We start from the raw sequence: 144,179 nt of genomic DNA, 5'->3' as shown, positions 1-144,179 counted from the left end.
TTCCCTTTTATTTTTATTTTTTTTTCTTTTTTGCGGTACGCGGGCCTCTCACTGCTGTGGCCTCTCTTGTTGCGGAGCACAGGCTCCGGACACGCAGGCTCAGCGGCCATGGCTCACGGGCCCAGCCGCTCTGTGGCATGTGGGATCTTCCCGGACCGGGGCACGAACCCGTGTCCCCTGCATCGGCAGACAGACTATCAACCACTGCGCCACCAGGGAAGCCCTCTTTCATTCTCTTTTTAAAACAAATTGTATATCCCCAGAACACTGTGCCAACAACACCAACTTGGAGCTCTAACCTAGACGCTATAAAATGCAATCGTTCTGTGTCCTGGAAGAGAGGGTGGGGGTTTGCCAAACAGTCTGTTCTGTGGAGGGACACAGTGGAAGGCACAGACCTTGCTCCCAGATGTGGTTGGTAGAAGGAAGATACTACTATTGCCTTATGAGAGAAAGCCCTGGATCAAAGTGGAGATAAGAATCAAGATTTCAGATGCAAAGATTAGAGACAGTAATAAGACACGAAGACAGGAACAGTAATAATGATTAGGGAGGTAGGCAGAACTCTAAGATGGTATCCAAGGTGTTCACTCTTGCAGTGTACACAACTGTATAATTTTTTAAACTCACTATGATGAAATGTACTTGCATGATTAACCTATATTATAGCACAATGTTAACCTTAAGAGATAGATTATGAGATTATTAAGAGATTATGCAGGTGAGTCCGACTTAATCATATAGCCCTTTAAAATCGTAGCTTTTTATTCCACTGGCTGCAGAAGAGAAGTCAGTTTGAAAACAGGTAAAGGGTTAGGAGTGTTGTTGCTGGCTTGAAGATGAAGGGGACCACCATATGGCATGAGCTGTTGAGTGACCTCTAGGAGCTGAGAGCAGCATCCAGTTCGCAGGAAGTATGGAAACGGACAGTACAGTCCTGTAAGTTGCAAGGGACTGTATTCTGCTAAAAAGAATGAGTTTGGATGTACATTTTTCCATATAGCCTGCTAATGAGAATTCAGTCTGGCTGACTCCTTGATTTTATTTTTTATTTTTTATTTTTTTTTTATGTCCCTGCCACTCTCTCACTTCGTCACAGCCCACCCTTCCCCCTCCCCATATCCTCAAGTCCATGCTCGAGTAAGTCTGTGTTTTATTCCCGTCCTACCACTAATCTCTTCATGACATTTTTTTCCCTTAGAGTCCATATATATGTGTTAGCATACGGTATTTGTTTTTCTCCTTCTGACTTACTTCACTCTGTATGACAGACTCCAGGTCCATCCACCTCATTATAAATAACTCAGTTTCATTTCTTTTTATGGCTGAGTAACATTCCATTGTATATATGTGCCACATCTTCTTTATCCATTCATCTGTTGATGGACACTTATGTTGCTTCCATGTCCTGGCTATTGTAAATAGAGCTGCAATGAACATTTTGGTACATGAGTCTTTCTGAATTATGGTTTTCTCAGGGTATATGCCCAGTAGTGGGATTGCTGGGTCATATGGTAGTTCTATTTGTAGTTTTTTAAGGAACCTCCATACTGTTCTCCATAGCGGCTGTATCAATTTACATTCCCACCAGCAGTGCAAGAGGGTTCCCTTTTCTCCACACCCTCTCCAGCATTTATTGTTTCTAGAGTTTTTGATGATGGCCAATCTCATTGTAGTTTTGATTTGCATTTCTCTAATGATTAATGAGGTTGAGCATTCTTTCATGTGTTTGTTAGCAATCTGTATATCTTCTTTGGAGAAATGTCTATTTAGTTCTTCTGCCCATTTTTGGATTGGGTTGTTTGTTTTTTTGTTATTGAGCTGCATGAGTTGCTTATAAATTTTGGAAATTAATCCTTTGTCAGTTGCTTCATTTGCAAATATTTTCTCCCATTCTGAGGGTTGTCTTTTGGTCTTGTATATGGTATCCTTTGCTGTGCAAAAGCTTTTAAGTTTCATTAGGTCCCATTTGTTTATTTGTGTTTTTATTTCCATTTCTCTAGGAGATGGGTCAAAAAGGATCTTGCTGTGATTTATGTCGTATAGTGTTCTGCCTATGTTTTCCTCTAAGAGTTTGATACTGTCTGGCCTTACATTTAGGTCTTTAACCCATTTTGAGTTTATTTTTGTGTGTGGTGTTAGGGAGTGTTCTAATTTCATACTTTTACATGTAGCTGTCCAGTTTTCCCAGCACCACTTATTGAAGAGGCTGTCTTTTCTCCACTGTATATCCTTCCCTCCTTTATCAAAGATAAGGTGACCATATGTGTGTGGGTTTATCTCTGGGCTCTCTATCCTGTTCCATTGATCTATATTTCTGTTTTTGTGCCAGTACCATATTGTCTTGATTACTGTAGCCTTGTAGTAGTGACTCCTTGATTTTAATCTCATGATGCCCTGAGTAGAAAACAAACCCACACAGTGCTAGACTTTTGACCTGGCCATGAACTAGCAAATGGGTACTGTCTTAAGGTGGTTAAGTTTGAGGTAAATTTATTCTGCAGGAGCAGAATACTAATGCATATAGATCAGAGAGTAAAATGGCCAACTCTCAAAGCTAGGCATTTGTGTAATTGCAGCAATGTTTATACATGGGTAAGTGTTCAGAGAAAATTCTAATTGTGAGTTTATCCAAGTTTCTTATTGCTTCTTAGACATTTCTATCTGGATATGGAGCCAGAATCTTAGACTCAGTAAGTTTGAAAGCTTTTCTCTCTCTTTTGCTGCCCTTCATTGACTGCTATAATTTGCCTGTGAGAGGCAGAAAAATAGACTCCTCTATAATTTTGTCTACACCTTAATCCCTGGAACTTTTGAACAAGTCATGGTAGAGCCCAAGGGAGAATTAAAGTTGCAAATGTAATGAAGATTGCTAATCAGTTTACCTTAAAATACAGAGATTCTATCCTTGCTTACATCCATTACTTCCATCCCATTGACTGTAACATTATCGGGGTAGGTATTCATAATTTCTTGACTGGGCTATTATTATTATTATTGCTTTTTTGCCATCAGAGATCACTCCATCTGTCAAGTTGATATCAGTGTTATTTTCTAAAGTGTTATTTTCTAAAGATCTGATCAAGGTGTGCCCCGGGGTCACAAACTAACAACAAAAAAACCCCTCGCAATGACTTTCATAATATGTACATTTAATACAGTTTCTTATACAGCCTGGAAAATTATTCAAATATCTGAAAAGCTTTTGGGATATCTAAATGCTCATATCTGTAACTCTTACAGAAAAATATTTTTATGTTGTTCCAAAATGTTTGTTGAAATTCAAACAATGAACCTTAAAAATTAGTCTCATTAAACCCACAGTCTACACCCACTTTGTTTTTTCTACAAATAGAAAAATTCTGTGCACAGCATTAATTGGTATCATGACACCAAATTTTTCCTACCAAATATCACTATTAAATTGGTGAATCATCAGATTTTTAAAGATACTACACTGGTCTTTTGATTTTCACCTCCATATTTTATTGTAATTTGACATTACTAAAATATTCATTCTAAGCTTGTGAAGTTTTCCTGGAGATATGGATAATTTTATTTTTCCACCAGTAGAGAGGTATTAAAGCAACCATGGAACTGAAAGAGCCTTGACCATGTCTTGGCTCTTGGACATCAAATATATAAATGTTCTACAGAGGGTGGTGATGCTGCTCTCTCAGTGGTCTGGAGTATCTCCCAAACCTGACCTCCACCAATATCTTGATACGATTCAAAGTTTTGCTGTATACTCCTGTCTCCTATAAATTATTATGTTTTCATATATTAACCTGGGCTATATTTCTCAAATCTACTGATTGTACATCTAACTGTTTTGGGTAAAGACGAGAGTCATTTCCCCTTCCATTAATTTACTTGAATCATTTGAAATTGCAATATTTGACTATTTTTGACTGATAAAATTTTCTATTTCAGAATGTTAATTTAGTTTACTAACTTGTACTTATGATTGCAGATACCTATATTCGATTCAATTATATCCTAAAGTCTAAGCTCTTTAGTCATTACACTCTTTTTGTGCACTGTTGACTTTTTGAATTGAACATTCTAAATTAATACGAAATTTTGGATTTTCTATAGTGTGTTTCATATTTTCAAATCAACATATAATACCCGGAGACAATATGAAGCAGAGCATGGATATTATCATATATAGGAGAAAATTGAGGTCCCTCACTTAAAGCACTCAGAAATAGATAGAAGATTCTTATCCTTAAAACACTGATTTTTCCCAGACCTCAAATATTCATCATTCTTGAAGTCATGGTACTCAGCTGCCTTATTAATTTCATGCAACTCCAACCATCTCTGCCTAGCACTGTTTGCTCTAACATCACACAAAATCAACAATTTAAATTATTTGAAATGTGTTTCAGGGATTTGGGGAAACTTTGGAGAAATTGAACGGTAGAATGAAAATTAATCTAGGAGAAAATGAATAGCAAAAACTACTTAAATCGTTCGAATAAGTCTCAAAGAAATTGAATTAAACAAAAAATGCACTGAAAATCATTTAGCCAGAAAACAAAAGGCTGTTTTCTCTATGAGGTATGTGCAGATTGCTGGTCACTTATTGCCACTCTGAATCTCACCCACACTTATTTACCTATCGCTGCTGGTGATTTGTCTCTGAACATATAAAACGATCATAGGTAACAAGGAACCACATAAAAGTCAAGCTTTTTTTTTTTTTTTTTTTTTAAGAAAAGAATGAAGCTGCCTTTATTTATTTATTATTATTATTTTTTTTTACCATTACCTTTATTCTCTTCTCACATAATGCCGGACCTCAGAACAGTTTAAAACTAACCAAGTCTCCATCTTTTTTTCTTTTATATTTGCTTTTTATTTTATTCATTTATTTACTGTTTAACATCTTTATTGGAGTATAATTTCTTTACAATGATGTGTCAGTTTCTGCTTTATAACAAAGTGAATCAGTTACACATATCAATATGTTCCCATATCTCTTCCCTCTGCATCTCCCTCTCTCCCACTCTCCCTATCCCACCCCCCTAGGTGGTCACAAAACACCGAGCTGATCTCCCTTTGCTAGGCAGCTGCTTCCGACTAGCTATATATTTTACGTTCAGTGGTGTATATATGTCCATGCCACACTCTCACTTTGTCAAAGCTTATCCTTCCCCCTCCCCGTATCTTGAAGTCCTTTCTCCAGTAGGTCTACATTGTTATTCCCATCTTGCTCCTAGGTTCTTCTGACGATTTTCTGGTTTTTTTTGTTTTTACTTTTTTAGATTCCATATATATGCGTTAGTATACGGTATTTGTTTTTCTTTTTCTGACTTACTTCACTCTGTATGACAGTCTCTAGGTCCAACCACCTCCCTACAAATAACTCAGTTTTGTTCCTTTTTATGGCTGAGTAATATTCCATTGTATATATGTGCCACAAATTCATTATCCATTCATTTGTTGATGGACACTTAGGTTGCTTCCATGTCCTAGCTACTGTAACTAGAGGTGCAATGAACATTTTGGTACATGACTCTTCTCAAATTATGGTTTTCTCTGGGTATATGCCCAGTAGTGATATTGCTGGGTCCTATGGTAGTTCTATTTTTATTTTTTTAAGTAACATCCATAGTGTTCTCCATAGTGGCTGTATCAATTTACATTTCCACCTAGAGTGCAAGAGGGTTCCATTTTCTCCACACCCTCTCCAGCATTTATTCTTTGTAGATTTTGAGATGATGGCCATTCTGACCAGTGTGATATGATATCTCATTGTACTTTTGATTTGCATTTCTCTAATGATTAATGACGTTGAGCATTCTTTCATGTATTTGTTGGCAATCTGTATATCTTCTTTGGAGAAATGTCTAATTAGGTCTTCTGACCATTTTTGGATGGGGTTTTTTGTTTTTTTTGATATTGAACTGGATGAGCTGCTTGTAAATTTTGGAGATTAATCCTTTGTCAGTTGTTTCATTTGCAAATATTTTATCCCATTCTGAGGTTGTCTTTTGGTCTTGTTTATGGTTTGCTTTGCTGTGCAAAAGCTTTTAAGTTTCATTAGGTCCTGTTTATTTTTGTTTTTATTTCCATTTGTCTAGGAGGTGGGTCAAAAAGTATCTTGCTGTGATTTATGTCATAGAGTGTTCTGCCTATGTTTTCCTCTAAGAGTTTGATAGTGTCTGGCTTTACATTTAGGTCTTTAATCCATTTTGAGTTTATTTTTGTGTATGGTGTTAGGGAGTGTTCTAATTTCATACTTTTACATGTAGCTGTCCAGTTTTCCCAGCACCACTTATTGAAGAGACTGTCTTTTCTCCATTGTATATTCTTGCCTTCTTTGTCATAGATTAGGTGACCATATGTGCGTGGGTTTATCTCTGGGCTTTCTATCTTGTTCCATTGATCTACATTTTTTTTGTGTGTGTGCCAGTACCATACTGTCTTACTGATTACTGTAGCTTTGTAGTATAGTCTGAAGTAAGGGAGCCTGATTCCTCAAGCTCCGTTTATCTTTCACAAGATTGCTCTAGCTATTCGGGGTCCTTTGTGTCTGCATACCAACTTTGAATTTTTTTGTTCTAGTTCTGTGACAAATGCCAGTGATAGTTTGATAGGGATTGCATTGAACCTGTAGATTGCTTTGGGTAGGAAAGTCATTTTCACAATGTTGATTCTTCCAATCCTAGAATGTGGTATATCTCTCCATCTATTTGTATCATCTTTAATATCTTTCATCAGTGTCTTATAATTTTTGGCATATAGTTCTTTTGTCTCCTTAGGTAGGTTTATTCCTAGATATTTTATTCTTTTTGTTGCAATGGTAAATGGGACTGTTTTCTTAATTTCACTTTCAGATTTTTCATCATTAGTGTATAGGAATGCAAGAGATTTATGTGCATTCATTTTGTATCCTGCTACTTTACCAGATTCACTGATTAACTCTAGTAGTTTTCTGGTAGCATCTTTAGGATTCTTTATGTATAGTATCATGTCATCTGCAAACAGTGACAGCTTTACCTCATCTTTTCCAATTTGGATTCCTTTTATTTCTTTTTCTTCTCTGATTTCTGTGGCTAAAACTTCCAAATCTATGTTGAATAATACTGATGAGAGTGGGCAACCTTGTCTTATTCCTGATCTTAGTGGGAAATGTTTCAGTTTTTCACCATTGAGGATGATGTTGGCTCTGGGTTTGTCATATATGACCTTTATTATGTTGAGGAAAGTTCCCTCAATGCCTACTTTCTGGAAGGTTTTTATCATAAGTGGTGATGAATTTTGTCAAAAGCTTTCTCTGCATCTATTGAGATGATCATATTGTTCTTCTCCTTCAATTTGTTAATATGGTGTATCACATTGATTGATTTGCGTATATTGAAGAATCCTTGCATTCCTGGGATAAACCCCACTTGATCATGGTGTATGATCCTTTTAATGTGCTGTTGGATTCTGTTTGCTAGTATGTTGTTGAGGATTTTTGCATCTATGTTCATCAATGATATTGGCCTATAGTTTTCTTTCTTTGTGACATCTTTGTCTAATTTTTGTATCAGGGTGATTGTGGCCTCATAGAATGAGTTTGAGAGTGTTCCTCCCTCTGCTATATTTTGGAAGATTTTGAGAAGGATAGGTTTTAGATCTTCCATAAATGTTTGATAGAATTCCCCTGTGAAGCCATCTGGTCCTGGGCTTCTGTCTATTGGAAGATATTTAATCATAGTTTCAATTTCAGTGCTTGTGATTGGTCTGTTCTTATTTTCTATTTCTTCCTAGTTCAGTCTTGGCAGCTTGTGCATTTCTAAGAATTTTGTCCATTTCTTCCAGGTTGTCCATTTTGTTCGCATTGAGTTGCTTGTAGTAATCTCTCATGACCCTTTGTATTTCTGCAGTATCAGTTGTTACTTCCTTTTTCATTTCTAATTCTATTGATTTGAGTCTTCTCCCTTTTTTTCTTGATGAGTCTGGCTAATGGTTTATCAATTTTGTTTATCTTCTCAAAGAACCAGATTTTAGTTTTATTAATCTTTGCTATTTCCTTCATTTATTTTTCACTTATTTCTGATCTGATCTTTATAATTTATTTCCTTCTGATAACTTTGGGGATTTTTGTTCTTCTTTCTCTAATTGCTTTAGGTGTAAGGGTAGGTTGTTCATTTCTTGTTTCTTAAGGTAGGATTGTACTGCTATAAACTTCCCTCTTAGAACTGCTTTTGCTGCATCACATAGGTTTTGGGTCATCATGTTTGCTTTGTCTTTTGTTTCTAGGTATTTTTTGATTTCCTGTTTGATTTCTTCAGTGATCTCTTGGTTACTAAGTAGTGCATTGTTTAGCTTCCATGTGCTTGTATTTTTTGCTTATTTTTTCCTGTAATTGATATTTAGTCTCATAGCATTGTGGTCGGAAAAGATATTTGATATGATTTCAATTTTCTTAAATTTGTCATGGCTTGATTTGTGACACATGATATGATCTATACTGGAGAATGTTTCATGAGCACTTGAGAAGGATGTGTATTCTGTTGTTTTGGGATAGAATGTCCTATAAATATCAATTAAGCCCACCTTGTTTAATGTATCATTTAAAGCTAGTGTTTCCTTATTTATTTTCATTTTGGATGATCTTTCCATTGGTGAAAGTGGGGTGCTAAAGTCCCTTACTATGATTTTGTTACTGTCAGTTTCCCCGTTTATGGCTGTTAATATTTGCCTTATGTATTGAGGTGCTCCTATTTTGGGTGCATAAATATTTACGATTGTTATATCTTCTTCTTGGATTGATCCCTTGATCATTATGTACTGGCCTTCTTTGTCTCCTGTAATAATCTTTATTTTAAAGTCTATGTTGTCTGATATCAGAATTGCTACTTCAGCTTTCTTTTGATTTCCATCTGCATGGAATATATTTTTCCATCCCCTCACTTTCAGTCCATATATGTTCCTAGGACTGAAGTGGATCTCTTGTAGACAGCCTATAGATGGGTCCTGTTTGTGTATCCATTCAGCAAGCCTGTGTCTTTAGGTTGGAGCAGTTAATCCATTCATGTTTAACGTAATTATTGATATGTATGTTCTTATTACTGCTTTCTTAATTTTGGGGGGTTTATTATTGTAGGTCTTTTCCTTCTCTTGCATTTCCTGCCTAGAAAAGTTCTTTAGCATTTGTTGTAAAGTTGGCTTGGTGGTGTGAATTCTCTTAGCTTTTGCTTGCTTGTAAAGATTTTAATTTCTCTGTCAAATCTGAATGAGATCCTTGCTGGGTAGAGTAATCTTTGTTGTAGGTTTTTCTCCTTCATCACTTTATTTTTTTATTTTATTTTTTATTTTTTGCTGTACGCGGGCCTCTCACTGTTGTGGCCTCTCCAGTTGTGGAGCACAGGCTCCGGACGCACAGGCTCAGCGGCCATGGCTCAAGGGCCCAGCCGCTCCGCGGCATGTGGGATCTTCCCAGACCGGGGCACGAACCCGTGTCCCCTGCATTGGCAGGCGGAATCTCAACCACTGCACCACCAGGGAAGCCCTCCTTCATCACTTTAAATATGCCCTGCCACTCTCTTCTGGCTTTCAGAGTTTCTACTGAAAGATCTGCTGTTAACCTCCTGGAGATGTGGAGAGTGACCTGTGCTTGCACACAGGCTTCTTGGTGGTGGCAGCAGCAGCCTTAGCATCTCATGCCTGTCTCTGGTGTATGCGCTGATAGCCACAGCTCACTCCCATCTCCGGAGCTCCTTTCGGCAGTGCTCTTAATCTCCTCTCCTCGTACACCAGGAAACAGAGGCAAGAAAAATCTCTTGCCTCTTCAGCAGCTCCAGACTTTTTCCCTGACTCCCTCCTGGCTAGCTGTGGTGCACTAGCCCCCGTCAGGCTGTGTTCACGCAGTCAAACCCAGTCCTCTCCCTGGTATCTGACCACCGAAGCCCAAGCCTCAGCTCCCAGTCCCCGCCTGCCCTGGCAGGTGAGCAGACAAACCCCTCGGGCTGGTGAGTGCTGGTTAGCCCGGATCCTCTGTGGGAATCTCTCCACTTTGCCCTCTGCACCCTGTTGCTGTGCTCTGCTCCATGGCTCCGAAGCATCCCCACTCCGCCACCCGCAGTCTCCACCTGTGAAGGGGCTTCTAGTGTGTGGGAACCTTTCCTCCTTCACGGATCCCTCCCACTGGTGCAGGTCCCATCCCTATACTTTTATCCCTGTTTTTCCTTTTTTCTTTTGCCCTACTCAGGTATGTGGGAAGTTTCTTGCCTTTTGGGAGGTCTGATGTCTTCTGCCAGCGTTCAGTGGGTGTTGTATAGGAGCAGTTCCACGTGTAGATGTATTTCTGATGTATTTGTAGGGAGGAAGGTGATCTCTGCCTCTTACTCTTCTGCCATCTTGAAGCTCCTCCAAAGCTGCCATTAATTTTTGTTCTTTGGAGTCTTACAGATAAGGGCACTTCAATTCATTAACTCTCACTGACTTGTGTTTGATTATTTTGTATTCCTTAGAATAAAAATTCCTGCCCTGGATTTTAAACATGAATTCTGGGATATTTCTGAAAATGCTACTAGTCATAAAATGTAAATATTATCTCTATATATTATTAAAAATACTTTAAAAGTCACTTTAAAAATGGTTTTTGCAATCTTTGTTGAATATATAGATTTTTTAAAATATTTTGTTTGTATTTGTTTCTCTCCTTTGAGAAAGTAGTAATGGATGAAAGTTAAGTTGGACTTCAAAATATTATTTTTGCAAATATCAAGATGTTTAAAAAATATGTTTTCTCAACCAAATAATAAATCTAAAATAAATTTTACTTATGTTAGTTAGATCTCTAGCCTTAGGGTTGATCTCTATGAACAACATGCAGATTAAAAAAAAATATTCATTCACATTTAATCTTAAAAGGTTATTTAAAAAATCCTGTTTCTCTATCTTTTCTTCTAGTGAATAATTAGAGAATTGTCCACCCTCAAGCATATGTTTGTAAAGATATAGATAAATGTAGAAGTTAATTAATGGTATAAAAATAGAGAATTGCTTATTTTTATTCCTAGGATACTACTAACACAGAATTGCTACAAACAATGGCCACCTGTTTCTGCCACTGTCACTTGTCTCACTCTGAATACTTCCTCTTCCCTCCATTGTTTTAATGAATATTCAAAGTTTTGGATAATTAATCACACAGAACTGTTTTAAACATGTCTTTGTCCCAAGAGGTCTCTCAAATAATTAGCCTCTTTGGAAGTGTTCAAAGATGTAGTACATTATGCCAATATAGTAAAATCTTCCAATTATTTGCTTCTTTTTTGCTCATCCATATTAAGCCAGTCTTTCAATTCTTTATACCCAATTGTTGAATAAAACATTGACAGAAGATGGCACTGTTTTTTCATTGTTTTAAAAAATGTCAGTAAATAATCACTCCACTTTGAAGAAAACAGAAATTTAAAAAACTACCTCAAAGAAAAAGAGACAGTTTTATTAGAAAATGGAGGTGAGATACATGCACAAAGCATAATTTATTTGAAAATTAGAATAGGAAGTAATTTAAAATTAAACATGAAAAACTAAATTTTAAGGTATATGTACTTTCTATTGAAATTGCAAGAAAAGATAATTTTATAACACAGTGTTGGTTACATATGAAAAATATCACATGCCATATGTGATAAAAAGGGACTGGAAGGATACCAATACTTAGTTTGTAGCTCATGTTTGATCTTTACTTTTATAAATCATAAGACCCTAGACAAGTTACTTCTCTCTGAATTAAATAACCTTGTTTTATAAATGAAGGTAATAATACCTATTCTATTTTTGAGGTTAAGTGAAAATATAGTAAGTGTTTAATTGATAGTTATAGTTTTATCATCATATGATATAAACATTATGTAGGACAAAGAAGAAAATCTGCCTTTTATCATTATATTATCAACACATAACACCATGTCTGATATTTAGTATAAGTATGACAAATGTTGCTTTATTGGAAGAAATAATAGGACTTCAATGGATTGCATATTGACTTTAAATGGCTTTCCAGAGAGGGGCTGTTAAAATGATACTCATGTTTTCAGAAGCAATAAGCGTAAGTGTACAAAAACAGGTTTTCTAAGAGGCAGAAAGAAATTTATTTATTTTTTTATAATTGTAGCTCTTAACACTGTTACATATAAATAGATGAGTGTGTCTGAAAATAAAACAAGGAAGAAAATTTTGTCTCTGTGGGATTACCCAAATTTATAGGCAAGACAAGTTACTTGAATAAAATCTACACTGTTTAAACTTCTACATTTAAAATCATCATACATAGAAGTGATGAGCTTACGTTTTATCTTAGAATTTAACTCCAGGCAAACTTAAACCTGAAAAACAAATATTGCAAATGCATGTTTAGAAAGAGTTACATATTTAAATATTCATCCTCATAATCCCCATGCAGTAGAAATTGCTAGTATTTAGTAAACAAAACAGAATAAAGCAAAACAAAATTTAAATTTATCTTCTTGGGTACACAGGTAGCCTATGTTTCCCAGTCTCCTTTGCAGTTAGATTTGGCCACATGACTGACTGTACGTGCACAATGGAATGTGAATCAAAGTCCTATGTGTTATTGTTATGTGATGGTTTTTAGGAATGGATGTGCTCTCTAGTGGGGTACTAAGGGCAGGGAAGTGGTTAAGCTCCACCCAGCCAAGAAGAATATTTTATCTAAACTGACATGTTTAGAATTGCCACTGCAAAACATCTCTCATTCCTTTCACTAGCAAAATGCAAAGGAATAGTTGCTTCTTTCTACATCTACCGGTCTAAATAAATGGCCCTTCTCCATGATTCCAGCTCTCACTAGGCTCTGTTGGCATTATTTCCTCCCTTCACTCCCTTAAGTCTAAGGGTGGTTGACCATAACAACTCCCTAGCTGCTTCTCTAGACCCTGTAGATATCTCTTCTGGTTACTGAATTACATTCTCTTAAACTGAACGCGTTCTAATAGATTTCTGTTTCTTACCAGGGCATGACTCATACATCAGGAGTGTCAAAGAACATAGACAGAGTTCAGTGTTTGGTCTGGTGTTTGTTATTTGACAAGTCTCTAAAAGCAGAATTGAGACAGATTAAAGTGTTTAGTTGACTTAAAATGTTGATATCATTTTGTGTCCATAAAACATAAGGGATCATTGGGTTCTTCTTGAGTGTTACTTTTCTTTATATTAAAATACATGAACATAATCAACATTTTGATGGCCATACACATTTTTTGTAGTGCTTTTAAATATTGGAAATAATCAAAACCACAAATAATCCATTTAGCTTTATTTCAAGTAGTTACTCAACTTTGGGCATCAAACTTTCCCACCACAGTGGTATGTGCATGTGAGAATATGTATGGATGCTTCAACAGAAAGGAGATAAGGAAAACAGCCACAGTGGTTAAACCCAGATGAGATCAATCATTCATCAGAAGAGAATTGAACTGCCTGAGGACTTTGAGAAATATTAGGGATATATAATAATGCTATTCTAATGGGGCAAAACTTTGGAATAAATCTCAGATGATAGGGAAATCTCACCAAAAATCTGAGCAACGCAAGTCTAAACATCAACTAAACTTGATTTATGGGAGATACTTTATTGAAGGAAACATTCATGATGGGTCATTGTCTCCTTGTCCTTATGTCACTATCATGGCTGAAACTCCTGACTGAACCATCTAGAAAAATAACCACAAGCATCTTGGAAGTGCAATGTACAGAGTAAAATCTACACTAAATTTAGTTACCCAGTAGTATAAATATATTAATATAGGTACAGTGACAGATAAACAGAGGCACTACACAAAGACGGTGACAGAGGCATCAGTCATTTTAGGATTATGGCTATGAAGAAAGGAAAGGTGACATGGAATCATAGTTTGTGCTAAAGAAGAGCAAAATCAGGCACTCCTGTCAAACTTCTTTTTTTAATGACGTGGTAATTAACAACCACAAATGCATCTTAGAAAAATCATTTGTTCCATAGATATGTCTTATTCTTTTTAGAAATACCCAGAGGAGATAGTGTTTATTTGTCTGCTTGCCCCGCACTCCCGAAATCACCATTTGATATTTTCTATGGGATCCCCTGCACAATCCACATATCTTAATCATTGCCAAAATTTTTTGAGTTTTTCCTCCCTTCCTGACAGATGCTGAACTGTTATCTCTTTACTCTAATTCCTTATGATAGAGAACAGATCGAAGGTTGCCTCTCAGGGTTGGGAAGCAACTGGAAATTATATTATGAAGGAACTTTTCAGAATAAAGCAAATATTCTGTAACTTGTTTGGGGTTGGTGTTTACATGGGGCACGGAAGTCTACGTTCATTACACTGTATATTTAAGATCTGAGCATTTTTTCAATTGAATTCAATTGAATTCAAAAAATTCAAAAATTATTCAATTGAATTCAAAAAATTCAATAAATGTTTTCAATGTAAAAATCTGAGATTACTTATAAAGAGATTAAGTAAATATTAGTCTCAGTTCTTCGTATATCTGAAGAGATTAAGCTTCAAGACTGAAAGTAGTAGTATATAAAATGAACATTTTCACTTTGGATGGAGAGAACTAAAAAGAGACCTGATAATTTTTAAGGTATTTAAGCTCATTATGTTTTGAAAAATGGTTAGGCAGTCTTTCTGGCCAAGAGCAAGGGGTAAAATTAACAGGTAAGAAACTGTGTTCCATTCTAGGAAGATGTCTAGAGCACCTGAGGCTTTTCATAATAACCATAGGCTGAGGTAGAAAGCATTCTGATCCTGCAAGTTCTAAGCAGAAAAAGATGAATAGTGGCCAGGGACATTTGGAGATATTTTTACAGGTAATGGGATTTGGCTAGAGGACCTGTGAGATTTTTACTCACTTAAAGATCTTAGGATTCTAAAGTTTATATTTCAACATAACAAGTTATATCTTAAATTATTCTAGCACAGCTATTCTTGTATCTGAAGGCTGCACTTACCATACTGTTCATCATACCTCACTGTCTATCACATTTAACACATTTGCTATCACCTTTAAAGCAGTATGTTTATAAATGTGTGTGGTATATGTGTCATTTTATCTTAAGCTTCTTTTAATTTTATGAGTTTATTTCAGTCTGCTCCATGGCTTATTTCCTATTTCAAATTCTGTGCATTATGGATTTTACAAAGGAAATGAGCTAAGACATTTTTTTCTCCTCTACTACCTCAGGCAACATACAAATAAAAACATATTAATAACACTTTGGTCTCTGGTAAAATCATCCTTTAAGAAACCTCCATCAGTAAAATAAAAACTGTTTACCTAGTGAATGAAAACCTCAGTTAATCTTTTGTTGAGGAGGGTATGTCTATGAAGTACAAAAATAATCATATATTTGTCAGCTGATTTTTGTATTTCCTGAACTATAAAATGTTAATGAAAAGAAATGCATAATTACAGAAAATATATGCATAAATAAATTAATAAATATAGAGAGAGTATTGACCTAAGGTTGTCAAATGTTTGTTGTGATAAGTATGGCTATATTAAAAAACTACAGAAAACGACTAAAATCCTAATAGAACCAAATTTTTTTTTTTTTTTTTTTTTTTTTTTTTGCGATATGCGGGTCTCTCACTGTTGTGGCCTCTCCTGCTGCGGAGCACAGGCTCCGGACGCGCAGGCCCAGCAGCCATGGCTCACAGGCCCAGCCACTCCGCGGCATGTGGGATCTTCCCGGACCAGGGCACGAACCCGTGTCCCGTGCATCGGCAGATGGACTCTCAACCACTGAGCCACCAAGAAAGCCCTAACCATCTTTTTATAGAAAACAAAAGGACCTTTAAAGACCCCCAAAATTAAATCAAAGCTAGGGATAACATGCATAATATTTATGGGTATGGTGCAAGCAACTAAGCAGTCAGAGCAGACTTGCCTGTTACTAATTACTGGTTTACACTAAATTCATGATTGGATAAACACAATGTGAAAATGAAAACAAAACAAAATTGTGCATTAAATACATTATATTTCATTTATAAAATCATGACATTGTCCTTATTTTCTTATGTTGTCTTTGATTATAAAAATTTTGTTAAACATGAGGAAGTGTCCTTAGAGAATAAGTTGGGGAATGCTGACTTTCAAAGGTCAGCTGAACCCCTAGGTTAGCATCATAAAAAGGGGGTAGGTGAAATCTGTGTTTTACTGAACCACAAATATTAAAATAAAATATACAAAAAAAAAGCTCTCTCATCCCTGTAGAGGAAGACAGTGATCCTCCAGGACTGTCTTTAAGAATGGATATAAGCTATTGCAACTGCAGAATACATATGCAGTGATCTTATTTCCTTAAGGAGTTTCCAATCTAGGTATAGTGACAAGATGAATATGTCTAAAATAACCAGAAAATTATTTTAAATTGATGCATTTAAGTATATGATATTATTGCCAGATATATCCTAGTAAGAGAACCTATATGAGAGTACTGATTTTACAGAAGAAAACTTAATCTCAAAAAGATTTTCTAATGTAATGGATTTTATTTATATTTTGGGATCTATAAGAATTTTAAATATGCTTGTGAATAAACAGCAATGCCTCTAGCTCTATATAGAGACGTTAGATTCTTAAGTGTGAAAAATGACTAATTTGGGTGAGAAATAGCCCTTTGTATATCCCTACTTCATGCTCCACAAGAAGTTTAGAGCTTCCTATATATACTTAGACAGACCCTTAAATTGACACACTAACTCTGCTCCCAAAATACTTTGTTAGATACTGTAGGTTGATAAATTTTAAGTATCCCATGAAGTGGTACTCAAGAAATTGAAGAAAATATAGATTGTAGTAAAAATAACCTCCAAAGATATCCTGGTCCTAGTCCCTGGAACCTGTGAATGTTGTCTTATGTGGCCAAAGAGAATTTGCAGATGTAATAAAGTTAAGGGTTTTGCAAAGGGGAGATTATCTTGGATTATCCACGTGGGCCCTAAATGTAATCATAAGTGTTCTTATAAGAAGGAGGCAAAGGAATATGTGACCAGAGAAGAGGAGGAAGGCAATGTGAGGTAAAGAGCAGAGATTGGAGTGATGTGGCCACAAGCAAAGGAATGCCAGCTGCCAGCTGCCAGCTAGCAGGGGATGGTTACTCTCCTGGAGCCTCCAGAAAGAATCATCCCTGCTGATATCTTGATTTTGGTCTCTTAAGATTCATTTTGTACTTCTCACATCGAGAACTAAAGAAAATACATTTGCATTGTGTAAGACAATAAGTTTGTGGCAATTTGTTACAATGGCAACAAGAAACTAATAGCTAAAGTGTTTTTGCCTTTCTTACATCTGCTCTGATTTCATTCTTAGATGGTTCTCAGTGCCTTCTAAATTAGCAGCAGGCATCACACTCTGCCTTCATTAGCTCTGTGCTGTGGTTTTACACCTCTTTTTCGCTTTAACATCATTGTCCCATTGCCAAATTACTTATATTAAAAGAGAAGTCATATTTAGTAATCTTCCTGAAACAGATTTATGAAGGTGATTAAACAAATTGATTTATTTTATCTCATTGAAATCTACATAGTTCATATAATTTCTCATGACATAAGTCCTGTTTAACAACACATTTTTTTCTTTCAATTAAATAAATTAATCATAAAATGTCATATAGTGGGGCAATTTACATACTCTTTAGGGTTTAAATGTGAAAAATAGAATATTTTATATATAAATATAATATGTTTACTGTAGATTTTTATTAATGATAAAATTATAGATATAAAATTGAATCATTAAAAATATTCTAAGCTATAACTTATAAGGTTTTTTTTTGTTAATTCCTCTGATCCTATTTGCATAAACTACAGTAAATGAAAGACAAGCTCCCACTCCCCCTCTAAGACAGTTAATGGAGATTTGTAAAGGATTTTTAATTTACTTTATTTTGGTCTCCTTCAACATAATTTTTTTTAACATCTTTATTGGAGTATAATTGCTTTACAATGGTGTGTTAGTTTCTGCTTTATAACAAAGTGAATCAGCTATACATATACATATATCCCCATATCTCCTCCCTCTTGCATCTCCCTCCCACCCTCCCTATCCCACCCTTCTCGGTGGTCACAAAGTACTGAGCTGATCTCCCTGTGCTATGCAGCTGCCTCCCACTATCTATTTTTACATTTGGTAGTGTATATATGTCCATGCTACTCTCTCACTTCATCCCAGCTTACCCTTCCCCCTCCCCATGTCCTCAAGTCCATTCTCTATGTCTGCAACTTTATTCCTTTCCTGTCCCTATGTTCTTCAGATCATTTTTTTTTTTTTTTTTTAGATTCCATATATATGTGTTAGCATACAGTATTGTTTTTTTCTCCTTCTGGCTGACTTCACTCTGTACGACAGACTCTAGGTCAATCCACCTTGATAAAAATAACTCAATTTCATTTCTTTTTATGACTGAATAATAAGCCATTGTATATATGTGGCATATCTTCTTTATCTTTTCATCTGTCGATGGACACTTAGGTTGCTTCCATGTCCTGGCCATTGTAAATAGAGTTGCAATGAACATTGTGGTACATGACTCTTTTTGAATTATGTTTTTCTCAGGGTATATGCCCAGTAGTGATATTGCTGGGTCATATGGTAGTTCTATTTTTAATTTCTTAAGGAACCTCCAGGCTGTTCTCCACAATAGCTGTATCAATTTACATTCCCACCAACAGTACAAGAAGGTTCCCTTTGCTCCACACCTTCTACAGCATTTACTCTTTGTAGATTTTTTGGTGATGGCCATTCTGACTGGTGTGAGGTGATACCTCACTGTAGTTTTGATTTGCATTTCTCTGATAATTAATGATGTTGAGCATCCTTTCATGTGTTTGTTGGCAATCTCTATATCTTCTTTGGAGAAATGTCTATTTAGGTCTTCTGCCCATTTTTGGATGGGGTTGCTTGTTTCTTTTTTTGATATTTGAGTTGCAAGAGCTGCTTGTAGATTTTGGAGATTAATCCTTTGTCAGTTGCTTCATTTCCAAATATTTTCTCCCATTCTGAGGGTTGTCTTTTTGTCTTGTTTATGGTTTGCTTTGCTGTGCAAAAGCTTTTAAGATTCATTAGGTCCCATTTGTTTATTTTTGTTTTTATTTCCATTTCTCTAGGAGGTGGGTCAAAAAGGATCTTGCTGTAATTTATGTCATAGAGTGTTCTGCCTAAGTTTTCCTCTAATAGTTTTATAGTGTCTGGCCTTACATTTAGGTCTTTAATCCATTTTGAGTTTATTTTTGTGTATGGTGTTAGGGAGTGTTCTAATTTAATTCCTTTACATGTAGCTGTCCAATTTTTCCAGCACTACTTATTGAAAAGTCTGTCTTTTCTCCATTGTATATTCTTGCCTCCTTTATCAAAAATAAGATGACCATATGTGCATGGGTTTATCTCTGGGCTTTCTATCCTGTTCCATTGATCTATATTTCTGTTTTTGTGCCAGTATCATACTGTCTTGATTACTGTAGCTTTGTAGTATAGTCTGAAGTCAGGGAGCCTGATTCCTCCAGCTCCGTTTTTCTTTCTTAAGATTGCTTTTGCTATTCGGGGTCTTCTGTGTTTCCATACAAATTGTGAAATTCTTTGTTCTAGTTCTGTGAAAAATGTCATTGGTAGTTTGATAGGGATTACGTTGAATCTGTAGATTGCTTTGAGTAGTATAGTCATTTTCACAATGTTGATTCTTCCAATCCAACAAGGTAAATCTTTACTGGAGCCCCCAAATTTTTATGATTTGTTTTTCAAGAGGTAGAAATGATAACTTAAATGGGTGAATAAGATATGGGAAAACTGGAATCTTAGGAACATGGAGGATATGTCATGAATATAATACCAGTTAAAAATTTTTTGTGGGAAACAAACCAGAATGGTGTTTGCTACTTCTATGGAATGAATTGAATCTCCCTAAAATTCATGTGAAAAAGTCCTATACCCCAATACAACAGAATGCCACTATATTCAGTTATAGGATTTTAAAGAGTTAATTAAGTTAAAAATAAGGTCAGTAGGGTGGGCTCCATTCCAATATGATTGGTTTCCTCATAAGAAGAGAAAATCTGGACACAGAAATGTAGAGAGAAAACCATGGGAAGAAACAGAGAGATGATAGACACAAGCCATCTACAAGCCAAGGTGAAAGCTCTTGGAAGAAATCACACCTTCTGACATCTTGATCTTGGCCTTATAGCCTCAAGAATTGTGATAAAATAAATTTACATTAAACCAGTATCACCCAGTTTGTGGTCCTTTGTTATGACAGCCCTGGCAAACTAATAAAGACTCAGATGATACTAAATACATATTAGAATAGTTAAATTAAAAGTCATTTCTTAGCCATCGATTTAATAGAAAAGTACAAATATTTGGGCATCTTGACTTGTTTAAATAAGGATAATATTAGGAGAATCTACATGAAAATTTTTGAGCTTCAGAAGCACTTTATCCATTATATTTTATATGTCTATGTGATATGTAGTAGGGACATCTGGTTCAAAATTATGTTTTGTTTTGTTTTTTTTTTCCTTTTTGAGTTCCTATAGTTGTTTTCATGTAAATTTGCCACAAATTAGTATTTAATTCTAGCAAAAAGAAAATTTAATGAACATATACTTACTCTTTATTTTGTTTCTATATATTAGCCAAATATTTGGGACATTTTAAAATTAAATTGCTCAATTTATGAGATTGGTGAAACAAGTAAAATTTATGAAGGAAAAATACAGATGTCATTTTTTAAAAAATCTTACCATAATGGTGAATAAGAAAATTGGAAAATATTTTTTTTTATTTTAATAACATTGTTTTGGAAAGTATTTAATCCAAGAATTTTTGAGGTAGTTACCAAATGAAGAACCTTTAAGTATTTGTCATTATTTGTTTGATATTATTGTCATTATGAGAAATTTAATGCACTGTTATATATTTTAAATGAAGGATAAAACTATATGATATGCTAAGATTAAAACAAAATTTTATTATTTGTTTATATTATTGGTAGTTAGGAAAGCTAACTACCACTCCTTAGAGGGCAGGGACTCTCACAGGTCCTCTGTTACCTAAAGAGTCATGGAGACCAGGTGGCCTGGGTTGAGTGCCAACCAGTTAGTCTAGTGGGAGGCCAAGGGGAAGCTAGATGTTGGGAATAGTTGCAAACCGTAACCTCAGGAAACAATAGTTAAAGGAAATGTGAAAAATAATTGTCATTTTGAAGTAATCGATTAAGCAGACCCTTTGGATATCCTTGATCCAGACTTAAAAATATCTTGACTTCAGATAATAGAAAAATTGGAGAGTAGTTTAGAAGAAGGGAAACACAGTATTTTAACACTGGAGGTGTATTTCTGATATAAATTAAAGCCAACAGTGATCCTTCACACTATGTTTATTTCATAAAGATGGTCTTTCCAAAAGAAACACACATAAATTCTTTGTCACTTCAATCCTTTTTTGCAAAAGTGGGTAGATAAAGTGAATAGATCCTTTATTTCTCTATTTCATTGTGGAACACACAGTCATGACAGGTTTATTTATTTTAATCTAAAACATTGTTCATTACTCCCTCTAGTCATAAAACACTTTAAAACCTTATCTGCTGCTAACCTATGTTAATTCACACTGTGTAAATAATACCTAGGATTTTAGGCTCTTGAAAAATAGAAATCCCCTTCTCACTGCCCAGAAAATTGAAAATCTGATTTCCTTCCTCAGACATAATGATGGGTGAGTGCCATGAGAAAGATGAGAGTAACGCTGTTCATGCAGGAATAAATAAGGAAGCAGTTCATGGGCTGGTCTTAATGAAATTTCTGAAGAATTGTACTTTTCATACAGGCTCTATTTCAAGAAGAATATCGCAGTGGGATTTAATAACATCAGAGGTTAGTAATAGAAAGAACATTATAGGAAAATAAAAAAAATAATATCTCCCACTCCATAAAGTGTACCCTTCCCTCTGAAATTACTAGCATATTATATATGAAATTGCAGTAAAAGAGGAAAACACATAAAAATTATGATTATATTTTTGCCTTTAAAAATGAACAGATTTCTTTTTTTTTTTTTTTTTTTTTTTTTTTTTTTGCGGTATGCGGGCCTCTCACTGTTGTGGCCTCTCCCGTTGCGGAGCACAGGCTCCGGACACACAGGCTCAGCGGCCATGGCTCACGGGCTTAGTTGCTCCGCGGCATGTGGGATCTTCCCAGACCAGGGCACGAACCCGTGTCTCCTGCATCGGCAGGCGGATTCTCAACCACTGCGCCACCAGGGAAGCCCCAGATTTCTTTTTATAATATCTTTATTGGAGTATAATTGCTTTACAATGTTGTGTTAGTTCCTGCTGTATAACAAAGTGAATCACAATATGTATACATATATCCCCATATCCCCTCTCTCTTGCATCTCCCTCGCACCCTCCTTATCCCACCCCTCTAGGTGGTCACAAAGCACAGAGCTGATCTCCCTGTGAGATGCAGCTGCTTACCACTAGCTGTCTATTTTACATTTGGTAGTGTATATAAGTAAATGCTACTCTCTCACTTCTTCCCAGCTTACCCTTCACCCTCCCCTTGTCCTCAAGTCCATTCTCTATGTCTGAGTCTTTATTCCTGTCCTGACCCTAAGTTCATCAGAACCTTTTTTTTTAGATTCCATATGCATGTGTTAACATATGGTATTTGTTTTTTACTTTCTGACTTACTTCACTCTGTATGACAGACTATAGGTCCATCCACCTCACTACAAATAACTTAATTTCATTTTTTTTTAAATGGCTGAGTAATATTTCATTGTATAGGGGATTGAAATTAGTGTCCAAATTGAGGGCTCGGATATATGGCATGAGTAGGAATAATTTATCTATGGTAACAGGCAGGGAAATGTGATACAAATGGTAAGACAAATAGTGGTGTGCATGTGTGTGTTTGTGAAGGTGGAAATTCTTGGTGTTTTCTAGTAGTTGCTTGACTTTTTCAGAGAAGTGGGAATCAAGATAATTCACTAAAAATAAAAATGGGGAGCAGACTCGAGAAGAAAGGCGTTAAGTATTGAATAGCTGAGTTGAGTGAAAAAGTGAAGTGGTTAAGCAAAGGTGAGATATTCTAACAGCACCAAGAGCACCTTCAGTTTTCTGGCTGTGGATTTATTGTGAGCTGAATTACCATGGTGGTGTTTTCTTCGCCAGCTTTCCTGGCATATTTGCACGTGCAAAGTAAATACAAAGTGGTTTTCCCAAGCAAATAAAATAAACTAAGGCAAGGAAAGGGGGTCCAGGGAATGGAGTAAGAATATCTAAAGGGTGAGGGACACGAGAAGGTGGTAGGATCAAGATATTGGAGGTCCTAATGGAGTTTCAGAATGACTGAACTCCATGTTCTAGGAGAAATGAGCTAGAATATAGAAATCAGTGGACAGTGAATCGCCATAATTAGGAGCATAGAAGAATTGTAGAATTGGTAATTTTAAAAGAAACACGTACCACTGCTAATAACACAACTAATGGTTTAACAGAGGACTGAGAAGCTGATCTAATTTTGAGATCAAGATAACTCTTGGAGAAAAATCAAGACTCCAGAGTACTAGAAATATTTATTATTGGGACATTGAGATTGTCTTAAATAAAGACAAACTAGGTAATGTCATTAAATGACAGCAGCAGTGAAAAATCATGGTAATGTAGTCTGATAACATGAGATTTAAAGCTGAGCGTGTAGGGAAGCAGGAGGGGAAGTTATTAGAAGGGGATAATGAGGAGTAGTGATGCTTCTATCTCCAGACTCACTGGGAAAAGGGCCATGGACAAAAAAAGTAGCCACCTCTAATAGGACTGCAGGGAAATCAGTATCTTCAGGGGAGAGTCATATTTGTCAGAAGAAAAAAAGGTTAGAGAAGAGATGGAAGATATGCTTATATATATATATGTATATATTTAACATCTTTATTGGAGTATAATTGCTTAAGAATGGTGTGTTAGTTTCTCCTTTATAACAAAGTGAATCCCTCTTACGTCTGCCTCCCACCCTCCCTATTCCACCCCTCTAGGTGGTCACAAAGCATGGAGCTGATCTCCCTGTGATTTTAACTACTTTTTTTTTTTTTTGGGTCTATAGATAACCAGCCTCTTTGTCATTTTATCCCATATTCCACACAAGTTTTAGTATTATAATTTTAAAAATATATGGGTCATATGGTTTTAAATAGTATTGACTATTATGTTGTTTGTCATACATAATAATAAATTATTTTAAACGATTGTTATATAAATAAAGAAATCAGATGTCATATTGTGCTTATAAAATAGAGGAGAAATATAAGTGATAAGAGGGTTAATATAACTTAGCAGGTTTTATTGTATTCAGCTGAATCTTCTGTTCTCTTATTATTATTATTCAAAAGAAACAAGGGTGAATTGATCCAAGACAGCTCATAAACCTGATGTTTTTAGTCCTCTATAATTTTTCAGATCTCTTTCAGGGTAAAACAAATCTACCATGCAGGTAAAATCAAATTGTAGAAGGAAAATATAGTAGACAATAAGCTTCAGAACAGAAACACATAGCTTTAAGTACTACTTTATATTAGTTAGTGCTGCAAAGCAAAGGGATGAACCATTTCTCGAATATGCTTCTTGCTGTTTTGAAACACCCTGGGGTGGATCCAAAGGACATATGGATATCTTGGGAAATGTCTGAGTGCTCTTTACCTACACTACTCTACAGATTGTTTATCACTCAAATATGGTAGATTTGAGTTTGCTGCTCTAACTGGATTGATTTGATAAAAATATAATTTATGCTCTATAATCTTAGATTATTGTGGCCTGACAAATATCTGCTATACTTACCTCTGACTTGCTATGCACAATGGCTCTGTCCTGATTATAGGTTGTATTCTACGTAAATGACTGGTTTTGATTGCATATTAGAAGCTTGTTGATTTTCCGGTTAACCACTGTTTACATTAATTAATGATTTGTTTGCTTTCCTCAGGAAGAGAATGCTAGTAATTCTAGGAACGGGAAATAAAAAAACAACTGAGGGCTTCCCTGGTGGTGCAGTGGTTGAGAGTCTCCCTGCCAATGCAGGGGATACGGGTTCGTGCCCCGGTCCGGGAAGATCCCACATGCCGCGGAGCGGCTGGGCCCGTGAGCCATGGCCGCTGAGCCTGCGCGTCCGGAACCTGTGCTCCGCAATGGGAGAGGCCACAACAGTGAGAGGCTCGCATACAGAAAAAAAAAAAAAAAACAACACTGAATTAGAGAGAGACTTGATTAGAGACAGACTGTTAATTCAAGTGTCATTATCAATTGTTGAGGAATGGATTTGTTATAGAAAATAAATGAAGAAGGAAAACTGACAGATAAAATGAGAGTAAATTTGATTTATTTTTCTCTCTTTTTCTCATATTTTCCTTTAAGCTTACGGTTGTTTTTATTTATTTTCTTCAATATGCAAAGGCTTTGTGCATTAGTAAAGTAGGGTAAAAGAAATATGTTCTTATCTTCTGTAAAAAACAAAGTGCTAAGAAGTGACTGCTCTCCTTAAGGATTTTGTTTACAAGAAACCGCCTGTGTGGAGTATCCAAAGAAATGGGGGCTAGAGGTACCTGTTAGCATACAATGTTTTCACTCTTCTCAAGGAGATGCTAAAATTACAGCTCCCTCAAGTTAATGCTCCTCTAACACTTTTCAAAAAGTATAAGAAAAAATATATAAGCCATGATAGTGAAAAGGACTATAGGAGAAGTAGTAAATTAAAAGAAAATTAATTCACTTTAATATTCTAGCAGTATGCATTTTTTTCTTCCATGTAAAGTATGCTTAGGCAAAGTCATTCATGAATAAAAGACATTTAATAAAGAAACATTTTTTTCTCAGTTGAATGTGAAGGGAATAAACAGTTAAAGGATGGATTTTCTAGGGATGTACCTACTCTGTTGAAAATGCCAGACATAGTCATTTATTACTTCATGTCTCTAACTGGATTTTTTGTTTGTTTACAATTTATCAGCCATTGCAGCAGGTGCTGAATATAAAATAATGAAGAAGACCAGATGTTTTCTTCAAATAACTAAAAACAAACTTTTTAAACACTCCAGGTTTAAAAATTATTAATGTTTATATGGTATTGTTTCTTTACCAAATAAAACGGTTTAATTTAATTTAATTTGAATATAAATCTTCGTAATTCTTGTTTTTGAACTGTATTTTCTATGGTTTGTTTATTAAGTATTCATTATTTAAGTTTGAAATAATTCATCAATTTTGTTTTTGTTATTGATGGTGGTGTTGGCATTAAACAGTGGTAAAGTCCAAGGCATTTGATTTTTTGAAATAAAACAATAAAATAAAGCTTATATGATACCTGAGCAACAAGAAAACTGGTCATTAAAAATTCTGGGAAATATGATTTTGAGAACAATCAAACATTTTGTTTGTCCCATAGTAAGAATTCAACAAGTATCTATGGAGGTAAACAATTATATTAATAAAATCAATAAAAAATCAATAAACATAATAAATTTAATAGATATGAATCCTCTGAAAATCAAAATACAGAAGAGAAAGAATTTAAGTATAGCCAAACTGGACCATTTATTAGAATGAAAATAAAAGAAAAATTAGGTAAATGACAGAACTGAAAGAAAAAAGCCTAAAAGTCTTGTAGAAAATTGTGCACAGCATTATGAATACAAATAAAGATTAATACATAACATATTTTCCATTTTAATGCCAAGGCTCCCAAATTCCTGTTCATCATTATAAGTAAGCTAATAACTATTCCATTTAATCAATCATTAATTTATTCTTTAGCAGTTAATTAATTCTTGCATTATGCTAGATACAAAGAACTAATTAGACATAATCTCTGGCATTGAAGAGGTAGTTATTTCTAAAACACAAAGATAAACATCTAATGTATAAAGAAGACTGAGATAAATTGGGCTAGCATGGTAGATTGCACAAAGAAAGATCCCATATTCTTTCCATCTCTGACTATAGACATTACTTTGTATTGTGATATTGTAGCTCTTTCCATTAAGAGATAAGTTATGCAATTTGTTTTAGCCAATATGACGTTAACAAATATGATTTAAGAAAAGGATTAAGAAACACTTGAACAATGGGACATATCCTGTTTCTGCTTTTGAAACCTTGAGACCACCATGTGAAAAATGCTTGATCTAGCTTGCTGGAGAATCAAAGGCCACTTGGCAGCAAAATAAGGTACCCCAGCCATAAGATTTAACCATCCACCTGCTCGATAAACCTTCAGTTTACATGAGAAAGCCCAATAGAAAGATCAGCTAGGCAGGTCCAGACCATCAACAACTGATCCAAGGAATGTTGAAAAATAAATAGTTTAAGGCAATATATTCTGGATGACTTGTTATATGATGGAAATATAATATTTTGATGAAAACATTCAGATTTTGCTTGTTAAATTTTATAGCATTAAGAAATGAAAGATTCATCTGATACAAAACAATTTCTTTAATTTTAAAATGAGTTTAGATTTATAGAAAAGTTGCAAAAATCGATCACAGTATATGTGTACCCTTCATTAAGCTTACCTTAGCATTAACAACTTACGTATGCATAGTACTATTAAAAAAGCAGAAAATTAGAATGGGTACTATACTGTTAAATATTGTACAGATTTTTTTGCATAATTTTACTAATTTTTCTGTTAATTTTCTTTTTAAATTTCAGGGACAGTATTTCCTTGTCTTTCCTTGTCATGATACTTTTGAAGAGCTCTGGTCAGTAACATGCATCTTAATTTGGGTTTGTCTGATGCTTTTTTCAGGATTATATTGAGATTATGCATTTTTTCAGTAATGTCAAAATATTATCGTGTGACCTACTTTGTGTGTCATCAAGGGGTGTACGATTTGTCTCATTACTTACGGTGTTAACTTGGAATACTTGATGAAGGAGATGTATTCATATTTCTCCACTTATTAAGCTCTAAGTAAAATAAAACATTAAATTTTTAAAACACCAAATTTACATTGTTATTAGAATATGTTTTATATGGGTGAATCTCAGTGAAATAATTAGAGGATCTCTAATTGTCCAACGTTTATTGCAAAAGTTCTACTTTTAATGAAAAAATGTAGTTGAAAAAGCAATACGTACTTTCAAAAGGATATCTGTGGTGATGTCATTCCATGGGATTAAAGCATTTAATATCTTGAGTACATCATTAATTTGCTTATAAAAAAACAGATTTTTCTTGTGAAGAATCAATACACAGTGGTTAAAAGTTAGTAACAATCAAGCTTTATTATTCTGGGACCCAGAATGAAGGAGTAGAGCTTACATGTTACAAAATGCTGTTGAAGCAGAAAAAAAGTAGTAAAAGCACTTGATGATTCTTAAATTGTATGCTTAGACTGGCATCTTGCACTTCTGTTTACAGTCCACTGGCAGAGAAAGTCAAATGGCCAAGCATGATCAAATGAGAAAGGGAAAAGTCTCCTTCCTATAGTAAATCAACACAAGTCATGGCAATGGGAATCATGACAAGGAGGGTGGGCAAGTAAATAAATGAAATAATAGTGCCATCTACACAAGAGTAGGGACACTGAAAGCTGGCTGACAATGTTTGATTTCTAACCTTTTCTTTTACTAGCTGGATGAGCTATAAAAAGACACTTAGCTCCTTCATAATTTATTTTCCTTATCTTCAAAAAGGGAAAACTGAAAGTTCCTATATCATTGAGGATTTTTTGAGGATTAACTGAGTTAAAATAAATAAAGCAAGTAGAATACTTTCTGGAATATTACAGTTCTATATATGTGTTTGTTAAATAAATTACATGGACACACATGTATACACTAAACACACAAACTAACTTCTTTTTGCAGTAATTTCCGACTCTCTCTTAGGGGAACTGTCAGCCTGTCAATTGTATGCATTGAGTTGTAAATAAAATAATTTGTTCTCAGGTTTTATCTGATTTAAGTCCCCATAAAGCCAACCCTGTAGAAATTTCAACAGCTCTAAATTAATTTTAGTTTCCAAGGTGTCATACAGTTACTGCTGTTTATAATAAAGTTGCAAAATTGAATTTTGAAATATTTTCATATTGCTCCATCAAAGTATTATGCCAAATTAAAAAAAAATTTTAGAAACATAAATTTCTATAGAAAGCAAAGCTTGCATCACTCTGTATTGTGCTGTTGACACACAAGAATATTACTCTGGCTAAGACCTCTTTTATGCATATACAATCAATTACCTACACAACATCTCCTTTTGGTCATCTTCCAGCCACCGGACACTAAATGTTACTAAGCTGGAACTCTCAATATTCTTCCCCAAACCTGACCATGATTCAAAGCTTTCTAATTCAGTGACAGATATTATCATCCTTCTAGTTGTGCAAAAGTCAAATAATCCTCGTATCTTAGAAACATGAGAATAATGTTTTACATCTCCCTTTTTCTGTTGTCAGGTTTCTCTTATTTCTAGGCCCTACCATTTTTCTCCTTCACTATATCTTAAGTCTATCCACTCTCCTCAGTTGTCTGTTAGCCCCCGTCACTTTGTTGCCCACTTAGGTGATTGCAATATTTAATGACTGGTATTCCCATACCTCCCTTCTCCACCTGATATCCATGTACACAACATACACAAATATTTCAAACACTGAATCCAATGTAATTTTTTAAAATTTATATTTAGTTATCTGTCCAAATTTCAAATTACTATTAGCACAACCAATAAAGACATGACCTACCTCTTCACATTCATTTCCTCTCATGTTCCTTCCAACTCTATCAATGTCAACCACACCAATCTTGTTTACTTCCCTACATGTACCAGGCCAGGTGCTATAGCCACCAAAACTTTGCCTGAAACACTCTTCCCACCCCATTCTCTACTTCTTATCAACCTTAGATCTCAATGTCATCAAACCTCTGTCAGGCATCTTCTAAGACCTACATGATTAGATCAGATACCTTATTATCACCTCTCATGTAATCATTAATTTTCCTTCATAGTACTTGTCAGGGTAGATGATTTTATTTATTTTATTGTTTATTTAATACCTGTTTCTATTACCAATTCTAAGCTCTGTAAGCATAGAAGTTTGGCTTTTATGTTGTTGTTAACCTTTATTTCCCCAGCATCAAGCATAAGGATTATTGAATAATAGGCCCTTGATGAATATAATGAGTTATTAATCAAGAACCAAAATTTCAAGAGTGTTGTTTAATTTAAATTAGAAAATATATCCAAAAAGAATCCGTAAAAATCTATATGTAGGTTGGCCATTAGTAGTGCAATTTATAATTGAGGCTACTTGAATTCATAAAATCATGCATTCAATTCTAGAAGATAATATAAGTGGAGTACGTGAAGAGAATAGGCAGCAACAGGATACCTAGGTCTGTTTAAGCTACCCCATTTATTACTTCTTGCTATATTGATCCAAAGGGACAACCTATTAATAAAGTAGGAAAGAAATTGCTGGAGTTGATAGAGACCCAATCAATCTGCTACTAATGGAGATTAAAATCAGGCATAAAAGGATTGTGGTAAGATTAATCTATACGGAAATTTTGTTCTTTGCCATAAAGTATACCAAACTATTTATCATATATCTTCTTTGGAATCTCTAGATATTTGTGAGACACTTTAGTGTCTTGAAAAAATCTATTTCTTCTATATATTTTATGAAATTAAATAGTACACAGTTATTTTATTATAATGGCTCGTGAGATAGTTAATATGTTCTTGACTTTTAACTGGTTTCCACATCCTCGCCTCTATTCTCAGCTCATTAAAAATTTAATTTTAGGCTTCTCCTCCCAAACAGCTTTTTTCACCTGCAGAAAATCTCATATATTTTGCTATTCCTCTGATTTATTTTGGGGTCATTTATCCTCTACATGTACTGAAAATGTATTTGTTTTACTGTTCATCAAAATATTAGAATTTTATTCTAACAGAAAGTCATATAGATATTTGCCAAGGAAGGTATTGAAAAATATAGAACAATTACTAGAAAAATAGAATAATTACTAGAAGTGTTGACTTGGATTATTTAACATAGGTAATATATTATACCTCTACGTTCTTTAGTAATAGAAATAATAGAAAGTAGTAACAATAAATCACTTTTGGAATGTTATGTATTGCCAAATGTATGTGTCTGGAAAAGCAAATAATATGTTTGCATATACATATAAATATATGGTGATATTTATGTATTTTTTAATCACTATTTAGAGCGTGAAGTTACAGGAAGATATCTTAACAAGGATGACACTGAATACAGTTTTAAGAAAGGATTTCTCCATGAGGGTTTTCTGATGTTAAGCATTTAGGAGGGGTGGCTGAGCAATTTAACCAAGTTGAAAATAATATGCTATAAATAAAACCAACCAAACAAACAAAATTAAAATCCTACAATTATAGATACTATATATATTAAAGTACTATAAGTAAGCTATCTTTGCATGAAGAGATAAACTGCCTCTCATTTCTGTAGAATTGCACTCTAATCTTAGCTAAATGGCTTTGCCATAGCCTACCATTGATCATTCAGAGACCTGCATGTGGAATGTCTCCATGAAGTTCAAACGTAACTCGCAGAACTTTAAAGTATAGAAAACACAATGGTTACAGGCATAAATCCTAGGTTTAAGCCCTCACTCTGCTAGTTATCCCAGTGTAGTTTTAGAGAATTTCACTTCATAGCATTTTTTTCCTCTATAAAAAGAAAAAAAAAATCAGTGTATAACTTACAGAACTATCAAAAAAATAAATTAAAATGACATATATGAATGACCTATGGAAATCATGAGGAGCTTTGTAAATTATAACAAGTGGTTATTGCTTTCCTTTTACTATCATGATTTTGTTCCCTTTATCATTCTAGGGTAAATACAGCATACCTGGCAGATATTATGGTTTGGTTCCAGACCACCACAATAAAGTAAGTATCACAATAAAGTGAATCACACAACTTTTTGTTTTCCAAGTGAATATAAAAGTTATTTTTACACTAAACTGTAGTCTATTAAGTGTGCAAAAGCAATATGTCTGAAAAAACAAAGTACATTAAAATTTTATAAATATTTTAAAGCATAAAATTAAAATATAAAATAAAAATGTTAAAATACTTTATTGCTAGACAGGGAAGGAGGTGGAGGGAGAGGGAGAGAGCGCAGGAGAGGGAGGGAAAAAAAAAAAAACTTTATTGCTAAAAAATACTAACCATCATCTGAACCTTCAGAGATGGGTAATCTCTCTGCTGGTGGAGGGTCTTGCCTCCATGTCCATGGCTGCTGACTGATCAGGGTGGTGGTTGCTGAAACTTGGGGTGGCTGCTGCAATTACTTAAAATAAGACAACAGTGAAGTCTGCCTCATTGAGTGACTCCTCCTTTCAAGGATGATTTCCCTGTAACGTACAATGCTGTTTGGTAGCATGTTACTCACAGTAGAACTTCTTTCAAAATTGGAATCATTTTGTTTATGGTTTCCCTAGTTGTGCAAAAGCATTTAAGTTTAATTAGGTCCCATTTGTTTATTTTTGTTTTTATTTTCATTACTCTAGGAGGTGAATTGAAAAAGATCTTGCTGTGATTTATGTCAAAGAGTGTTTCTGCCTATGTTTTCCTCTAAGAGTTTTATAGCATCCGACCTTCAATTTAGGTCTTTAATCTACTTTGAGTTTATTTTTGTGTATGGTGTTAGGGAGTGTTCTAATTTCATCATTTAAATGGAGCTGTCCAGTTTTCCCAGCACCAGTTATTGAAGAGACTGCCTTTTCTCTATTAAATATTCTTGGTTTCTTTGTCATAGATTAGGTGACAATAGGTGCATGGGTTTATCTCTGGACTTTCTATCCTGATCCATTAATGTATATTTCTGGTTTTGGTTAAGTACCATACTGTTTTGACTACTGTAACTTTGTAGTATAGTCTGAAGCCAGGGAGCCTGATTCCTCCAGGCCCATTTTTCTTTCTCAGGATTGCTTTGGCTATGAGTGATCTTTTATGTCTCCATATAAATTGTAAAGTTTTTTGCTCTAATTTTGTGAAAAATGCTACTGGTAATTTGATAAGGATTGCATTGAATCTGTAAATTGCTTTGGTTAGTAGAGTCATTTCCACAATATTGATTCTTCCAATTGAAGAACATGGTATATCTCTCCTTCTATTTGTGTCTAAAAAGCTCATGCAGCTCAATATAAAAAATAAATAAATAAAAAATGGGTGGAAGATCTAAATTGACATTTCTCCAAAGAAGCTATAGAGATGTGCAAAAAGCACATGAAAAGATACTCAACATCACTAATTATTAGAGAAATGCAAATCAAAACCACAATGAGTTATCTCCTCACAACAGTCAGAATGGCCATCATCAAAAGATCTAAAAACAATAAATGGTGGAGAGGGTGAAGAGAAAAGGGAACCATCCTACACTGCTGGTGGGAATGTAAATGAAATAGTCACTATGGAGAACAGTATGGAAGTTCCTTAAAAAACTAAACTAGAGCTACCATATGATCCAGCAATCCCACTCCTGGGCATATATCTGGAGAAAAACATAATTCAAAAAGATACATACATCCCCATGTTTTTGTGGTACTATTTACAATAGCCAGGATAAAGAAGCAACCTAAATGCCCAATAAGAGAGGAATGGATCAAGAAGATGTGGTACATATATACAATGGAATATTACTCAGCAATAAAAAAGAACAAAATAATGTCATTTGCAGCAACATGGATGGACCTAGAGATTGTCATACTGAGTGAAGTAAGACAGAGGAAGACAAATATCATATGATAATCACATATGTGGAATCTAAATAACAGGATACAAATGAAATTATCTACAACACAGAAATAGAGTTACAGATGTAGAAAATAAACTTATGGTTACCAAAGAGGAACCATGGGGGGAAGGGATAAATTAGGAGATTGGGATTGACATATACACACTACTATGTATAAAATAGATAACTAATAAGGACCTACTGTATAGCACAGGGAACTCTACTCAATATTCTGTAATGGCCTATATGGGAAAAGAATCTAAAAAAAAGTGGATATGTGTATATGTGTAACAGATTCTCTTTTCTGTACAGCAGAAACTACCACAGCATTGCAAATCAACTATACTCCAATAAAAATTTTATAAAAATAAAAGCAAAAAAATTTGGAATCAATGCTCTCAAACACTGTCACTGGTTTATCAACTAAGTATATGTAATATTCTAAAATCCTTTGTTGTGATTTCAACAATCTTCACAGCATCTTCACCAGGAGTAGATTCCCCCTCAGAAACCACTTTTTTGCTCCTCCATAAAAAGCAAGTCCTCATTTATTAAAATTTTATCCTGAGATTGCTGCAACTCAGTCACATCTTCATGCTCCACTTCTCATTCCAGCTCTTTTGCTTTTTCCACCACATCTGCAGTTGCTTCCTCCACTGAAGTCTTTAATCTTTCAAAGTTATACATGATGATTGAAACTGACTTCTTCTGAACCTCTGTTAATATTTGTTTTTGACCTCTTCCCTTGAATCACAAATGTTCTTAATGACATCTAGAATGGTGAATCCATTCCAGAAAGTTTTCAATTTACTTTGCCAAGATCCATCAGAGGAATCACTATCTATGGTACCTATAGCCTTACAAAATGTATTTCTTAAACTATAAGACTTGAAAGTCAGAATTACTCCTTTACCCAGGGGCTGCAGAATGAATGTTGTGTTAGCAGGCATGCAAACAACATTAATCTTATTGCACATCTCCCTCAGAGCTCTTGGGTGGCCAGGTCCATTGTCAATAAGCAGTAATATTTGGAAAGGAATCTTTCTTTTTCAGAGCAGTATGTCTCAACAGTGAGCTTAAAATATTCAGTAAACCACCATCCTGTAACCAGATGTACTGTCATCCTGGCTTTGTTGTTCCATTTATGGAACACAAGGCAGAGTAGATTTAGCATAATTCTTAAGGGCCCTAGGATTTTCAGAATGGTAAATGAGTATTGACTTCAACTTAAAGTGACCAGATGCATAAGCCTCTAGCAAGAGAGTCAGCCTGTCTTTCGAAGCTTTGAAACCAGACATTGACTTCCCTTTATCTATGAAAGCCCTAGGTGGCATCTTCTTCCAATAGAAGGGTATTTCATCCACATTGAAAATCTCTTGTTTAGTTATAGCCACCTTCATTAGTTGTCTTAGCTCCATCTTCTGGATAACTTGCTGCAACTTCTACATCAGCCCTTGCTGCTTCACCTTGTACTTTTCTGTTATGGAGACAACTTCTTTCCTTAAATCTCATGAACCCATCTCTGCTAGCTTCAAACTTTTCTTCGGCAGCTTCGTCACCTCTCTCAGCCTTCATAAAATTGAAGAGAGTTGGGTCCTTGCTTTGGTTTAAGTTTAAGGGAATGTTGTAGCTGGTTTGATCCCCTATCCAGACCACTAAAACTTTCTCCATATTGGCCATAAGGTTGTTTCCCATACTTATCATTTGTGTGTTCACTGGAGTAACACTTTTAATTTCCTTCAATAACTTTTGCTTCCCATTCACAACTTGGCTAACTGATCCAAGATGCCTAGCTTTCAGCCTACTTTGATTTTGAACATGCCTTCCTCACTGTGTATAATCATTTCTAGCTTTTGATGTAAAGTGAGCAACATGCAACTCTTCTTGTCTCTTGAGCACTTAGAGGCCATTGTAGGCTTATTATTTGGCCTAATTTCAATATTGTTGTGTCTCAGGGTGTAAGGAGGTTGGAGGAGATGGAGAGAGACAGGGAATGGCCCAACAGTGGAGCAGTCAGAACACATACAACAATTATTAAGACTGCCATTTTTCATGGGCACAATTTGTGGTTCCCCAAAACATTTCCAATAGTAACATCAAGGTCCAATTACAGATTTCCATACAAAATATAACAATAATAATGAAAAAAATCCAAGTATTCTGAGAATTACCAAAATGTGACATAGAGACACAAAGGGATCAAATGCTGTTGGAAAAATGTCCCTGAAAGACTTACTTGACCCAGTGTGGCCACAAACCCTCAGTTTGTAAAATATGCAATATCTTTGAAGCACAATAAAGTGAAACACAATGAAGCATGGTATTCTTGTAGTTAAATATGTATATACATCCTAATGACTGTGAATCAGCAATACTTATTTTATTACAAATAGTGATTTTACATGACTGGGTATGACTTCTATTTTTAAGACTGGCATCATTAATTTATCTCAAATTATAATAACTAACATCAAGAAGCCTTGTGAAGACTACATGAAGTTACAGAGCAAATGGCACAGTCCCTGGCCCACAGTGAACAGTTCAAAGTCAACTATTTCCCAGATCTTTTCTCCTCATGTTCTTTACTTGAAGAGTTAAACTGGAGTTCTCAGAGGTGAAGAAATTAATTTGCTTAGGGAGCTACTGTTAAGACTGAACCCAAGATTCCCTGGATTTGACAAATTTGATTGATCTTATAATTCTACATTTTGCAAAATAATTAAGAAATTATAGTTTTATATGTAGGACTAAGCTAGAGCAAACAATAAGCAAAAAATTACTCTCATGAGTGCAAATATTAAGTCCATTGTTATAATAATACATTACTAGTCTGAACAGGCTAGAAAATGTATTGCTGTGAATAATCACTGCTTCCTTGGAGAAATATATTGTCCATATTATAAGAATTAATGAATTTGACATATGCATGCTAGTGAATACTAACACCAACTGAATTTTCATGAAAGATATATTTATTACACTGTGGAGCATATAACTGCCTAATTTTTCCCTGCAGAACCGCTAGAGAATAGTCATTTACCAACTCACACTGTGTGAGATATTTTAATTTTTAATGTTACAAATCTATTGCAAATATAATTAGTTTTCACTTTACTTATGGAGATTTTAAGTATTCTTCATAAGATTAGATCACAAAATGGCTATTTTTTACTTGATTCATCATGGGCTTGCAATATGGATCTGAAGCAGTTAAAATTATCTCGGCATTTCAATATGTTAAAAGATTGACAAGCATTATTTTATCTGAGAAATGATAAAGAATAGAATAGCAATGTGACTTCTAATTCATTCCATAAACAAGGCATACATAATTGATGTAGAGATTTCTCTCTCTTAGATCCTTCATATAGATAAGTCACCACTAATTACTGACATGTATTGGCATTTGGTCAGCTTTTCTCTGTTGTGTAATTGCTTCTAAGGCCTCAAAATTGCTTAGATATCTAATATGTGAATGTTTACATATTGTATAATTGGTTACCTTGGCTGACATATCTCCATACTGGTTAAATTTTACAGCAGCTTATCCACTATTTTTAACCTAATCTTCAAGAAAAACAGCTGTTGCTCTATTTACTTTTGAACTGACATTGTTGGTCATTGTTTTTCAACCCTTTCACTCATTTGGTTCCTATATTATCCTCCTTACTCTCTTCTTCGGCAAGTTTATTTCTAAAGACTAGAAGTTATTATACAGAGAAATAAACTAAATCCCTGACATTTATTTATGAACTAATTATCAAATCAATGAAGCAAGATTGATTTTCCTAATTATATGTCGATCAACTAGAATTAGCTTCTTTTGGGTAGACCTGCAGGGGACCGGATTGCATAAGGAAGTGCCATGTGAATTAGTATACAACTTGTGATTAAAAATAGAATACCTTGGTAAAACACACAATTGATAATGTTAATGGGAAAAACCAGTCTGGCTACTCTTTGGAGATGCCTAAATGCAATATCCTAAGATGCTCAGGTATCTGTTCGGATCTCTTATGTCTAAATTTTATTTTCTAAATCTTTGCATCAAATTTAATATGTTTTTACCTTTCTAACTTCCAAAAACACATTATTATATAAACAAATCTTCTTGATAGGTGCTTTCACAAGTTTGGATTCTATATTATATTGCTGTGCAGACCAAAAAGCGTTAAAGCAAGAATACATTAATTTTCAGTTAAATGCATCCATTATGTTTATTTTTTCACAATTATTCAAATATTTGTGGTGTTTACAACAAATGTATAAGTCTTGACAAGGCATGCACTTTAAAGTTTTATTGCTTTGCAGAAGCGACAAAATATTAAATGTGCCTTTACAGTTGATTTTCTTCACACATATGTAATGTCTGATCTTGATATAAAATCCAAATCAAGCTGTACTTTGAACTTTGAATAAGAAGTAATATAAATAAATGTTAAAAGGAAGTTAGGAATGGATATCAAAACTTTAAGATCAATGAGACAGAAAAGGAGTCCTCATTCAGAAAAGCACAGGTAGATAAGGACAGAATGTCCACATGACCACAGGCAAAAAAATATATATATATGTATATGCATATATACACACATTATATATATATATACATATATATATATATATATATACAAAAACAATGATAGTTTTCAAGAGTTGGCTATCACAAAGATAGAGAAGAATAGGAAGTGAATATTTTCTTGATGTAGTGAAATTGTTATTGTGATGGAGAATATATCCAACTTGTCTTGGGACAAGACGTATTTATTACATATTTAATCTTACTATGCTTTGGGAGAGGATGACAGGAAGGATGAAAGTTGGCAACATTCACTAGAAAAAACTACTATGTAAATGCATATTGATTTCAACTACTTAGAATGACAAAGTCTACAGTTTTAGTGCATTACAATTATGATATTTCAATATAATAAACATTCAAATTATCCTCTTTCCTTCCTCATCATGGCCATTGACAGTGCTGCTCCATTACTGCTGCTACCATCTCCTAACTTACTAAGATTTGGAGAGTCCATTCTGAAGTTGAGGTGTGAATGGGTAATTGCATACCTGATGTAATTTGAAGAGTGATAGGAGAAATCCCAATGTTCAAAATAATTTCCTCATAGATTTCAAAAAAAATAAATTTCATTAAATAAATTAATTTGGTTTTTCTCCTTTTGTTATTGTTAAATGCACTTACTTCTGAGAGGATAATTTATAAAACAAATTTATATACAAGATGGATCCTGGTAGAGGATGTCACTTAGAAGGGATGTTCTAAACAAAGGTTTCTGAAGAGCTATGTGGAAGAAGAGGAAACATTGGCTTCCTTATTTGGGTTGATTTTTCTACCTATTCTCCAGAACCAAATAAAATAATGAAACTACTTTTTAAAAATGCTAACCTTGTTATAAAGTAGTCATATAAACAGAAGCATCAAAATCTTGACTACGCTTCAGCAGTACTTCAAGCATTGTGAGGAGTTAAGAAAAGGAAGATATTTTTATTTATTTATTTTTTATTTATTTTTGTGTGTGTGTGTGCTGTACGCGGGCCTCTCACTGCCGTGGCCTCTCCCGCTGCGGAGCACAGGCTCCAAACGCGCAGGCCCAGCGGCCATGGCTCACAGGCCCAGCCGCTCTGCAGCATGTGGGATCTTCCCGGACCAGGGCACGAATCCGTATCCCCTGCATCAGCAGGCGGACTCTCAACCACTGCGCCACCAGGGAAGCCCAGAAGCGATTTTTTAAGAGAAACGTTGCCTCCAGGTGGTTCCCAATTTTGTAAGTTAAAGATGTTCATTAATCAAAACAATAATTCAGACTCAGGATGCATCGAAACAGACTTCCAATGTTAGAACTTTGCCTTTTCTAAATAAATTTGCTAACTTCTACTCCCTTTCGGATCTCTGAGCCAAGTTTGCATTTTTCTCCCCAAGTTTTCATCTTCCACCATGAGAAAATAATATAGAAAGTGTATCTCTAATTCTAAGACATGCCAGAAGCTCATTCATTTCTGCTTTCCTTTGGCCATGAGATTTCCCCACTCACTTTCAGCTATAAATAGCTTTAGAATGCAATCTTTGTAGCTTTAATAGCTCATGGCATTCACAGTCTCTCAAGCTCAAAGCTCTCTTTAAAGTCTTCTTGTTCAAACACTTGAGGATTCTGGATTCAGTCATTCAGTGCTTTCAAGCCTCCTGGGTTTGCTGCCACCTTTTTACCTTGTTTCTTTTTTCTTTAACTGGATTCATTTGAACTTGTTTTGTGTCAATCTTTTGAGTAAAATAAGCACGTGAAATATTTTCAATCTAGTTTGGGAATGCATGAATAAGTTATACATTTCTCATAAAAGACTTCTTTCATTTGCCTGAACACTGGCTTGAGATATCTATATCTGTATGTAATATATTATATATTTTTTAATTTAAGTAAAAATGTTGATTTGATAAAGGGAGCTGAGAGGCCCTTTATACTTCCTTAGAAGATATGCCATTTGTTGAAGATAATTCTGTTAAAAGGAACAATTTAAAGTGATTTCCTTAAAATAGGAAGAACACTCTGACATAAATCACAACAAGATCTTTTTTGATCCACCTCCTAGAGTAATGGAAATAAAAACAAAAATAAACAAATGGGACCTAATGAAACTTAAAAGCTTTTGCACAGCAAAGGAAACCATAAACAAGATGAAAAGACAACCCTCAGAATGGGAGAAAATATTTGCAAATGAAGCAACTGACAAAGGATTAATCTCCAAAATATACAAGCAGCTCATGCAACTCAATAACAAACAACCCAACCCCAAAACGGGCAGAAGACCTAAATAGACATTTCTCCAAAGAAGATATAGATTGCCAACAAACACATGAAAGAATGCTTAACATCATTGATCATGAGAGAAATGCAAATCAAAACTACAATGAGATATCATCTCACACCGGTCAGAATGGCCATCATCAAAAAATCTAGAAACAATAAATGCTGGAGAGGGTGTGGAGAAAAGGGAACCCTCTTGCACTGTTGGTGGGAATGTAAATTGATACAGCCACTATGGAGAACAGTATGGAGGTTCCTTAAAAAACTAAAAATAGAAATACCATATGATCCAGCAATCCCACTACAGGGCATATACCCAGAGAAAACCATAATTCAAAAAGACACATGCACTACAATGTTCATTGCAGCGCTATTTACAATAGTCAGGTCATGGAAGGAACCTAAATGCCCATCAACAGATGAATGGATAAAGAAGAGGTGGTACATATATACAATGGAATATTACTCAGCTATAAAAAGGAACAAAATTGTGTCATTTGTTGAGACATGGATGGATCTAGAGACTGTCATACAGAGGGAAGTAAGTCAGAAAGAGAAAAAGAAATATCATATATTAACGCATCTATGTGGAACCTAGAAAAATGGTACAGACGAATCAGTTTGCAGGGCAGAAATTGAGACACAGATGTAGAGAACAAACATATGGACACCAAGGGGGGAAAGTGGTGGGGGGTGGGGGTGGGGGTGTGATGAATTGGGAGATTGGGATTGACATGTATACACTGATGTGTATAAAATTGATGACTAATAAGAACCTGCTGTATAAAAAAAATTCAGTGTTTTGCATGAAAAAATAGAAAAAAATAAAACAAGAAAGTGATTTCCTTAAATCACTCCAGAGCTTTGATGTCTAATATAGTATCCACTGGCCACATATGGCTAATGGATATTTGAAATATTGCTAATCCTAACCGAGATATGCTCTAGGTATAAAGTATAAAACACATGTTGATTTGAAAGACTTAGTATGAAAAAAAGAATTTAAAATATGTCCTAATAGCATTTACAGTGATTATACATTGAAATAATATTTGGGTATAGTGTATTAAATAAAATATGATGATGCTTAATTTTTAATTTCACCTTTTACTTTTATAATTTAATGTGACTACTAGAAAAATTTAAATATATTGATATGATTTGTACTTACTATTTGCATTATAGTTCTATTAGTACTGGTAGAATAATAAAAGATGGCATTTAGGCAAAATAAATAATTTGGGTTGTGCTTGTGAATATAGTGATAAATGTTTATGTATACATATGAATATTCATACATGTACATTAATATATATTCACATGCAGGCATTTATACATGCTCTTTTTGAAAGAGCACACACTTGCATTATGACTACTAAAACACTTGTTGGAATTTTTATTTATGTGCTTTTTTTTCTTTTTTTTTCGATCTTTTTTTTTTTTTTTTTTTTTTTTTTTGTGGTATGCGGGCCTCTCACTGTTGTGGCCTCTCCCGTTGCGGGGCACAGGCTCCGGATGCGCAGGCTCAGCGGCCATGGCTCACGGGCCCAGCTGCTCCGCGGCATGTGGGATCTTCCCGGACCAGGGCACGAACCCGTATCCCCTGCATCGGCAGGCGGATTCTCAACCACTGCGCCACCAGGGAAGCCCTTTTTTTTCTTTTTACCATGGCATGGTGTTCTAATTATGCTTCGACTATGTGGAACATGTCAGTAGGTGCTTTCAACTTATTTATATTTTTTTACTGAAAAACAAAAATCTAGACTGGTTAATAGGAAGACAAATACATGGGTTAATTTTTTTTTTTTTCTAATTATTTGTTTAGAAAATACTTATCTGAATCACTTCATTGCTTAAAATAAATTAGAATTGCCTCAATAAGATTTAAAATTGTGACTCTTTGCTCTTCTGGGAATATAGTCAGTCAGACATTTAATATGGATTATGCATTTGATAGCATGAGCATGAAAGCTTGTTTGGTCATACAGAGATCATGATCAGACACAAACTATAGAAGTTTGATAATACCCACTTTGAAAACCATTGTCTAAGTCATGGTATTTGTGTGGTTTACATGCTGTTTTACCACAATTTAACATAAAAAAGATAATATTTATTCCCCACGGTTTTATTACTATATTTTTATCAGACATTGTACTAAACAAAATTCTCTATAACATTCTTATCAAAATCTCTGAAATATAATCATACAAGGCAAACCGTTTCTAAATGATTTTTTTAAAGTTCTTAAAACTTTCTAAAGAGTATCATATTTCATTTCTTTTCTTAAGGCCAATAGTTCTAATGTTTCATTCCTACCAATTCCACTCAACTTTTAAGGACTAGGGTTATTATAATTTTAGTGACAGTTTTATGAAAAATGTTGTCAGAAGATCTTCATAATTTAGCGGAGTTTAAAAATGATTCAAGGAAAACTAGACAAAAGTTTAGAAACAGATACTGGTTTTGAATATATTTAATGTAAGTGCAAAGAAGAATCAAGTGAGCTAAGGAAATAAATGTAATCAACATATCCAAGCACTGGGAAAGTCAGAAAACCTGTGTTAATGGAATTATATGCAAGTGGGGAGATAATGAATGAAAAATTTGCTTTGCAATTTTTGAAGCTAGGAACTGCCGTCACCGTTATATTGAAATCTGAAGACAAACATTAGTAGCTCTCCTAAAAAAAGAGACTGAAACATAAAGAATTTCTTGGTATTGCATATAAAGATGAAAGTCAGTGAGAGTTCTAAAAATATAGAAGCCATATTAGTTCTTAGAATTATGAATTTCTTTAATGAACTACTAGAATTTTACTTTTTCAGGGAATGACTATAATTTCACTTCAGATTTCTTACAGCAAGTCATATAATGTATGACCTGTATTTGGTCTTTTGCTTTCCCTTTCATTCCCTATGATCTAATGTTACTCAGCCGCAAAGTAATCTTTGAAAAAGTCAAGTTGTATTATCTCAGTTTCTTAATCAAATCACTTCGATGTATTTCCATTTCACTTAGGATAAGCACCAATATTTGTAACATATGTACAAGTTGCCACATGATCTGACCTCTCCCTCCCTTCTTCACTCATTTTATCCCTTGCTCTTTAGTGCTCACTCTGGTATTTTTATCCACTTGGAATATGTCTGTTTTTTTCCTCTTGCCGAGCCTTTCGATGTGCTATTTCTCCATCCTGGGAAGTTTGTTTTCCCACTTCAAAGATCATTGCCTGTGTGAAAACCAGCCTCCAAGATAGCCCAGGATGACTGTAGCCTCCTGGTATCCTGGCGCCTTTGACGTTCCCTCACATATTGAATAAAGTGAACCGTGTTACAACAAGTTATTGGAATATGGTTGTGTGATCTGATGTTATGTCATAAAAGCACTGCAACTTACACCTGTCTATGTTGGATTTCTCACTATGGGGGAAATCAGCCACTATATCCTGAGGTTGCTCAAGTAGCCATGGAGAGTCCCACGTTTCAAAAAATCGGGACCTCCAGTCATCAACCAACACAACTGGAGTGAGCCATCATGAGGAATAGGTGGCCTAGTGTCAGCCAATATCTCAATGGCAACCTCAAAAGAGATCCCAAATCAGAACCACACAGCTAAGCAACTTCTGAAGTCCTGAACCACAAAAACTGAGATAAAATTTATTCTTTCTCAATCTCTCTCTCTCTCATGCTGCTATTTATATGATTCAGATGTTAAGAATAAGATTATTCAAATATGATAATAAATCAGTAATGTTCCAAATATTTGCATGTTCTTTTTTTTTTTGTATTTGAAGAGAATGACAGTATTTTCTGTCACTGAGGTTTAAATACTATCAGCAATCAGCTGTATTCCTGCAGTCCCTTGGAATAAAACACTGATAAACAACTAGAACCATAAGAGTATTTTGACTATGTGCAACAGGAAGTTTCACTCCACTATGCCATTGGCAGTGATTCTCTGGTCAGCCTCCAACAGAGATGACCTTATTTTACTCTTGCAAAGCTCTCACGTGGAATTTGATGCCAACAGAAGAAACACAGTGTGAAAGAGTGCATGGACATGGGCAAAGGGTGCAGAGGTCAAAGGTAGGGAGCTGCTGGCATAAAGAGAAGAGTAACCAGGTTCAGTGAGTCAGAGAGCTAGGACTTTGTAGAGCACATTAGAGGACAGCCAGGCTCTGTGAAAAACATAAAACAAATTCAAACACAATGAATTCAAATAATTCTGTATTTCAGGTCAACAAACGCTGGTTAATGACAGATGTAATGGGCAGGGATCAGAGAGCTTGTGTGTGAGTCCCCTTTCAACTTCCAATTCAGGTAAATCTGAACAATTTCCTTTACTGATGTGCTTGCGTTTGTATAGAATGGGAATTGCAACCATAGTACTTTCCTCACAGGGTTGTTCTGAGAATTAAAACAATTCATCCATGTAAACTGCTTTGGAGACTTTGGTACATAGAGGTCAATAAATATTAATTATTATTATTTTGTAAAATTAAAATGACAAAGATAAAATAATTATTCATTTCTAATGTTAAATAATGAGAAGTTAATATTGGACTCCACTGAACAAACCTTACTGTATGTTATGTATATTTATGCTCATAGTAAAAATAACACAATGAATATTGTTTTCATTCTACATTAGAGTCATTCTCAGCAAATCATTTTCATTATACTTATGATTTTCCAGTTAGGGAGTTCTTCCAAAAATGTTTAAGTGTGCATAAACATTTGATTGAGCGAGCTTGTACAGACAGACCATTTTTCTTTGCTGGAAATATATTTACATTTGTTAATTTTATCTCTGAATGTACATTGATTCAGGATTTTTAAAAAAATAAGTATATATGGTGTTATAATTTCAGTTTTAATAGTAAAAAAAATCATGGGTTAGCAATGATTCCTCAAGAAAACCAAATTTTGATGTAAAGATAATATATATACTTACCAGCAGTCATACCAGATAAGTCTGGATTGCTTCCTCAGGCTGAATTCAGTGATGATTATAAACATTCCTTTATTTTAATTGGAAAGGAAATCTACACAAACAGAAAAAAAAAATTGTTTGTTAGTAGCTCAGCAGTCAGCATTCAATTATTTTGATTTTTTTTTTTTTTTTTTTTTTTGTAAATGGGCCTAGAATTGAGTGTCTGATTACTAATCATGGACCGTGAATCATGTAACTTTATGACAGAAGATTAATGGTACCTGTTAACTTCCTTCCCCACATAATCCTGCTTTGTTTTGGAACCTATTGAAAGAAAGGAACTTACTGTTTGCCAATTTTAGTATTCTTCCATGTTCAGGTTAGATAATATATATGACTGAAATTGTAAGAAATGAATGTTCTCATATATTGTTAAAATTTGACTGTTTATTTTCCTCCCTTTCTTTCTATGTAGATTTCTTTAGACCACTGAAAATCAATGTTGAATTATAGACAAACGCTTATTTTCTAAAGCTAGAAGTTTACTGTTTAGAGTATAAAAATAACATAAAGTTCTACACCTTAACTAGTTAATAAACATTCATTTGCACAAATGGATATACATTTGTCCAAGGCTTGTAATTCTATAGTACGCTTCAAACACAGACTCACTGAAATAATTTACGTAAATTCCCATTTTTTTCCTTTAAGTTATGAAGGACTATAGGAAGTCAATTTATAATTTTAAAGCTTATAAAGAGTTAGTGAATACACTGAAAAACAAGTTAAACATGTAGCAGCACAAAACTAGCTCACTATCAAATTATTAAACTTAAGTATCTTAAAAGAATATTTCTTTCCCAGAGATATCAAAAGAAACAGACTATTATTTTTCCAGAACTTATACTACTCAACATTGAAACAATCAGAAATGAAAATTGATCAAATAACTATATAACAAAGTGCTCTTCATAAGGTTGTTCCCAGGTACTACAATATCCCCAATGGCTTTCAAGTTATGAATCACTACATCATCATCATCGATTCTTTTTATTTTGTCAGAAATATTGTTACCACTTTATCCTTAAATTTCTAAAACCCTTCAGTGGTGAAACCACAGGTCTAGAGTTTCTTTATTAATCCATTTTCCCAGGAGTGTATCACATATTATAAAGGAGAGAGAGAGGTAGGTAGGTAGGCAGATGGATGGATGGATGGATGGATGGATAGATGATAGATAGATAGATAGATAATAGATAGAGATATAGTTAGATAAATAGGTGTGTGTATAGTAAACAGAGTGGGGGAAATCATTTTGAGTTATCAGGACCTGGCATTTTTCCAAGCTACATATCAGTTTTTATAAGGACTATTCTAAAATTGGTTTTGCTCCAATCTCTTGGAAATAATATTTGAGCGGTCTTATTTGATATATGAAGTGCTCTTTTCCTTTCTTTGCAGGATTTAAACTCCATTTTTTATTTTCTCAAAGCCTTAACCCTACTGAAAACTCATTTTAGATTTTTAGTCTTTTATCTATTGCTTTCCTCATAGTTTCCCAGATATTTGCTTTAAAGCATCTGCTTAAAGGGACAAAGTGGTACAGATCTGGGGTTCACTCATCTGCAGTTTGTTTTCTTTGAAATTCTGGTCTCTTCATTCTTGACTGGTTTGAATAGCTCTAAACACCAATGTTTATCACTCCATTTGGGTGAGACTGCCAAGGGCTCTGAGGCACCACTGTCTATTAAACTTCTACATCTCACGGAGCTTACAGATTGGCAAATTCTTGAAGCAGAAAACTGGCAGAGAACATCAGGCATGTATAAATCAGTAAGTCGTTTTACTCCTTTTCAGCATCATGTCCCATCCTCACAACGTTCATCAGAGCTTCCTTGATTGTTGCTCTTTGATCTTTTCAAAAGCTGATATTTTTTTTATATTACCCAGATTTTATAATTTTTCTCAAAAGGAGGCTTCCTCTGAACCAAGCTACCAAATTATATTCAGTACTAGAAGTCAGACTTATACTTAGATTAAAGATAATTACTGTCCAAAGAAAATAAGCTTCAGAAAGTATCAGGAATAGTTATGAAAAGAAATCATCCTCAATTTTTGCAATCCCCTAGGAAAATGTAGTATCTTCAATAAAAGAGGGAGATACTGTTTTCAGAATAAGTCAGTAAAGGTATGATGCCTCTCAGAGGAAGTAGTTTTAATTAGACATCTCTCAGTTTTCTCCTATGTTCTTTTGGATAAGACTATTTTTTCTTGAGCAGAAATATGTGACATCACATTTTATTTCTATCCACTGGAAATAAATATTTATTTGTCCCATGCTTTCCCACTTTGCATGTTTTTTTGGTTAAACCCTATGATATAAAATCTATTAAATATTAAAAATCATGATATAAATTGTTTCAATAAAATAGTATCATGCTAATAATTTCTACATTTTCATGAAATTAAAACTGAATTTTTTTTCACAGCTATGAGAAAAAGAAAGTCCATATATCAGTGAAGTCACAATGCCCATAAGTTCTGGAAAATGTATTGCTAGTAAAAAAAAGCCAAGCTTTTTGTTTTGCAGTTTATATCTGTCTGGAAAAAAAAATACATTTTCATATCTTTCTCATGTAAAAATTGTCATAAAAATACTAAAGTGGAACTAATTTTATTCTCTTTTTTCTTATTCTTTAAAATCATTTCATTTACAGTGTTATATGACTTGTTACTTTTTTTTTTTTTTTTTTTTTGCTGTACGCGGGCCTCTCACTGTTGTGGCCTCTCCAGTTGCGGAGCACAGGCTCCGGACGCGCAGGCCCAGCGGCCATGACTCACGGGCCCAGCCGCTCCGCGGCATGTGAGATCTTCCCGGACCGGGGCACGAACCTGCGTCCCCTGCATCGGCAGGCAGACTCTCAACCACTGTGCCACCAGGGAAGCCCTGACTTGTTTGGGATTAACAGATGCACACTACTATATATAAAATAGGTAAACAACAAGGACCTACTGTATAGCACAGGGAACTATATTCAATATCTTGTAATAACCTATAATAGAAAAGAATCTGAAAAACTATAGTTTTTATAGGTTATTACAAGATATTGAAACTATATATATATATATAGTTATATAAAAGCATACCTAAAGGTATACATATGAACATATATTCATCCCTAAGGATATTTTTGATGTTTAGTTTTCAAAAATTAGATTGCATTTAAACATTTTTCTTAACATTCTCTAGAATTCAAGTTAGATATGGTCAGAGATTTTATCAGCTTTATTTACCAATCTTTCTCCAGAATCTAGTCTCAACAGCTCTCTTCTAGAGAATTTGAGCAATGATAGAACTTCTGCACTGTCCAATACAATATCACTAGACACATGTGGCTATTCACCACTTGAAAGGTGCTTATGGCAACTGAGAAGCTGAATTTTTATTTTACTTAAAATTGCAATTAAAAAAATAAATTAATTTGAATTTCAAAATTATCAGAAATTCAAAATTTTAATTTCAAAAATTCAAACTTCAAATTTAAAACACCACTGTTTTTTGCAGTGCTAGACAGTGCAGTTCTAGAACGTGTCCAAAAATACTTTATTTTGCCATTTTGTTTACTTTGAAGAGCTTGTTGTACTTACTATCTCCCCAGTCCAAGTGCATAATTTGTATCTGTTATTTATTTGTTTGTTTATTTATTTATCTATTTATTTTTGGCAGTGTTGGGTCTTCGTTTCTGTGTGAGGGCTTTCTCTAGTTGCAGCGAGCAGGGGTCACTCTTCATTGTGGTGCACGGGCCTCTCACTGTTGTGGCCTTCTTGTTGTGGAGCACAAGCTACAGATGTGCAGGCTCAGTAGTTGTGGCTAACGGGCCCATTTGCTCCGTGGCATGTGAGACCTTCCCAGACCAGGGCTCAAACCCCTGTCTTCTGCATTGCAGGCAGATTCTCAACCACTGCGCCACCAGGGAAGCCCTTTGTATCCATTTTTTAAAGACTGTATAGTATTCCATCATCTAATTCTCCCACCATTTTTTTCCCCATTCATTTTGTGCTGGACATTTACTTTGCTTACTTATTTTTGAGACTATGACCAATGTAGTAATAAATATTTGTGCATGTACAGCTTTAAGTACTGAAGCTTTTATTTATATTTATTTTATTATACTTAATTTAAGAACTAGATTCCTATGAGTGAGGTTATAGGGTAAATACATTTTTATTTTAATAATACAAGTACTGTTGCACAGATTATTTTTTAAATAATATTCTTGGAATCTGAATCTGTACTAGGAATAAATTCTAGTGATAGAGGTTCTCATTCAAAAATTTATCTACTTGTCAGGCACACAGTGGTAACTGATCATGATTTTACTTGCATTTCCATGACTGCAAAGAGATTGAACATCTTCACATACAGTCAATATTTTAGACATGTAAATTTGCTCCATATGTGAATGGTCCTTTCACACCCTTTATACATTTCTCTATTGTGTTGCTTACTAACTTCTTGCAAGTATATAAAATGTCTTTGTATGCAAATAATATTATCATATAAATGTCATCTATTTCTAAATAATTTCTCCTGTATCACTGATCCAATTATTTCTATTGCAATAAATATTGAATTGATTATAGTCATTCTAGATATGAAAGTTATATCCCATTAGTAGCCTTCTTTTTAAACATCTTGCAGGTATCTCTCTTCCTATAAAAATTTCAGGTCATTTTTTCAAATAAAAAAATAGTGGTGTGATTCTAATTATATTTCATTATTTTTTAATCTGAATTAGTTATTAATTTCAGAGGATTGATAGTTTTATCATATTAAATTTTTACATGGGAAGACATGTCATATGTTTCTCTTTTTTGATTATTTGTTTTATTCCATTTTTACAAATCAGATCACTCTATTACTACCACTCATTTTTTTGTCTCACATTCATTGTTTGTTCACCCAGCTTAAAATCCATGGCTAATCATTTTAATCGCTCTAATGCATTCAATTTATGTTCTATCCCTGTCTGCTCTGCCATTATCTCATTTCCTTATTCCCCTTGGCATAACCTCCAGCCTGATTACATCCATCTCGCCACTTTCTTTGACACTGTATCATTGCTGTGGCCTGGTACTAGAGGAAAAAGGACATTCATACCGAAGGTTCTCTGTGTAAATTTGATGACCTCCCTGAACAAGACGTTTTTTGATATTCTCAGGCAATCATATAACATATTCTTCTTTTTTTAAACATCTTTATTGGAGTATAATTGCTTTACAATGGTGTGTAAGTTTCTGCTTTATAACAAAGTGAAACAGTTATACATATACACATGTTCCCATCTTTCCTGACTCATTCTTTGAAATCCTGAGTAAAAAGTCTCCCAGTTTACTCAGAGTAAATGAGTACAAAGTCCTTGCAAAAGCCTCCAAGACTGTTTCATTTCTGCACTCGTCTCCTAACATGCTCCTTCTTTACACACTCTGCTCCAGAAAACCAGACCTCTCTGATGTTCTTCAAACACAACACACCATGCATACTTGACTATTCTGTTATGCTTGAGTAATATTCACCAAGATGTATGATTAGTTAACTTCTTCAGCTGTACTAATGCCTTGTGCGCGTTTAAGACTGATCTTTCTATTGAGTTTTGAAAAAGCGCTCCCCACCTGTATTGGGCAGAATTCTAAGATGTTCCCCAGAATTCCCACTCCCTGGTGTACACTGCCTCCATTATCTCTTCACCTTGAATGTGGGCCAGATTTTTTAATATGATGTGATTTCCCTCCTGTGATTAAGTTAGATTAAATAGAAATGGTGAAGGAACTTGGCAGATGTAATTAAATTCTCTACCCAGTTAACATCAAATGAATCAAAGGGAAGATTGCAGTGTATAGAACCAGTCTAATCATGTGAGCTCTTTAAACAGGGTCTAATCTTTCTTTGAAGAGAGAGATTTTAGACCAGAGATGATCTGCTGAGACTGAAGAAGAAAACTTCCATGTTACAGAGAAAGCTATTTGGACCTAAAGTCGTCAATCTTAAAAAAAAAAAAAAAAAAATGCAGAGAACTGAATTAAGCCAATAATTAATAAGCTTGAAAGAGAAACCCAAGCTTCAAATGACACTGCAGCCCAACTGAGGCCTTGGATGTAGTTTTGTGAGACTTGGATCAGAGGACCCAGCTAAGCCATGCTCAAAGTTAATACATTCATGTTATTTTTAGCCACTAAGTTTATGGTAATTTGTTATTTGTCAACAGAAAACTAATACAGTCTCACTTCCAATTCTCTCTAATTTAATCTAATTTATTTTTTCCATAGCTTATCATTTTTTCCATTTTAATTTAATTTTTGAATTCTTGAATAATTGTCCCAACCCCTATATAAACTCTTCAAAGGCAAGAATATTTCTTCTTTTTCTTTTCTATTTTTAAATGTTGGATGGATCGCATAAACCTAGAACAATAACCTGCTTATAGTAGATATTCAGAAAATATTTGATTAATAAATTAATGGTTTTATTTCTTCCAACATGATTTTAGAGTTATATTCATAAGTCATAAATCTTTAAAAAATCATCCCTAAGTATTTTAAAGGTTTTGTTCTTAATGGAAAAGGAATATATTCCTCTATTCTTTTCCTGTTGCTAGAATGTAGAAGTGCTATTGTTTTTAATATATTTATGTTATAGCTTTTTTAGGTAATTCCCCCGTTAATTTTTTTTTTTTTTTTACCAGAACTTTTAGGTTTTATTTTATACATAGTAATTTGTACCTCTTAATCCTCTACCTCTACCTTGCCTTGCCCCACTTCTCTCTCTTCACTGGTAATGACTAGTTTGTTCTCTTTATATTTGAGTCTGTTTCTTTTTTGCTATATTCACTAGTTTGTTTTATTTTTGGATTGCACATATAAGTGATTACATGTAGTATGTCTTTTTCTGACTTATTTCACTAAGCATAATACCCTTCAGTTCCATCCATATTGTTGTAAATGGCAACATTTTCATTCTTTTTTATAGCTGTGTAATATTCCATTGTGTGTGCAAAAGCTTTTAAGTTTAATTAGTTTGTTTATTATCCTCTTTTTTATCCATTCATTATATGATAGACATTTTAGGTTGCTTCCATATCTTGGCTATTGTAAATAATTCCACTATAATCATTAGGTGCATGTATATTTTTGAGTTAGTGTTTTTCTTTTTCCCAGATATATACACAGGAGTAGAATTGCTGGTAGTTCTATTTTTGGCTTTTTGAGGAAACTCCATACTGTTTTCCACAGCAGCAGCAGTTGCACCAATTTACAATCTTTCCATCAATATACACAGGTTCCCTGTTCTCCACGTCCTTGCCCACATTTGTTATTTGTGCTCTTCTTGTTGATAGACATTTTGACAGGTCACTTCTCTGATGATTAAAGATGTTGAACATCTTTACATGTGCTTGTTTGTCACCTGTATGTCTCCTTTGGAAAAATGTGTATTCAGGCTTTCTGCTTATTATTTAATTGAGTTGTTTGTCTTTTTGATATTGAGTTGTGTAAGCTATATATATGTTTTGGATATTAATCTATTATCAGTCATATAATTCACAAATATTTTCTCCCATTCAGTAGATCGTTTTTCCTTTTGTCAATGGTTTCCTTGTCTGTGCAAAAGCTTTTTTTTTTTTTTTTTTTTGTTTGTTTGTTTGTTTGTTTGTTTTGCGGTATGCGGGCCTCTCACTGTTGTGGCCTCTCCCGTTGTGGAGAACAGGCTCCGGACGCACAGGCCCAGCGGCCATGGCTCACGGGCTTAGTTGCTCCGCGGCATGTGGGATCTTCCCGGACCAGGGCACGAACCCGTGTCTCCTGCATCGGCAGGCGGACTCTCAACCACTGCGCCACCAGGGAAGCCCTGTGCAAAAGCTTTTAAGTTTAGTTTATTTATTTGTTTATTTTTGCTTTTATTTCCTTTGCCTTAGGAGACAGATCCAAAAAAATATTGCTACAAATTACCTCAAAGAATGTCCTGCCTATGTTTTCGTCTAGTAATTTTCTGGTTTCCAGTCTTATATTTAGGTCTTTAATCCATTTTGACTTTATGTTTGGATATGGTATGAGAAAATGTTCTAATTTCACTCTTTTACATGTAGTTGTCCACTATTCCAAGCACCACTTATTGAAGAGACTGTCTTTTCTTCATTGTATATTGTTTTCTCCTTTGTAGTAGATTAGTTGATCATAAGTGTTTGGGTTTATTTGTGGGCTCTCTGTTCTGTTCCATTCATCTACATGTCTGATTTTGTGTCAGTATCATTATATTTTGATTACTGTAGCTTTTGTAGTCTAGTCCAAAGTCAGGGAGTGTAATACCTCCAGCTCTGTTATTTCTCAAGATAGTTTTGTCCATTCAGGGTCTTTTGTGTTTAAATATAAATTTTAAAATTATTTTTTTCTAATTAGGTGAAAAATGTTAATGGTACAATATTTTGATAGGGGTTGCATTGAATCTGTAGATTACCTTGAATAGTATTATCATTTTAACAATATTAATTCTTCCAATACATAAACACAGTATATCTTTTCATCTGTTTGTATCATCTTCAATTTCTTTCATAAGTGTCTTAAAGTTGTCTGAGAGTGCAAGTCTTTTACCTCCTTAGGTTGGTTTACTGCAAGGTATTTTATTCTTTTCCATGGGATGATGAATAGGATGGTGTCCTTAATTTCTTTTTCGATAGTTTGATTTAGTGCATTGAAATGCAACAGATTTCTGTACATTAATTTTGTATCCGGCAATGTTACCAAATTCATTGATGAATTCTAGTAGTTATTTGGTGGTGTCTTTAGGATTTTCTATGTATAGTATTATGTCATCTGTAAACAGTGACAGTTTTACTCCTTCCTTTCCAATTTGGATTCCTCTCATTTATTTTTCTTGTCTCATTGCTCTGGTTAGGACTTACAGTTCTATGTTGAATAAAAGTGGCAAGAATGGGCATCCTTGTCTTGTCCCTGATCTTAAAGGAAATGATTTCAGCTTTTCACTCAGTATAATTTTAACTAAATTTTTTTTTCAAAAATAAAGGATGCATGGTTTACATAAAATAGGGAATTCCTTTACTTTTGGTTGGAATTAAATCATCCTGTCAACTGAGAATTCCATTTTTATTTAAACAAGCTACCATTGTTTTTGCATACATGTAGTTAATTTTAAACATGGAGGAAAAGTACTTAACCAGTAAAGTTTGTTTTGACAGCAATCCTTGATATTCACAAAATCTTTAAGAAAAACTGAGAAGAAAATGAAATGCAACTTTGGTCACAAAATAAAAAGGAGTCCACAATTGACTATGTCATAGATAGCAATTGTCATGGTAGAATTTAATGTGTTTATCTGTTTTGAAAATATTTACTACTAAGGAAGACAATCATAGATATTATTCACTTTTGGAGTTGTAACTATGTCACAGAAAAGTAAAAGATTTCAAATCATCCTGAGTTCCAAAAGATTCTTATCCTCAAGTTAAGAAGTAGACATAAAGGCTACCCTGACTCATACAAAGTAATAACTCAAGTGCTTGTTTGTGGGGAAGGAGAGCAAAAATTTTTTTTAAAAAAATCTAAACTAAACAAAAAACATTCATATTGTTTCAAGCCACAAAGTGAGATTCCGTGCAGGTACACAACTAGTGTGAAATAGCTTCATCACTGGCCACATCACCAAGCTGTGGGACCTGGGACAGATTATTTAAACTTTCCAAGTCACACTTTCTTCATGTATTAAATAGGCAAAGTAATAAGTGGAGTCTGGGGCTGTTTAAACTATATGGGCAAAGTACTGATTACCATCATTGCTAGAAATGTTACTTCTTTACTTCTGTCATAGAGAGGAAAGAGCCTCTTTGTCAATGAGAAACTTAAAATTTGTTTCTAGTCAAAAGAAACTCTTCAAATTAAAGCAAAGTTCCACTCTCTAGAACCTAAACGTTGTGGTCCACTGAAGGTAAGACATCCATGGTCAACTGACAGGTCTCAAGTTGGGAGAAAGCCTTCATGTATCTGGGACACAAAGAGATTATACTCTTATCTAGTGTTGAATTTTTGGAGAAAAAGGTGTTTGGAGCCTTTGGATATTGCAAGGGCTAGAGAAGATGCATTGCCTACTTTCAGAAGCAGAGGAAGGAGGAGGAGAGCCAAGGGTCGGCTGTTGTGTTGTCAGGGACTATAGTTTAAGGAATCAATTAGTTGGTATCTGTATGAAATGCCCTGGTATTTAAAGCATGCTAAATTGAGAATAAAGTTTCTTCTCCTTAGCTTAGTAGGGTGTGGTGGTGAGGGAATGTGGGTGGAAAAGTGACATATAAAATGTTTCCCAAGCCTTATATTCTGTTTTGAATATATCAAGCTGTTTCAAAAACAATTGTTCAAATACATGAAGCTATATGTGAATAGTTTGAAAGAAAGATAAAGAAAAGCATACCATTTCAAAGTAGTGTTGCTCTTTCCTCTATAGGATTTTTTTTCTTGGTTTACCTTGTAGGAAGGGTAACATATGGATGGTAGATTTTTGTGTTTTCTTTTGTTTGGGTATGATTTATTTTATTTCTCCTCTCTATTGCAGCCTTTTCTTTGTGTTAATGTAACATAATACATTTTTTTTTTCTTCGACTTCCTTGTGTAAGTAAAATCAAATTAGGTCAAATTTTTTTTTCAAAGTATAACTACCAATCATTTAAACCTACCCTTCTATGAGGTAATGTTATGTTACTATTGTGAACTGAGTCAGGGTATCCACCCAGATAGAAAACTTCAGACTTATAGAGCTGGGAGAGAGCTGGGAGATACTTTTGTCCAATAGTTTTCCAACTCTGGCTACACACTGAAATAACCAACTGAAAGCAAGTCTCTGTATGTACATCTCAGGGTTTGCTTCACGTAATTCTGAGTGAAGATTGAGAACCAGTGATATAATCTTATCTCCTATATGTGACAGTTTGAGAAACAGACTCCCAGAGATTCAAATTTCACTCAGTGTTACCCAATGAGTAAAAAGCGTGTCTGTAACTCAAGCCACATTTTCTGAAATCAGAGTAAAACTCAAATAAATAAAACATGAATATAAGGCTTGACAGTACAGTTCATGCATGAAAAGATTTAATATTACAAGTTGACCTTTGGTTCTTGGCTTTGTTCTCAAATTACCTAATTCAAATATCCTGATTCTATTCATCAAAGAGTTAATTTTTTTTCTAGATCTAGTACTGTGCAAGTTAGTGAGTGTGTGTAATTATGCAGCATATGTAATCTTTGAATCCATTCTTGAGTGTGTTACTTTGTATTTCTTGTAATGCCGCTCATTATTCTATCTCACTTTAATTGTGTTCTTACTTGGATATGTTAAAGATTAATGTTGCATTTAGCCTAAAGCAAGACTTACAGAGATGTGAAGATAAAAGAGAGAGTAGAAGCTATAATAGTTAAAGATTTTGTTTTTTTCCCCTTTGGAGGGACTGTATCCTGAGTATTTTATGCGAAATAATTTAAGTGGTTATCATCAATCTCTTACTGGTGTGTTATTATCCCATATCCTTGCCATATAACTGATATTATAACTCTGTCATCCTGCTTGGAAATATATAGTGAGCTGCTGTGCAATGAGAACCATTATCCAGTTCAATAGGTTGGCTTTAATTGAGCAGGGTGTGCACATAATATTTTCATTGCCTTAGTAGGAAAAAAATACAACTTCCTACTTTATATCACATAAGATGTTAATCTTTTCACAAAGAAATGTGGGTCTAAGTCACAGGACAAGACTTTTTTATATAACTGATTAAAAAGTATTGGGCTTCCCTGGTAGTGCAGTGGTTGAGAGTCCGCCTGCCAATGCAGGGGACACGGGTTCATGCCCCAGTCCAGGAAGATCCACATGCCATGGAGCATCTAGGCCCATGAGACATGGCCTCTGAGCCTGCGTGTCCGGAGCCTGTGCTCCGCAACGGGAGAGGCCACAACAGTGAGAGGCCCATGTACTGAAAAAAAAAAAAAAAAAAAAAAAAAATTATTGACAGGCTTTAGCTACAAATGTAGCTACAATTTGATTAATGCATGCTGTAGTTAAATTAATGGGAGGAGGTCAGATACTGTTTCCATGGGTTAAATGACTTAGGTTGGACTTATAACAATAATAATTATAATGATAGTAAATATTATTATTATACTACTTGTAGTGGTAACAGCAGCAGCAGAAGCAAATATATATTTAGCACTGACAGTGTGCTAGGTACTCTTGTAAATTCTTTATATATATCAATTCATTTAAATGTTCACTATAATCCTGTACAATAAGCACGATTTTTTATGCCCATTGTACAGACTATGAACATGAGGCACAGGAGATTAAGTAATTTAATCATCATCATAGTCTGGTAAATTGAACATTTGGGACTGAAAGAACACACTGTGGCTAAAAATCTTTAGCTGTGTGTGTGTGTGTGTGTGTGTGTGTGTGTACAGTTTACTTGAGATATAATTCACATACCAAACAATTCACTCATTTAAATTGTATAATTCAATGTTTTTTAGTATACTTACAGAATTTTACAAATGTTGTCACAATCAATTGTAGAAAATTTTCATCACCCCAGTAAGAAACTCCACACCCTTTAACAGTCATCTCTCCTTTTTTCCCAAACCTCTGGGCCCTAGGCAACCACTGATGATCTACTTTCTGACTCTGTAACTTAGCTTATTTTGGAATTTCATATAAATATTATAACATAATATGTGGTCTTTTCCAACTGTTTCCTTTTACTTAGCATAATGTTATCAAGACCCATTCATATTGTAGAATGAATTAGTACTTCATTCCTCTTATTGATGAGTAATATTCCATTGTATGGATATACCATATTCTATTTACCCCTCCATCAATAGATGAATATTTGGATTATTTGCACTTTTTGGTTATGATAAATAATGTGGTTATGAATCTTAATGTCATAGCCTTTAAAGCCTTAACAAAGTCGGCTGGTGTTTATATACCATTTAAGTTAAATAGTAGGGTTACTTTTGCTGATTCATATTTTTATGAAAAAATGCAATTCAAAATTATGGATGAGTCTACAATATCCAAACGAGGCACCAAATTTTTTTTATTAGCTTTCTTATCTGCAGAAGAGAGATTCTACTTATTAATCTCATAGTAGAATGGTTCTAACTTTTCAGAAAGATGACTAAGTTTTTTTTTCTCCATAAACTTGTACAGAGTCTAGTGTATATTGGATGCTCAGTGAACCTTTGATAAATAAATACATTGATTTAAGGAAAATACATTTACTAGCAGTGACCTATGCTCATCAAGAATAAATAAATTTGCTTCAGTTTCTTCCTCTTCTGGATGATTGGCCTTTTTTTATTGGGCATTACAGAAGACCCCAAAGACTGCAGTCTAGCTATGGAAACTACTTCCACCACATACAGATAGCATTATCTTTTTAAGATGTCCTTTCTCTGAAGTAAGCAAGTTCCCAAATCTCTGAGGGCATGTATGTGAATTTCTTGTGTCCTTTGGATAACATTTGATCTTTGTCTTCCACTAAGAAGGCTTGTAATGCTTCAGACTGTCCTCTACATGGGAATGGAGACTTTCAACAGATTTAGCAGATAGTCAGTGTTCAGACAGATTATTGGAAACTCCAGCTGATCCTGGAATTTGTCTAAATCCAAATTCCAGTATCCTATGCCTATGAGTGATCCTGGAAATCTGTATGATTGCTGAGAGTTAGTCTTTTACCTGTAACTCACAATTCTGTCCTTATAAGAGAAACATCACCTTGGTTCCTGATGTACATTTTAGTTTTCTGCTACTACTTTAACTTTTTTTTCCTGTAATCCAGACTTCTTGCTTGGACCTATGATAACCTGCTAGATCGTAACAGCTTCATTTCTCCGAAGGGGTTTCTAGGACTTTTTCTCTCCTTCCCACACACTAAATGAACCAGAGAGCCTCTCTTTTCCTGAAGCATGCCCTCTGCTACATTATGCTTGCCTTCACTTCTGGGGTGTCCTTCTGCCATTCCTCCAGACAAGAAAGGATTAGACAAAGTTGGCACGCACCATGCAACTTCTGTTCTCTAGAGGAGCATATTCTACACTTGCATTAACTTCTCTTTAAAGCTGGTCCTACTCATTCCTGAATGAGTTGTTTCTCTTCCATGTTACATGAATGAGGTTCTGCCATGCTTCTCAGCTGAGTCAGTAAAAATGTTTTTATATTTTCCTTCATTTCAAATGAGATGGATGGATGGAAGCCTCAATAATGTTCAAGAGTCTGTTCCAAGATATATTTTATATAAATGGGCATATCCAAAAATTAACTAGTTGGAATTTTAGGCTATTTCACTCTATCACCAATGAGCACGCTTATTTGTTCATAGATTTGACATTTAAAAAAATACAGAATGGCCATCATCAGAAACTCTACAAACAATAAATGCTGGAGAGGGTGTGGAGAAAAGGGAACCCTCTTGCACTGTTGGTGGGAATGTAAATTGATACAGCCACTATGGAGAACAGTATGGAGGTGCCTTATAAAACTAAAACTAGAACTACCATATGACCCAGAAATCCCACTACTGGGCATATACCCTGAGAAAACCATAACTCAAAGAGAGTCACATACCACAATGTTCATTGCAGCTCTATTTACAATAGCCAGAACATGAAAGTGTCCATCGACAGATGAATGGATAAAGAAGATGTGACACATATATACAATGGAATATTACTCAGCCATAAAAAGAAATGAAATTGAGTTATTTGTAGAGAGGTGGATGGACCTAGAGTCTGTCATACAGAGTGAAGTAAGTCAGGAAGAGAAAAACAAATACCGTACGCTCACACGTATATATGGAATCTTAAAAAAAAAAAAAAAAAAAATGTTCTGATGAACCTAGGGCCAGGACAGGAATAAAGACACAAATGTAGACAATGGGCTTGAGGACACGGGGAGGGGGAAGGGTAAGCTGGGACGAAGTGAGAGAGTGGCATGGACATATACACACTACCAAGTGTAAAATAAATAGCTAGCGGGAAGAAGCTACATAGCACAGGGAGGTCAGCTTGGTGATTTATGACCACCTAGAGGAGTGGGATAGGGAGGGTGGGAGGGAGGTGCAAGAGAGAGGGGATATGGGGTTATATGTATACATATAGCTGATTCGCTTTGTTATACAGTAGAAACTAACACAACATTGTAAAACAATTATACTCCAATAAAGATGTTAAAAAAATAGCTGTACATCAAGAAAAATTAGCAGCCTCACCTTGTATTTAATATCACATATTTGACAGCTAAATATTATCTCAAACTTGAGAATCTTATCCTGAGCATTCATCATAATAGTACTGGTAATATCATCAGTAGCTACTTCTGCAAATATAAAAAATTCTATTGAAGTTAAACAAACTTGGTTTCTTTTTAGTTATGTGACTTTCAACTCTCTTGGAGTCTCAGTTTCCTCATCAGAAAGAGAAAAAATAACTTAAAATGGATTAATGTGAGGATTAGAGTGAATTAAAATAAATAATTAGCACAAGTTTTGAAAATAAATTATATCCAATTGACATATTATTATACAAGTATATTTTATTAAAATATAATCATAGCATTGTTTTCTAACAGTGTTACTCAATACAAAGAATGTCAAGTGACAATGATTTACTTAAAAATCTTATCTTACTTAGTATCATTTATTTTAAACAACTCACCACCACTCATTTCCAGACCTCTTCTTGGTTCGAAAGAGCCAAATACAAACAACACTTACTTTGTGCTCTGAAGGTGATGTTCTAGTAGTGTTGTAGTGTTGTAGTTTTCTTAGTTGCTTTATTTTTTCCTGCACTTTTATAAGATATAGAGCCTGTCCTTCTATAATTAGTCAGCAGATGATTAATTAAGAACATATTTGCTCACCCTGTTCAAAGTTCTTTGAGTCACATGCACACATGATAAACTTTGAGTCTCCTTGGTGATACTATTTTAATGTAATCTTCATGAAAAAATAGAGAAAAGGAATTTAGCCAAACAGGCAGGAGTTCTATGGAAAAGAAACTAAAAAGTGTTTCTAAGCACTGACAGATTTCAGCACATATCTCACAGATCTTGTTGTTTTGAAACAGCATGGTGCCAAAATATGCTTTCAAGTTTTGAAAAGCTGTTATGCAGAAATATACTGAACTAATGGTACAGAAGATTTGTATCTCACTGTACACATTTTGTTCTACTTGGCTGTTAAGTGGTGCTGAGACTCCAGGGTTGTATATTTTTCAAATAAATTGAAGCAGCTATTGTGGCAGTGGGATTTGACAGAACAACACATTCATTACTTTGCTGATTCAAGTTGCATTGTTGTGCTAAGCCTATTTTATTTCTTGGACTCTTTCACTGAGTCTGTAAGATTATAAAGTCAATAGAAATAACTAAATAAAGATGATTTAGTGTATTCAAAAGGGCTAAAAACATGAAGTCTCATGTGAAAGTTTTTTTGTTTTTTTTCTTTCAAGGCAGAGATGCCTGTGTTCAAAACTGCATTTGACTAGTCAAAATGCAACTTAGTTCCCTTGGGTTCCTTCCTCCTATATTGTTCTTAGACCTTCAGAACATTTTCTAACCTTCTCTCTTGATTCAGTCTTTATTTTCAAGTATTAGAAATATGAGTTTCTCAGCGTTACTTGTAAAGTAGCAAAACCAAATTCATAAATTCCCCAAAATTTAAGAAGACTTTTTAAAAAATGTTGACTTTTTTTTCTTCAGCACTTTGATATTACAGTTATTTCTCTCTTTGATTCTATATTTTAAAGAGATGTCATCTTAAAATCAGCCATGCAGTGCTCTGATTAGTTTCATGTTGATTCTTTTAAGTACAGTTTAACTTCAGTTCCAGGGTGAATTTTTTCCCATTTCCTTGAGGCCAGTTGTCAGAATTGTGGCAGCTTATGTCATGGCTACAGTGTGGTCATCATGTATTGATAGTTAACTTCTTTCACTTGCTGGGGGTTTCAGTATCTACAAAGTAGCTAAAAGGATATGGCTCAGAATGTTATCTATAGCCCTTGAGGAGAAACTAAAGGTCCTTGACTTTATTCAATAACTAAACAATTATTCTTTTGTCCTGTTTGACTGCTTTTCATTTATTTCTGCATTTTCTCACTCCTCTGATTAAATTTATTCTTTGATTAAAGGTGTTTTTACAGAGAAGAGGCAGGCATAGGACATAGCAGTTGGGGGGGATCCTGGGAAGGGCCCATAGAGTCCTCCATTTCACCATTAGCCTACATATTCTTCCCAGAGAAAGATGAGGAGATGAGAATGGGATGGGGTGTTAAGTGACAAGATCCATCCTGCATTTAAACCTTAGCTCTTCAAAATCTCATGTCATTTGAAATGTAAGGACCTCATTTGACAGTGTTAAAGCATTCACGTCATGGTGTGGGGTATGTGTGTGTGTGTGTGTGTGTGTGTGTGTGTGTTTGTGTTTGCCCATGCTTTCTCTAAAAGTTAACACGGACAAAATTCAATAAAGCTTGGTTAGTGACATTGAATATGTGCTTCTTTTAAGAAAAAATACTCACCTTAATTCCATTAGTCAATAATGTATGTTATGAATATAATATATTAAATAAACTGAAATATTTTTGTTTATGTAACTTGCACAATTAATTGAGCCAAAGCAACAGATGTGAACAAGAATATACCAGCAAAAAAACACAAGTTCTTTCCAGTTATAAAGAGTGTTTAAACAAATCTACGTAGCAGAATGGCTGAGATGTGTGACTCAGTATTCAGGAAAATCACTTCTATTCTAGCTTTGCACCAAGCTGTGTGGTATTAGGACTGTATTTAAACTCTCTAAGGCTCCATCTCCTCATTTCAAAACTGTAATTAATAATAGTAATTATCACATAGGATTAGATGAATGGATAAAGAAGATGTGGTACATAATACAATGGAATATTACTCAGACATAAAAGAACGAAATTGGGTAATTTGTAGAGATGTGGATGGACTTAGAGTCTGTCACACAGAGTGAAGTAAATAAGAAAGAGAAAATCATACATTAATGCATATATGTGGAATCTAGAAAAATGGTACAGATGAACCTATCTGTAGGGCATGAATAGAGACATAGGCGTAGAGAATGGATATGTGGACACAGGGGTGGAAGGGGAGTGTGGGACGAATTGTGAGATTAGGTTTGACATAAATACACTACCATGTATAAAATACATAGCTAGTGGGAACATGCTGTATAGCACAGGGAGCTCAGCTCGGTGCTCCGTGACGACTTAGATGGGTGGGATGGGGGTGGGTGGGAAGTCCAAGAGGGAGGGGATATAGGTATTCATATAGCTGGTTCACTTCATTGTACAGCAGAAACTAACACAACATTGTAAAGCAATTTTACTACAATTAAAAAAAAAAGATTTATAAAGTAAAATATGTAAATAGTTTAGCTTAGTGTTTTATGAATATTATGTAAGCAAACAAGGTCATAAGTTAAATATTTCATAATATTCTTCATATTTAAAATACCAACTGAATTATTAAAAAAATGACTAAAAATTCTTAAGGTCAAAATGTTTATCACACTTTCAATAAAAATAGGTTTAATTAGTTACTAAAATAGGTAAACAAAAAATGCACATGTTAATGAAATTGATTTTGATCCTGATGTTTTAATTTATGTGAAAGAAAAAAACAGCTTTTTAAGAATAATATTAGAACTATTAATTAATACTTTCATCATATTTAACTTGTGTCAGACAATGTTGAAAGTGCTTTATAAGGATTTAATCCTTTAATTTTCTTCACAACTCAGTTGGCTGCTATTATTGCGAGGAAAATGAGAAACAGAATTTGTTCAAGGTCACACATCTGTTCAGCTGCAAAACAGATCTGAATCCAGAAAATCCAATACCAGAGTCTGCCTTCTTAGCAGCTATACTGTCTCTCAGTATAAAGGAAATGAAAGCAACTCCATTTTACCTGAAACTAATATACACATTGTAAATCAACTATATTTCAATTTAAAAAAGAAATACAGACCCTTATTTTTGAAATAAAATAATTTGGATAAAAGTTATATTGATCATGCAAAAATGCATAAGGAAAAACCCAACTATAATAATATCAAATTCTAAGATAAACATAGATAAAATGAACCATGATAATATTTTCTGTAGTTATTTTAAACTGAAACTTTTTAATGAGATTTTGAGAGTAAAACATTAGTGTAACTAAAACTTAATGGGAAATATAAAGTCATTGATGATTAAAACATGTCGAAGAATTTTTTAAATGCAGTGATATTATCCCAAGTAAGAGCAAAAAGCTCCAATTACAAATATAGGCAGTGCAAACTTGGGATGCAATCACTAATTCATTTTTAAAAGGAATATAATGTGTGGCATCATAATTTATATAAATTGTATCCCAAAACTTGTCATCTTGATATATCAATTTACTATATGTGCCACTACATATGTTATTAAATTGTTGAACAACTCTTTGGATTCTGCCCAATACCAACATAAAGGGAGGGCTTTTAAAAATATATGATCAGTATGTTTGTATGGCTATTGAAATAATTAAAAATATAAATTAGAAGTAGACTGTATTATATGGCATTACTAAGACACAGTGGTGCCTACCAATATCTAATGTTATTAAAACTTTAGCTTTGCAAAATTTAAGTTCCTAAAATTGTACAAGGCTAGTAAGTGTTAAGACTTTTTTTTCTCCAAATTATTGACCAGTATAGTGCAAAGAAAGTTTTCTAGTAGACTAGGCAGTGTAAATTGAAGGCATAATGATTAACAATATTGTGTTCATCATTTATCTGCTTTGGTTCTCTGATCAATTTTGTGAATGTCTCCTGACAATTATAGCCACAGGAATCCCTTGTCAACTGTCTTCCACCTAAGGACAAGTTTGGGGAGACACTGGCAGGAAATTACAGAGTAGAGGAAAGAAGATTCCACGGCATTTGCATCTCCCTCCTTCTGGTTTGAGAGACATAGGAGACTCATTTGGGAGCCAAGGGGTCTCCTTTGTAATTCATGAACCCACTGGGCTGGTCCTTCTGTATGAATTAAATCCTGCTGGGTGACTGAATTTTGGGCTGTAATAATTTTGGTTCTACTCCAAGATAAAAGTAAACACTATTATTATACATAGTACAGGCTAAACTCAACTCTTGATTTTAGGTTACTGTAAAATCAGGAAAGCATGAAGATAAAAAGTACAACAGTATTTTCTATGGATAGTTAGTGTTTTATAGACTGAGTAGTAGTGATAAGAGGGAATATGAAATCAAGTGTCCATCATTTTATTTAAAATTACAATTTTAATTTAAGCTCATGATCTAGCCCTATTTACGTCCAAATGGATGAATTTATATTATGCTATTACAGTATTTCCAGTAATGGGATTTTAAAAAGAAATTCAGAAACACACCTGGAGATGCAATTTTCAAAACATTTAAAATCATGTGGTAAATTACAGAAATCTGGACAAAATATGTAGGAATAACAAGTTTTCTAAAGCAATGATTATTTGAATTTTTCTATGTGGTTTAATCATTGAAAAGGAATTATATAAGGCTATAAACTGCATGAACTAAAATAAAAATAAGAATCTTAACAGTCTTTGTTTAAAAATCTGCAAAGAAAAAATATATTAAGTAGAAGTAAAAAAAAAAAAAAAAACCCTAAAATTGAATCCTACCTACTTCAACTAATTTTTAATACATATTCAACTTTAATAATTATTTTACAGGCTTGTGAGAATCAAGTTTAAAAATAAGGAAATTACTTTTTGAAGATGAAATAGTATTTATAGATAAAATAAAGCAAAAAAATAATAATTATAACTTTTATAGAGTGCTGAATGTCAGGTGCTTCCCAAACACCATCTCATTTTATTCTCACAGAAGCCTTATAAGTTCTGTGGTGTTATTCACCACATATGTAAATGAGGAAACGACTGTTTGTAAAAGATAAAAATGTCAAAGAACAACAAGCGGTATAAATACAGGAGAACATCTACCTCAAGAGCACATAAACTAACTTTTATGCTATAGTATCCAAAGTAACTTCCCATGTCATATGTGTTAGGCCGAATTTCTAAACTGCCTCCCAACTAAAGATATTCCACCCTAATCCCTGAAAATGTGTTAACACGATAAGCTATCACCTCAGGCTTATGCTATGTTGCATGGCATCTAGGTGGGCTTACTGTAATCATAGGAACCATTAAAAGAGAGCTTTCTCTGGTCTGTAGCAGAAGAGGAAGTAAGACAGGTTCAAATTGTGAAGAGAATGTGTGTGCCCTTGCTGCTCTGAAGATGGAGAGGGCCAAGTGAGAAGGAATGTAAGTGGCTTCTAGAAGCTGAGAACATTGCCTGAATCAGAGTTATCAAGGAAATCGAAACTTCAGGTTTACAGCCACAAGTAACTGGCTTCTTCCTATAATCTGAATGATCTTGGAAGTGGATTTTTCCCCAGAGCCTCCAGATTATTAATGTTTGGACCACAATGTCAAAGAAGAATACTATTCAGCTAACGAGAGGGTGATAAATTTTACCTCAGTTAGAAATGGTGTACTCTGTTCTCCTTTGCAGTTATCATTTTAGAAAAAGAAAAAGCCAGGACAAAGACTAAAACTGAAAAATGAAGTCAGATAATTACACGGTCGCAGGTAAAGCCACATCAGCTCCTTCGAGCACACATTCCACACATGGAAGGACACATTCCACACATGGAAGGAAAGTGACAGCACAACAACCAAAAATAATGTGTATCCATGCAAGGCCACATGCTAGACCATTAAGAGGACTGGAAGAACTAGATTAACAGTTATGAAGAAGGTGAGAAAGTGGCAAAAAATTGTTTCATCCTGAAATCTATAAAGTAGATCCCTCATCTACCAGAGGTGAGAACACATCTAACTAGGTCTTTAAGCACAGCAAGCTTTAGACAAAAGTGGAAATGAGCTACCACTAAAAGACAATTTAGCAGGAAATTGGACGTTCAACACTCAGCAAACTATGTAATACAACCTCTCATACGACTCGTTCTAGAAATGATAATGATTACATTTATTTTGCATTAGGCACGTTTTTACTATGGGAACTACACAAATAATGAAAAATGTTTATGTGAAGCAGGATTTCAATGAATGCTAAGTCAGATTTCCTGGACTTGTACAGTCAAGACTATTTTAGAACTTTTATTCATTAAATAAGCATACCACTGATAACCTGCACTCTCTTGTTCAACTTGCCCTTGATTGATATGTAAATTCTCTGTAATTCTAATTATTTGCCCAACTGGTGTATACTTGGTGTGTGAGAAGTGACTCAAGCCTCAATATTTAGGGAAGAAAGTCACAAAGTACTGGCAGCTCATGCAGAGTAAAGAAAGCTGACACAGAAAATAACCTGTCTCATTACATTTGAATTGCAAGATTGTCTCTTCCCTGATAATTTCCCTATTTGAAGGATATAGGGAGTGCTTTGATTCAAAAGGTTGTTTCTGAGATGTTACTAATCAAGTGACATAGTGTTACAGTCAAGAAAAGTGAATAAGGTCTAGAAATATTCTGTACAATACTGTACCTGTAGTCAACCCTCATACAGTTCACAGTTTATAAAATTTAAAAAAATTAAAAGGTCATTTTTCCTCTTTCTTAAATTAAAAGTTGTACTCAGGATATTCATTTTAGAACAGGATGAGGATATATCAGGCCTAGAATAAATAATCTCCAGACACCAGGTTAATACTTTCTAAGTTTCTATGAAGTAAATCATCCTTTTATTTGCTATCTTCATTTATCATTAAAACCATGACTTCTGAAAGGGGATGTTGCTACTGTTAATTTGTGCCAGAAACTTGGTGTTTAGAAATGAGAATGCCAATTCCAGAATAGATTTTAATATAAAAGCCACTGGTACAATATAATTATACCCTGCAAAAATATAATTGATATAGTGATTTAATACAAAAGTCTTTAAATAATAAACCCATTAGCTCATTTCTTCACTAGATACATTAAACAGATACAAGAAATGGCCTGAAGAGATGGGAAAATGGAGCATAGCTACAGACAAACCCATAACTACAGGATAACACGATAAGAGCTCACGTGTCGAAGCACATGAAAAAAGCGTCCCTCTCTTCCAGTGTGAACTCTGCTCTGATTCACAGGAATCAGAGCTCATCTTTGAGAAATGCCATTGGTGGTATCATGTTTACATTTTTATTATATTCTTTTTTATGGTCTGAACACTCACTTATAGGAATGAGTCTAATCAGGAAATCTGGTAAGAGATGTGGTAAAACTAGCATTCAATAACATAAACAAGTAAATCAGACAACACTTATGCCATTTAAAAGTATACAAAATTTATCAATGAATTCCCCCGTTAGCTTAGATTTTTAAAAAATATTTAAAAAATAAAACTGCAAATATGGAACGTGTGCTCCTAAACACCCAAGACCCCAGGTCACTGAATTTAGGCATACCTGCTTATCAAAGCTGCCAGCTTGTTCTCATGGAAAATGAAGATGAATGAAGGAGATGACCCTATCGAACCTGTGACACAAGAGACTCTGCTTAACAAATTAGAATTATTTGCTTTCTGACTATCTTCCAAACAGAATGCAATCATCCAGAGGGCAGAGGTCATATTTCCTGTTCAGTGGTGTTACCCCTAACTTCTAACATGATGCTTGGCCCACAGAGTATTTACAAATATACTCCAACTAACTGAACACCATTTAGGAGGATCTGTAGACCAAATCACTACCAAAAAAATTGTTGAGCAGAATATCATATACCTGTTATCAATCCCAGGGGAGGATTCCAACCACATGGAGAATAGCAAAAGATCATCATTATGTCAACCTTCAGAAATAGAAATCCAAACACTTCTGCTCATTGCATCTTGGTATCGGAGTTGGCAAGGAAAACACAACAGAGTCAAGTACTGGATGGAACAACACTTTACTTACTTAGAGACGCTTCAGTGGTTGGTCTGGGTACCAGCACCCAGTGAGTCTCTACTGGCAGGGCAATTCACCTATTCCCAACACTCTCATGCTGTAGCAAAAGGATTGGGTCTCCGTCCACAGAAGACAGATATAGCAGTGGGGTTGGCATGGTGACATAAGACCACACACTTAAGTAGAACAAAAGAATACTCACTGAGCTTGAAACAGTGGAGAATATTCCCACACAAGATGATAGGCCCAGCATAGGCTGTGTGAGCTCTTTATCTCTTGGGAAGGAAGTATTGCAAACCCAAGGTCCATCCTTAGGCAACCAAATGGGTGGTGGAAAGAGTGTGTGTGTGAGACTGCCTTTACCAACAATAACCAAAATAATTTTCAATAATTTATAAACTAGAATTAGGGATGGTGCTAGATACATGGTACTTATTAAATTGTTTTCTTGAGAAGCTAAAATTATTTGGGACAAAAAAATCATGAGAACTAAAGGTTCTTACTCTTAGGTCACATTTTATTATGATTTTCAAAGCATTTACTACTGGAAAGGGCAGCATGATCTTATCCAATGGCCAAAAGAATTCTAGCTGAACAGATCTGTAGAAATATAGAGAGAGGTAGGGGTATTATATATTTGGAATAAGTCAGGATGTTCCGCAATTTTGTTACATTCATCAATTTATCTAGTGCATTTGACTTTGTAGAAACTTAGGACAAAGGAATAAATAAGCTTCTTTATTAGAACACAAGCTATAAAGCTTAAGTACGTCCACCATCTGCTTCAGCGTATTAGAAAACATACTAATAAGAAGCCACTTCCCTATATACCTTATATCTTATTGTGGTGTAGTCCTAAGGAAGATGAGGGACATTTCATGATTTGATACAGGTTTCTACTTTAAATACAAGCATACTTAAAAATTGTTTTTTGTTCTATAACTTCATCTAAAAATTTATTTTCTTTAATAGGCCACTACGTAATTCACAATATCATCTATTTTCTTTCATTTTTCTGAAATTTAGAAACATAAATTTGCACTTTATTTGTTAGTCTTTGGTTTATTCTTAATTTTCTGTGTAGTTAAATACATTCAATGTTCACCAACAGTCACCTTGCTGAAGATTTTCTAATCATCTAGCACAGTTCTCAAAATAGCAGAGGTACAATATTTCCTGAGACTTGGCAAAGATAAGCATATCGTTTCAAATGTTTTAAAACTGTGAATCTTGAAATTGAGTGGTAGAAACAGTTTGTTAAAACTCTGCATGAGCTCTTTATGTGTAGTTATGAAGAAAGATGGAGATATTGTAAAGACAATGTATGTATATCACTTAGTCTTTATTTCTCCGGTTAACAGTTATCAATGCTATGGCACTTGTAATTAAATTCAAAAACCACTAGGAGTCATAATCCCTTTAATTACTAGCTCAAGAAATGGAGTATAAGGGATGAGATCATCTGAATCACCCAGATAAGGCTAGGTAGACAGGAGGCAAAGAGGAAGGCTTTCCACACCTTTCTCATTTTCTGTCCTCATTTAACTTTCCACCTACTCACAAAGCCAGCAAGAATTTTTGAACAAATGATAACCAAACTTAAAAGTTTGCAGTGTATCATATTAGAAGCCAGTTTCTTTGACATTATTTTCTAAATGGTTTTACAAGTTGAAAATAATAAAAGTTGTTTTTCAAACTGTCATTAGAATTAAAATAAAACTATTCATTGAGAAATGCAGGTAAGAACATTGAAGTCATCAGAAATAAGTATTTCTAAAATAAAATTTCTAAAATTTTTTGATATATGTGCTTTCATTCGATTACTTATCATTAAATTTCTTCAGTCCTGAATTATTTAAAGTGCGTACAACATTATATGTTCTACACTGTGAATAAAATAGCCCCTAAAAAACTGCCTTTTTTTGGTGTCAGAATTATTTTCACACAGTCAGCTTCTATAGAATGCTCACATGAAAATCTCATGATAAAATTATGTTTCTATAGCTATCCAAAATGGCTGAAATCCTCCCAAACTGTTTGATCTTAACAAGAGGAAAATAATGTTCCCAATAGGAATGTCTGCATTTTCCCACATAGAAAAGCAAATAGTTGTATTAGAATTTGCTTATCGTTATTTCCACTGCAATGACTTAAACTCAATAGAAACTAGGTTAAAGGGAAAAAAAGGTGTTTTATTGCCTATGTAGCTAAAGTTGAAGGAATAATACTTCTTTCAGGCACAGATGGATTCAGTGTTTCAGGGCTGTTTCTTAGTCATAACCGTTCTCTCTCATGGTTCTTCATGATGATTTGGTTTCTTTCTCAGACAGTCTTTTGCAATGAGATTATTGAGTTCACCTGGTGTATATGATTCTGAGGACTGAGAAATATCAAGTCTCCCCACCTTCTTACTCTCTTCGCACACTCTGATTTACCCAGATTCCTTTATATGCCCGTGGCTGGATCAAGCACCACCGTCTCCAGGAGAATGGAGTTTGTGACCAGTTCTGACAGAGCTGCCTGGTGGATAACCTCACTACAGTCTCCTGACACTGAGTGGAGCTTTTCCTAGAAAGACAAGATTTTAGGTAAATATTAAAGTAATAAGTATTAAAGCATCCAATCACACCCACTACCACACACAGAAAAAATGGTATTCATTTTTCCGTTCAATAGAAATTAATTAAATAATTGGTATGGGTTAGATATGAATATTATAACATACTCAACTCAGGTATCAGGTTTCATGTCTTTATTTAATCTACTTTAAATCATACATTCGATTATTCTTTTTGATAAAATAATCCAAGACTGAAAATTGGAAGGATACAACTTAATAAGAAAGAGGAAAACAAAACTTTCCAGAAAGTTAATGTTTTAACTTAATGTACATTCCAAGATCACCTAGAGTCCAACTCCAATATTAAGTCCTCTGTAACATGCTCTCAGTGAAATGTCACCTCAGTGAAATATCACCTTATGGTTCCACACTGTGTGCAGTCCCATTATTACACTGAGCAATAAGCATAACAATTTTTTCAACTGCAGGTGTATGCCAGGTGTTCTTTGGCAGGAACGCATTGACATTAGAGACTCAGTGCTTAGGATACACCTCATAATTAGTTATAGGTCACCCTTGTAATTTACCTTTAGAAATGGCAAAATAAGAAAAGCACTGTAAAATTCTAGAAATTGGAAAATGAGACTGAATAAAAGTACACATATGCAAGTCAAAGTAATGATCAGTCAAGTTAGAAGTGGAAGGTCCTATGTGGTGTAGGGGTAGAAAAATTTTCCCTTCTTCCTTTCTAGGTTCTTCGGCTGGTCTTATAATTAAATTGACATAAGACCGATTAACAGGAGAAAAACACATTTAATTCAGTAAGTATAGGAGCTCCAAAGAAAATACGAGACTCCCAGGCAGTCAGGTAATTGAGGCTTACATACTATCCTAAGCTAAGAAAAAGGGAAAACTAAACATTTAAATATTTTAACTCACTTTTATTACTTACATTCACTATTAAACTCTATACATTCAGAGCTCCCTGATCTGGTCTCCCAATTCTATTTAATTGAGGTTTCTGTTTATTAATTTTTTACAGTGTATATTTGTAAAATATATATACATACATATTTGTCTTTAAAAATAAGACAGATGGCATTATATATTGTTTCAGCAATTACAAAGGGTCAGGTGATTGAGAGAACTCAGGAAACTCCATAGGGTACACTCATAAAGGCTTTGATGAAGATACACAGTTTACCAAGATAAGTAAGCCCAGCAAAGATCAGAGAAGTTTTCATTTTCCAGAAGCAGATCTCAGAGTCCCTTCTCAGTTACACAGTAGATATCCCATCTTCTGATTGTGAATCATTGAAATAGGTATGAAACACCTTAGTCTCAGATGAGTCAAAGAACAAGTTTACTAAAGAGTCTTTTATCCTCTACTGGTCAACTAGCTAAAATTAGGTGCATACCATTGTCTATAAACATTTAATAAACAATGTAAGCAAGCTAGTACAAAAGGTGAGTTTACACATCATAAACCACAAGCTAATACACTTTATCCCTAATTTTCAAGAGTCAGTACCATGTTTCTGGACATCCCAGTAGAAAAATGTTGAACAACCACAGATCGGCTGCAGGTTAAACAAATTCTTACACAATAGTTTGTTATAAACTTCTATGGACTTCTTTCCACATCATACTGATTTACCTCTTTATAATACCATATTTTCTAATTTCTGTATTTGATGCTTTGACATTTTAGGATCTTGTTGCCTGGAGACATTGCTCTTCCCAGAGTTAATTAATCCATAGTGATGGCAAACCAATTGCAAGCATGCCTTTCATATGCAAACCAATAAATTCAGAGTTCACACCCCCAACTACCTCCTTTGTGGTGCTCACACACTATTCCCTTGCCCTGATCATCTCAGGACCAGGTACCAGGCAACTGGAGACAGAACCCCTATAACCCAGAGTCTGTGGAAATTACTAAAAACTAGACAATTCTAAGCCTGCTTACCCTGTCTCACCCATTCCTTCCCTTAGAAACTGCAATAAAGACTCACGTCCCTACTTTCCCCTCACTCTCTGCCTTTGACTGGTGTTTTCTGTGTGGCCCCATCTCCATGCTCCTCCTTTTAGAATCTGTGAATATAACAGGCTATCTTTTCAAAGGCAGTCATCTCTTGATCTGTTGGTCTTGCCATACCTGAATAATAATAAAAGGCTATGTTTTAAAATACTCTTCTATTTAATAACTGTTTGATTTTTTTTTGGCTGAGTGTAGCATTAATTATTTAGTCAATCCTTTATCAATGGATAATTATATTGATTCAATTCTGTTGTTATTTTTATGAGCACTTCAGTGACAGCTTTCAGTTTTCTTAATATCTGGGGCAAAAAATTCTTAAAGATTTTTTCTTAGAATCATTTTGCACTTCATGTAGATATTGTTTGAAGAATAAGTATAATTTTTAACTATCTGCTGAGATCTATTTATGGGCATAGTGCTAGGATCTACATGGCACATGCTTTCTAGATAAGCAAACAAATAAAAATATTAAGAAAAATATAAAAATAGTGATTATAATAATAACAATCGTTAGCATTTATCAAGAATATATTTCAGTGTCAGGCAATGTATTACTAATAATAGAAAAAAATGTAGACAGTGTTGTCTCTGCGCCAAACACCATCCTAAGTGTTGGACTTTTATTAACCCATTTAATCCTCAACAAAAATATGTAAGGTGGGTGTTATTACTCTCCACATTTTATATATGTGGAAACTTAAGTAGGATTTTCTTAAAATTGCACGGTTTGTAAGGGAAGAATTGGGATTTAATCTTCCTAAGAATCCAGCAAAAAAAAAAGTGTCACTATATCCATTTTTTAAATGAGTAATCTGAGAGTAAGAGAGATTCAATAAATCTCTTAAGATCACATAATTGCTAAGTAAAAGAGGGACTTTGATAACTCAGGTCTGTGGAAATCCAAAACTGCTTTCTGCCAATACTGGCAGGTGTCTCAGGGTTCCAAATTCAGAGTGCATGAAATTTTAGAACTCAAATGGTTACAACTGGTTAGGGAAATAAAGGGAAGCTTGCTAATGTATCCTGTTTAAACTGAACTTTGGTACATGGAAATGACTTTGGTTAAGTCACTATGTGGCTAGCCCTGACAGCCCAGGAGGAGGTATCTCAAGAGCAAAGTTAAAATGTGCATGTCACATCTGAACAGCAATGACGAGCCTGGCTTAAAAGTAGAAATAAATGTAAAAGACTCAGAAGTTCATCGTTTATGACACTTTCTGTTGCAAGAAACAGAACACCCAAACAATAGTGGCTTAAACAATAACATTAATTTTATACATATATATAATATACATATTTCATATATATATGATGTAAGTTTAGGCGAGCAAAAATTTCTAGGGTTGGTTCAGTGGTTCAACATTAGCAAAGATGTAAGAATTTTTCCTGTTTTTCGTCTGTCATCCTTGCTGTGTTAGCATATTCTTCTCAGGGTCAGCTTGTTTAGCAGCCCCAGATGCCTCATAAAAACGCAATCAGTTACTGCCAATGAAGAAGAAAATGGGGTTTTGGTGTGTGTGTGTGTGTGTGTGTGTGTGTGTGTGTGTGTGTGTGTGTGTGTAAGGGAGGACAACTTTTCTAGGAATTCTTGGTTCCCTCCCCCGTCTTTCAAGGGTACAAATCGCGCTTGATTTACAATTCTGAGCAAGCTTTTGGATTCCCAGCTTGAAAGATCTGAAGATGTGTTTGCTAGTCAGGAAAAAATATGAACAGGAAAGGCTACTGGACAGAAAATTGGCAATGAGTGTTCAAATAAGTTAAAGAGGAGCCAAGAGGTAATTTCAATAAGCCTAGTAAAAACAGCTAAGTGTCTGGGCTAGGGTGATATCAGTAAGCTGAAGTAAAATGATAGGGTTATAGGAGTAGGTTAAGCAAGATAATAAAAACTTTTCAATTTGCAGGGAAATGATAATTGGTCCAAAAAAACCAAACAAACAAAAAAGATTTAGGGATCTAAGTTAGTTTCAAGAATACAATCATGAGTAACCAGAATATGTCAGTGCCATTCATTAAAACACAGAAGTCAACATCTGGGTCAGCCCCGTAGAGTTTTACCTCACAACGCGGTCCAAACGTTCATCTGCAGTTTCTACAGCTGCTAAACTCGAATGCAGAAGGCACATCCTAGGCTCTGCTCCAAGTCTTTTCTTGTATATCTGCTTGCTCTGGTCTGGTATCTCCAGCACGTGTGCTTGCCCTTTGATGGGATTGCATGCCAGAATCTAATTTCTTGTTGGATCCAGGATGAAGTTTGTTGTAACTCTGGTGCTCACAATACACTTCACTTTGTCCGGGCTCCCGAAACGGGTGTAGGACTCTTAGCTTGGCTGATGAAGGGCATCTCAAAGGAGATGTTCTTTGAGAAATGATTAAAAAAAAAAAAAGCAGTCTTTTTGGGTTAGAGACTACTGAGGTTGAGATAATTAGGGGACTGAAAATTGTGACAAGCTGGTGAGGTGCTTCAGACTTGTGGTTATAAAGGTCAGAAGGAGTATGAAGCTCATTGTGTAAATTGATACTCCATCAATCTGAGGGCTGAAGACACAGACTTGGGTATGTTTAAACTAGCATCATACAATACACAGAGCATTTAATTTTGAGTCAGACACCCTTTACTATACATTTTTTTTGGTATAGGAAAATTTGGACAATTTTTCTATCTGCTTCATCATATACTAGACTTGCTTTCTTTTATATAATAGGTAAACTTCTGTAACAGGACAACTGTGAAAGCTAAATGCCATAATGGATACAAGAGGGAGGGGATATAGGGATATATGTATACATATAGCTGATTCACTTTGTTATACAGCAGAACATCGTATACATACAAACACAACGTCATATACATACTAACACAACGTCGTCGTAAAACAATATACTCCAATAAAGATGTTAAAAAAATAATAAAATGGAAAAATAAATAAATAAAATAACATAAATGGCATGTGTCTATACTATGTGGATAATGAACATTTAATTCACTTGAAAGAAAACAGTATAGAGAGAAGAAAATTTAAATAGTACAAAATTTTGAATATAAGAGATTCTTTTGCAGAAAATGAAGTTAGAATACAGTTTATCAAAGGTAAGTAAGAAAAAATGCAATTATAGACTAAAGATAATGTACAATATGTTTCCTGCACTAGTTTTGTCATTCAGAAAGACTGTATTTCCAAGCCTCCTTTGGTTAAGACTCACTTTTCAGAAATAGGAACGTGTATCTTACTTCCAGTTTGAGGTAATAAATTGCATGTAGTTAAGCATTCTCCAAACTCTTGTATTTGAATATCAGCAGGGGAACTGTGCAAATATGAGAAAACTACATAGATGAACAGAAGATCTGGAGGAAACTGATGTCAAAAGCCTGCTAGATGGAGAATAATGTTACACAGTTGCAATTTTTTTTAATAGGCTATCATATAAGACAACCAGAAAAGCAGTCTATGTGCCTAATAAGGATGTAACTATACAGGAAGAGGACATAAAATTGGATATTGATATTTTCTGTTGTATAATTTTAACTTCATTTGGCAAAATGTTAATCAGGAAGACATGAATTAAGGCTTTATGAAGTATCTTTGCAAAAAGAATTGAAAGGGAAATGAGATGGTTCAGGTATCAGGAGCCTTTTGGAGCTGGGAAAACCAACTAATTCTGTTCTCCAAGAACTAAGAGCTGGGGTTTCAAAAGGCTCTGAGAATCACACACCCTATAATAATTCTCACTTAATTAAAATGCCTTGGCCCAAAAAGCCAGATTGGACTGTGGCCTTCTTTTTTTTTTCCATGTTCCAAATAATTTACTACGTTTTTTTCAAGCCTTAAGACTTTCAGTTTGAATTAATTTATGGTTTCAAAAAGAGAAATTACAGGAAAATATTCAAAACTTTTCACTGTTCTACATACTAATTTAGAGGTCATGAGGTTTTATTTTTTTATTCTCTAATTAGGCAAGGTACTTTTCTTTCTTGGGCTTTGTTTAGAAAAAACAAAATAGTACTACACTGGTTTATTATATTCTATTTAGAACCATTCTGGACAAAGAAGAAACGGGCTACACAGCTCTGAAAAGAACAAACACAACATTTGGCTTTTAAGAATGCTAAAGGAGGGCTTCCCTGGTGGCGCAGTGGTTGAGAATCTGCCTGCTAACGCAGGGGACGCGGGTTCGAGCCCCGGGCTGGGAAGATCCCACATGCCGCGGAGCAACTGGGCCCGTGAGCCACAACTACTGAGCCTGCGCGTCTGGAGCCTGTGCTCCTGCAACAAGAGAGGCCGCTATAGTGAGAGGCCCGCACACGGCGATGAAGAGTGGCCCCTGCTTGCCACAACTAGAGAAAGCCCTCGCACAGAAATGAAGACCCAACACAATCAAAAATTAATAAATTAATTAATTTAAAAAAAGAATGCTAAAGGAAAGTAAGTCACTTGAAAGTTTAAAACTCTCCTTGTTTTTGAGCCTCTGGTATTATAAAGCAAAAAAACCATTTTCCTTTGTTCATTAAACTTTTTTTTTCCATAGAATAAAATTAGGAAGGTAATAGGTAAAGAAGCAATTCTTGGATCATGTTAAAGTAAGGACAGTTGGCTAATGTCATGATTTAAAGATTATTAATAAGGGATCAAGAAGTTTAAAAAATCAAAAGATAATTAAGCTATTGAATTATATTCAAAAAGAAATGTGACAGATTCCTGCATTTGTTAATGTTTCTGTAAGAGGCTCCATCATAAAATTGATACAATAATTTAAAATTATTTTTAAAATGTAATACGTAGAACACAAAATGAATTTTTAGCAAATTTTAGGAAATTCTTTTGTTATAAAGTACCCAGATTTTATAAACAAATGACCCCTAACTTGCATTTTGTTTCAAGTAACAACTTTATATCATACAAATAAGTTTCAAGTATGAAAAGTGCATTATTGCAATAACACCTCTTTGCGAGTCCAAAATTCTTGGTTTATAATAAAACTGTAAAGATTTTTTTTTTTTAAAGAAAGGAATAAAACCATCAGTGCCATCTATTACAGAAGTCCAACATCTTAAAATGTTGCTCGACAAGTTGCAGAGAAACACGTCTAGAAGCAACATATAGTTGAAGAGAAACTACTTGTATTTTTACCGTTTTACATTCTTACTGTCTGTTGTATTTTCTCCTTCCCAAATAGAAATTCACATCCTCTATACTGTTGCTCTTGAATCAGCCATTCTGCGCAGTCGCCACTTGCATGTTTCCAAAATCCTCTTCATCTGTTCTCTTCAAACTGCCTGTGGTGCCGGAATGAACAGATAACAAGCTTTCTATCTGAAGTGGCGACATCAGTTCTATTATTAATTTTGCTAGGTAGATGGCTTCGTATTCCTGAAGTTGATGGACAAATCTAGCATTAGGATTAATACAAAATCTTCTTTCCTGAACGTAAGCAAATGCATCTCTCCTGGAAATCCCTGCATTCCCATGGACAAGAACTTTTCCTCTACTTTGTAAGCTCCCATCAATAAATTCTTTAGTCATGGGGAAAAAACGTATTGTATTTTCAATTTGATTATCTGCAATATCCAAGACGAAAAATCTAAATAATTGTTGAAATTTGGGTTTAATAAGTTTGCTTCAATGTTTTTTCTTATACATATTATATGAGTTATTCCATGTTTCTGTAGTATAGGTGGCTTGCTTTTCACGGCAGAAGAATATGGGCCTAAAAACAATCTAGGCCAAACTTCCTGCATCCCTCGTCTCAGAGGGTAGGTCCACTCCTCGGTGTCTTCTTTGCACTGTGGGAGCGAGTGGAACTCCAGCTTCACGTCCTCCATGGTCCCGGCCCACGGGCTTTGGGGTGGGGAAGGGGATGGGGGGGATGGGGATGGGGTGGGGTGGGAGTTACCCGCCGACCCGACCCTCGGACTGGCAATGGCGGTGAATGGAAGGAGGGAGCGTAGATCCGAGGACTGATGGGGAGGCAGCGGGCTACAACTAACACACGCAGACTAAAGGGTCCTAGTGACTCCGCGAGGGTTGGGCGGCTGGTTTCCGGCCGCCATGCTGCTGCCGTCTCCCTTACTCCCGAGTCTCCACGCCCCTAAGGCCGTCCTGGACTGTTGCCTTTTTCCTGTTGTAAATAGTATCAATCAACTGTGGGGGAGGTGTTTTACAGTGTTTTATTATGCATCAATAGATAACTAAAAAGAGGGGCCTAGTTCCCAATGTTCAGTTCAGAAGTAGCAAAAAAAATAATGAGATAAGGATAGATTACTGGAAGGCAGAGCTAAGGGCTCTAGAGACCAGTAGGTAAGAGGGTACTCCCTTGTAGGAGACTCAGATGCTTAGCAAGAAACTTCCCCCCACTGCTATGGAATAGGAGACTTCCCGGTGTTTACCTAATGGGATTTCTGAAATACTATAAACCAGAGAATGTTTTGTATCTTCTATTTTTATTTTCTTTGAATTGTACTGCTTATTGTAATTACCTTATCCCTGTTCCACTATTAAAACTTGGGTATGGGAGGTGTTTATTTAGAACATGGATCTCCAGATGAAGAAAAGCCACATTAAGTTGAACTGGATAAAGGAACTTAATTCCCAAAGATCCTGAAATTTTACCTGATGAAATGACTGGGTGGGACTCTGATTTGTATTCCTTTGGAAGGATCTAGGTAGTTTGCAGGTTGAAGAGGATGAACAAAGTGACATTTTAGTTACCAGAATATTCTCACTGTCTCCCTCATGTTTCCCAGCCCCCCCCCCCTTGCAGAACCATTCATGTGACCAGTCCTGGCCAACAGACTGCGACCAGAAATGTCACGTGACACTTAACGGGCTAAAACAGTTACAGGTAAGTGTGCCTCCCCATTCTTTGCTTCCTCTTTGGTGGTAACCATGGAGATCATGTGTTGAAAAGACAGATCCCAAAGGTGAAAGCAGCTTGGATATTGATGTTGCATCAGAATTTTTATGCAAGAAAAAGAACCATTGCTTGTATTTCAGTGTTTATTAATTACTACATAGAAGCTAATTTATCCTTAACACAGGGAGTGGTGGAAACTGAGATCATGTCATGCTATGGAAGACGAAAAAGAAGAAAGATTAAAAACCAAACTGATTGGCTTCATCCAATCAGTTGAAGGTCTTAATAGGAAAAAAACTGACCATCCTAACCAAGAAAGAATTCTGCCATTCGACTGCCTTTGTACTTGAACTGCAACTCTTTCCTGGGTCTCCAGCCTGCCAGCCTATCCTGCTTACTTTGGATTTACCAAGCCTCCACAACTGTATAAGCCAATTCCTTAAAATCTCTCTCTCTCTCCCTCTCTCTCTCTCCCCCACCCCCACCAATGCAATGGTAGCTCTGGTCCATCTCACAGTGGATCCAGAGGATCCCTGATTTCTCCAGTTCTGGAATGCATGATTAGAATAGACATATTCAGTAACTGGCAGATCCCACACTGGCTCCTTGACTTGTGAAGTGAAGGCTATTATATTGGAAAAGGTCAAGCAGAAGCCACTAAAACTGCCTCTACCTAGGAAATTGCATTATTGCATTTCTAGAGGGGTTGCAGAGATGAGTACTCCGTTTAAAGACTTGAAAGATGCAGGGCTGGTTATTCCTAGTACATCCACATTCAATTTGACAATCTGGACTGTGCAAAAGGCATGGATCTTGGAGAATGAGAATGGATTACAATAATAAGCTTAACCAGATAGTTGCTTCAAATTGCAGCTGCTGTACCAGACGTGGTTTCATTACTAGAGCAAATTAACATATCCCCTTGTACCTGGTATGCAGCTCTTAAGATAGAAAATTCATTTTTTTTTCATCTCTGTTAGTAAAGACTACCAGAAGCAGTTTACTGGTAAGGAGACCAATCGACCTTCAGCATCCTACCTCAGGAATTTATCAATCTCCAGTTCTATGACATAACTTAGTTCACAGAGATCTTGATTTTACTTTACCCTTCTATGAGATATCATACTGGTCCACTACATGTATTACATTATGCTGATTGAACCTAGTAAGCAAAAAGTAGCAACTATCCTCGACTAATTGGTTAGTTGTTTGTATGTCAAAAGGGAGGCAATAAAACTGACAAAAAATTCAGGGACCTTATAATTCAGAGGAATTTCTACATGTCCAGTGGTATGTGGACACATCAACATATCCTTCATAAGGTAAAGGATAAATTATTGCATCTGGACCCTCCAACAACCAAAACAGAAGCACAACACTTAGTGGATCTCTTTGGATTTTTGAGATAACATATATATTCCTCATTTGATTGCTATTTTGGCCCATTTACTGAGTGACCTGAAAATGTACTAGTTTTAAGTGGAGCCCAGAACAAGAGAAAGTTCTGCAACAGGTCCAGGGTGCATTGCAAACTGCTCTGCCACTTGAGTCATATAATCCAGTAAATCCAATGGTGCTTGAAGTGTCAGTGGCAAATTGGAGTATCACTTGAAGACTTGTGCAGAATCCTTTAGGTGAATCACAGTGCAGAACTTTAGAATATTAGAGCAAAATACTGCTGTCCTCTGCAGATAACCACTTTCTTTTTGAAAAAGAGCTTTTGACCTGCTACTGGGTCTTGGTAGAGACTGAACTCTAAAACATGGGTCACCAAGTTACATGTGACCTGAGCTACCCATTATGAACTGAATGTTATCTAACCAACCAAGCCATAAAGTTGGGAATGCACAGCAGCACTCCATCATCAAATAGAAGTGGTCTATATGAGATAAGGCTCAATCAGTCCCTAAAGGTTCAAGTAAGTTACATGAAGAAGTGGTCCAAATATTCATGGTCCCCTCTCTTGCCACACTACCTGCTTTCTCTCAGCTTGCACTTATGTCCTCATGGGGAGTTCAGTTGACAGAAGAAGAGAAGAGTAGAGCCTGGTTTACACAATGGTTCTGCACAATATGCAGGCACCACCAGAAAGTGGACAGCTTCAGCACTACAGCCCCTTACTGGGACATCCCTGGAAGACAGTGGTGAAGGAAATCTACCCATCTGGCAGAACTTTGAACAATGCACCTGGCTCTTCACTTTACTTGAAAGGAAAAATGACCAGACAGGTGGTTATATACTGATTCATGGCCTGTGGTCAATGGTTAGGCACCACCCTCATTACCTCTTGTTACTCACTAACAAAGTTTTTCCTTTCTGTCCTTATGACCTTATATTCTACTGGCCTAGAGATCTTACTTCCAAAGGAAAGAATGCTTTCACCTGGAAACACAATATTAATTCCACTGATTCCATTAATTCCATTGAACTGGTCATGGAGACTGTCATCCAGACATTTTGGACTCCTTATGCCTCTTAAATAGGCAAGGAAGAGAGCTACTGTGTTGACCAGGATGACTGATCCTTAATATTCAGAGGAAACTGGACTGATACATCACAACAGAGATAAGGAAGAGTACATCTGGAATACAGGAGCTCCCATAGAGTATCTCTTAATATAACAGAGGCCTGTGATTAAGGTCAATGGAAAGCTACAACTACCCAGCCCAGGCAGGACTACTACTACAGAATAATTTTAAATATAAATGACCATAGTTTTACTGAAAATCTCTTATTCTCTGACTTTATAGTTTCTTATTATTTTCAAACTCTGATGGATCTGATTTATTTGTCCTCCTTCTTTGAAGTATATCTCAAATTGGTGGTAGCAAGTGAATTAATATATTTTCCCTGTGTATAATCACCTTGGAACTTTCTTTGAAGTAAAAAACAAACAAGCAAACCAAAAATAAATTACTGAAATATTAAAAAGAAACTAACTTATCGATAGAGAAAATTTTTAATGGATTATGATGGATTCTTTATTACATTTACTCTTTCATTCAATGACTATTTATTGAGCATCAAACATTGCTATCTATTTTGTATATATTGAAAAATGAAATTCATGCCCTCCTGATGCTACATTATAATGGGAGGTGTGGAGTAGGGAGAGAGACACTCAAACTAACACATAAATTTAATTTTTATACATATATATCTATATATACATATATAGATATAAAATGCTGACCATGTTACTATTTTATTTCGTGTTTTCCTAATTCCATCACTTCCTGTGATCATAAAACCTAAAATTCCATACTCGATAATATAAATCTAGAACCCAGAAAGGAGACACTGGAGGAGACTTCTCATGCTTGCAATTTTGGTGTCTTCTCCTATGACTTTCAATAATAGCACTCTAAATTATTGACATCCTGGCAGCCTTCTGACTGCTTCCCTATTATTGTAATAATACTGTAAATACAAGTGTTCTTTTACTATACATAAGGGTTTAGTAACACCAAATTTCATAAATTAGCATCCACAAACCCCCTCCCCAACTTTCTATAATTCTAGTCCCATACAGTATTTCTCAAAAAAAAAAAATAAGATTTATAAATTTTGAAAATGTGACTATATAGCTCTTGGTGGACTTTCCCTCATTCTATCAAGCTGCCCCATTTGTAAGATAGTAAATATTTTAAAAGAAAAGCAAGTAAGAGTTAGGACTGATGTACCATATGGATACAAGTCATAAATATTTTTGAAGTTAGTCTTTTTAAAATAAATCCTAGTAAAATTCAGTGGTACTTGGACAAATAGTTCTGGTTTAACTTTTACATATAAAATGAAAGTAAATGGATATTATATTTAATAATTGATAATTATGCCAACTGTGACATTTGGCACTGAGGAAAAATTTCCTGGCCCTTTCAGTCTGTCAGCTCACTCTTCCAGGAAACTGGGATCAGCACAGAATAAGAGTTTGATTGAAGGATAACATATATATAAAGATATATAGGGGAAGCACTGAGCAGGCTCAGCCTTCAGACAATGAAACAGATCTGATACCTGTGAACAGAAAGGATTGGATAGAGAAAGAATCAGACTGGGTTGCAGAAGGGACAAAGTCTGGAAGCAAAATTTGCCTGTTAAAGGAGTCCCTTTGGACAGAAAAACCCAGCCATTTGTACCCTGACTGTGCACTGCCATTGGCTGAAAGATGCCTAGAAATAGCAGGGGTCAACACGAAAGCTGAGGTGGGCTCTGAAGAGAGTGATGCTGTGGGTCTCGCAGCTAATTTTATGCAGATGGATGGGAAACTGTTTCCTGTAAGAAGATCCAGGAGCACACTTTCATGGCTACCACAGGCCTAAGGACACCAGGTCAACCAACAACTAAAAATGGTATCTTATGAGATTTTTATATTCTTTGTAAGGAAGAACTTTTGCTCTTGGTATTTCTATTGCTAGTTTATTGGACCTTTACTTTGTTGTTTATAGGTTGACATTATGGCAATGGTGTAGGGACTTTGAGTTTTTGTTTCTGTTGTCAAAGCAAAAATTAATTGGCTTATAGAGCAAACCAAAAAGACACCCTCCCCTCCCGCCCCCAACTTTACAATAACAGACGTAGGGAGAAAGAATATGTCTTGTTTATGACATTTGAAAGAAAGAGGCATGGTGCAGTAAAAGCAACTAACCCCCACCGCAGGAGACTGGAGAGAGCAGGTTATAAAAGGGAAAGTTGCAGAATGATGCTGTATTCACAAAAATCTATGAGCAGAGACGGCAAAGATGCTCATCATCACAAAATCTCAGCTGTCAGATCTCCTCACTCCTCACAGATTAAAGATAAGCTACTGCATTAACATTTATTCTAAATCAGATGTACTGACAGGTCAGAAACGTCTAGCAAATCGAAGACAGAAATAGTAAGTATTATCCCTCTCAGGGCTTTATGCAATTCAATGATTGAGAAATGGATCTTCAGTTAAACCAATAACAATACACGTTGTGCTCTAATTAGAGAGCAATAACGTTAGAGATAAACCTCCATTACACAACTGTAAATTGTACATATCTGTGCTACTGAAAAGATTATTGTGTTAGAGGAATAGGTCTCTAAAGTTTGTGTTAATTTGACCAATACATATCATCATAGGCATTAACATATTTACAAAGGAAGTAAATAATTTACACTGGTTTTTCTAGGGATAAAAATATGCCAAGGAGAATTAGAAAGATTTATGATCTCAGACTAATTAAAATTTTCCAGGGACCATTATTTTAGAGAGGCAAAAGTACAGATGAATAACTCCAAACTATTGCTTCTGTAATGTTTTAAATGAAGATCACTTGTTGGAGAGGAAATAGTGAGAGCCCAGAGATTCTCACTCATCATTTACTTGTCTTTATAATGATAAACAATATTAGAAAATGATTTTATGGAATGTAAATAATAGTGGAATTAATTATATTTATCAATTACTTGACAGATCTCAACTTTAGATCTAGTGTGGAATGCAGATATTTAAATGTCTTGACTCAACAACTGTTTATAATTCACACTGCCCTTTAGGCCATTTCAAAAATCATATTCATGGAACATATGGCCTTTCATAATGCAACTTTTTCTCATCTCCCACTGTTTTTTTCTCTCTCTATATATGTATGTATATATAATATATTATATAAACATACATATATACACATAGATCTATACACATATTTATCTAGATACATCTAGATAAATAGATAGATAGGTAGATCTAGAGAGACAGATAGATTAGATAGTCCTTCATTTTTGTCATTTTTATTTTGTCTTCTTTTTGGCAGATTTAAAAAAAAGAAACCCAATAGTGTGTTTGAAAACACTAGGCTATGAATGAGTCTGTCTTGCTCTAGAGAGAATATTCTTGGGAGGCATCCCGGTAGAGACATTTAATTTTGAATTTAAAATTTTGTGCAGGATTATCTATTTCCATTGTACCCTCACTTCTAAGAAGTAGCCGGCCCTTCACAGTTCCCAACAGAAAAACACGTGTTCACCAGGGCTTCTCCTTCTTGATGGACTATGAACTCCAGTTGTGGTCTCCCAGCCTTGTAAGACTGCTGGAAGCTCCGTCACCTTCTCAACATACAGTTTGCCACTTAAAAAATGGAAACTATCTCAGGGGGAAGACAGAGCTAATTCTAAGATTTTCTTCTTAGCACTTTTCTCCAGTCTAAAATCTTATATCCTCCAGTTTTTATTGTCTCATTAGTACTCTGATGCTTTCAAACAGATGTATATTTCCTTTTGTTCTTGGTGGGAGATTTGCCCTCAAACAACCTAGTCTGCCATAGCTGGAAACAGAAGTCAAGTGTTCAGTAACGTATCTGTAAATTAGTGTCTGTAATTGAGAAGACACTCTCTGGGTTTTGTTAGCTGTGACTTACATAAAAGGCCACACTCCAGAAACAGCTGGTCAACATTTCTGCCATCTTTCCTTCTAACTAATAAACGCTTATAGGTAAAGGTTTAGAGGTTTTATTTTTTCTTAATAATGAATTTTGAAGGGCTATTCACTTTAAAATTGGCCTCTTGTTAATTAGATTATGATTTAAATTACTATTATTTTTAATTATGGAAGTGTTTAAGCTATGTGGATTTTCTATGACGTTATAGAGGTACACTACAAATTGGATGAGTAGGATATAAGCCACATAGCAAGATCTTTATCCTTCACTCTTTAGAATGATCTTTGACAGTTGATTAGATTGTATTTTTATGTACAGTTATAGATTTGGAGAATTCTGGTTGCCTACGGTTGATTTATAATGATAGATGGCCTTACCCCCATAATTTGTCTTATTGCATTGAGGGAACATTTCTTTTAAGGTGTAGACAGAGACCTTAAAAGGACACAGGTGAGACTGTTTTGCAAATGTCATGGTCACTGCTTTTCTACATAGAAGTGAGGTTGTGATTGAGGAGACCTGTAGAACTCACCTACCTCCAATTTGTGCTGATTTCAAATGTTCACACAAATAAAATTTTGCATGTTAAGCTCAATTAGGTTAGGTTTTGACATATTGAATACTATAGTTTTCTAAATAAAAATATAATTTAAGTCTTAAAGATAGGGCTAAAAAGTAGCAGAACTTTGGCTGAACTAAGCTACCTGCATACATGCACGTACCTATGTGTTTATGTATGTGTATATGCATGTGTGTATGCACACACACAACTGCTAGTCTAGTTTACTCAGTGTATTTGCTTTCTAGTACTGCCATAAAAACTACTACCTACTGGTAGCTTAAAACAACAGACATTTAGTCTCAGTTCAGGAGGCTAGAAGCCTGAAATCAAGGTGTCAGCAGAGTTGGCTCCATCTGAGAGCTCTTAGCAAGAACCTTTTCCATGCCCCTCTCCCAGTTTCTGGTGACAGCCAGCATTCTTTGGCATTCCTTGACTTGTAGACGCATTACTCTAATCTCTACCTCCATCTTTACATGACATTCTCCCAGTGTCTCTGTGTCTTCACATGGCTATTCAATAAGGACACCAGTCATATTGAATTAGAGTCTCACTCTACTTCAGTATGACCTCATCTTAACTGATTACATCTGCAATGGCTACATTTCCAAATAAGGGCACATTCTGAGGTACTTGGGGCTAGGGCTTCAACATATTGTTTGGGAGGTGGGACACAATACAACCCATAATAGTCTGTATGGTATCATTGAAAAACTGTTTAAAAATGTTGAGAAAGACAAGTATATTGTCTATGTGCTTGTATGTGCTCCTTATACATATAGTTCTCTATAATTTTAGTTGCATTTGTCTCTCAAATTATATTAGTAATATTATAACAAATTTAATGTTAGGAAATTAGAGTTATAGCCATAGAATAATATACTAAATATCAAACTAAATAAAAGTATTTAATAATATACTAAATTTCATTTCAAAATGTGATTGAATGCTTTACTATTGGATTTTTCAACAACGTAAGACACAAGAAACTATCAATTCAAAACTTGATTTTTATGGGGATATATGTATATGTATACCTGATTCACTTTGATATAAAGCAGAAATTAACACACCATTGTAAAACAATTATACTCCAATAAAGATGTTAAAAAAAGAACAAAACTTGATTTAAAAAGTAGCCACATTTTTTTAAAACTATATTTTACTTTACTCTTTAAAGAGTAATATCTTGATTCATGCTATCACTTTGAATGACTGTATTTCAAAAGGAACTAAGTTATATGGGGCTATTTGTTATTGTTCTTCTGAATGGCTGAAAGAATAGCCCTTTGTTGATATCAGTCCTGTGTTGCCTTATGCTATGGCATCGCATGACTTAAAATTAACACAGTGAAACTTTAGGGTGAAAGAAAGTTTTGTCTTTGGAAATAAAAGCTCAAATGCATAACTCTTTTAGCTTCAAATAGAAATGAATTTACTTCTGTATAAAAGATACATGTTTATAATGTTCATGTGATATATGATTCATTAAAATTTCCAGGCGCTAAATGCTTTAACAGATGGAAATTGCTTTAAAATAAAAATATATGATATTTGATCATAAACAAGTGTAGGACATATTCTTGTATAGAATATAAATATAAGATTGCCCTCCTCAGTGTGGGTAAGCTGCATCCAACTCATTGATAATCCGAATTTTTAAAAAAAGCCTAAGAGAGCCAGAACATTTCTTCTTCTTCTGCCCTTAGACTGGGATTTACAGTATTAACTCCTTTGGTTCTCAGGCTTTCAGACTTGGAGTGAATTATACTACCATTTTTCCTGGGTCTCCAGCTTGCAGACAGCAGACTGGATTTCTCTCTCTCTCTCTCTCTCTCTCTATCTCTCTGCATGTGCATATACATACATATGTCTTCTAGTGAGTGTGTTTCTCTGGAGTACTATGACTAATATACTGTTAAATAATTCTACTGGATAATTCTATAGCTATGAAAAATAATAAAATAGTCCTTTCTGGCTTGATGGTTGATAACATTCACTGAGTGAGGAAAAGCTGGGAGAAGACAAGATTTAGGGTGAAATTGTTAATCTGCTTCTTTGCATATTTAACTCCTGTTCTCAAGATGATGCCACTAAATGTGTAATATTTAAGAAATTATTTTAATAACTCATTAATTCAACATAGATTTATTAAATACCCACATATTCCAAGTAAGAAAAATAAAATAAAAGTTATAACTGTAGCTCTCATAGCCAGGGGTCTAATGGCAGGGAAATAAATCAAAAGAAGAATCACATAGTTATGTATGAAATTAGGCCAGTGATAAGGGCAATGAAGGAAAGCTACACCGAATATGAGAAATTAATAAAAGACAACATCAACAGGAAGTTTTGGGAAAAGCTTTTCTTAATAAAAGTAGGTTAAGATAGCACATAGTATGCAAAGATGGAAGGCTCAAGCATTAATAAAGTCAACTTTTAAGAGAAAGAAGGGGGACTATAATGTAGCATTGTGAAACTCAAATATTTAATCATCCAATTAAGATTGATGAGCCAGAGAACAGGATAGAAGAAGAATGAATGGAAGGCAGTTATGCCATGTCATCTGATAAAGGAGAGTATTTCTAAAGGAGTGGATATCAAAGAAGAGAGTTACTGAATCTGCTATAAGCACAGGTAAGATGAGAAAGGACTTTTCCATTTATTTAGAAACATGCCAATAATAGTGAATGGTTTTATTGAAATGGGGCAAATAAAAGCCAGGATAGAATTTATTAAGAAATTAATAGAAGTAAAAGGATGGCTATAGAACAAAAGCTGATGCCTTTAAATGGTATTTAGAAGGTAAAAATGACTAGATTTTATTATTAGTTTTCTTTGGTGGAGGGGATAAGTAAAAGAAGATTGTCACAGATGACTTTTAGGTTTTTGGCTTGATATTCTCTGAGAGAGGACTAGGTTTTGGGGGGAAATTATGAATCTGGTTTTGACATGTCTGACTCAGCCAACTGTTGATTACTTTAATAAGCCATTGGATAATTTGTTTGATGCTCAGAAAAAGAAGCCTGGCTAATGATATTTTCAGCAATAGTACACAGATGCTAATTGAAACCAAAGACTAGAGAAGAGAAAGATCAGCAAGGGTCAGAAACAAATGGTGTGGAAAAAGACATTTTATTTTAGGCTGAGGAGAGGTATTTAATTGTAGAAAATATTAATATTAAAGAAGAAATGTGATCATTCATAGCTGAGAAGATGTGTGGATGATAATCATAGCATATGTGGATGAGAACCATGGTATAAGTTATTGGCCTTAAATGAGTCAGCTTTTTTTAGTAGATTTGTGTATTTTGTAGTAGACAGATGAGAGAAATATCTTCTTGTATCTTCTTCATTTTCCTGAATTAAGATCTAAATTTATCTTCTGAGACTTAAGTAGAACAGTGAGGGAATGGGAGATTGAGAGAGGGGTGGACTACTTTCTATAAGCTAAGGACCACGGTAGTCACTATGGAGAATTACAAAGGATTAAAACATATGCTCCGTTATTTTCAAGGAATTTAAGAAATATACACTTAAAAAAAAACTTTTAAAGATAAATGTATGCTGATTAAGCAAAGACTTAGACCTGTTTGCTTTGGGTTAAGATAACAGTACAGAATGTGGGACATGAAAGTAGATAAAATTTCATAGGAGAAGAAGAATAAAGGCATTCTTTGCTAGCAAAAATTATAAGCAAATTGATGCAGTAAATAAATATATGGTATTGTTTCCTACTCCAGGATACTATTACAAATTACCATAGACTGGATGGCTTAAAAAATAGAAACTTTATTTGCTACAGTTCAGGAGACTGGGAAGTCCAAGATCAAGGCACTGGCCAGTTTGGTATCTGGTGAGAGACCACTTCTTGATTGGCAGCTGGCAGTCTTCTCATTGTATCCTCTCATGGCTGAGATCAGAAGACTAGAGCAAGCTCTTAAATCTCTTCTGATAAGGCCACTAATCCTGTTCATGAGGACTCCACCCTGATGACCTAATCACCTCCAAAGACCCCAACTTTAAACACCACCACATTGTGGTTTAGGATTATAACATATGAATTTGTGGGGGGATAGAAACATTCCCTCCATAGTATAGTGATAGCAAACATTGTGTATCCTGGATGGAACATGAACTTATTCTGGAGAATAAAAAGAATAAATTTGGATGGCATGTGAATACAAAAGTCTGTAAAACTTGACACTACATTTTACTTCAAATAAAGAATCCATTTTTGATTCTTGAACATAAGGAAATAATGTTTTCAGTACGATGTTTAATGAATATTATCTTAAAACTAATTTGAAAGATATTTTAGAGTTTGGAGGACCAGTCACTGAAGCAAAACCTTGAAGACTGTTACAACAATCAATATGTGAGGTAATGGATGCCTTTACTACAGTGATAGCAGTGAGAAGGGTAGTCTGGGCTTGAACTTGAAAGACATTCTTAAGGACCTAATAAAGTTTTGGAATTCTTTATTGAAATTTTACTGTCTGGGTAATTGTCTTGTTTTCCTGTTGAGTCAGTCCAGAAAAGGATCCAGATTGGGAAGATGACCTTTATTAAGAATGTTATTGAACCATCTATATAACAAAAGTTATTTCTTATTGCTCTAACTGTGGCAATGAGCTTTGTTTTATTTCCTGAATAATCGATGGTGCACAAAACTTGATTCTGATGTATGAGAAATAACATTCAGCATAATTTTGTAGCTGTCTCTTTTAGCACTTCTTTAGCTAAGCAATAGTAAAATGCTTTTTGAAGAGATATCAAATTATTTCTCTGAGAAACAGATAAATAATGATTGTCTTAATCATCTCCTCCTTTCAACTTAGGGTTCTAATTTGTTTATATTCTGTTTATATTCTGCCTCAGACCTTGAGGGCTATAATCAACTTGGTATTAGAAAAAACAAACAAAAATACTCCAACGCATCTGTTTCCAAAAGTTAGTCTGAAAATCATGACTAAATTATATTCTGATCTGTGCTATATTGAGCTGTTTTCTTATCCCTTTTCTTTCAATTTATTGGATTGTGTGTTCTTAGGTTAAGGGCGTAGTTATCCGACATTAAAATACCTGAATTTGCCTAGCATTATTCCTAGCATATATTTCCTGAAAGTCAGACATCTCAGAGTTACTAAATTGAAAAAAAAAGTTCATGATCATCAAAATCATTCAGATATTTCGATGTATTGGAACAAAGTAATGCTGAAACATGATTCTAAACATTGTGCATGATAAGATCATTCATGACCCTGTGGGTGCTGTCAATCTCCCGGCCCACCTTCCTACTGCTCATTTTCAGATCTCTTTGGCTTAGCTAATGAGAGTCTTTGCAATGTGTCACAGGTCCTACTTCCCATGTCTTTACAGGTTTTTTTTCTCAGGAGTGTAGTTTCTCATTTTTTGCCTAGATATATTCCTACTTATTAAAAATACAGTTTGGGGGAGGATATGTATGTGTGAGTTGGGAATATATGAAAAATCTCTGTAGTTTTCTTCAATTATGCTGTGAACCTTAAACTACACTAAAAAATTGTCTAAAGAAAAAAAAATTCCAGGGAATTCCCTGGAGGTCCAATGGTTAGTACTCGGTGCTTTCCCTGCCAAGGGCCGGGGTTCAATCCCTGGTCAGGGTATTAAGATCCCACAAGCTGCACTGCACTGCCAAAAAAATTAAAAAATAAAAAATTCCAGCATGAATGCCATGATGTCCTCTCCCAAAGAAATTGATCTCAAGATTTTTGTGCTCACTATATAACACTACAGTATGTATAACACTGTATGGTAATTACGTGTTTTCTTAAATGAGAGAATCGTTTATTGAATAATTAGAATTTATCACAGTATTTTTCTTTCTTTGGCTTAAACTGAATCAAACTGTCTATCCTTCCCTTTTTCTTTTTTTTTTGTGGTACGTGGGCCTCTCACTATTGTGGCCTCTCCCGCTGCGGAGCACAGGCTCCGGACGCGCAGGCCCAGCGGCCATGGCCCACGGGCCCAGCCGCTCCGCGGCATGTGGGATCCTCCCGGACTGGGGCACGAACCCGTGTCCCCTGCATCGGCAGGCCGACTCTCAACCACTGCCCCACCAAGGAAGCCCTCCTTCCCTTTTTCTGATGCGTTGCCTCAGACATTTAGAAGTCTAAGCTAATTGCAGACATGTCTTCAATAGCAAGAGGAGGGAGGGAAAGCTTTTGAGGTTAAGAGGTAATACTTAACCCTCTTTTTATTCGGGAGATAGTTTTGTAGATCATGTGATAAGTGGAGCTGTGTAGTCTTCCAAGGAAGTGGTGAGAACCCAAGACAAGGCATATATGCTCTGCGTAAGCGTTTGTACCCCATGCAGTAGACTCCTAACTTTGATTAGCATCCCCATGCCTAGTGCTTGGCCAAAAAACAAAAAGCTTTGGAATCTCCTAGGGTTTTGCCAATGATAATATCAGAGATGACCATAATAGAGTGAAGGGTAACAGTTTTTGTCTTTTACCGACACCATATACACCACCTGACTTCAGAGCACACACATTCATTACATAAGACTATGTAGAGCTCAGGTCGTTGCGTTTGGCACAACTTGCTTTGAATTTCAACTCTATCCCTTCTTTGCTGCACGAAATTCCTTCTCAGTATGAACTGTAATAAGAAAATGTTCAACAGGAAAATAAATTGAACTTTAGAATTTTTAGGATTATTATTCTAATTTTTCTTAAAATTCCTATTTGGTAACCCTAAGTTGATTGATAAAGGCCTCAACACACTCTCTTTAATCACCAATTTCTTTGATCCACAGTTTCACAGTTTCTGATTTAAACATTTTTTTTTTATTGAGGTATAGTTAATTTACAATGTTGTGTTAGTTTAACGTTATTTTTTTAATTAGTATAAAACAAAATTTAAGTTATGATTTAAAATCCTGCCATAGGAAATATTATAGAAAAAAGGAAAGATGATTTTTTTTTTTTTTTTTTTTTTTTTTTTTTTTTTTGCGGTACGCGGGCCTCTCACTGTTGTGGCCTCTCCCGTTGCGGAGCACAGGCTCCGGACGCGCAGGCCTAGCGGCCATGGCTCACGGGCTTAGTTGCTCCGCGGCATGTGGGATCTTCCCGGACCAGGGCACGAATCCGTGTCTCCTGCATCGGCAGGCGGATTCTCAACCACTGCGCCACCAGGGAAGCCCGATGATATATTTTAAAATCAGCAAGATGTAGTGTACGTATAGGTGTGCTTGTAGCTACTTGACTTTTAAAAGAGATTGGAAAAGGCGAGGAGTAAGAATATTTTTAATGAGAGGTGTTTGAATAGACTGCAGATATATTTCCTTAGCTTTTCTATCTAGAAAATGGAACAATCAAAATAAGCTCTCACTATTTCAGCCTTCAGAGGCTAAATGATTAATTCAGCCACATTTTCTCTCACATCATGTAGACAAAGAAGTCGATTAAGTGGAACATTAAAAGCTGATGAATCAAAGGGAGTAAAATAGCAATTAGAAAATAATCAGTTAATGAAGTAAAATGACAACGGAAAAGTCTTCAAATGACAGTAATAGAACCAGTGCATTAATGAGAAGTGACATTGAAGAATAGAAATGCCAAATACAACAGCTATGATGACTAAAAATATATTAGATAGATTCATACAGATAATTGAGTTAAAGTGCCTCCTGTGCTTAGGATATTTTTCTGGTGTTGATTTGGTATTGCTACCAAAAAAAAAAAAAAAAAATCTTAAAGTTAGTCTGCTTTAGACATGACCTCCAAGTAAATACTCTCACATTTACAAAGCTATCTTCCAAACACTGTTGAAACTAGATATCTGCAGTTTAAAAAATAGTCATACTTAAATTTTATGAATATGAATACATAAGATGCATATACATAGGCATAAAGAAATGTCTCTTACTTTCTTTCTTACAGGGTTTCCTTGAGTGGAAAAAGTCCTGACTGCCAGCAAATGGCTCAGAATGAGGGACAGAGCTGATGTGTTGCCAGTTTGAAATGAGGAATGCCAGGATGAATTGAAGTGATTTAGTTCCTGATATTTCTCCGTTCCCACAAGACTCTTCTGTGATATGTACAGGTTTTTTAGGACAAAACTCTAGATGAATCATGACCTCAGATAAGTGATTAGCCCCAAAGCTAAGAAAATTCCTGTGACAAAGTAAACAATGCAAACTGCAAATAATACACTTTCATACTTCAAATAACTACATTTATGGTGTGGTACAGACTGTTTTTATAAATAGACTTTTTTAAAAATTTGTATTGGCGTATTCTTGATTTATGAAGTTGTATTAGTTTCAGGTGAACAGCAAAGTGAATCATTTATACATATATGTACTCTTTTTTAGATTCTTTGCTCATATAAGCCATTACAGAGTACTGAGTAGTGCTCCCTGTGCTATACAGCAGGTTCTTATTATCTATTTTACATAGTAGTGTGTATATGTCAGTCCCCAACTCCCAATTTATCCCCCCTTATCCCTTGGTAACCATAATACACTTTTTTAGAGAAGTTCTAGTTTCACAGCAAAACTGAGCAGACATTACAGAATTCCCATAGTCCTTCAGCCCCCACAGATACCCAGATTCCTTCACATTTAGGTCAATGACCATTGTGAGTTAATTTTTGTGAAGAAGGTACAAAATGAATCCATGTCTTGATACACTTTTTTTTTTCTTTGCATGGGGATGTTCAATCTTTCCAGCACCATTTGTTGAACAGATTATTTTTTCTCCAATTTATTCCCTTTGCCCCTTTGTCAAAGATGAGTTGACTAGATTTGTGTGGGACTGTTTCTGGATTTTCTATTTTGTTCCATCCATCTCTTTATATCTTCTTTTGTCAATACCAACCACACTGTCTTGATTACTACAACTTTATCTTAATACTGGAAGTAGAGTAATGCCAGTCAGACTTTGCTCTTCTTCAATATTGTGTTGGCTATTTTGGGTCTTTGTCTCTTCTTATAAATTTTAGAATAGGTTTGTTGTTATTTGAAAAATAACTTTTCTTACCAAACTAAACATATTCTTACCATAAGATCCAGCGATCCCACTCACTGGTATTTACCAAAGGAATTGAAAATTTATGTCTACACAAAACCTGTACATAGATGTTTATGGCAGCTATATTCAAAACTGTCAAAACTTGGAAGCCAGTAAGATGTGCTTCAATAGGTGAATGAATGGATATGTAAACTGTGGTACATCCTGACAATAGAATATTGTTCAGTTCTAAATAAAAATGAGCTATCAAACAATGAAAAGATATGGAGGAAACTTAAATCCATATTACTAAGTGAAATAAGACAATCTGTAAGGGTTGTATATTATATGGTTCCAAGCATGTGACATCCAGAAAAAGGTAAAACTGTGCAGACAGTAAAGAGATCAGTGGCTGTCATGTGTTGCCGGGGGTGGAATAAATAGAACATGGGATTTTCAGGGTAGTGTAAATAACTTCGTATGATACCATAATGATGGGTACATATCATTACACATTTGTCTAAACAGGTAACATGTACAAAAGCAGGAAAAATCCTAAGATAAAATAGGGACTTCGAGTGATTATAACACATCAATGTAAGTTTATCGATTTTAACAATTGTACCACTCTGGCGGGAGAACGTTGACAATGCGGAGGCTATGAATTTGTGGGGACAGGTGATATATGGGAAATATCTGTACCTTTCCTTGAATTTTTCTGTGATACAAAACTGCTCTAAAAATAAAACGATAATAAAAAAATAATAACGCTGTGATTTTGATTGGGATTATGTTGAATCTATATTTTTGTGGTAATGTGTTGGGAGAGGGGGACGTTCTATAGTTCAATGAATAGGTCTCAGTCTTTTATTGAGCCTCTGCTGTTGGGCTGTTAACTTCACAAATGCTTTTTGGCTTTTTCTTTGTTTTCTTTCTTTCACCCCCTTAGGTGGTATAGGCTGGCTAGAAGGATCTAGAGTTGGCTACTTTCCTCCTCCCAGGTCAGTTGGGCTCTGATAAAATCCGAATAAGTTAGGCTCTGGAAAGATAGTTTCTCTGAGGGTAGGCCTCATAAGTAGAATAGAACACTGGCATATTTCAAAGTGTTGGTTTCCCCATCCCCTGCCAGAAGCAAAAGAGACGTTTCTCTGATATTCACCATTATGAGGACCTGATAGAGCTCTTGCAGGTACAAATTCCCGATTACTGAGTCAGTCTGAAGTTCTTTCTCAGGCTTGTCCACATTGAGACCCCATCAATTTATCAATTAAGGTTTCCTATCACACTACTGGTGCCTAAGAGGTTACTGTTTATAAGTTTTTGCTCTGGTAAATTATGATTCTCTGTATAGGTTCATCTGTCTCCAATTTTTGGAGCAGTAGTTTGCCCTTGATTTCATATCTCTGATGGTCTAAAAAGAGATGTTGATGTTTTAGTTTATTCATCTTTTTATTTGTTGTTAGGATTAAGTGTCAACTTCTAAGCTACTTACTTCTGGACTGGAAAACAGAAGTCAAAATTATTATTTTTTAATACTGAAATACTGACAAATCTCTTTGTCCTGGTGCTACATAAACCTCCCCAAGAACATGTTGAATGTACATGTAATATTTTATTGATTCAGGTTATTTCTGGAGAAAAGGTTGAGGTCTAGATTAAGTTATCTGATAGTGTGAATAAAATTTGATCTAATGATTATACTATCAATTTCTCATTAATTAAAAGCCTTTCATCATTAGTTATATAACTATGTCAAGTGCTGACACATAATATCATTACATAGCATGATGAAATTGCCCCATTGCTATGATTCCTGATGATACAAACAATATACCAAGACAAAAATCATCCTATTTTTCCTTCCATGATGTAGAATAGCAACAAGTTGAACTAAAAAGCATGGCTTGTTTCAGTGGAACTGAAAATTAAATGAGTAGCAATGGGACCCAAACTTCATGGGATAAGGTAAGAAAAGAAAGTCAAATTATAGAATTGGCCTTAAGTTGTACAGTGTACAACCTATGAACCAATACATGTCAGCCATGGAAATCATTATCCCTCAGGAATGTCTTCTAGTTTCTTCCCAACATGGATTATACATCTTGATATATTTGGTGCTTTCTCCCTCTTCCTCTTTTTGATAAAATGCTTTTAAACCCTGGTTCATTTAATTTTTTTCATTATTCTTGAGATATGATTGATTATGCATCCTCATTTATCTGCACTTTCATCTGGCTTTGCCCCATTAATATTCCAACAAAAATTGTTCATGAAAAACATTGGTTTTAGAAAACCGTGCTTGGAAATGTTACTAAACATACAAATGGAATGCAAACCCGTGAATTAAAAATATGTGCCAACTAAAATGTAACTATTATTCTTCTTGTTATAATGAACACTTAAATAAAATAATTTATGTCCACATAATATTTAAGTTAATTCTAATGTTGTGGGACCTACTTCTTTCATGAGGATTACATTTCTTTTAATTTGAAAATGTACCTGAGTTGTAGAGGGAGGATTTTCTTCCCCTGTGCCAGGGATGTTGATATCTATTATGGAAAGTGAAATAGTATGGGAAAAGGAGGACCTTTTGTATCATGAATCCCTTAGGTGTTTTTGTACTACTAGAAAATTCTAAATTAGTTCATAATGTATGTTTCAAAGAATAAAGAATGTTTTGAAACAATTTATGGTTGTATAATGCCAATTTAGAAATAAAGAAGTAGAGGGGCTTCCCTGGTTGTGCAGTGGTTAAGAATCTGCCTGCCAATGCAGGGAACACGGGTTCGAGCCCTGCTCCAGGAAGATCCCATATGCTGCAGACCCACTAAGCCCGTGCGCCACAACTACTGAGCCTGCGCTCTAGAGCTCGCAAGCTACAACTGCTGAGCCCATGCACCACAGTTACTGAAGCCTGCACTCCTAAAGCCTGTGCTCCTAAACTAGAGAAGCCACCGCAATGAGAAGCCTGCGCACCGCAATGAAGAGTAGCCCCCGCTAGCCACAGCTAGAGAAAGCCCGCGTGCAGCAATGAAGACCCAATGCAGCCAAAAATAAATAAATAAAATAAATTAATTTTTTTAAAAAGAAGTAGATACCTAAGAAAAGTTATCATTTATTCTTGACCAAATAAAATTATAAACAATCTTTATTTTCTTCTTTAAATATTTTAGTTTTTCCAAAATTTCCAGATGGAAGATTTACCACTAGAATTAGGAGCAAAAACCATTATGTTTAAATATGCTAGGTAGATTTTCTCTGCCATTTGTTCTTATAGCTTTATAATTGGCAGGCAGTTAAATGATCATCAGAGTGTGTCTCTGTATTTCCTTTTCTTACCAGCTCACTCTACAAGTACACAAATCTCACTGTAGTATGTTTCACCTAAAGCATTTAGGATATTATTATTTTATATTATATTACATGAAAAGAAATTTACAGATGGAGAAATGTATAAAATAATTCTGTAAGAGTGGATACACCTAATCAAGTGCATACTTGATGTATCTTTGAAACATAAGTGTAGCAGCTATTATTTGTTTCTTGGTGTGCTTTAAAATCATGGTTTGCTACATAAGCATTTCCAATAATTTAAAGTTACATAAAAAAGTTACCATTATAATTGTCAGAGGCAAAATAATGAAATGGATAAAGTAATATATGGCACCATTTGCACATCTTATGTTGAATTATGATTCACTAAGTTCCAATTTCTTGTTATTTCTACATGTTTTCTGCTCCAACTAAGGTTCTCTGTAAGAGTTTTTTTCTCTGGAATTCGTTTTAAATCATTGACACACACATATGCACAAGCACAAAAGCCTATCTTTGAAACAAAATCTTGCTTATATATCAATGTATAAATCACATAAAAGCAGAACTACTGTGGTTGAAGTATTGAAAAGGGCCCTGAGCCATATTACCACGAATTATGTGTTAAGAGATACCTTCTGGCTGAAATTATTATATTAAAAAAAAAATCTCTGCTGTACAGCAAAATAAATCAGCTATGCGTATACCAGTATCCCTCTTTTTCTTGGATTTCCTTCCCATTTAGATCACCACAGAGCACTGAGTAGAGTTCCCTGTGCAATACAGTAGGTTCTCATTAGTTATCTATTTTATACATAGTAGTGTGTATATGTCAATCACAATCTTCCAATTCATCCCACCCTTCCCTTTACCCTTGGTATCCATATGTTTGTTCTCTGTGTCTGTGTCTCTATTTCTGCTTTACAAATAAGTTCATCTGTATCATTTTTCTAGATTACACGTATAAGCGATATTATACGATATTTGTTTTTCCCTTTCTGACTTACTTCACTCTGTATGACAGTCTCTAGGTCCATCCACTTCTCTACAAATGGCACATTTCATTCCTTTCTATGGCTGAGTAATAGTCCATTGTAAAGCAACTATACTCCAATAAAAATTAATTAAAAAATGAGAACTGATGGACACTTCCCAACATGATAAAATACTTTGGGCCAAAAACTAGCATTTTAGTTAATTGGGCAACACTAGAGGCTTTGCTATGAAAGGCAGGAACAATATAATAATGCTCAGTATTTCTACTGCTATTTAACATTAGGTTGGAGACAGTTGTCAAAGCAATTAACATGACAGTTAAAGGCATAAGAATTGAAAGAAGTAGGGTGGCTTCCCTGGTGGTGCAGTGGTTAAGAATCCACCTGCTAATGCAGGACTCACGGGTTTTAGCCGTCATCCAGGAAGATCTCACATGCCGTAGAGCAACTAAGCCCGTGTGCCACAACTACAGAGCCTGCACTCTAAAGTCCACGAGCCACAACCACTGAGCCCATGTGCCACCACTACTGAAGCCCATGTGCCTAGAGCCTGGGCTCCACAAAAGAGAAGCCACCACAATGTGAAGCTTGCAGAAAACTTTAAACTCTTGTTATTTGAGGAAAACACAAATAAAAAGGATACAAAATTAGACTGATGATATGACTAAACTTCTGCAGTCTCATACAATTTTAACACATGAGGCGTTACTTCTTATGGATGAGCAAAGAAACTGGTTTCTGGAGATGGAATCTATTGCTGGTCAAGATGCTTTGTAGATTGTTAAAGTCACAACAAAGGATTTAGAATATTACATATACTTAGTTGTTACTATATGCTAGAGTTTAAGAGAATTGCCTCAAATAATTTGAAATAATTTGTGAAAGGAAGAGTCAGTCAATGAAGCAAATTTCATGGTTGTCTTATTTTAAGAAATCGCCACCTCCACCCCACCCTCCAGCAACCTCCACCCTGATCAGTCAGCAGCATCAACTTTGAGGCAAGACCCTCCACCAGCAAAAAAAAATTATGATTTGCTGAAGGCTCTGATGATGCTCAGTACTTTTAGCAATAAAGTATTTTTAATTGAGGTATGTACACTGATTTTTTAGGTATAATGCTATTGCACACTTAGTACACTATAAAATAGTGTAAATATAACTTTCATGTGCATTGGGACACCAAAAAAATGTGTGACTCACTTCATTGCAGCATTCCCTTTGTTGTGGCAGTCTGTAACCAAATTTGCATTATCTCCAAGGCATGCTTGTACTATTCTCCCTGTGCATTATTTATTTGCATTTATCAATACTATTATTTTATTAAGAATCTTCATGATTGCTGGCATAAGATTGGTCTACAATTTTGTTGTTTGCTGTCGTTCACTTACTTTTTTCCAGCATTCGGAATTGATTTTATGTTTGCCACATAAAATGAATAAGAAACTTTTACTTTTTCTAAATCATTCAGGAATAATAAAAGTTTTCATGTTTCTATGATGATGACATCACAAAATGTAAGCACTAAAAGGTACCTATAGAGATAATATAGTACGATCCTGTTAAGAAATAAGCATCATAAAAACCAGATGGTTTAGTGTCTTGGCTACTTATTTTCCCCTGATTAATACATGCCTTATTTTCATTTCTGGATTCTAAGTTACTCAAATCAGATTTGTGTTTTCTTCATCTATGTGCTTTCTGGAGGCTAGTCCACCACACACTTTTAGAACAGTGACTATACATGTATTAAATGGAATTAAAAGGAATTTAAGTGAAAAGCATATTTCTTTCACCTCCATACAAACACATAGAAAATTTTCCTTAGAGTTACACCACTTCTATAATTTTTTAAAATTTTTATTAAATAAGATAATTTGGGAATTTATATTCATATTTATAGCTTCTATATATATAATCAAAGGCCACTCAATCTCTGCTATACACCATCTTAGGTTTATCACTTTATCCAGTGATATTAATTTGGCTATCCATCATGGGAAGATAATAGCAAGCCATCCACTTCACCTACTGATCACTGAATAGAAACAATCGAAGGAAGCTCTGTGCATAGCCCCATTCAAAATACTGTATAGAAAAGTATTTCTTTGACAGGAGTACTTCATGATTAAAATAAAAAGTAATATATCCAACCATTCAGCTGAAATCAAATATTTGAAAATTAATGATGCCCAATGACCTTGTCATTGTTCTGTAGCCAGCTCCATTTGATGTTAATCATTTTAAGTATATCACATTTTACTATAAATTGTCAAATGTCAATCATTTTTAAAGGATTCATAAAATTCATTAAAACTCACTAGAAGTTCCAGGAAATATGAGATTAAAATACTAAATATAGTGATGAAAAAGTATGCTTCTAATAATATTTAAGATATTTATATACCTCTATAAGTTAGTACTGTGTTCATATGTTTTGTTTCAAAGTCCTTCTATCAAAATATTGTCTTAAACATAAATTATAATAATAATAATATGAAAAAATACTGTATTCTTATGCTGAATTGGCACTGATATTTTTCGGGTTGTATGAAGCATAGAATAATTGCTTTTTCAGTAAAATGCTCTACCACTGAGCTATACCCCCAGAATAACTGCTTTTGGTTACTTTAAACTATTGATGAATTTGTTTTTAATTCTATTTTAATAAAACAAAATCAACCTAGTATAATTAAAACAATAGCTTTAAAAATAACTAAAATATATATCTCTGTACTATAGGGAAAATTATTTAATATAGAGGAATATATATCTCTATGTAATTTGTGCATTTATATATAATATGTATATATATAATGTTCTGTGTTTCTACGTGTTGCAATGATTTAAAGACATTTAGAAAATGAAGATTAACTTGTGCCATTTAATTTTATTTTCAAAATGATTCATTTAAATTCTAAAAGATAAGCTTTCAAATGTAGTCAATTTGGAGGGTAAATGGTAAAGATATTTCAGTGGAGATCATAGCTTCAAATTAAAGTAATTCTATAATGAGAGGATATAGTGTCAATGAGTATATGTAATTGTGAATAATGTACAATTGGCAAATGAACAACCAACAATGCAGAACTGATATTTGAAAGCTTTTGAAAGCAGATAACTGATAACTTTATTGTTCAAGACCAACAGTGTTCTTACAAATTACCTGAAGTAATTTGCTTTAAAGAGGTAAAACAGAGCTTCACAATGAATATGTATACAATGCATGCAGTTCTTTCTAAAAAAGTAAAGATTTCATCTTTTTTTTTCTGACACTTGTAACCATGAAATTATTACCTCTATTTATAAGGAAATGAGTAAAATACAAATTTTATTTCAAGGTGGCATTGTCCAAATCTTAAGTAGCCAAAGCAATTCGGATTTAAACATTAAAAATTTAATTAGAAAAGTGACATCTGCTAAACATTTTTTTTGTGTGTTAGTGGTTATTAATGATTATTCATAACATTGGTTACTATGTATAACCTAGGCCATTGTGCATATTTAAATTTACCCACTACTTTATTGAAATATCATGGAAACACATTAGTCAGATGGCAATTTCTGCTTTATCTGTAACTGTTACATCCTTTTACACAAATGTTCTATTGTTTATTTCTAATTAGAAGGACATATAACATATTAGGTACCATATGCAATGGCATAATAAGCATTGTGAAATCACTTAAACTTTTTCTGAAAATATTTTATTTTGTGTATATTGTTGCCTAATTTCTGCTAAATCTTATGTGAGATTTACATCAATGTTTATGCTGTTAAGAGATCCTTTAATCCAGCACAGGATGGACTTTTATACTAATATTTTCTTTGTTTTATGTAAATTTAAGCTATAATATTCTATTTTTTTCAGTTTTAATAATTATCATAAATGATTATTATTAATCTGTACCTAAATATTTAGTTTTTAATCATAAAATGTTAAATTTCTCCTAATTTTAAGAAAACAGTAATTTCTGGATATTGCCAAATATATTTTCCTTATGCTTTACATAATCTGTAAAAATCTGTTTTACTCTTTGATTTAATGCATATTTTAGTGTTTCAGCTTCTAAATTCAAAGGGCAAGAGTTTGTTTTCAAGTTCTAAAATCAAACAAATTACTTATCTCTAATTCAAACTTTGCCTCAAACATTCATCTTCAATAGTAACTTCAACTGTGATGATTTTGAGATAGAAGAAAATAGTCAAAGCAAGTCAAAACTTTGCAAAACAAATGAGTGATCTACATAATTTATAACTGTAGAGAAGTAAAGATGTAATAAGAGAAATGTACATATTCATTATATTTCCTGAATATTCATACTGTATAAACATATTTAAAATGAAAACTCACTGTAAATATGGTTTGATACCCATTACATAGGTTTGATAAGGTTTAACATTGACATATGAAATCTAATTCTTATGGAAATGGCAAGAAATATAACTGTGAAGATGAATGATTGCATTTTTTTCTTCACTTTTCTTCAAATTTAATCATTTTGGTTTTTGTTAAGATAAACTTTTCTTATCAAAATATAGGAAAAACACAAACATACATTTTGACAGTTCTTTATGTTACACTGCAAAGGCACTTCTTTACCAATGAATTTTAGTTCTCTAAAAATTCTATATTAAAAACTAGTTCTAATAATATTTTAGCCTGAGTGTAACATATTAAATGAAGTTTGTTTCACAACCATATTCATGTAAACCAATACATTAGTTGGGAGTATTTTTTTATTGTCTACTTTGAGATTGAGTTGTTAATACCTATAGACACATCAGCAGTATTCTATGAGGTAGCTAAAAGAAAAGGTACCATTCAACATTATACTGCTATTAGCAGGTGATACAACCAAAAAATTAATCAAAAGTACAAGGCTTCACCTTTATTTATTTATTATTTATATGTTTAGTTTATTTTTTACTTGTTTGAAAATGAGTGTAAGAGCAATATGTAAGACTGAAAAATGCAGGAGCCTTTAATTTTTATAAATTCCAAAATAAAGAATTATTAATAAGAAAGAAAAAAGTTTGAAAGGTTCTGTCTTCCTTCTTAAAATCAACTGTGTAGAAACAAAGAGAAAGGGACAGATGACCAACACTTAAAACGAATGATGACAAAATCCAGGCAGATCGAAATCTGTTTTAAATTGTAGAATGGCTGCAGAAGCCTGAATCTGTGGTAGCAGTTGCAGTGGTGAGAAAAATAGGTGGAATTGGGAGAACTTAATTGCTTTGTCCTCCTTCATGCCATGCATTAAGAGAATCAATGCCACATCATTAATCTCAAAGCATGCTGAAATAGGTTTTAGCACCACCAGCCTTACAGGAAAATACCTGAACAGCCCCAAAATCCTATAAAAGTAAGGAGTTGGTATGAAGTGAGAGAGTGGTACGGACATATATACACTACCAAATGTAAAATAGATAGCTAGTGAGAGGCAGCCACATAGCACAGGGAGATCAGCTTGGTGCTTTGTGTCTACCTAGAGGGCAGGGATACAGAGGGGGGGAGGGAGATGCAAGAGGGAGGAGATATGGGTATATATGTATATGTATAGCTGATTCACTTTGTAATATAGCAGAAACTAACACATCATTGTAAAGCAATCATACTCCAATAACGATGTTTAAAAAAAAAAAAAGAAAAAAGAAAAGCAAGGAGTTAATGACAACTGACAACCTGTCTGCTGGGGGGGTTCTCTCCAGGGCTGTCTCTATCCAGACTGACACTACCAGACCTCAAGGAATACTATAAAGCTACAGATATCAAAACAGTGTAGTATTGGTAAAATAATGGACAAACAGATCAACTGAATGGAAAAGAGAGCTCACAAATGGACTCACATACGTATAGTCAACTGATCTTTGACAAAGGAGCAAAGGCAATACAATGGAGCAAAGATATTCTCTTCAACAACTGGTGCTGAAATAACTGGACATCCACATGCAAAACAATGAATCTAACAAAAACCTTACATACTTCAAAAATTTAACTAAAAATAGATCATAGATCTAAATATATAATGCAAAATTATAAAAGTCCTAGAAGATAACATAGGAGAAAATCTAGATGATCTTGAGTATGATGATGTCCTTTTAGATACAGCACCAAAGGCATGATTTATTAAAGAAATAATGGATAACTAGGACTTCATTATAATTAAAATCTTCTGCTATGCAAAAGACTGGGAGAAAATATTTGCAAAATACACATATGATAAGGGACTATTACCCAAAATATACAAAGGGCTCTTAAAACCCAACAGTAAGAAAACAAACCATCTACTTAAAAAATAAGTCAAAGACCTTAACAGTTACCACAACAAAGAAGATATACTGATGGCAAATAAGCACATAAAAAGATGCTCCACATCCTATGTCATCAAGGCAATATAAATTAAAACAACACTGAGATGACACTACACATCTATTAGAATGTCCAAAATCTAGAACACTGTTAACACCGAGTACTAGTGAGGATATGGAACAGAAGCTGTCATTCACTGCCGGTGGTAATGCAAAATAGTGAAGCCATTTTGGAAGACAATTTGGTGCTTTCTTCCAAAACTAAATATACTTCTAACAAACCAACTGGCACTCACATTCCCTGGTATTTACCAAAGGAGTTGAAAACTTATGCCCATGCAAAAACCTACATGCAGATTTTACAGCAGCTTTATTCATAATTACCCAAACTTGGAAGATGTCCTTTAGTATTGAATGGGTCAATAAACTGTGGTAGACACAGACAATGGAATATTAATCAGTGTTGAAAAGAAATGGGCTATAAATCCATAAAAATAAATGAAGGAACCTTAAATACATATTACTAAGTGAAAGAAGCCTATCCTAGAAAGCTACATACTATATAATCCAACTAACCTTCTGGAAAGGCAGAACTGCTGCAACAGTAAAAATATCAGTGTTTACAGGACAGGGAATGAATAGGTGGGTAACAGAAGATTCTTGGCACAGTGAAAATACTCATTATTATCATAATATTGGATACATGTCTCTCTACATTTGTTCAAACTCTTAGAATGTACAACATCAAGAGGGAATCCTAAGGTAAATTATGCATTTGGGTGATTATGATGTCTCAGTGTAGGATCATCCTTAATAATAGATGGGCTTTTTTGGCGGGGGATGTAGATAATGAGGGAAGCTATGCAAAAGTCGGGGTAGCTGATACACTGAAAATCTTTGCACTTCCTTTCAATTTTGTTGTGAACCTAAAACTACTCCAAAAATAATCTTTAAAACACCCACAAATATATATTATGTTGCTTTCATAATTAAAACTATGTAAAATTCCTTAAATTTGTGAGGTAAGGCACTCATTTTCTTACAATAAGGTAATTTAATGATACAAGAAAAATCTTTACATTTCTGTGAATATAATAGCTTTGATGGCCATTATTCAGTCTACCACAACAACTTTGGAAGACAGTTGGGCAATTTCTTACAAAGATAAAAATAGTTTTACTGTATTCAGTCATCTCCTAGATATTTAGAAAACTAATTGGAAAAAAATGATATCCACACAAAAGTATGCACACAAGTATTTACAGCAGCTTTACTCATAATCATCAAAATCTGGAAGCAACAAAGATGCCTTTCAATAGGTAAATGGATAAACAAACTATGGGCATCCATAAGATTGAATAGTATTTAATTATTAATATAAATAAGTTATCAAGCCACAAAAGACATGGTTGAATCTTAAATGTATGTTGCTAAGTGAAAGATAGCAGTCTGAAAGAGTTACATATTGTACAATTCCAATTTTATGATATTCTGCATAAGCGAAAATATACAGATGTTAAACACATCAATGGTTTCCAAGGGTTAAGTGGAATATGGTAAAGATTAGTAGATGAAGCACAGAGGAATTTTTTACTATGGTGAAATTTTTCTGTATGATACTGTAACTGCAGATACATGGTATTATGCCTTTGTCAAAATTCGTTAAACTTTATGGCACAAAGAACGAACTTTAATACATTAAAATTTAAAATGCATCATTTAAGACAGCTAAGGAATTCCAGAATAAAATGCAAAATGTGACAAAACATCCTAACTGTATTACAAATGTATGAAAAATCTCACTGAAGGAGGTCAGGGAAGTCATGCTGACCTGAGGGAGGGAGGGAGGAAGGAAGAAGGAAAGAAGGAAGGAGTGGGGAAGGAAAAAAAGAGAGAAACTCTCATTGATGGGCGTATTTTTAAAAGACAGGTCCATAGGAGCCAACTTAAAGAGCTCCCAAAAGCTAAAGGTGAAACAATTTGAGCAAAAAGATAAATAAAGTACATTGGATTATAAACTAAAATAAAAAATAATTATTTGTAACAACGCTGATATAAATAATTAAATGAAAGGGAAAAGACAAATCTCCCATGCAAAATTCCAAATAATGTATGTAACTACTATGCCTTAGAGGAGGTGTAGTATGAATTCCCATTTCTTATGTGTGGGCTGTGTGTAGTTATTTATTTGCAAAGAATATAATCTGGAAATAGGGTAATAAAGAGTAACTTTGCAATGGAAATACCTCACAAACTCTACTTCAGCCAGGTGATCAATATTAACATCAACAGTGATAAATTACATTGATAGTAGGCACCCTTGATATGATGTGATGCAAGATACTGTATCTCTGTAATCTTAGTCTCAAAAACCAATATTACATTCTAATAATAAGAAAGATATTAGATAAATACCAACAGAGAGATATTCTACAAAATATCTGACCCATACTCATCAAGCTTCTCAAAGTCATCATTAACAAGGAAACTCTGAGAAATCAACATAACCCCAAAAAGCCTAAGGAGATATGGCTACTAAATGCAACGTGGTATCCTGGATGGGAACCTGGAAGAGGAAAATGACATTAGGTTATAAACTGAGGATATCGGAATAAGGAATAGGCTTTGGCTAATAATACATATCAATATGGTTCATTAATTATAACAAATGTACCATAATAATGTATTTATAACAAGGGAAACTAATTGTGAGTATAGGAACATTTTCCATAATATCTTTGCAATTATTCTTGAAATCTAAAAAATTTACTTTACGAAGTCAAAAAGGTATTAATTAAGTAAGTAAGTTAAAATGTGGGCAAGGCATGAAATATTAGAAATCTGCTACATAGGATTATGAGTAAACTAGTTTTGTACACTTGATACTATATATGTATATATACTGATATAGTATATAGCTGTATTGGGCAAATATAAGCACAGAATTATGGCTGAGGTAACACTAGCATTCATTTCAAAGAAAAACAATCATATGGAACACAACATGAGTGAATTCAGCTTTCATAATTTTATGCCATAGCAACAAACAACCTAAATATTATCACAATTTAGAAAAACAAAGTTTATGTCTCAAAAAAAATTATATCAGCTGTGGTTGGACAACAGTGTAGCTTCATGTATTTATATTCTTGTACCTAGACTTTAAGTAGTCATGCCTTTCTAGCCAAATAAAATAAATGAAATAAATCACTGGCCAATGATTAGCAATGTTGAGCATCTTTTCGTATGTCCAGAGAAATCTTTATTCATATTCATAAGGGGGAAGTGTAAAATTATTAATCCTAGATTGTGACAGAAAAACATCAGATAAAATGTATGTTTCCATCAATGTGAAATTAAATATGTACAAGATGATGAATGCATATTACGGCATAAGCAGAGCATTGAGTAGCAGTGTGCCCACAGCAACATAGTTTTTTTTTTAAAGCATTGAGTAAAAGGACTAAAATGCAAAATTACAACTATGGCATAATGCCATTCCTGAAAGTTAAAAATACTTATATATTTGAATAAAAATAAATATATGAATGAAGGAATTAAACGCATTAGATTAGTTGTCTTTTAAAGGGGAAGAAAATAGGATTGGTGAATTAAATCAAATAAAAGCAATGATGCAAAAGAAAGGAAAGAAGGAATAAGTGAAAAATAGGTAAAAGCTCTGGATAAAAGCATGTTAAAACCTTCATATTCAAAAATCACAAATAATATATTACTATTAAATTGAATTTAAGAGTGGAATGAATTGGGAGATTGGGATTGACATATATTATTGATACTATGTATAAAATAGATAACTAATGAGAAGCTACTGTATAGCACAGGGAACTCTACTCAATGCTCTGCAATGACCTAAATGGGAAGGAAATCAAAAAAAGAGGGGAATATATGTATATGTATAGCTGATTCACTTTACTGTACAGTAGAAACTAATACAACATTGTAAAGCAACTATACTCCAATAAAAATTAATAAAAACTAAATACAAGTTAAAAAAAAAAAAAAAGGAAAGATGCTGACAACCCAAAAGTCCTTTAAGGGGAGAATAAACAAATTTTGGTGTATTGATGCAGTGAATTCTACTCATCAATAAAAATAATTCAAAGTACATGCAACAATACAGATGAATCTCAAATGCATCATGAGTGAAAAAATTTAGATTAAGAGTACATATTATATGATGCCATTTATATAAATAACAAAGACAGCCAAAATGAATTTATGATAAGAGCTTATTTCAAATTGAGAATTGACTGGAAAGGGACATGAGGTAAATTTTTAGGGTTAAATAACTGCTCTAAATCTTTTTTTGGGTGATGATAACAGGTTTCTGTAATTGTCAAAACTCGTCAAACTGAGGATTTAAGGTCTGTGTCTTAATAAAAATAATTTATTTCATGAGATATACATGTATTTACCTAAGTTTAATGTAAAGGAGTAGACATTATTTAGACTTTAAAAATTTGTGTGCCACTGATACTTAATTATAATTATAATTAATAACTGTAATTATTTTCACAAATGTATTATTTTACCTGACAGTGATATAGGAGGTTAGATCTATCTGCAGATAGTGTGTATTTTATACTGGTGCTTCTGTTTTCATACTGAAAATTGTTATTTCTATTGTTAACATTGCAAGATAAATATTTTCACTACTGTGGCTGTTGGCTTAGCCAGGCAGAACCAGTACATTTAAATGTCTATTTCAAATGACATTTTGAAATATTTCTGGCTCCTGTTTATCATATAAAATTGACATTTTACTGTAATTATGCAAATACAGTTTTCTAGTGAGAGTTCCTTTTTTGTTTATCCTTTAAGGAATTTTATTTTAAAAAATTAACCATGGTAATCTCTTTAATTGAGAAAGAAACTAGATGTATTAGCTCTTAGAATGTTAAAATACGAATAAAATTAACTTCTGTATTTCAATTTGTTTAGTTTAACCTCTGAGTTTATTTTTTTTTCCAAAGTGTGCTTAATTAAACACTATGTGAAATTTTAATTCTAGTTCTAAATCACATAGACACAAATTTAAATTATCTATTTACTGAAGGGCAAAACATGCTCAGTCATATTATTGTACTTTGCCAGTTCATATAATTGTGAATAATAAAATCTGTTATTACTAGTTTCAACATAGAAAATTCTACCATGCCAAGGTACAATAGAGAATTTATAAAAATACTTTTGAGAATTGCCTGGTATTGCTGTTTTCAGCAACATAAGGCATTTGCTATTCTGGAAAAAAAAAAACCCTCATTTTAAAAATTGAGATATTCTGGAAAAAAGAAAACAAACATAACCTCAAGCATGGGCTGCTCTAGAATGCCTTCTAAAATTCAGTAATAAAATTCTTGTGTTTTAAGAAAACACAATGTTAGGTTTAGGGACAATTAGAACTGAGATTAGCTAACATATGCACAAAAATTATTTCAAAAACATGGGAAGATTGGTGAAAAGAAAAAAACAGCAGAAATAAGTGCAGAAAACTTGGATATTAGAAGTTTAAATGAAAACCATTTAAAAAGCAAGTAATGATTTTATCAGAGAAAGAAATAAAATGGTATCAATATACTATAAAATTAATATTAAATTTACACTAACACCAAGGTAAGCTGACACCAAGTAATACCAGGCAAAATAGACATTAAGACAAAATATGTCATTATATTTATAGAGGATGTACACAATGAATCACAATTTATTCACCACCCCAAAATATAAAGTTATTAAACTTTCAGGCACTAATAACATAGCTCTAAATTTCACAAAGCAAATAACTAATAGAACTGAAATGTAAGTTGACAGTTCCAAAATGACTCTAGTAGTTTTAAGAAACATCTCTTCTAACACAATCAGACAAACATATGAGGATATTTAGTGATGCTTTGAATGGCAAAATTAAGCACTTTTATCTAAAATATATGCATATATATATATATATATATATATGCATATATATATATATATATATATATATATATATATATAGTCCTGGTACTATCAATTTCCAGTCTCCCAAAGGAGGCAATTATAGTTCTCAGAGTAACAGTGTGGAAGTGGTGAAGGTTAATCCAGTTATTTTTATAGCTATTTAGAGTTGTTCTTTAGAAAGGTTTTTGTAGCCATGTTATTAGTTTTCAGACATTAGGAAATATGTTGTGGGTCTTGTTTTGGAGGAAGGGGCTAATTAAAGAGTATTGCAAAGATGGTTAAGATTTCCAGTTTCAGTGAAAACTTTTAGATTCCCTAAAATATTAAAAAATATCTCTACACCACATTTCAGGTATCACCTGATAACTCAGTTGTAGCAAACACTCTTTACAACAAGAAATATCCCTTTTACATGAATAACAATTAACTCTTCATCACAAGCTGTTTTACAAATATTTTCTTAAAATGTAACATCTAAAGGATAAGCTCTTAAACAGATGCATGTTCTAAAAAGGAGAAACGAAGGACAGTTAAAGAGCAAGCATACTCAACAATTGATTATTTTGTTACTAAACAAATTTTTTAACCAGCTTTCCATATTGATACACTAATAATGAAATAAAAGTTGCACTTATATTCTTAATTTACTTTTATTCTAACAATTCTATATAAAAATATATTTGATAACTTTTAAAATCAATTAGAATAGGCACTAGGCCTTCTTTTCAATTCAATTTAATTAGAAATATTTTGAACCATCAGTACTTCATAAACACTCAAGGATACACTTACACACAGCCTGAGATAGTGTTCTATTAACTCTTTCTGCTTGAAATTGAAACAAGACAAGAAAAAACAAATCTGTACTCACGGCTATAGAAAAATAAATTCACTCATTGATTGAGTGGACCTGGGCCAAGAGCCATTGATATGAAAATACAAAATCCCTAGCAGGATTAAAACTTTACCTTATCAATAAGTTCCCTCTTTCTCTCCACCTCCCTCTCCCTTTCCTTCTTACCCTACTTTTTCAAAGGGCAAATTTTCGAATAAGCTAAATTATATTTCAGGGTCTTAGCTGCTAAATTTAATATCAAGACGTGTGAGAATCTCTCACTTAGAATGTAATATTGGGAGCTAGGGAAACTAAATGCTAGGATTCAATTAATAATTACTTCTATTAACACATTTCTCAAGCTTTAAGAACTTTAGTCAGTTTAAAACATCTGTCTAATAGTTTCATGGTGTTGCTTTCATTAAGGAGAACCTGTGGATCTGCTTTCAAATTATATTGAAATATACTAAAATTAGGAAGTAATTACCTGATATTAGTATCATTTAGATAATTTCTCCATATTATAATTTCTCATTTTTGATATTTTGCTGTAAGATAGATATACTTTTAGGATTTTAGTAAGTTATCACTTATGATCTGAAAATAATATCATTTATATGTTTCCTCAGATAATAGTGTGAATATTACTTTTAAATTATTTTCTTTTTAGTCATATTCTATTTAACTTTCTTAAATATTATTAGTAGAGCTGCTATTCATGTCATCGTGTCCAGTTATAATTATGAACTATACAACTGTCATAGTAGGAAAAATAGCCCCCCAAAATGCCCTAATCCTTAAAACCTGTGAATGTTACCTAATATGCAAAAATTGTCTTTGCAGATAAGATTAAGGACATTAAGATGTGAGAGATTATCCAGATTGGTCCAACAAATGACAATGGTACTTATAAGAGCAATGCACGTGGAATCAGAGTCAAGGGAAAGGGAGATGGATGACTGAAGCAGAGATTGGAGCGATGCCCTTTGGAGATGGAGGAAGAGACCACCAACTAAAGAATACAGGCAACCACTAGAAAACAAAAATACTTGAAGACAGAGGCTCCCTCCCAAGTTTACAGAAGGAAGCAGTCCTGCTGACACCTTGACTTTAGCTCAGTGATTTTGGACTTCTGACCTCCAGAACTGTAAGAGAATAAACTTTTGTTGTAAGTCACTAGATTTCTGAGAGTGTGTTATAGCAGCAAAGGATAATCAATACATACTTATAGGCACATCCTACTTGTATTATTGGTAAGCAGTAAATCTGGAAGAAATATTTTTCAAAAAAGATTGAATGTTGATTTTAAATCATTTTATATTTACTTCTCAATTTACATATCTTATATAGTAAAGTTATTTATTCAGATAACCAAGAAGTTCCACATTCATAACTGAACTCTCTTAAGGCTGAATAGGTCACTTCTCATGTTTGTTTTTGCACATGTGTATGTTCCTAATTTATCCCATATGTAGGAATGCAGCTCAGACTGACATCCGGCTGGAGTTTGTTAGCAAGATGGTAAACCTGGGAAATTATCTTAAGGCTTATTTATTCTGGGAGAAAATACACAAAGGATGCCTTCTGCTTGGACTAGTACACATGGAGGCACAGTCTATGAACAGTTGGGAAGTGCTAGGAGGATATACATACCTCCTGAGAATGGTAAGTGGAGTTTCTGGAAGGACTTCTATGATCTTTACACTGAAAAGACTGTTGTCTACAGCACTGGTGTCTTTTTGGGGACTATAAGGTAAGGGAGACTGGCCCCTCCCCCTTGGACTCTACATTTGTGCAGAAAGTTGATTACATCTTTGAGTTAATAAAATTTATATCCTTCACTAGTGCCTGTTTATTATCCCATTTATACCACAAACTATCATAAAATTCTCCCAAAAAGATTATTTATATGATGATACTTTTTAAATAAGCAATAAATTAATGCATATAAGTTTGTATTTCCTCTAAACATTAGGTGTTATTTTAGATCACTTTTTTTTTCTGTTCCTCATAAGCATTGAATGTTACCTAGAATGTGCCTTCCTTTATCTAATGTTAGAAATAATTTTTATTTTTATAAACTTAATGAAAGTTATTTATATATATATATGTGTGTGTGTGTCTGTGTATGTATATAAATGTACATATAACATATATAAATACTTTCATTGCTTCTGAGAATGAACACAAAAGTTTGTGTGCATGTAGTTTTTGTGTGCAAAGTTGAATAATGTTATTGAAATCTAAGCTATGACATTTTACAAGAAAAAGCTTTGCTTCTTTTAAACAAATATAAGCATGTCTTTACATCTTCAGTGTATGAGAACAGTGGCATATTAAATCAATTTTATGGTACTTCACATCTTTAATGACACACATTTTATGATGACTATGATATTCAATTATTTATTCTTTTATTTATTCATTGATCTCTAGATACTTGTAAAATCAAGTGATCTTTAGTATCTATAAAACATCCCATCATCTTATTTAATGTTTTTTTTAAGTCTCAAGATCAGGCAATCAGTGGGCTTCCCTGGTGGCGCAGTGGTTGAGAGACCGCCTGCCGATGCAGGGGACAAGAGTTCGTGCCCTGGTCCGGGAAGATCCCACATGCCGAGGAGCGGCTGGGCCCGTGAGCCATGGCCGCTGAGCCTGCGCGTCCGGAGCCTGTGCTCCGCAACGGGAGAGGCCACAACAGTGAGAGGCCCGCGTACAGAAAAAAAAAAAAAAAAAAAAAAAAAAAAAGATCAGGCAATCAGATACTGTAGGTTACCTAAGCTAAAATAAGGACTAAAATGTGGCAGGAGAGATGAGAGCTTTATAACTATAAAAGTCAGTTGATTGAATCCAGCTGGAAGCCAAATGAAGAATATTAATGAGTCCAAGGGTTGCCTCATTTTTAACATCACAGTCCAAGAAACCTTTAAGGGCTGAGTTGATTCAGCAGCAGATACCAACTTGCAGGAAGAAAACAAGATTCAGGGATGCACATGGAACAGCCCATACTTAGGCATCCAGGCAGGATGACCTTGAGATCCATTAGTCCTATATATGAACAGTAGAAACCCAGGTTCAGGCTAACATTGAAGACCAACATTACAGCAACCAGGAAATAAGTATAGCACAATATCCAAAGCTAGGAGGGAACTAGGTATTTGGCAAAGTCAAGGAAGCAGCAGGTACTTTAAGCTCTGTTTCTTAAATTAAGGCATGTAACACTGTATAAGTTTAAGGTGGTTATTTGATATACATGTATATATTGCAAAATGATCACCACATAGAGTTAGTTAACACATCCATCACCTCACAATTATTTTATTTTAATTTTTGTGATGAGAACTTTTAAAATGTATTCTCTTAGCAACTTTCAAGTATACTACACAATATTGCTAATTAAAGGCACCATGCTGTGCATTACATTCCCAGAACTTAGTCATCCTATAGCTGGAGGTTTGTATTCTTTGACTACCTTCACCCATTTTCCCACTCTCCCACTGCCCCCATCAGAAGCTCGGCTATTAGGGTTCAGGCATCACTTCCTCCATCATTTTCAGAAGAAGGTTAACACTAACCTTGCATTGTTTTGGTGATGGTGGAAAGGAGAAAGGGAGAATAAGAAAGCTGGATCAAAGGACAAGGTTTAAGAGTAGATGCAAAGTAAAAGTATTGGTTAAACTTGCTAAAATATTTTCACTAAGCAACCTCGTTTTTCTCCTGTTGACTGTGAGAAATACAGACAAATTCTAAGTTGTCAATCAAGAGATTATTTTAATTGTTTTGTGTGTGTGTGTGTGTGTGTGTGGTACGCGGACCTCTCACTGCTGTGGCCTTTCCCGTTGAGGAGCACAGGATCCGGACGCGCAGGCTCAGCGGCCATGGCTCACGGGCCCAGCCACTCCGCGGCATGTGGGATCCTCCCGGGCTGGGGCACGAACCCGTGTTCCCTGCATCGGCAGGGGGACTCTCAACCACTGCGCCACCAGGGAAGTCCTTAATTGTTTTTAAAAATGTTTATTTCTCTTCCTTTCTTATGTGGACCATTAAACTCATCAATTTTTACATCTCTGCCTTGGCTTTCAGAAAGCTAGGAGCTCTTTTGACTATACAATCACATGATTATATAGTTAATTACATACAGTATTTATGCTTATACAATAAAAGTAAAGCTGTTTGTTTTCTTAGGCTGTAATTATTTCCTGGATTAGCATGTAGGTGGATTAAAATAATGGATATTAAATTTTATATAAATATCTAAAGCAAATTTGGGGTTAATTTTTTTTTTTAATTGGAAAGTTGATACAAGTGGTTCAATAGTTTCTGCTAGATATTTTGAATAACTTCTAATTTTGACCTCTTTCTATTCTCCATCCATGGTCTTCTGAATATCTATAGCTATGTCAATACTTGAATTATCTTCTTTTTAGCTATTCAGAAATATTCAGAAATATTTCTTTTGATCAGTACTAACTCCTCTCAATAAGATATATATATAACTTAAGGAGGAGAGAACAATGTGAAAAATTCAAATAGGCCCGTTCTATAAATGTAAGATGCTATCTTGTCCTGCTTCACCAATTGTTGAATAACATTTTGCTCACCCCCTTACTGGCCTGAGATTTTGTTAATCTTCATCTTCAGGATTGTAGGTTCAGTTTAATAGTTTGTATTAGACATTTTGGGGATTAACATAATTTAATTTTTAAAGATACTATAGTTTTTCTCTCTTGAGCTCTTCTTTTCACAACTGGTTGTTATTTTTAGCTCTGTGATTAAAAGTCACAGATGGCAAGGAGGTATTTCTTATGTTTGGATACTGATTTCTCATTAACTCACAATTTCTAGTTAATGTCTCTTTTCTACAGCTCTACTATGCCTTTCTTCTCTTTAAAATGAAGGGGAAAATGTGATATGATGTAGCTACTCTGCTGCTGCTCCTTTCTTCCTGTTACCCTCTAAATGCTAAACATTTTCTTTACAGGATGTGGTGTCTAAGGTACTAGCTGTCACTCATTTTATGCCTAAGAGTCTTCTTTTTTTTTTTATTCTGATGTTACAGCACTTCCTTTCCCTATGCTGTATTTACAATTCTTACCTGCTTAGGTGTTTCTGTTTTGTTTTGTTTTTTTTTTAACCATATATCTTTGGAAACAATTAATGAAAATAAAATGTTTAAACAGTTTAAATGAATTTTTGACAAATATAAAAAAATTACAGTTTGGCGGTATTTCTAAAAGATCCTATATAAGGAGTATGTTTAAACCCACTCCGTGCTTCAGAATGGGCCATCAAACTGACTCATTTCTTCCCCTGTCTCGACTAAGACTAGTCTATGGCTCTTTTCGATGCTTCTTTGTCAAGGTAGTCATGAATATCACTATCGTGGCACATTCTTGTTGCCCACTGTTAATTAGTAACATACTTGGCTTTATGCTGATGCTTAATAACAAATTATTGGTGAGGAGTTGAATTTTTCACATAGTATAACTTTATTTTGTCAAGAACGTAAGTGTAACTGTATTAACTCTTTTGTAATATTCAAAATGATTTTCCAGAAATGATAATTTACAATACTAATTTTGAATTACAGACCTGAAGATTTAAGGCCTTGAATTTCTTTTGTGTTTTCAAGTTGTGTGAGTGTTCAGCGATTATTTTAAGTGCTTCTCTTTTTCTGAAGTCCTTGTTTTGTAATGTGAACTTGAAATGATGTCAACTTTAAAAGGACAGAAGACCTATTATCTATAGTGATAAAATTAAAAAGAAATCACCCATCCTTTGAGTAAACTCAAATTTGCTCCCGAGAATGTTTTCCCTATATTAAGAATTAGTCATTACTGAGAAGTTTAATGTATAGCAATTGCTTTTCTATCACCTATTTTATGAAAGAAAAATTGATAATCCTTATTTTGGTTCCCCAGGCAAAGAACATTTAAACTTAAATAAGTACATTTGCATAGAACTTAAATGCAGATAAAGAGACTGAGATCAACCAATTTAGAAGATTATGAGGCCAAAGGACAATATATTAAATTGCTTATGTAGTTTACAAATTGAATTCACATATTTCTTTATGTATAGAATCAGATGAAGCATGAAAAGCCCTACTTTTGTTATACATTACTTGTAATTATAATTTTTTCCTATTCTGCCCCAAAGCATTATGAAATAGGTTGGTGCTTTCCAAGTCACTGAATACTATGTATCACAGTATAAACTCAAAGAGACTAGGGAATACTTGGTTTGTAAAAATAATCCAGAGGCAAAAGGAAAGTCACAGTGCAAACAATAGATTCTAATATAACTTTATATATTAAAATACACTGACACACACTCACACTCATTCACCCACCAGGAAGAAACATTGTTTGAAACTGTATCATGAAAAAAGAAATAAAACTTGAATTCCTAGACCAGCCTAGTTTGTATTTAATTCAAGAATAAATGATAATTTAGTATATATTTTTAATCCTTATTATAGATTTTGTAAGTCTGATATATTTTTATTCTATAGAAAACATTGCATTTGAGAGGTATTTAAAATAATTACTGTCATCATTTATTGTAAGCCAACAATAAACTGTTTTTCTCAATGAGTTATTTGTTTAGATAATCAAGCTTAAAGTTTTTAATGAATTTAAAAGTGTAGCTACAATTGATTCAATGAAATAGCATAGTTGAAGTCCAAGTAGATGCAACATAATGATAAATGTTTAATATATCCATTTCTCTGGCTATTGTAAAGTTTAGAACTAAATTTGATCTTCTATAATTGTATTGCATACTCTTAGGATTAGCATATTTCCTTCCTATTCCCTGAAATGGAACTGTTTCCTAATCTCCATTTTTTGTGTTTATGTCACTTTAAATTTACTTTTGAACATAAAATACATACCTAATAAATTATATAAATTAAATACTGTAAACAGTAGTTGACAAAATATATTTTGGTTATTGATTTCTATTGAAAATTCCTAATGGCATAGTGAAAACTTCTTTCCAACTATTTTGACATATATAGATTCTTTTATAGACAACACATCTGAATTACTATATAAATTTTGACCGATATTTACTGGATGTCATAGACCAATGTTTCTAACATTTTACTTTAAGAAAGAATTACCAGATAATTAGCTAAAAATGCAAATTTTGGGACCAAATCTCCATATGCTCTAAGTTAGTTGTCACCAAAATATGAATATATAACAGATTCTCTTTTTTTTTGGAGGGTTCACAGGATCTAAGTTTTGAATATCTTAGAATGAAAATTATAAAGATGTTTACACTATTAAAAAGACATTTGTATGTATATGTCTGGCATCCAAGATCTATTTAATGCAATCTAATAGGTCTCAATGAATAGGGTGACAACATAATTTATTTCCCTATTTAACTCACCTTTGAAATTGAAAGGGAGCACTATTACTGGTAAATTCCAGGATGACAGACAAACTTGAGCAATTCAGGAGAAGTAAGCAAGTTGGATGTTTTCCCTATTAGAAATTTTGTAAATATTTCATGAAACTTGTCTTAGACATCCATTTGACTGGGTGCTGCACTGCAACATTCCCCATATTAGTTAAAGGAAAACTTTACATCTCCGCTTCATTTTATATCCAATTCAGCGGAAAATTCTGTTAGAAGCACCTTCTAAAGTACTCAAAATATGATCCTTTTCTACTTGACATTATGTCAGTTAGTCCGATTATATCTCTGGGAAGACTCCCCATTTCTCTTAAACTAAATGTCAAGTTATTTCAATGGCCTTTTCTGACTTTGTCTCTCACTACTCCCCGGTTACTTTCTTGGCTCCAAGCAGACTAATCTCCAAGACGTTCTTTGTATACATCAAACATACTCCACCTCTAGGCACTGCCTCAATCAATCACGAAGTCTAGTTAATTAATAATCCTTTATCATTTTTTCTGCAGTCATTATTTTTATTCTTTTCTCACTGCCTTAATTGTCTAAATAAGGAAAATCACAGTTGCTAGTTTCACTTTGCATTATTTTTCTGTATTTATATTTTATTAGTTATATTTTATCATGGTAAGAACATGTACACGAGATCTACCCTCATAAACAAACTTTTAAGTGTACAATACAGTATTATCAACCACACTAAGAAAAAAAATAGGACTCAAAATCAGGAATGAAAAAGGAGACATTACAACTGATATTACAGAAGTAAAAAAGGATAATAAGAAATTACTATGCCAACAAATTGGAAAACCTTGAATAAATTGATAAATTCCTTAAATGATAAACCTACTAAAGACAAATTATGAATAAATAGAAAATCGAAACAGATATATACCTGGTACGGAGATTGAACCTGTAATTAAAACCTCTTAGCAAAGAAAATCCCAGAACCAAATGGCTTTACCTGTGCATTCTTAATCTCTACCAAAATATTTAGCATGAAGTGAACAGTAAATTAAGACTTTTAGTATGAAAGAAAGGATTATTGAATAAATAATTAGTCCAACTTAATATCCTGCTATCGTGCTTTTTTATCAAAACTCAACCTCCCAGATTAAAAATTCTGCCAAAAAAAGTATCAAGCTTCTTTGTATCTCTGCTTTCACTGTGTTCTTAATCTCAAATGCCATTCCTCTTCTTGTTACAAATCCTACATAGCTTTTAAGTTCCCAATAACGTGTACTCGTCTTTTATGAAAATTTTATTTATGAAAGAGCAAAAATTATTGCTTTATCCACTTTAATCCAAAAGTATTTTCTTATATCTCTGATAAACATTTTTCCTTATGATGAAAGTCTAATTTTCTTCTAGGCATGAATTATAAAATTTAGATGTCAGAGTATAGTATGATAACTTAGAAAATATATTTACTAAAAATTGTTTTAATAAAACATCAAATAGTTTTAAAAAATGTATTAGACTTGTGAAAACAATTGCTACATGTGCAAAGATATCCATATTTTGACTGTGTACACGAGCTTTGTTTTGTTTTACATTTTAAAGTGGATCAGACAATACAATACATTTCTATGGCTTATTTTTATTTTCTTACACCATACAATAAGAATATTGAGTAAATGTGTAAATAAGTTTGATCCAGGCCAACAGTACAAACTGCCCTATGTGAGGCTGATATCTACTTTAAATAAGGTTATTTTAAGTATTGACAAGCTTGGAGTCTTTAAGAAATTGCATTTAAAAAAAAATTCACATTGTACTATTTTCCCTTTATTTTGTAATATTCTAAATCATATGATTGCCAGGTTGTTTAATTTTTAAATTGAATTACAATTGACATACATTATGATGTTAATTTAGGTGTACAGTGTAACGATTTTATGTTTGTAAAAATTGCAAAATGATCACCACAATAAGTCTAGTAAACATGCATCACCATACACAGTTACAAAGCTTCTTTTCTTGTGATGAAAAACTTTAAGATCTACTCTCCCAGCAACTTTCAAATATACAATGCAGTATTATTAACTATAGTCACCATGTTGTACATTACATCTTCATACATGTCAAGTTAATTTAATTATAATTCTTGAAAAACAGTATGATTTTACTCCTTATATTCACTGGGAGACATGACAATTGACAGAGTTCCTGATGCCAAGAGCTTACAATTATTTTTGAAGGAAGCAGCTTGGTAGATGGGATATAAAAAGAATTTTGGAGTCCCAGATTCCTACAGTTTCATTATGGCTCATTCTAGGTGTGTAAATTATGACATCAAGTAACCACCCTGAGATTAAATTATCATATTACAAGACAATATATCATTTAAAAGAATGTCATTATGATTAAACGATATAATGTAGCTAAAAGCCATAGCAATTATTTGCCACTTAGTATGGATCCAACACTTATCTTTGTGCTGATAATGTTATCATCATCAGTATGTATTCATAAGTTAACAAAAGATAAACATATTCAATGCAAATTTAAGTAGAAAATTGAATAGTATAAAAGATACACATTCCAGAAACAATAGGAAAAAATATTTCTAGATCAGTGAAAAGGATTCTTAAATATGAAGTAGATTCTTGACTGGAATTTCAAGACAGTAATGCAAAAAGAGAAAATGTGGAAGAGGACATAACAAAAGGATTAAATTTGAGAATGACTATGCCAAGATCATGGATCATGATAATACTTTGGCAGGTATGCCAAGATCATACCTGCTTGCGTATGGTGATTTATATTGTCAATAATGAGGTTAAATTTGGGTAAATATTATCTGAATATGGAAGATCCTGTACTAGATGATTAGAAAGATTAAACTGCTTTCTAAGCATTGAAGCTTGGTGAAGGTGATGATGAAAAGAGTGTTTTAAGATTATTAATTTAGTGGCAGGTAAGTAGAACATATTGAATTCAACAATGACAAAGGTTATTTAGTCTGACAACTTGGAGGTACTACTTTAGCATTTTCAAGACTTCAATGTCATTAAATAGGTTTTATAAATTGATTATATTGAAATTTAGCATTTCCTTTAATTTTCTTCCTGAATCTAAGTATGAACTACGAAGTGTCTGATGAAAACTACGAAAGTAAACATTTGGGCAGAGTGATGATTTCTCCCCAAATGCCTGGTGATTAAATCCTACTATTTATTATTCTAGTTAATAAAAAAGATGTTTTCCTATGATAACAAACTCTAAGTTCACCAAGAAATATAAATGTTATGTCTTCTGAATTAATATGATAATAATACTTCAAAAAAGTTTGTGATAAAAGGTACACTGATTCAACAAGTCATGAATACATCTCAAATTTAGTTGTTTTAAAAATCATCTGGAAGTTTCTTTCAAAATTCAGGTTTCTAGACCTCAAATCCCCTAAGTTTCTAATTCATTAGATCTGAGGCAGGACACAAATTAGTAACTTAAGTGTTCAAGAATTCTAATGCTGTTGAGTATCTGGATACATTGGAATTATATCCTAGAGTTCAGAGCCAAGCCATATCCCTAATGAGATAATAGAAGCCATGAACACTTGAGAAAAATGTGTATTCTGTTGTTTTTGGATGGAATGTCCTATAAATATCAATTAAGTCCATCTTGTGTAATGTGTCATTTAAAGCTTGTGTTTCCTTATTTATTTTCATTTTGGATGATCTGTCCATTGGTGAAAGTGGGGTGTTAAAGTCCCCTACTATGATTGTGTTACTGTTGATTTCCCCTTTTATGGCTGTTAGTATTTGCCTTATGTATTGAGGTGCTCCTATGTTGGGTGCATAAATATTTACAATTGTTATATCTTCTTCATGGATCGATCCCTTGATCATTATGTTGTGTCATTCTTTGTCTCTTGTAATAGTCTTTATTTTAAAGTCTATTTCGTCTGATATGAGAATTGCTAGTCCAGCTTTCTTCTGATTTCCATTTGCATGGAATATCTTTTTCCATCCCCTCACTTTCAGTCTGTAAGTGTCCCTAGGTCTGAAGTGGGTCTCTTGTAGACAGCATATATATGGGTCTTGTTTTTGTATCCATTCAGCCAGTCTGTGTCTTTTGGTGGGAGCATTTAATCCATTTACATTTAGGTAATTATCGATATGTATGTTCCTATTACCATTTACTTAATTGTTTCAGGTTTGTTCTTGTAGGTCTTTTCCTTCTCTTGTGTTTCTTGCCTAGAGAAGTTCCTTTAACATTTGTTGTAAAGCTGGTTTGGTGGTGCTGAACTCTCTCAGCTTTTGCTTGTCTGTAAGATGTTAATTTCTCCATCAAATCTGAATGAGATCCTTGCTGGCTAGAGTAATCTTGGTTGTAGGTTTTTTTCCTTCAATGCTTTAAATATGTCCTGCCACTCCCTTCTGGCTTGTAGAGTTTCTGCTGAAAGATCAGATGTTAACCTTATGGGGATTCCCTTGTGTGTTATTTGCTGTTTTTCCCTTGCTGCTTTTAATATTGATTATTATGTGTCTTGGCGTGTTTATCCTTTGGTTTATCCTGTATGGGACTCTCTGTGCTTCCTGGACTTGATTGACTATTTCCTTTCCTATATTAGGGAAGTTTTCAACTATAATCTCTTCAAATATTTTCTCAGTCTCTTTCTTTTTCTCTTCTTCTTCTGGGACCCCAATAATTCAAATGTTAGTACTTTTAATGTTGTCCCAGAGGTCTCTGAGACTGTCCTCAGTTCTTTTCATTCTTTTTTCTTTTTTCTGCTCTACAGTAGTTATTTCCACTATTTTATCTTCCAGATCACTTATCCGTTCTTCTGCCTCAGTTATTCTGCTATTGATCCCATCTAGAGTATTTTTCTTTTCATTTATTGTGTTGCTCATCGTTGCTTACTTCCTTTTTATTTCTTCTAGGTCCTTGTTAACTGTTTCTTGCAATTTGTCTATTCTATTTCCAAGATTTTGGATCATGTTTACTATCATTACTCTGAATTCTTTTTCAGGTAGACTGACTATTTCCTCTTCATTTGTTAGGTCTGGTGTGTTTTTATCTTGCTCCTTCATCTGCTGTGAGTTTTTCTGTCTTCTCATTTCGCTTATCTTACTGTGTTTGGGGTCTCCTTTTTTCAGGCTGCAGGTTCGTAGTTCCCATTGTTTTTGGTGACTGTCCCCAGTGGCTAAGGTTGTTTCAGTGGGTTGATTAGGTTTCCTGGTTGGGGGGACTAGTGCCTCTGTTCTGGTGGATGAGGCTGGATCTTGTCTTTCTGGTGGGCAGGTCTATGTCTGGTGGTGTGTTTGGGGATGTTGGTAGCCTTATTATGATTTTAGGCAGCCTCTCTGCTAATGGCTGGGACTGTAGTCCTGTCTTGCTATTTGTTGGGCATAGGGTGTCCAGCACTGTTCGTTGCTGGTCCTTGAGTGAAGCTGGGTCTTGGTGTTGAGATGGAGATCTCTGGGAGATTTTCGCCGTTTGATATTGCGTGGAGCTGGGAGTCCTCTTGTGGACCAGTGTCCTGAGGTTGGTTCTCCCACCTCAGAGACACAACCCTGATGCCTGGCTGGAACGCCAAGAACCTTTAATCCACATGGCTCAAAATAAAAGGGAGAAAAAATAGAAAGGAAAGAAAGGAAGAAAGGAAGAAAGGAAGAGAGGAGGAAAGGGAGGAAGGAAGAAAGGAAGAAATGGAGGAAGAAATAAAGGAAAGAAGGGAGGAAGGAAGGGAGGAAAGAAGAAAGGAAGGAGGGAAGAAAGGAAGGAAGAAAGAAAGGAAGAAGACAAAATAAAGTAGGATAAAATATAGCTATAAAATTAAAAATAATTATTAAGAAGAAAAATTTCTATTAAAAAAAAAAACGGGTCGGTCTAACCCTAGGACTAATGGTGAAAGCAAAGCTATACAGAAAAGATCTCACACAGCAGCACACACATACACACTCACAAAAAGAAAAAAAGGGGGAAATAATAGTATATCTTGCTCCCAAAGTCCACCTCCCTCAACCTGGGATATTTCGCTGTGTATTCAGGTTTTCCACAGATGCAAGGCACTTCAAGTTGACTGTGGAGCTTTAATCTGCTGCTTCTGAGGCTGCTGGGAGAGACCTCCCCCTCTCCTCTGTGTTCGCACACCTCCGGGTTCAGCTTTGGACTTGGCCCCGCCTCTGCACATAGGTCGTCCGAGGGCGTCTGCCCTTCACTCAGACAGGATGGAGTTAAAGGAGCAGCTGATTCGGGGGCTCTGGCACAGGCTAGGGGGAGGGAAGGGCACGGATGCGGGGCGAGCCTGCAGCGTCAGAGGCCGGCGTGACGCTGCACAGGCCCGAGGTGCACCGTGTGTTCTCACGGGAAAGCTGTCCCTGGATCCCGGGACCCCAGCAGTGGCGGGCTGCACGGGCTCCCAGTAGGGGAGGTGTGGAGAGTGACCTGTGCTTGCACACAGGCCTCTCGGTGGCGGCAGCAGCAACCCTAGCGTCCTACACCCGTCTCTGGTGTCCGCGCCGACAGCCGCGTTTCGCGCCCGTTTCTGGAGCTCCTTTAAGCGGCGCGCTTCAGCCCGTCTCCTCGCGCACCAGGAAGCAAAGAGGGAAGGAAAGGTCTCCTGTCTCTTTGGCAGCTCCGCGTCCATTTCTGGAGCTCCTTTACGGGGTGCACTTAAACCCCTCTCCTCGCGCACCAGGAAGCAAAGAGGGAAGAAAAGGTCTCTTGCCTCTTCGGCAGCTCCAGACTTCAACGGGACTCCCTCCCGGCTAGCTGTGGTGCACTAACCCCTTCAGGCTGTTTTCACTCTGCCAACTTCAGACCTTTCCCTGGGATCGGACTGGAGCCCAAGCCTCAGCTCCCAGCAGACAAGCCTCTCGGGCTGGTGAGTGCCGGTTGGCACCGATCCTCTGTGCGGGAATCTCTGGGCTTTGCCCTCCGCACCCTGTGGCCGCGCTGTCCTCCGCGGCTCCGAAGCTTCGCCCTCCGCCATCCGCAGTCTCCGCCCGCGAAGGGGCTTCTAATGTGTGGGAACCTTTCCTCCTTCACGGCTCCCTCCCACTCGTGCAGGTCCCGTCCCTATTCTTTATCTCTGTTTTTTCTTTTTTCTTTTGCCCTACCCAGGTACGTGGGGAGTTTCTTGCCTTTGGGGATGTCTGAGGGCTTCTGCCAGCATTCAGTGGGTGTTCTATAGGAGAAGTTCCACGTGTAGATGTATTTCTGATGTATCTGTGAGGAGGAAGGTGATCTCTGCATCTTACTCTTCCGCCATCTTCTCGCCCAGTCTCTATATGTTAATTTCTTTGTTGAGATACCAATGAATTATGAAGTAATGAAATGGCTTGTTATCGATTAATCCATGACATTTCTAGGTGGACTACAAGGAAGTTTTTATTACAAAAGGATGTATACAAATATTAACGGACTCTAAATTCTCCTATTTCCCCACAAAATATCAGTTTCTGCTTTCTTTATGTATTTTATAAAGACCCAGAGTCACCATTCTTATTCCCATGAAATCACAAATATGTGAAAAATAATTCTGGCAAAAAAATATGCTCACTAGCAAGTGGTGTCCGAATTTAGTCAACTGTGCTAACCAGTTGAGTTTCTAGTACCTGTATTAAAATGAAGGCTTCACTACTATAAAGTGGGCTCAGCCTCACTAAATTTATTAAGGAATTCTTTTATTTTTATATTTTCTTATAGTAAATCATCTTTCCACTCCTAGAATAAATTCCACTTGTCAGGTAGATTATTCTTTAAACATATGTTTACCTCAGTGTAGCATGCTTACACATATTTTACTTATGTTTACCTTAGCATGTTTTGCACATATTTTACTTAAAAAGGCCATTCTCTATATTTTATTATATTATTTTTGTAAATTTTAGGTATTGGTGTTAGATTACAAATGCAAATTTTTGTGAGTTGTGTCTTCTATGATTAATATCTCTCTAGATTACATACAGATTTTTCATTCATATATACTTGGAAGAACCTGGCTATAAAAGTGTAATTGTAGAAACAGGAATTGTGAGTTGAAGGGTGGATTTTTGTTTCTTTTCATTTCATTTTACTAGACTAGGATTTCTGTCCTATTTTCTCCTATTTTGTTTAAAATTAGAGTTTTTTTCTACTTTTTCATTTGATGCTTGAAACTGTATTTTCTAAAAAAACAAAAACAAAAAACTTCTGTCATTGACTTTGTCAAAATTACCTATAAAGAGGTAGAAATATTTTTCTTATAAAATTAAATTACATTTTGTAAGAAAATGAATGCTTTACCTAATACATTTGAGGGATTTTTCCATTGTAATTTTGAATTATGAAAACAATTTAATTATGAAAACAATATATATTGGTGTGCTTTTTAAGGCTTTTTTTAAAGTGCAGTTTTAGGTTTATAACAATTTAAGAGGAAGGTACAGAGATTTCCAATATACCCTCTATCCCTAATCATGCATGTCTTCCCCATTATCAAGATCTCCCATCAAAATATTTCCTCTGTTAACAAGGATGAACCTCACTGACACATCTTAATCACCTAAGTACATACTTTACATTAGGGTTCACTCTTGCACATTCTATGAGTTTGCATAAATGTATAATGGCATGTCCTCATCATTATGGTGTAGTAGTATTAACACTGCCATAGAAATCCTGTTCTCTAATCATCCAACACCTGCTGCCAACCCTAGTAAACACTGACTTTTATTTTCTCCATAGTTTTGACTTTCACATAATGGCATATAGTTGGAATTATACAGCATGTAACCTTATCAAATCGGCCTTTTTCACTTGGTAATATGCATTTACGATTATTCTATATCTTTTTATAGCTTGATACCTCCATTTTTTTTTAACACTGAATAATATTCTATTGTCTGGATGTACCACAGTTCATTTATTCATTCATCTACTGAAGGACATCTTGGTTACTTCCGGCTTTGGCAATTATGAATAAAGTTTCTATAAACATCCACTTGAAGGTCCTTATGTGGACATAAGTTTTCAACTCCTTTAGACAGATAGATACCAAGAAGTGTAATTGTCAAATCATATAGTAAGAGTATATTTAGTTTTGTAAAAAGTGGCCAAAGTGTCCTCCAAAGTGGTTGAATGATTTTGACCTCCCACCAGCAATGTATGAGAATTCCTGTTGCTTCACATCCTGGTCAGTATATGGTGTTATCAGTATTCCCTGTTTTGTTCATTCTAATACTTGTATAATGGTATCTCATCGTTGTTTTCATTTGTATTTTCCTGATGACATATGTTATAGAGCATCTTTTCATATTCTTATTTGCCGTCTCTATATCTTCTTGTTGAGATATCCGTTGAGTTCTTTAGCTCATTTTTAATCAGGTTGTTTGGTTTTTCACTACTGAGTTTTAAGAGTACTTGCATATTTTGGATAACAGTTTATCAGATGTGCTTTTGGCAAATATTTTCTCCCAGTCTGTAACTTATTTTCTTATTGTACTGACACTGTCTTTCACAGAGCAGAAAGTTTTAGTTTAATGAAGTCCACATTATCAATTATTTCTCTTATAGATTATGTCTTTAGGTTGTATCTAAAAGGACATCACCATACCCAAGGTCTTCTAAGTTTTCTGTGTTATGCTCTCTGAGTTTTATACTTTTGCATTTAACATTTAGGGCTGTGCTCCAATTTGTGTTAATCTTTGTGATATAGCCACAAAATATCTTACTGGATTTTTGACTGAGATTGCCTTCACTGGATAGATCAAGTTAGAAGAAACTGACATCTTGACAATGTTGATTATTCCTATATAAACATAAAATGTATCCTTATTTATTTAGTTCTTGGATAGCATTTCAGATCAAGGTATTAAGCTTCCACAGTTTATTAACTTTTCCCTTTTGTTAACGATTTTTAAAATATTTTTTTTATCAGTACAAATAATTATTCAAGAAACATCCACCTTGTGCCTATTTCATTCATTTGCTAACAAATATGAGGAAAGTAGAATTGTTGGGTTACAGGATATGTGCTTCTGACATTTATGTGAACCTTTCAAAATGCTCTTCAAAGTTGTTGTTGCAGATTATTGTTGCATAAATGATTTAAAAATCCTAGTCTGCATTTGATTCTATCATTCTATTTAATGTTTTTTATTGTAATGAGTCAAAAATTATTTATTATTAATATGATTTATATTTCCTAGTTACTAGTTAGATTAGATACCCTTCAAATGAATAATGGCTTTATATTTCTGGGAAAATAATATTCATTAATTCATCTATTTTATTTTGGGTTGCTCTATTCTCACTTTATAAAGATCGATTATAACTTTTGGGTAGTAACTACTATTTACATATGATACAAACATTTTCTGCAGTCTCTTTTATTTGTCTTAACCTTGGTCAATGGGGTTTATTAACAGAAATAATTTAAAATTTCAATATATCCAAATTTATCAATCTTATTTGTGCTTTTTGAGTATTTTTTAAGACTTCTGTACATCAAGGATGAATCATATTCAGTTTAATTCTTTCTGAATATTAGTATGGTCTTAAAAACACTTTAAAATTTTGTTTTATACTTTTGCCCGTAATAATTTGAAACCCATTTGTATGAATATGTAAGATAAGGTGTGACCGTTTTTCAAAATGGAAAATCAAACTAACATTATTCATTAATTAGTTAATGTTTTCCATAATTAATTGTCATCTTCATTAATATATTTTCATATATAAATAGAGCTCTTTCTAGGTTTCATACTTTCTATCTACTTGTTTTTATCTACCTTTTATTCCTGTCTGACATACTATCACTATAATTACCATACTTTTATAACATATTTGAATATTTTAGGAAATATATCTGCACATTTTTCTTTTTCCAACATTTGCTAGTAATTTTTTCATATGAATTTTTAGGAAAATTTTTAAGTTTTAGAATAAAAATTCTAATCAGATTGTCTGGGACTGTACTGAAATCTTAAATTGATTTGGTAAGAACCAGCATCTTTACACAACTGAATCTTCCCAAATAAAATCAAGTTCTATTTTTCTGTTATTTCAGTATTCATTTTATGTCTCCCATGTTGCAAGGCAACATAGCATATTTTGTTAAAAACATGGTCCCAAAGTCATATTTTTATTACAAATACTGACTTTTCAGTAACTAATTCTTTTTCTAAATGCGTAAGGTTTTAGTAGAGGTTAAATGTGCTATGTAAAAGCATACAACAGGGCATCATGCAAAATGAACTCACAATAATTGTTAGTTATGATGATGCCCTATAAAACAATTTCTTAAATATCTTGCCAGATGTACTTAATAATATTGTAAAAATTTTTCTAATTATTTTATGATTTCTCTAATAGAGTAATGCTGATATATAGAAAAGCTCTGGGGTTACTAAATAAATCATGTATAGATCTTTCTAAATACTTTATTAGTACTTACAGTTTGCCAGTTGGTTCTTTAGAATTTCCAGCTGGAAAATAATATTGTCTGAAAATAATGGATTTGTCACTTCGTTTCCAAATTGTACACCTGATTTATGCATTTTTTTACTTCATTGGTTCAGAGCTTTACAATAATGAAAAGTATGTTTCATAATGGATGTTTTGCTTATTTATGACTTTAATGGAAGTGCCTATCACATTTTGCCCATAATTTTATGTTTAATGTAGGATTTTGCTAATATAATTTTTTCAAGCTTGCAAAAGAAAGGATCATCTCCAATATTTGTTGTTCATAATTTTTTTAATTGCCTGTGCATTAAATTTTAGTCAATTTTTTTAATCTACTAAGATTACCATGTTGCTTTTTGAAGTTTTTTGATCTATTAATATAGAGAATTATATAAAAGATGAGTGGAGTTTAACCTAAAGTGATGGAATTGAAAAGATGTTACAAACAGGCAGAGTAACAACACGTGCAAAGACTTTGAGGTGAGAGGAAGATTTGCATTGTAATTCTATCTGATATTAAAATTTTGACAGCAGTGGTTATCTTACTACTAGTTCATATTGTATATAAACTAAACAAGTGCTACTCAGAGTGCTATCCTCACTGAGATTAGGAGAACGCACCAGAATGTAAATCAACTGTCTTTTAAAGGCACTGTTTATTTCAAATTATATTATTTTTTTCATGGTAAGACTTCTCCAAAGAAAGAAGCAGCAATTGATTTATGTTTTGCTGCAAGTTAATTATACATCTTATACCCATCTTATGAGTAGCACTTACAACTGCAGTGAGGGTAGGAATCTCATTTGTCTTGTGCACTATTATAAACCCAAAATATATTGTAGTTTCTGGAATAAATTAGGGGCATAATTAATATAAAGCATTGCATTTGGGCATAGATATATAACGTAAAAACGTAATATATAACGTAAAAACCTGGAAAACTATTTCAGGGACTGGTGAAGTTCAATAAAATGTTTAGCTGTTTAGAAATAGGAAGCATTTCAAGATGACTCTTCTAAGATAGAGAACTTGTTGTTGCATCTGGCCTCTCCTAACAACAAGAAACACTATAAGTAGACCTCTCTGAATTTGGGAAACAATGTATAATTAATCTGAGATGCTAGTTATTGACTAACCTAAAAGGTTACTAATCTAAAAGGTCTTACTTGTCTAGAGCAAGTAAGACCCCATTAAAGTCTGGTCTTCCATGAAAATTACTCTGCCAATGAGATTCTATGAAAAGATACAATGATGGTTGAATGTCTGTAGCAGATAGTAATGCTACATGGAGTCTTTGTCAGACCCTTTTGGAAAAATACAAAGTAAATGTCAAGGTTTGGGGGACAAGTTAATTCCATCATCTGCAGGTAAGTACTTCATTTTTAGAAAAAGCATCTAGCTTACTACTGACCTTAGTAGAGACTGGAGGCCCACCAAGTTACCATGTGACCTGATTTCTCCATCATGAAGTAGGATTTTCCTGATCCATCACTCTATAAAGTTGAGGTACACAGTGACAGAAGGTCTCCATCACTACATGGCGGTGGTATAAACAAGATCAAGCTCAAGTAACTCCTGAAGCAATAAGCAAGTTCCATAAGCAAGATGCTTAGACTCTCATGGATCTTATTCCTGCTATGCCATCTCCTCTCCCTGAACCCACATTTATGGCTTCTTGGGATTTCTCTATGACCAGATGCTAGAGAAAGCAAAACTTTAGCCCCGATTTACAGATAGTTGTGCATACTATACGTAATATGCTTGTACTACCAGAAAGTGGGCAATTGCTGTTCTATAGCCTCACTCAGGCATTGCCCAGAAGGAAGGCTCTGGTGAAGGAAAATCCTTTCAATATGCAGTTGCAGTATACCTGACCATTAATTTTGCCTAGAAAGAGTCAGAGATAAGGTTCTACAGTGAATATTAGTTTTTGGCTCATGGATTAGGTGGGTGGTTAGGACCTTGGAAAGAACATGATTAAGAAATTGGTTCCAAGTGGTTGTGGGGATGAGGAGGTATTCAAATAGATGTTTAGCATGAGCGTAGAATGGAAAGATATGTATGGACACTGCACAAAAACTCAAAGAAGAGTCACCTTAGCAGAGATGATTTGAATTACCAGGTAGACAAAGTTTACTGTTCTATGGATGTCAGTCAGGCTTTTGCTGTATGTCCATGTGCAATGGGATCATGAACAGTGTCCCTGGTAGAAGTGAGTTGCACAGTGGGAATTGGGATGGCAGAACTACATGTCTGAACTTCAGCTCAATTACACATTAGCAATGTAATTATGGAGAAATGACTTAATATTTCAGATTCTCAGTTTCCTCCTCAGTAAAATGGGGATACTATTCACCTGTCATAGGAGTGTTAAAAACTTTAGTAAGATAACACGCAAATATTCAGTAAAATAATATACATAATATATAAGAATAACGAGCGGGCAAATATAAGCTTGTCTTCCTTAGTTAATTCTATTTCTTACCCACTCAAGTATCAAGGACATTTTTTAAAATTATATGAAACTTTTGTGAATTTCTTATTAAAAATAGAATAAATAAATGAAAATTTGATTAAAAAGCTAAATATGTAACAATCTGTATCCAAGTAATATTGCTAACTTATTCTATTCCACTATGCATTCATATTTGCTAGCCACAAGATGAAAGAGTTAACATAGCTGATAAAAAATTCTACTCTACAGCACCTTATAGTCTGTTGGAAATTAGAGGAAATATATAAAATAAATAAGTAAATTATATCTCTTTTCAGATAATCTATGGTTCTTTGTAGTAGTCAATTTCCAAAGGAAAATACATTCAAATAGCAAAAGTGATATGAAAATATAAGAAGGCATTGATACAGGAAATAACTTTTTAAATATTATTTTTTAAAAGAGATATGAAATTTTTTCTTTTAAGAAAAATGAGTATACCCTTCCTCATTTTTTTGTGGACAAATACATCAGAAAACCATCCTGGAACCATTTTTTATATGTGTGGAAACAAGAATGAAAATGGCATTCAGCTTATTTTTATATTAGTGTAATTTGCAAGTATAACAATCAGTATAACTTTGATATATCAAAGTTTACTAAAAGATCATATAATATAGTGTCTTCTATATGTGTTTGTAATTATACCCATATAACAAAAGATGTATCATTATTGCTATTATTATATAACTACATATAATAGAAAAGCATGTTTAGACACTTCACTCAGTGAGCATTTACCACCTCCTACCCTGGGCTTCATGGAAACAAGGACTGCTCTAGTGTGAGAAAATTAGAACAAACACATCTGTACAAGGTGAGTAAATATTCCTCCAGTTTGTAGGCAGAAGGTTGCTCTGCATCTTTAGAAGGGTTGGCTACTCAGTCTGTATGACTTTGCATTTGATATAAAGAGAATTATAGACATGAATTATAATGATTACATAGCAAAATTATAGTTTCTTATCACCAGTAACTTTATGTTGCATTATATGTGAAAATATAGATATTGCCATTTAAATAATTAAACCATTTTTATATTTAATCCATATTAATGAATGTTAGGTGTTATTAATTTTAAAGGCAAATAGTATATCAAGTGAGGGTATGTATCTTTTAAATAAAACAAATTTTAAATAAAATTAGACCACTATGAAGTATAAATTTTGACTATAGATATAGAAGACAAATTAATGGTTCAATCCAGTGTTTTAAGCAATGTCATAAACTACTGCAAGGGTGAATTCACCATTCAATAAATAGTTATTGAACATTTACTATGCTGTTCTTTGTGGTTATAAGTGCACAGTTTTAGGAGTAAATAAGGCAGAGGATACCCTTGCTCAAATAGTAAGGATACTATTTTATAATGAGGTTTAGTAATGTGTATCAATTTCTAAAGTCCAGTCCCTTACAGTTTCAAGGTAATGTACTGAGAAAATGCTTCAAATTGATACTCTGCTCAGAGAGAATGATTAGAGCCCACTTGTTCATTCTTAAAATCCACTGCAGAATTTTCTTAAATAGCTGATACTGAATAAAAATTGGCTCATTATTACTGTCTCTCACATGTAAGTTAGTAGAGCTGCCAAAAATCTATTGAACTTTATCTACTTTTAAGTGTCATTAGATTATTTTTCTCTCTTGGTTAGACATTTTTAATAAATGTATTTGAAAGAGAAATATGTTCCCTCAAGTTACAAAAATTACTCATGTATATTGGTAGAGAAAAGTAATTCAGAATGAAGAATATTTATGAAAATGAAGTGTCCTGTGAATTAAATGAAAGATAATGCATTTCATTTTGTAAAGAAGAAGGAAATAACATTTTTTTATTATCTATCAAACAGGCCCTCGGGGCAAAGATTGCTCTTAATATGGCTGAGCTGGGGCCATTGTGTTAAAAAAAAAACTGTTTGAAAATATATTGTATTTGGTGTACTCTAATATGCATGTATATATTCTGAAGATATGTGTTGCTTAACTTCTATGGTAACATATGCTGTAAAAATGCACAGTTCATAATGTGAAATCAAGAAATTGTTTGAAATTCTGGTTAGATTTGATTAAATATTAAAAGCAGGCATCTCTTATTTCTCTTTTCTACCACATTATACTTTAGTGCTCTATCATCGGTTGTAGCTTTAGTTAGGTACTTACATATTTTGGCAAAACCTCAATGTTAATAATCTTGCTAAAATTTTTTCACACACACACACACACACACACACAACTGTATGGAAGAAATGGACTGAATGAAATGGTTTCTCTTTATTAACATAGTAACTTGTACCATTACAATTACTGTTCAGAGTCTGCCTTTTTTTCTTTTGTGCAGAGAGTGGTTGGGGATGATTCTCAAGCTTTAGAGAACACCAGAATCACCTTGATCACTTTAAACAGATTGCTGAGCCCTACACCAGGTGTTTCTGATATACTAGGTTTGGAGTGGAGCCTGAATATTGTCATTTCCAACAAGTTCTCCAGTGACCTTAATGCTTTTGGTTCAGAAATACATTTGACCCATAAATACTCATAAATACATTCGACCCATAAATACCCACATATAACTTTTGACCCCCCCAAACTTAACTATTAATAGCCTACGGTCAACCAGAAGCCTTACCAACAACATAAACAGTCAATTAACACATACTTTATATATGTATTATATACTATATTCTGACAATAAAGAAAAGAAAATGTTACTGAGAAAATCTTAAGGAAGAGGAAATACGGTTACAGTACTGTACTATATTTATCAATACCGTAAGTTTATGTTGTCTGTTTACAAGATGAAATGTCTGTCAGTACCTACATCAATATTGTCTTATTTTATACAAAACACTGTAGATGTTATACAAATTACTATCTACTAGCATTAGGTATCAAAAATGGAAAGATGGGGCTTCCCTGGTGGCGCAGTGGTTGAGAGTCCACCTGCCGATGCAGGGGACATGGGTTCGTGCCCTGGTCCGGGAAGATCCCACATGCTGTGGAGCGGCTGGGCCCGTGAGCCATGGCCTCTGAGCCTGCGCGTCTAGAGCCTGTGCTCCACAACGGGAGAGGCCACAGCAGTGAGAGGCCCGTGTACCGCAAAAAAAAACCAAAAAAAAAAAAAAAAAAAAAGATGATGTGAAAAAGAAATTCATATTTACTTACCAGTATAATAATTAATGTATTGATAATGAAGAAGCAGAAATATGATTGCTTTATAGTAGCTTAGTGCAATCAATATGATTGTTTCATGGTAGCCTAGCATATACATTAATAAATAAATCATTATAAAATTGTTGTGGCATACAGTACTACAGTCATATTCATAATATAATATTGGAAACATTGTTACCCGTGATGATAGGCTGAGGGAGATACATGCTTAGGGTAAACTAACACACTATTAATTTTAGATTAAGTAGCACTTATGCCTATGTAAGTATCTACATATATTTTATGCATTCATGACATATTTTTCCTTAATTTTCTCTATGTATCTAGGCTATGTGGTACATACATGAGTTTTTTCAAAGTCTCACAAATCTCCAAAATTGTTTCCAATGTATTTATTGAAAAAATTCAATGTGTAAGTGGACCTGCACAGTTCAAATCTGTTTTTTTCAAGGGTCAACAGTACTTTCAGAAACATTGCCTTAGACCAGAAGATAACTTTTCATCTTCACTTCCTGTATCTTGTTGATCATTTTTCTCAAATAAAATAGATTGTATAATCCAAAGTAAAATGACAAACTAACTCCAGAAATGTTATATTTATATATGATACTGGAAATTAACATTTGCAAAAGGCAAGGGTCTACTTAATATTTTCCTTTTAACTTAGTGCCTGGTTTGTAATATTTTTTCAGCTTTTGTTTGTTTGTTTTTGCTTTTTCAGTAATATAAGCTATCTTCTGTTTATATAATAATTGATTTATTTTTATTTTTGTGACTCAGCTGAAAGAATACCCATCACTGAGCACCATTTTATAACATGGAAATTTTAATTTTTATCTTACACAAATGTCAAGTACAAATACAGATAATTCTCTTAAGGTTAATAAATTCAATCTATTATTTTCATGAAAAAGACATAATTTTAGCTATTTTTAAAATATTGAGTATTTGGGGTTGCTGTAGGGAAAAAATAGCATTTTCAAGATTTTGTTAACTGTCCTTTGAATTTACTTTTTTTTTTTTTTTTTTTTTTGGTACGCGGGCCTCCAACTGTTGTGGCCTCTCCCGTTGCGGAGCACAGGCTCCAGACGCGCAGGCTCAACAGCCATGGCTCTCGGGCCCAGCCGCTCTGCGGCATGTGGGATCTTCCCCGTCCGGGGCACGAACCCGTGTACTGTGCATCGGCAGGCAGATTCTCAACCACTGCGCCACCAGGGAAGCCCTGAATTTACAATTTTTGATGCAATGCATTCCTGGTTATTCTTTTAGAGAATAAATTTAAATGGGATATTCATATTTTCATGAATGCTTTTGGAACACTTGTGAACAGGCATATGGTCACAGTATATTTCTAAAGTTATGCAAAAATATATGGAAATAGGCCTATTTTTGTTTTAAATATTAGTTTTAAAATTAGAAGTACTATGAGGAATACGATACTGGGATAAGCAAAATAATGTTCCTTTTTACACCACACACACACACACAAAATAGTAATGTCTAAATACTGATTTGGGGAACTTGTGAATATATTCTGTTACAAGATAAAAATTACGTTTATAGATAGAGTTAAGTTTATAGATTAAGTTTATAGATGGAATTAAGGTTGTGACTTGCATCAATGTGCAAAGTTATAGACGGTGTGGCCACTTGCTTATTTTTTTTTTTTTGTAAAACACAAGGCATCCTTTAAGTAATTTAACACATGTCCTTGTCTATTTTGGGTAGGAAGTCAGATGGTAACTTAGTGTGAACAATGCTAAAAACACTTCAGATTCTTATAAAGTATTAGAAGGACATTGGTGCAATGATTAAACTATATAACTTATATCAAGACATTTGTATTTTGAAAATACCAAATCACAAATTTCCATTTTAAAATTATGTCCCATTATTAGTTTATTCTTTTCACAAATATTTTTAGAGTTTTTCTGCTATTCCAACACTTTATTATATATTAAGGATGCAAAGATGAATAACTATGACCCCAGCCTTTAAGGTTCCTCCATACTAATGGGAGACAAACTAAAATAAACAAACAATTAGAGTTCAGGGTGATATGTCTTATCAGTTTTACTATTTGCTCTTTTATTATCCTTGAATTTAAATCTATTGTTTAAAATTACTGAAAAAATAAAGTGACAGTATCTGTCTTTCTTAACTAATTTTGTCATTTCTTTTTTCAAACCAGAATAGAATAGACTGGAAATATCCAGTCATATCAATAGTGCAAATATTATGTTGCAGCCTAATTTTTATTTTATGGATTGTCTCCATATGGCACAATTATCTTCACTGTAAAAAGTTGGGGCATAAATTAGTAAGGGGAAAGCTCTTGCTTTACATGCATCTAAATGAAGACAAAATGAAGGTACTGTGATTCTAAAGGAATATTTTATCAGGAATAATTCGATGTGATAATTACATGTAGAGGGGCTCAAAACTTTTCAGAAAAAGTGCATATTTATTATATGATAGAACATTTGTAATAACACAAAGAACAACAACAAAAAAATACAGTTTACAAAGAAAAAGATGAAACACATATATTAATAGATTAAGTGACCTGCCAAAGCACACATACATTTAGTAAGTGAGAGGATCAGGAATTGAAATTGCTTTTGCCGGCTCCTGCAAAAGACTTTCTCCCATCTCACTAAAACACCTCTACTTACATACATATACATGGATTAAAAATAGCATAGAGTGAAATCAAAACACATATTTTAAGATATATAAAGTATCATATCTAATTAAACAAATCAAATTAGCTTAAATTGTACATCTTCAAGTGTTATAAATCTGATGTAATTAATGGCATATAGTCAATTTTAAATGACTATAACATTAATTTAAAGAAGAAAAGTACTAAATATAACACATCATCTAAGCATAAAATACCTAAAGAATATGTGAGCAGAAATAATTGTCTATTTTTACTTTGAATAACTGTGAGGATATTAAGATAATCTGGAAGACATTAGAAAGGCAATATTTAACATTAATGAGCATCCAATTCCTTAGTTGAGCACTAACTCAACATATGAATAAGGTCAAGTAGATTTTTTTCCCCATTTCTGGATTTTGCTATGTAATCTGGAAAGAAATGTAACTCAACAGAGTCACTGCTTTCATTGTTAAGATAATTATCTACTAAACATACTGTATTCTCTCAACCTCACAATTTTACAAATGGTAACTTTTGGTCCCTGGCTCCAGTGGCTACACCAGTTAGATTGGTCAAAGTCTTATAAAGCTTGATTTCCATACTAAAATTGGCAAGAATGAAGTTGGGGTAAATTTTAATATATTATTGTTGAATTATTTTTGTTGTTAGTAAGTATTATTCATTATTTTTATTTGAAAGAGTAGCTTGCTTTTGTCTGATTTACTATTTGAATTATTGGTATTTTGAGTTCTAATTTTGGCTGAAGAAATTTAAAGTTGCCAAGGGGAAAGGTATTAGCATTCCCAGTCTTTAAGATAGTTTTGTTAAATCTTTAAAAAATATGTGATTGCATTACAGAAAGCAGCTTAAAGCAGAAAATGAAGCTAGTACAATTCTGATGTCAGCTCCTAACAAAGTCAGAGGAACAAAAACTTAGATCATTATTATGTATGTATGAAACTGTAAGTAAATAAATAAATATGTTAAAAAGCTCACTTCTGACACTTTGTTAATAACAACTAAATCTTACTTGGGTTTATAGCTGAATTTATAGCTGCCAAATTGATAAACCAAACTTTACCAAATTAAACAAAACAAAAACTCAGCCGAAGAATACATTTCAAAGTAGTCCAGTGTTGAGAGCATCGCTAAGCACAGAGATAAGCAAATTTAAATCCTCTGGCTGAATATACCTTCAAACCACAGGTCAAGGTTTATGAGCTCTTAGTAAAAAAAATAAACAAAACCCACAACAGGCACCACGGGCATGCACATGTGTACACAGATGGCATTATGAGTTAGAATCAGTAGAAACAAAACCCAAGTCAATCAGACCCCAAAATATGCCACTTATTAAGATTATTTTTAAAATAATAAATAAATGTTTCACCTATTCAAATAAATTAAAAGTGAGACTTCAAATATTAAGTTAAAATTCATATAATAAAGACAGTAATATTGCTATTTTTGAAATCAAAAATAGTAAAAAGATTTCAAAAAATAGTATTTCAAACCTGGAAATAAATTGAAATTTATAAAAACCTGCATAAACAGTTTAAGTAATAGAATAGGTACAGCAGAAGAGAGAATTAGTAAACAAAAAGAAAGGTAAAAAGACATTCAGAACATACCAAAACAAACAAAAAAAAAGGCAAAGGAAATATTAAAGAGAGGGTGAGAGACATGGAAGAAAAACGAGAATTGGAATGGAATTCCATAGGAAATTTTTTTCCATATTTATTTATTTGGCTGCACGGGATCTTAGTTGTGGCATGCGGGATCTTTTTTACAGTGTGTGGGATCTTCGTTGTATCATGTGGGATCTCTTTTAGCTGCCGCATGCAAACTCTTAGTTGTGGCATGTGGGATCTAGTTCCCTGACCAGGGATCGAACCTAGGCCCCCTGCATTGGGAGTATGAAGTCTTAGTCACTAGACCACCAGAGAAGTCCCCATAGAAAAAGTTTAAAAAAAGAATTGATTGAGAAGTTTCTAGACTGAAGTAACAATATAAATAATCATTTGTAGGAGTCCAAAATTCGCAATTAGGGTAAATGAGAATAAATCCATACCAAAAATGCAGAACTGTGTTGTGGTAAGCAGTCTAATGGCCTTCCCAAAGCTGTCTATATCTTAATCCCTGGAACCTGTGAATACATCCCCTTATGTGACCAAGGTACTTTGCAAATATGATTAATGTTAAGAACCTTGATGTGGAGACATTAGTTTTGATTATCCAGGAGTGACCAAGCTAATCAAATAAATCCTGAAAATCTGAACACATTTCCAGGCTGTAATCAGAGAGATGTGTGACATTTCTCTCTCTGAAGATGAAGGAAGAGGTCCAGGATCAAAGAAATGCAAATGGCCTCTAGAAGGTAGAAAAGGCACAGAAATAGATTCTTCCCATAGAGCATTCAGAAAGAAAACAGCCCTTCTGACCTTGATTTTGGTTGAGTGAGACCTGTGTTGGACCTGTGTAGATCAGTCTACAGAACTGTAAGACAATAAATGTGTGTTGTTTTAAGCCATTAAGTTTGTGGTAATATGGTACAGCAGCAAAA

General features: G+C 34.3%; 1 pseudogene; it reads right to left on the bottom strand.

The window, feature by feature from the left end:
• Nucleotides 1–79,432: 79,432 nt before the first annotated feature.
• Nucleotides 79,433–80,046, bottom strand: LOC131757400 (serine/threonine/tyrosine-interacting protein pseudogene; annotated as a pseudogene).
• Between the last annotated feature and the right edge of the window lie 64,133 nt (nt 80,047–144,179).

This window comes from Kogia breviceps, chromosome 5 (assembly GCF_026419965.1).
Source record: "Kogia breviceps isolate mKogBre1 chromosome 5, mKogBre1 haplotype 1, whole genome shotgun sequence".
NCBI classification, from domain to species: Eukaryota; Metazoa; Chordata; class Mammalia; order Artiodactyla; family Physeteridae; genus Kogia; species Kogia breviceps.
This window is presented reverse-complemented; position numbering and strand designations above follow the sequence as displayed.